A 121,896-nucleotide genomic window follows, 5' to 3' on the forward strand; every position below is an offset into this window, starting at 1 on the left:
AAAATTAAAAAAAAAAAATAAAAAACCTGCACCAACAATATTAGTATAATATTAGTAGCTATTCTTTAAGCTGAAAATGTCAAGGGGTAGCAGAATACGCCATCCCCAAATATGCCACTTTGGGGCATATTATTTTGAGCTGAAGGCAATTGAGAAGAAGCAGATACAAGAAACACTCCGTCCTTACCCTATTTGCCTAAAAGGACAGAAATTTACAAAGGAGTCCCTCCTTCCCTCTCTACTGGGAAGGACAAATGTTAATCCCTGCAAACAACTCAAACCCTTACCATGAAAAGCAAGGACTTAAAGCTGCATAACAAGCCTTACTGCTGTTTACCCCGCCTTTCCTTGTACTCTCCACCAACTACACCTTTCTTTTTTCTGACTTTAGCTAAAGACGGTATTTAGCTGCAATTCTAAGCCACCTCTGAGAGTTACTCATTCTTCCCTGGTAGCTCCCACCTATACCTGAGATACACATATCAATCAACTTCTGTTTTTCTCTTGTTAATCTGTCTTTTGAAACAGAGGTCTCAGCCAAGAACTGAGAATGGTAGAGGGGGAAATTATTTCTCTCCCCTACAGCAGTTACTGTCAAATAGGAGATATTTGCCTTTGCGTTTGTAAAAGTATCATTTCTATTTACTACTTACATAATACACAACAGCCCACAGATCCCTGGACAAGGGTGACCTTTGCACGGCTAATGTCTGAAGACTTCCCCAAAGGGAAGTCACACCCATCACCACACCTCCTGTGTCCAAATTGAGGGTAGAGGGAAAGAAAGTAACCACTTACAGAACCAAACTATCAATAAAACGTTTGGAGTCACTTGTGTCAGGGACAAAATGGAGACAGTCAACACAGGCACACGAAGGACACTTAACCTAACCTTGCAGCATGTACAGCTCTCCTCAGAGGTCGGCAGAGGACCCCAGCCAAGCCCCACACACCAAGTCCGTCCAAGCCAGCTCTGTGCGTCCTGCTGCCCTAACTCAGCTACTCTGATCCAAATGAGAAAGAAGACCACTAGGCAAGCAGGCAGCTGAAAAAAACAGAAAACTTCTGTATTTCTCCCATAAAACCCCTTAATCTGTCAGTAACTTGGAACTTAACTGCTCCCATAGTCTTGCGTTTCCAGGCTTGCAGGTCAAAATCCTTGCAATAAGTTCATCTTTTTGCTTTGTCTTATTCAGAGTGCAGATTTTGGGTTTTGCTATACTTTTTGGTTATACCCTATTAAGGTTTGGATACAAAGAAAATCAAAAGCGTAAAAACGACAAAGATTATTCCAAATCTTGTGTGGTAGCAACCTGCTGCTAGATTACATTCCCAACAACAAGAGAAGGACAACCTACAGGCCAAACCTGGCCCACACCTGCTGTAGTAAGTAAACCTGATGGGAACACGGCCATACCTGGGCCCAGTGGCTGCTCTCCCGCCACGGTGGCAGAGTCGAGTACAATGACAGAGACTGTATGGCGGCCTAGACTAAACTATTTACTGACCTTTTAATGAAACAGGCTGCCAACCTGTGGTCAAGAGAACAGTCATCGTGCCTGACTTTTAATCCTTTCCCTAAAAAGATGAGTGGCTAAAGACCACGCCTTCACTGTGCCCCGACCCCACTAACAAATGCAGGTTAGGTTTTGTTTCAAGCATTTTGTAAAATTTTCTGATCAAGGAACAAGAAAAAATGATTCTTGAAATGAAATTTGAAGATAAAGAAAATTCTGGAATTGTCTCAAGTAATTAAGAAGAAGAAGGTAACTCAAAAATCTATACATCTTGACACAGCATAAGCCCTAAGGACTTCCAACACAAGGTCAGGCAGACACCGTGAACATATTCCCAACACGAGGAGGCCCCGAGGAAGGGGCGAGTCCCCACGACGACACTGAGAGCCGTCAGTGTCAGCACCCCCAGGTGGAAAGAACGCTCGCTTCATGCCACCACCAAAGTATCCAAAGAGCTGATCAAGTTAGTCTTAGCCTGAGGAACTTCCCACGCTGGGGAATCTGCTGCTTCCTAAGGCATCCTGTTCAATTCGCAGATGTGTTAGGACGTGTTTTCCTACACCGAGGTGAAATCTGCGTAACTCTATCATCCTCACTGACCCTAACTCTTCTCTGAGGCTCCTAAAAAACAAGTTACTTTACTCCCTGTGTCACATCATACATAGCTCCTCAGATAGCCCTGAGATTACGGAGCCTCCGCTGTAACTGCGTCTCAAGACCCCTCACCACACTCCTTTCTCAAACCCCTTTCGTTTTCCTAAGTTACTTTTCCCTCGCTCCCGTTGCGTACTGTGGTTGGATCCCCCCTTTCAAGCCCTTTCAGTTAACACGACAGAGGCGTCTCAGCAGCCACACTTCATACTCTGTTTACAGATTCTCAAACATTTTTTACACATGCTTGTTACATTCTACCTCCCGACCTTAATCCTACATTTGTCCCAGACTTGTCATAATATATATTCTTAAATCCAAACCATCATTCCAGCCTGTCAAAGTCTTCGTGGATCCGGATTCTTGTCTTTCAAACTGTACTCCCCAGCTGTTACCAACTGAAAATTCCATCAGCAGAGGAGACCTGCGATATTTCTATGGGTGAGACAGGTCCAAGTTTCCGGAGGGCCAAGATTTTGTCATTCTTCTGTGGATTCCCCACAATACTTACTATTTTATATCTTATTAAAAGTAAACAACACACAGGTTTGTAGGACTGAATCAACAGTGTACGGGTTCTCAAGTGACCGTATCAACCCTGGGTGGCGCAGGTCTGAAGGGGAGGAGGGCCCTCTGAAGTGGGGTCTCAAGACACGAGCTAGCAGTCCGCTCTGCTGTCAGTAGCGCTAGTCCGAGCCTCACGATTCTGGGGCTGGTTTAGAGCGTCTCAGTTACCCAATTCTTAGAGCTAATCGTCCGACAACGGACACTTTGTTTTAGAACAATATATTTTATTTACAATAGGCTTTTCATCATAAAATTACTTTACTCAGTAAAGCTGATGTTAAGATTAATTTGCGTTCCTTAAGCAAACATTAACTGTTGATGGCAGAGGTAGAGAAATTAGAGTGGATTAAAAGTGTGTCATATAAATAAAACATGAATCAACTTGAGAACTAAAATGTTGCTGCCATATCAGCAAAGGATGTTGCAGCCATCAAGCCACCACATTACAGCCGCCTGACAGTGAGCCCTGAGGGAACTCAGGACTGAAACAAACGGGCTGCCCACGGTCAGGTTCATCTAGAGTCAGCCACTGCAGCCCCCTCCCCCAACACGGCGTACCCTGAGGGGACTCAGGATGGAAAAGCACAGGATGCTGGCCCCAGAGAGCTGAGGTACATATCAAAGGAATGATTTCAGTGAGCCCAGACTCTTGCACCTTCCCATATATAGAAAAGCACTAAATCCCTTAACGTGACATGCCTGGTTTTCTTTTATTAACAGTAATCTTTCGATGTTCCCACTACCTGGTCTTTGTTGCAAAAACTCCTATACATCCTCCCCTGCCTCTTTGGAGCCGGCCCTCAGAGCTATCTCAGATGCTGTGTCCCAGGCTCAAAGTACTAAGAAAGTCCACCAAATAACACACATCTCTCAACTTTTAGGTTGTGCTTTTTTTTCAGTTGACAAACTTGCACACAGCACTAGCTGAAGAGTTATTAACTAGTCTGATATCCCTTATTTATTAGTACAGTACTGAATTCTTTCCTGTTATTCCTGCCTGGCACTGAGTAAGCCCTCACTAAGTATTAGCTATTATTTTCCTAGCTACGTGAGCCCTAAAATACTCCTTGATGGCATACCATCCTTCACCTAACCCACTCTCTTACTCCCTGTCCTATCTTAAACCCACACTTGTACTCATTTTCCCAAGGCTTCAAAACGAATTTAATAGATCCTCTGGTTGAGAGGCTCAGTTACATTACAGCAAAGTGTGCAGGGAATTCTGCAAAAGAATCAAGCAGCTACTCGATGCATTCCCAGCGTGACAATCACCCTCTGCTCCCCACCTTCACCACCCCGCCAGGGTTCACCTGGCTTCGTTCTTCTTCAGGATCACTCCATGCCTCCGCTAAGTTTTTGTCAAATTAATTGCCAACCATCTAAAGCTTGCATCTAAAGCTTTCAATTCACCCTTCTGTCTCTGACTCCGCATTCCCCTACCTTACAGAGACAGTAGAAAAAAATGACAATGTGAAGGAAACAGACCAGTATCATTGAAAAATACTGAGGGGTCAAAAAAAGGAAAGACTTTCTGAAACTGAATCAGCTTCTAAAAGACATTTCTAAGAAAAAACATAATAGAAGGAAAAAAAAGAAGACTTGGATTCAAAAGGACAATCTTAACAGCGACTATGTAAGAAAGAAGAACATCACTCTGTGCTCCGTACTGGTCTCTGAAGACCTCCAGCTAGTTATCCACGGATGAAAGAGCACTGCAAGCCACATGTTCCCCTTTCCTCTTTAAAACCAAACCAAAACAAAATTCATTCAACAGGCCTGGGCTGGGCTGAATAAAAATAAAGATTTAATAACCATATCACTTTTGACTGTGTTTAAAAACAACTTGAGATGACCTTATAGTTCGTAACGCTGATGCCCACGTTTCCTCCTGCACATCCACAAATCTCACCTTTTTAAATGGTGAAACAGGTTGATAAGCGTTCAGCACAGACAGATTTCCCAGGGAAAGAAAAGAAAAAGTACTGGCTTTCGATGGAAATGACTTCTCAGAGGTCTGGAGCTGTGGGACAGGCAACAAAGGAGGACTCTGAATACCTGGGTGCTGATGTTAACGTCCCTGTTGGGATGACCGGCTGGCAAAGGACCGCTTTCCATTTCAAGGTGTTTGAGCTTCTCTGAGGCATCTTTTAATGCTGAAAAAAAAAGGGGGAAACAGCCGCTTAGTCTGCCAGGCTGTCACAGCCGTGTGAGGGTGAAGACTTAGGCTTTCTCCACACCCCTCAACATCAGTTACCATCAATTACAGGTAATAACCCAGATCACTATGGAACAGATATTCTTTCTATCACCAAGAAACTCTCCATTAATTTGATTAAGAGCTAACCTAAATAGGAACATCACCCTGTATCTGCTCTGCTGGATGCGGAATCCCCATGGCATGTGTGGCTAAGAAAGCTCACAGCCACGAGAGTAGAGGAAAAGGCACAGGGCACCTGTGACACGGCCTTCCTTCCCAGGCACCACCCAAGCTCCCCCTGCAAACCTCAGCACTTGGCTGTTTCCTTTCCTTGGTCCTGACTACACACAGCCTACAACTAAACGTACGTGGAGCAAACTGATGAAGGACACACATTTATTCACTCACTGACTCAACATATTACATATTGGTGACATCAGGTGTGATGAAGGACAAGCGTTTTATCTTCACTACATGCCACCAGGCTGCAAAACACACTACAGATGAAATCCTGCAACCACTGAAAGATGATACATTAAAGACAATTTAGCTTTAAATGAGTTCTATTTAAATTAACAATTGTTAGTTGTATTAATCTTATTTTGCAGGGACCAATTTGGTAGGAGTTTGAATTTTTACATTGTCCACTTGACAAAGAAGCTGTTGAGAATGCCTAATAATTTCTATATAATCAGGCAGAAGGGAGGGAAAAACTATGAAATCATTTGCTCTTGGTCAAAGGGATCTTCCAAAAGTGTCCATCAATTAATTCTATACATCTTTCCCTTGGCTACACATTACAATAAGATGTGGAATTTTTAAGAAATACTGATTCCCAGAGCTGACCCTAGAACAATGATATCAGATTTCTGAATGTAGTTTTCTGCCATTGGTAGTTTTTAAAATTCTCCAGGTGATTTTTAAAAAAATTAAATTTACTTATTTATTTATTTTTGGCTGCACTGGGTCTTCGTTTCTGCGAGCGGGGGCTGCTCTTCATTGCAGTGCGCGGGCTTCTCATTGCGGTGGCTTCTCCTGTTCCGGAGCACGGGCTCCAGGCGTGTGGGCTTCAGTAGTCGTGACGCGTGGGCTCAGTAGTGTGGCTCGCAGGCTCTAGAGCACAGGCTCAGTAGTTGTGGCACACGGGCTTAGTTGCTCCACGGCATGTGGGATCTTCCCAGAACCCGTGTCTCCTGCATTGGCAGGTGGATTCTTAACCACTGCATCACCAGGGAAGCCCCAGAACAAATTTTTAATGCCAGTTACCAGCAGTACTTCAGCATGTTCTATGAAGCAGAAGCACTGTGCAACTTTTCATTAATGTTCCTTTCTAAATTACTAAATACTATTGCTGTATTCTACACTCCTCAGAGACAACAGCATACTCACTGGCAATTTCCAATAAGTTGTTTAAAGAGAGTGTCTTAATTTTAGCAACAGAAATCAAAAGTGGCAAGAGCCACATAAACATAAGCTGCTTTTAAATGAACACACACTGAGATTCAACAGAAAGCTCCTGTTTAAAGACAGTTTATGCTTTAATATCAAATCAAACTCATAAGTATATAGAAATTTTCAATGTGTAATTTACTGTTTCCTTTTAACCTTTTAAAAAGTTAAGGAAAGCAGCATTCTTTCTGGATTATTAATTTTTGTGGGTCTGGGCAACAATAGCCCTCATTAATAACAAAATACTAGGGCTTCCCTGGTGGCGCAGTGGTTGAGAATCTGCCTGCCAATGCAGGGGACACGGGTTCGAGCCCTGGTCTGGGAAGATCCCACATGCCGCGGAGCAACTAGACCCGTGAGCCACAATTACTGATCTTGCACGTCTGGAGCCTGTGCTCCGCAACAAGAGAGGCCGTGATAGTGAAAGGCCCGCGCACCACGATGAAGAGTGGCCCCCACTTGCCGCAACTGGAGAAAGCCCTCGTACAGAAACGAAGACCCAACACAGCCATAAATAAATAAAATAAATAAATAAATAAAAATTAAAACAAAACAAAACAAAACAAAATACTCTCTGTGAACTAATGGAATGTCCAAACATTCATTCAATCCTGTGCCCTAGATCTCTAAGGAAACTTTTTACTCTTAATTTTCACTCAAGAAACAAAGTAAAAAGCAAATTTGAAAATTCAAAAATGTTTAAGAACTTATAAATGATACAAATGTTTAATGATCTCAATTATGTGATTGTAAATATTTCAATGGACCCTTAAGCCAAAAAGGCAAGAAGGCATAACTATTCTACAGTAGCATTTCAAATCCAACTACTGCATAAAATATTCTTAGAGGAACTGCCATTTCAAAGGCGGGCAGACTAGGGCGATGCCAGTGATGTTACACAGAATGTCTAGTTACGCCTCACTCACCTTCCAGCCCCTCTAATCCAGCCTGCCTGGCGGCTGTGCTCACTTCGCCTGGGGCTTGGGACATGGCCATGGTGTCAGGTGCCCCAACTACATCATCAATGGTTGTTTCCAGTAAGTCTGGACTATCTAGCAAATCAATCTTCAGAGGCAAGCTATAAAGGTAACAGAAAACTTAATTAAACCAAGAAGTTTATCCGGAAAAGAATTTAAAATACTAACAAAAATCTCCGCTGGAAAAATAATTCATTTAATAGTTTGGATCCCAAGTAGTTTATTCATCTGTCAAAACCCTCTGGGCAGATTCTCTTCCATCCAAGATGGAGTAAAAGGAACTGAATTTAGCTTCCCAACTGAAATAACCTAAGGGGAAAACAATGTACAAGACATAAGACCTCAAACAACAGAAGGCAGTGACCCTGAGCTTTGGAAAACAAATGAGGAGCCCTGTGCTTGACCTGAGGGAGTCCCCGGGCCGGGGTGCCGAGAGAGTGCAGCGCGGCAGAGCACAGAGGCCCCCTTGGCTGACAGCGCAGGGAGACCAAGGCAGCCGGAGTTCACAGCACAGGCTACCAGACAGGAGAGCAGCCCGGCAAGGAGAGAATCTGCAGGTCTGCAGAGGCCCCCCTCAAGTATGCAGGAGAGCACTGATCAGGGAATGTGTGTAAGGAAACTCCCTGAGGCTGGGAAAGAACTAGTGGCACTCACACTGGGCCACAGTGCCCCCTCCACAGACAGCATGTAAAAAAACATAATTCAAGGGCATTTAGTATTAGGAAGGTCCTGCCTCTGTAGTAGAGAGTAATTAACCCAGACTGACCATGGCAACAAACCCACTTAACGCATCATAAAAGACCTGAAAGGATCAAACTGCTTCCAAGTAACTTAACTGCATCCCAAGACAAAGCTCAAGAGGACTGAGAGGAACACAGAATGATCTGGCATACAACAAAGTAAATTTCACATGTCAGGCACCCAAAGATTATCAGGAATGCAAAAAGGCAGAAAAAGACATCTCATACTAAAGAGAATAATCAGTCAAGAGAAACTGACACAGATACCAGAATTAGCAGAGAAAGACACATAGTTATTGTAACTGTATTCCATATCCTCAAAACTTAAGCAGAAACTAGAAGATACAAAAAAGCCCCAAACCAAACTTCTAGAGATGGAAACCACAATATCTGAGATGAAAAATATACTGGATGAGATGGACAGCAGATTAGATTTTAGAAAAGATACTGAACTTAATGGCATAGCAATAGAAACTATCCAAAATAAAAGACTCAGGGAAAAAGGAATCTGCCAAATTAAAAGAATGTCAGTTATTCTTTGTGGGACAACTTCAAGCAACCTACTGTATGAATAACTGGAGTCCCACAGTGGGGGTGGGACACAACAAATATCTGAAGAAAAAAATGGCTGATGTGTTTACAAATCCGATGAAAACTATAAACCCACAGATCCAAGAATTTCAGGAAACCCTAAACACGAGAAACATGAAGAAAACTACACCAAAGCATATCATAACCACCCTGCTTAAAGCCAATGATGAAAAGAAAAACTTAAAAGCAGCCAAAACATTGTATGTTCAAAGGAGTAAGATAAGGATGACAGCAAGCCAAAGCAATCTTTTATTTTATTTTTTTATTATTAACCTATTTTATACATATTAGTGTATACATGTCAATCCCAATCTCCCAATTCATCCCACCACCACCACCACTCTCCCACCCCACTTTCCCCCCTCGGTATCCGTAAGGTCAAAGCAGTCTTGAGAAAGAAAAACGAAGCCAGAAGAATCAGGCTCCCTGACTTCAGATTATACTACGAAGCTACAGTCATCAAAACAGTATGGTACTGGCATAAAAATAGAAATATAGATCAATGGAACAGGATAGAAAGCCCAGAGATAAACCCTATGGTCAATTAATCTAAAACAAAGGGGGCAAGAGTACACAATGGTGGAAAGACAGTTTCTTCAACAAATAGTGCTGGGAAAACTGGACAGCTACATGTACAAAACTGAAATTAGATCATTCTTTAACACCATACACAAAAATAAGCTCAAAATGGATTAAAGACCTAAATGTGAGACCGGACACTATAAAACTCCTAGAGGAAAACATAGGCAGAACACTCTCTGACATAAATTGCAGCAATATCTTTTTTGATCTGTCTCCCAGAGTGATGGAAATAAAAACAAAAATAAACAAATGGGACCTAATTAAACTCAAAAGCTTTTGCACATCAAAGGAAACCATAAACAAAACGAAAAGACAACCCACAGGTTGGGAGAAAATATTTGCAAATGATGTGACCAAAAAGGGATTAATCTCCAAAATTTACAAACATCTCAAGAGGCTTAATATCATCAAAAAAAAATAACCCAATCAAAAAGTGGGCAGAAGACCTAAATAGACACTTCTCCAAAGAAGACACACAGATGGCCAAGAGGCACATGAAAAGATGTTCAACATCGCTAATTATTAGAGAAATGCAAATCAAAACTACAATGAGGTCATCTCACACCAGTCAAAACGGCCATCATCAAAAAATCCACAAACAATATAAATGCTGGAGAGGGTGTGGAGAAAAGGGAACCCTCCTACACTGCTGGTGGGAATGTAAATTGATACAGCCACTATGGAGAAAAGTAGGGAGGTTCCTTAAAAAACTAAAAATAGAACTACCATACGACCCAGCAATCCCACTCCTGGGAATATATCCAGAAAAAAACGTTGTCTGAAAGGGTACACGCACCCCAATGTTCACTGCAGCACTGTTTACAACAGCCAATACATGGAAGAAAGCTAAATATCCATCAACAGAGGAGTGGATAAAGAAGATGTACATATATACAATGGAATATTACTCAGCCATTTAAAAGAATGAAATAATGCCATTTGCAGCAACATGGATGGACCTAGAGATTGTCATACTGAGTGAAGTGAGTCAGACAGAGAAAGAGAAATATCGTATGATACCCCTTATATGCAGAATCTAAAAAGAAATGATACAAATGGACTTATTTACAAAAACAGAAAGAGACTGACAGATTTAGAGAACAAAGGGGGGTTACTAGGGGGGAAGGATAGGGGGAAGACACAGGGAGTTTGGGATTGACATGTACACACTGCTATATTTAAAATGGATAACCAACAAGGACCCACTGTATAGCACAGGGAACTCTGCTCAATGTTATGGGGTAGCCTGGATGGAAGGGGAGTTTGGGGGGAGAATGGATACATGTATATGTATGGCTGAGTTGCTTGCTGTGCACCTGAAACTATCACAGCATTGTTAATCAGCTATATTCCAATATAAAATGTTTAAAAAAAAAAAGGATGACAGCAGATTTCTTATCAGAAATAATGCAAACTAGAGGTTGGTGGAGGAGTATCTTAAAAGCGTTGAAAGAAGAAAGCGTATCAACCCAAACTTTATATCCAGCCAAAAAGCTTTCAAAAATAAAGGAAAACCTATGTATATACCAAATAAAAGTGAAAACAAACAACCACACAAAAATGTATACACAAATGTTCATGGCACCATTATTCATAATAGCCAAAAACATGGAAACAACCCAAATGCCCATCAACTGAGGAATGGATAAATAAAATGTGGTATACCCACACAGTGGCATAATAATCAGCAATAAAAGGAGTGAAGTACTGATACATGCTAGGACCCTTGAAAACATAATGCTAAGGGGAAAAAGCCAGACACAAAATACCACATATCGTATGAGTCCACCTGTATGAAATGTCCAGAACAGGCAACTCCACAGATGCAGAAAGTAGATCTGTGGTCACCAGGGGCTGGAGAAGAAAGGGGACTGACTGCTGTGGTGTAAGGTCTGAAGTTAAGCTTCAACAGCACGGGCTGCCTGGACGTCCCTGAGCCTCATGAGGCCCCAAAGGCCCAACCATGAGTTTCCCAGCTCTCACCAGATATGCCCTCCCAGTGAAGAAGGTTCCCCTCGACTATACCAGCTGCATCCCACCATGTTCCTAACCCCACAAGCTTCACTCCTCTGCCAGCCCGTGAAACTGTTCAGACGAGCCAATCACGTCCCCTCATGGGAACCAGGGTGGCTCATTCTCATGTCCCTATAAAGCCTGCCTCCCAAAGTCCATGTTTGTCCACTCTGCTCGCAAGTGCAACACGTACGAGGCCCTGCTGTTGTGGGGTTTCCTCCTCCCCTGAGCCATGAGTATGTGTCTAATAAACTGCTGTCTGTCTCACCTGTCCAGGGCTGGGCGTTGTGTGCCTGGCCATCTTGTAGTATTTAGGGTGGGGGATCCCTCCCTCGCCAAAAGTATGAATAGGTGAGGAGCAGAACAACTAATAATGGGGATGGGGTTTCTTTGGGGGAGGGGTAAAACTATTCTAAAGTAAAACTGTAATAAAGGTGGCACAATTCTATCAATGTGCTAAAAACACTGAATTGTCCACTTTGGATACGTAAATGGTATGGTATGTGAATTATATCTTAATAAAGAAAAAAAGAAAGACAAATAAAAGGAATTCATGACCAAAAGACCAGCACTAAAAAATTGCTAAAGGAAGACCTACAGGCAGAAGTAAAACAAACAACGTATTGTGGGGTATAAAACACGGATAGAAGTAAAATGCTTGACAAATGATAGTACAAAGCCTGGGAGGGGAGAAATGGAAGTACACTACTGTAAAGTTCTTATACAACACATGAAATGGTATAATATCCCGTGAAAGCAGACTGTGATAAGTGAAAGTTGTACAGGCTAAAGTAACAAATAAAGTGAAAAAAAACCCCCCAAAACCCAAAGAGTTATAGCTGAGGAGTAAGAAGAGGATATAAATGGAATTTTTTAAAAAACACCTGATTAATGAAAAAAAAAAAGAGAGGAAGATGGGAACAAGAAACATATGGGACAAACAGGAAACAAATAGCAGGATGATAGACACAATCATATCAATAATCATATTAAAAGGAAGTAGTATAAACGTACCATTTAAAAAAAAAATTCAGTCTCTGTAGAGACTGTCAAAAATTGCCAATGCTGACTGTATTTCAAGTCATCACGGCAGGGTACTGGGAAGAGTTTTCAATTAGCAATAATCACGCCTCGGATAAACCTCATTGGCTATAATACTGCCACTGTGTAAAGCTAAAACATACCAATTTTCAGATGCAGAGACTGTCAGTTAAGATTTAAAAAGCAAAACCCAATTATGTGCTGCGTACATGAAACACAATTTAAATATGAAGAAACAAATTAATTAACAAAGATTAAAAATATAAATAGAAAAAGATATACCATGCTAACACTAGTCAAAAGAAAGCTACATTGAATATACTGATATCAAAGTAGAGTTCAGAGCAAAGAATAGTACTTAAAATGAAGATGATCATTTCATAAGGATAAGGGGGTCATTTAACCAAGAGAATATAACATTCCTAAATATTTATGAACTTAATGACAGCGCTTCAAAATACATGAAGCCAAAACTGAAAGAACTGCAAAGAGTAATAGATCAATTATGGTTGGAGATTTCAATACCCTTCTTTCAATAAGTGCTAGAACAGAAAATCAGCAAGGGTACAGTAGTCTTGAACAGCACTAACCACCAACTTTACCTAATTGACATTCAGAGAATACTCCATCAAAACATCAAAACACATGTTATTCTCAAGTGCATACAGAATAATCACTCAGACAATATTCTGGGCCATAAAACAAGAGTCAATAAATTCAAAAGGACTCAAATCATACAAAGTATGTGTGTTCTTTGACCAGAACATAATTAAATTAGAAATCCAAAACAGAAAGTTCCTTGGAAAATCCCCAAATATTTGGAAACTATATAATGCACTTCTAAATAACCCATGGATCAAAAAAGATATGAGGGACTTCCCCGGTGGTGCAGTGGTTAAGAATTCACCTGCCAATGCAGGGGACACAGGTTCGATCCCTGGTGTGGGAAGATCCCACATGCCGTGGAGCAACTAAGCCCATGTGCCACAACTACTGAGCCCAAGTGCCACAACTACTGAGCCCAAGTGCCACAACTACTGAGCCCAACTGCCACAACTACTGAAGCCCATACGCCTGGAGCCCGCGCTCTGCAACAAGAGAAGCCACCACAATGAGAAGCCTGCGCACCGCAAGGAGTAGCCCCACTCGCCACAACTAGAGAAAGCCCGCGCGCAGCAACGAAGACCCAACGCAGCCCCAGAAAAATAAAAATAAATAAAATAAATTTATTAAAAAGATATGAAAAGGAAATTTAGAAAAGAATTTTGAACTATGAAAACGAAAGCACAACATATCCAAATTTGTAGGATGTCACTAAAGCAATAGTTAGAGGAATACTTATAACACTAAACATCCATATTAGGAAAGAAGAAAGTTTTCAAATCAATGACCTCAGCTTATACCTTGATAAACTAGAAAAAGAGCAAATTAAATACAAAGGAAGAGGAAGGCAGAAAATAATAAAGATAAAAGGGAAAAATGATAGAAAAAATGAATTAAACTGAGAGCTAGTTCTTTGAGAAGTTCAATATTATTAACAACTTCTAGCTAGACTGATAAAAAGAGAGAATACATATTTACAATATCAGGAGTCGGAAGAGTGACACCACTACAGATATTACAGATACTAATATGGTATAAGAGAATATTATTAACTTTATGCCAATAAATTCAATGACTTAGATGATATGCAAAAATTCCTTGAAAGACACAAACTACCAAAGCTCACTCTAGGAAAACAGAAAATCTGAATAGACATAGAAAAGTAAAGAAATTGAATCAGTAATTAAAAATCTTCTCACAAAGAGAAGCTCAGGCCCAGAGGACCTCCCTGGTAAATTCTATCAAATATTTAAAAGAAGAAAAAATTCCAATCTTCAACAAAGTATTTCACAAATAGAGGAAAGGCAACATTCTCCAACTCATTCTATGAGCCCATTATTACCCTGATACTGGAGCCATTCCAAACACGTAACAAAAAATCAAGCAAGAAATAAAAGGGACTGTCCACCATGACCAGGTGGGATTTATCATAGGAATGCAAAGTTGGATTAATGTTTCAAAATCAATTAATGTAATATTACATTTTAATAAAAGAGAACATGATCATCTCAATAGATACAGGAAAAGCATTTGACAAAATCCAACAACACTCATGGCAAAAACTCTCAACAAACTAAGAACAGATGGAACATCTTCAATCTGATAAAGGGAATCTACAAAAAAATCAACAGCGAACATCATATTTATAATGATGGATGACTGAATTCTTTCTCCTGTAAGTCAGAAACAAAACAAGGATGCCCACTCTGACCACTTCTATTCAACAATATACCAGAGGTTCTAAAAAGTGCAATAAGAAAAAAAAAGGCAATAGAAAAGTAAAGTAAATTAAGGGCCCAAATTAGAAAGGAAGAGGTTTTTATGTGCAGATGATAGAATCCTATACATAGAAAAGCCAATGGAATCCACAAAATGCTACTAGAAAGTAATAAACGAGTTCAACAAGGTTGCAGGATACAAGATCAACATGCAAAAATCAATTATATCTATACACTAGCAACAAATAACAGAAAACTGACATTAAAACAATTCCATTCACAATAGCATCAAAAAGAGTAACAACAGGGGAATTTCCTGGTGGTTCAGTGGGGTAAAGAATCCTCCTTCCAATGCAGGGGACACAGGTTCAATCCCTGGTCGGTGAACTAAGATCCCACATGCCGTGGGCAACTAAGCCCACATGCCACAACTACTGAGAGAAAACCTGTACGCCAGAACAAAGAGCCTGTGCTGCGACAAAAGATCCCATGTGCCTCAACGAAGACTTCACGTGCCGCAACTAAGACCCGATGCAGCCAAAGAAAAAAAATAAATAAACAAAATAAATATTTAAGAAAAAAGAATAACAACAGGAATAAATTTAATAAAGGATATGCAGGACTTGTACAGTTAAAACTATAATAAATAAGGAGATCTAAATAAGTGGCAAGACGTTTCATGTTCATGGACTGAACACTTAATATTGTCAAGATGACAATCCTCCACAAACTGATCTATAAATTCAATGCATTCACTATCAAAATCCCAGCAGGCTTTTTTGTAGAAATGGACAAGCCAATCCTAAAATTTATATAAAATTCAAAGGAGCTAGAATAGCCAAATGCATTCTGAAAAAGAACAAAGTTGGAGGATACATGCTACCTGATTTCAAAACTTGCTATAAAACCACAGTAATTAGGACAGTGTGGTATTGGCACAAAAATAGTTATGTAAATCAACAGAACAAAATTGAGAGTCCAGAATTCCTTACATTTATGGTTGATTTTTGCCAAAACAAACCAACGGAAAAAAGGACAGTCTTTCAACAAACGGTGGCAAGACAACTAGAAATACATGCAAAAATATGAATTTAGACACTAACCTCACACCATACATAACAGTGAAATCAAAATAAATAACAGGGACTTCCCTGGTGGTCCAGTGGTAAAGAATGTGTCTTCCAAAGCAGAGACACGGGTTCGATCCCTGGTTAGGGAACTAAGATCCCACGTGCCGCGGGGCAACTGAGCCTGCGCGCCACTACTTGAGCTCGCGTGCCTCAACTAGAGCCCGTGTGCCGCAAACTACAGAGCCCACGCACCCTGGAACCCACGCGCCACAACTAGAGAGAGAAAACCCGCATGCCACAACTAGGGGGAAGCCCACACACCACAATGAAGAGCCTGTGCACCACAACAAAAGATCCCACATGTCTCAATGAAGATCTTGCATGCCACAACTGGGACCTGATGCAGCCAAAAATAAATAATAAATAAATCTTAAAAAAAATGAATAATAGACTGAAACGTTAACAGCTGAAACTGTAAATATCTGAAGAAAACATGGGGGAAAAAATCTTTGTGATTTTGGGTTCGCAAAATGTTCTGAGATATACCAAAGGTACCATCCATAAAACAAAAAGTTGGTAAGTTGGACGACATCACAATGAAATGCTTGAGCTTCTAAAAAACACTAATATGAAAACGCAAAGAGAAGTCCCAGATTAAGAGAACATTTTCACAAATCATGTGTCTGATAAGAGACTGGTTTCCAAACTACACAAAGAACTCTCAACGTTAAAAAGACAAATAATCCACATAAAATGGGCAAAAGGTCCAAATAGACACATCTCCAGAAACGATCTATAAATAGCTGACAAGCACATGGAAAGATGCTCAATATCACTAGCCCTCAGGAAAATGCAAATCAAACCCACAATGAAATCCCATTATTCACCCTCTACAACAGCTATAATCAAAAAGGCAGAAAATAACAAGTGTTGAAGAGGGTGTGGGGACCTGGAACAATCGTTATTTCTGCTCTGGAAACCAGTCTGCCAATTTCGCGGAAAGTTAAAATGTAAGTTCACCGTGCAACCCAGCAATTTTCCCCCTAGGAGTCTATCCAAGAGAACCCGTACCTTACATCCACACTGAGACATGAACAGGAATATCCATAACATTATTCACAGCCAGAATATGGAAACACTGCAAATTCCCAAAAACTGGTGAATGGATAAACAAAATGTGCTCTATCCATAAACTGTCTTGCTATTCAGCAACTGAAAGGAGCACACTAGGATACGTGGACGAACCTCAAAAACATTCTGCTAGGTGAAAGAAGCCAGACATGAAACCTTGTATACTGTGTGACTCCATTCACATAAAATGTATAGAAAAGTCAAATTTATAAAGACTGAACTTTTGGGGATGATGAAAATGTTCTAAAACTAGATTGTGGTGGTTACTGTATGATTTTATACATTTCTAAAAATCATGGAATTACAGTAAGTGAATTTCATAATATATAAAAATACTTTAAAATATGTAAAAATAAAACATAAAGTTGCTTTAAAAAATTTTATTCAAATTTAGGATATCAAAACTAGAAAGTAACAATCTTGTTCAACAAAGTTGCAAGATACAAGATCAATATATAAGAATCAACTGTTCACCCATATCCATTCAATGAACAACAGGAAAACGAAATTAAGAAAAAAATTCCATCTAGAAACCCCATGTATTCTATTTTAACAGTTTTTTTAAGGAACAAGACTTTCAACACAATTCATCTGCTGTGGCAATGCTGAAAGGTCGTAGACACACTGAGTTAGGGAGAAGGAAAGAAAATGCCTCTGTTCCATGCTTTCCTACAGGAATGAAGGCCATATTTTAATTATATACCCTGTGTCTGGGACCCAAATAAGAAAAAAATTCTTTTGAAAACTGTTAAAAGGGATAGTAAGAACAAAAAGCAGAACTTCTTTGTTAGTCAAGAGATCTGTGTCCCATAGAGAATAGACTGGTGGTTGCCAAGGGGGAGGGGGTAGGAGAGGGTTGGACTGGGAGTTTGGGGTTGGCAGATGCAAACTACTATTACACAGAGAATAAACAACAAGGTTCTACAGTAGAGCAGTAGAGCACAGGGAACTATATTCAATATCCTATGATAAACCAAAATGGAAAAGAATATGAAAGAATGTGTGTGTGTACATACATACATATATATATATATATATATATATATATATATATATACATATATATATATATATATATATATATATATGAGTCACACTGCTGTACAGCAGAGATTAACACAACATTGTAATTCAACTATACTTCAATAAAAAATAAATTTAAAAAAAAATAAAGAGAGGGCAGACAGCAGAAGCAAGAAGAACTACAATCCTGCAGCCTGTGGAACAAAAACCACATTCACAGAAAGATAGACAAGATGAAAAGGCAGAGGGCTATGTACCAGATGAAGGAACAAGATAAAACCCCAGAAAAACAACTAAATGAAGTGGAGATAGGCAACCTTCCAGAAAAAGAATTCAGAATAATGATAGTGAAGATGATCCAGGACCTCGGAAAAAGAATGGAGGCAAAGATCGAGAAGACGCAAGAAATGTGTGACAAAGACCTAGAAGAATTAAAGAACAAACAAACAGAGATGAACAATACAAAAACTGAAATGAAAACTACATTAGAAGGAACCAATAGCAGAATAACTGAGGCAGCAGAACAGATAGGTGACCTAGAAGACAGAATGGTGGAATTCACTGCTGCGGAACAGACTAAAGGAAAAAGAATGAAAAGAAATGAAGACAGCCTAAGAGACCTCTGGGACAACATTAAACACAACAACATTCGCATCATAGGAGTCCCAGAAGGAGAAGAGAGAGAGAAAGGACCTCAGAAAATATTTGAAGAGATTACAGCCGAAAACTTCCCTAACATGGGAAAGGAAACAGCCACCCAAGTCCAGGAAGCGCAAAGAGTCCCAGGCAGGATAAACCCAAGGAGAAACACACCGAGACACATAGTAATCAAACTGACAAAAATTAAAGACAAAGAAAAATTATTGAAAGCAGCAAGGGAAAAACGACAAATAACATACAAGGGAACTCCCATAAGGCTAAAAGCTACTTCTCAGCAGAAACTCTACAAGCCAGAAGGGAGTGGCATGACATATTTAAAGTGATGAAAGGGAAGAACCTACAACCAAGATTACTCTACCCAGCAAGGATCTCATTCAGACTCGATGGAGAAATCTAAAGCTTTACAGACAAGCAAAAGCTAAGAGAATTCAGCACCACCAAACCAGCTCTACAACAAATGCTAAAGGAACTTCTCTAAGTGGGAAACACAAGAGAAGAAAAGGACCTACAAAAACAAACCCATAACAATTAAGAGAATGGTAATAGGGACATACGTATCGACAATTACCTTAAACGTGAATGGATTAAATGCCCCAACTAGAAGACACAGGCTCACTGAATGGATACAAAAACAAGACCCATATATATGCTGCCTACAAGAGACCCACTTCAGACCTAGGGACACATAAAGACTGAAAGTGAGGGGATGGAAAAAGATATTCCATGCAAATGGAAATCAAAAGAAAGCTGGAGTAGCAATACTTCTATCAGATAAAATAGATTTTAAAATAAAGAATGTTACCAGAGACAAGGAAGGACACACTACATAATGATCAAGGGATCAATCCAAGAAGAAGATATAACAATTATAAATATATATGCACCCAACATAGGAGCACCTCAATACATAAGGCAACTGCTAACAGTTATAAAAGACGAAATCAACAGTAACAGAATAATAGTGGGGGACTTTAACACCTCACTTACACCAATGGACAGATCATCCAAACAGAAAAATTAATAAGGAAACACAAGCTTTAAATGACACAATAGGGCTTCCCTGGTGGCGCAGTGGTTGAGAGTCCGCCTGCCAATGCAGGGGACACGGGTTCGAGCCCTGGTCTGGGAAGATCCCACATGCCGTGGAGCAACTGGGCCCGTGAGCCACAACTACTGAGCCTGCGCGTCTGGAGCCTGTGCTCCGCAACAAGAGAGGCCGCGATAGTGAGAGGCCCGCGCACCGCGATGAAGAGTGGCCCCCACTTGCCACAACTAGAGAAAGCCCTCACACAGAAGTGAAGACCCAACACAGTCAAAAACAAATATAAATAAATAAATTAATTAAAAAAAAAATGAAAAAAAAAAATGACACAATAGACCAGATAGATTTAATTGATATTTATAGGACATTCCATCCAAAAACAGCAGATTACACTTTCTTCTCAAGTGTGCACGGAACATTCTCCAGGATAGATCACATCTTGGGGCACAAATCAAGCCTCAGTAAATTTAAGAAAACTGAAATCATATCAAGCATCTTTTCTGACCACATTGTTATGAGATTAGAAATCAATTACAGGGAAAAAAAGTAAAAAACACAAACACATGGAGGCTGAACAATACGTTACTAAATAACCAAGAGATCACTGAAGAAATCAAAGAGGAAATCAAAAAATACCTAGAGACAAATTGCAAGGAAAACATGACAATCCAAAACGTATGGGATGCAGCAAAAGCAGTTCTAAGAGGGAAGTTGATAGCAATACAAGCCTACCGCAAGAAACAAGAAAAAGCTCAAATAAACAATCTAACCTTACATCTAAAGGAACTAGAGAAAGAAGAACAAACAAAACCCAAAGTTAGCAGAAGGAAAGAAATCATAAAGATCAGAGCAGAAATAAATGAAATAGAAACAAAGAAAACAATAGCAAAGATAGATCAATAAAACTAAAAGCCGGTTCTTTGAGAAGATAAAACAAAATTGATAAACCATTAGCCAGACTCATCAAGAAAAAGAGGGAGAGGACTCAAATCAATAAAATTAGAAATGAAAAAGGAGAAGTTACAATGGACACCACAGAAATACAAAGCATCCTAAGAGACTACTACAAGCAACTCTACGCCAATAAAATGGACAATCTGGAAGAAATGGACAAATTCTTAGAAAGGTATAAACTTCCAAGACTGAACCAGGAAGAAACAAAATATAAACAAACCAATCACAAGTAATGAAATTGAAACTGTGATTAAAAATCTTCCAACAAATAAAAGTCCAGGACCAGATGGCTTCACAGGTGACTTCTATCAAACACTTAGAGAAGAGCTAACACTCATCCTTCACAAACTCTTCCAAAAAATTTCAGAGGAAGGAACACTCCCAAACTCATTTTATGAAGCCATCATCACCCTGATCCCAAAACCAGACAAAGACACTACAAAAAAAGAAAATTACAGACCAATATCACTGACGAATATAGATGCAAAAATCCTCAACAAAATACTAGCAAACACAATCTTACAATACATTAAAAGGATCATACACCATGACCAAGTGGGGTTTATCCCAGGGACGCAAGGATTCCTCAATATACGCAAATCAATCAATGTGACACACTATATTAACAAACTGAAGAAGAAAAACCATATGATCATCTCAATAGATGCAGAAAAAGCTTCTCACAAAATTCAACACCCATTTATGATAAAAACTCTCCAGAAAGTGGGCACAGAGGGAACCTACCTCAACATAATAAAGGCCATATACAACAAACCCACAGCAAACATCATTCTCAATGGTGAAAAACTGAAAGCATTTCCTCTAAGATCAGGAACAAGAGAAGGATGTCCACTCTCACCACTATTATTTAACATAGATTTGGAAGTCCTAACCACGGCAATCAGAAGGAAAAGAAATAAAAGGAATATAAATTGGAAAAGAAGAATTAAAACTGTCACTGTTTGCAGATTACATGATACTATACATAGAGAATCCTAAAGATGCCACCAGAAAACTACTAGAGCCAATCAATGAATCTCGTAAAGTTGCAGGATACAAAATTAATGCACAGAAATCTCTTGCATTCCTATACACTAATGATGAAAAATCTGGAAGAGAAATTAAGGAAACACTCCCATTTACCATTGCAACAAAAAGAGTAAAACACCTAGAATAAACCTACCTAGGGAGACAAAAGACCTGTATGAAGAAAACTATAAGACACTGATGAAAGAAATTAAAGTTGATACCAACAGATGGAGAGATATACCATGTTCTTGGATTGGAAGAATCAACATTGTGAAAATGACTATACTACTCAAAGCAATCTACAGATTCAATGCAATCCCTATCAAATTACCAATGGCATTTTTTACAGAACTAGAACAAAAAATCTTAAAATTTGTGTGGAAACACAAAAGACCCCGAATAGCCAAAGCAGTTTTGAGGGAAAAAAACGGAGCGGGAGGAATCAGACTCCCTGACTTCAGACTATACTACAAAGTTACAGTAATCAAGACAATATGGTACTGGCACAAAAACAGAAATATAGATCAATGGAATAGGATAGAAAGCCCAGAGATAAACCCACACACATATGGTCAACTACTCTATGAGAAAGGAGGCGAGGATATACAATGGAGAAAAGACAGTCTCTTCAATAAGTGGTGCTGGAAAAACTGGGCAGCTACATGTAAAAGAATGAAATTAGAACACTCCCTAACACCATACACAAAAATAAACTCAAAATGGATTAGAGCTCTAAATGTAAGACCGGACACTATAAAACTGTTAGTGGAAAACATAGAAAGAACACTCTCTGACATAAATCACAGCAAGATCTTTTTTGATCCACCACCTAGAGTAATGGAAATAAAAACAAAAATAAACAAATGGGACCTAAGGAAACTTAAAAGCTTTTGCAAAGCAAAGGAAACTACAAACAAGATGAAAAGACAACTCTCAGAATGGGAGAAAATATTTGCAAACGAATCAATGGACAACGGATTAATCTCCAAAATATATAAACAGCTCGTGCAGCTCAATATTAAAAAAACAAACAACCCAATCCAAAAACGGGCAGAAGACCTAAATAGACATTTCTCCAAAGAAGACATACAGATGGCCATGAAGCACATGAAAAGCTGCTCAACATCACTAGTTATTAGAGAAATGCAAATCAAAACTACAATGAGGTGTCACCTCACACCAGTTAGAATGGGCATCATCAGAAAATCTACAAACAACAAATGCTGGAGAGGGTGTGGAGAAAAGGGAACCCTCTTGCACTGTTGGTGGGAATGTAAAGTGATACAGCCTCTATGGAGAACAGTATGGAGGTTCCTTAGAAAACTAAAATTAGAATTACTATATGACCCAGCAATCCCACTACTGGGCATATACCCAGAGAAAACCATAATTCAAAAAGACACATGCACCCCAATGTTCACTGCAGCACTATTTACAATAGCCAGGTCATGGAAGCAACCTAAATGTCCATGGACAGAAGAATGGATAAAGAAGATGTGGCACATATATACAATGGAATATTACTCAGACATAAAAAGGAACGAAATTGGGTCATTTGTAGAGACGTGGATGGATCTAGAGACTGTCATACAGAGTGAAGTTAAGTCAGAAAGAGAAAAACAAATATCGTATATTAACACATATATGTGGAACCTAGAGAAATGGCACAGATGAACCGGTCTGCAGGGCAGAAATAGAGACACAGATGTAGACAACAAACGTATGGACACCAAGGGGGGAAGGTGGTGGGGGAGGGGTGGTGGTGTGATGATTTGGGAGATTGGGATTGACATATATATACTAATATGTATAAAATGGTTAACTAATAAGAACCTGCTATATACAAAAATAAAATTCAAAAATTCAAAAAAAAAAGGACACAGGCAGGCCTCCTCCCCCAAGCTGTTCTCCCAGCACTTCTAATTGAGCAGTGCAACTGTTGTTTCTTCCCTTGTTCATTCTTTCTTGTCACACAGGTAGAATGGCCCCCAGTTGCCTACCCACTATGGCTCTATGTGACATCAGTTCCTGCCCCTTTTTCATTTATCCCCTATATCCATATCCATTATATAATTGCCCGTCTGTCTGTCTGTCTGTCTGTCTGTCTGTCTGTCTGTCTGTCTATCTATCTATCTATCTATCTATCTATCTATCTATCTATCTTTCAGGGGGAACAAAAGGATTGCAGCTCCAAACCTCCTATTTGAGAGTTCCTATCAGGACTGATAATATTTTTCACTTAGAAATTATGACAGCATCATGGACAAAATCAGTTTGTTTCTCTAAGCATTAAATGCTAGCTACTACTCTAAGAGTATTAACTCCGCAAAGGGCAGTTATATTTAAGATTATTTAAGAACAAAGACTTTGGCAAGCCTGCAGTGGCAGGGAGCTGTGTGCTTGTTTTGGGCATTTGCATTTTAACAGACTGAGAAATAAATCCACTTTTTAAAGGGAAAAACTATTTACCATCTGCAGTTCATTAATGTCAGGCAGGGAAAATCTGTCGTTCACACACATTTGTGATGCAGTTGGCAGATTCTCCTCTATGGAGGGTTTCATCCACAGTGACTGAGACTGAAACACCCTGCCTGGCGTGACACGTGATATGGTGAACCAACCACTCAGCTTCTACTTGGTGTAAAATGTTAGCATCTTGGGAGCAGTATCTGCTCATTTTTTTTCTTGCGACAAAAGTCAGTATCATTGACAGAAGAACTGGTATGGTTGTAGATAAAATGAAAAAAATAAAAAATAAAAATGTACCAAAAAAAAAAAAAGAGAGAGAGAGAGAGATCTATGTCCTAATCCTATCTCTATACAACTTTAAACAAGTTACTTTACCTTGGTTTTCAAAATATGTTCTACAGAGCCCAAAGGATTCCACAGACTTCTACGACTTACATAAAAAGTGGAAAAGGTGGTAGAGTTTTGGTTTCCCCATGGTAACTTTTTTTATGGGATTTTATTTGGAATTCCCAGATAAATTTAATTAGATGGGTTTCTTAGCCAAAAGTCATTTGGAAACCACTGGAGTAAAGGCACTTCAGGCACTTTTTTCATCTTTAACACTATAAAAATCTACTGATGCAAGACCATCTCATCGGCTCATTTTCAATCCTTTTTGTACTGGTCCAGTTGTCATCCTTCCTAAGTGTGAATCAGTACAACTTGTGAGAAAAAAAAGAAAAGAAAAAAAAGAAAAAAAAAAAGGGTAAGAAAAAAAAGGGTAAGAACATCAAAGAAAGAAAAAAGGATAAGAACATCAAAGAAAAAAGAAAAAGGATAAAAACATCAAAAGAAGAGATGGTGGTGGGGACGAGAAGAGATGAAACAAAAGCGGCAGAATATTGGAGCTTGTTGAAGCTGGTTGATGTGAATGCTGTGGTTCACCATATGTTGTACCTTTATATAATTCTGAAATTTTCATCAAAAATTTTAAAAAATACGGATACCAATATTTTTGGACAAAACGTGAGAACTGGTGGAAGTTCATCTCCTGCGGTTCTAATATGGACACATGACAGAAAACATTTCTTTTAAACTATACCGCATGTGTCTTAGTCCATTCAGCTTACTTTAACAGAAATACCATAGACTGGGTGGCTTATTAACAATGCAACTTTATTCCTCCCAGTTCCAGAGGCTGCCAAGTCTTGCTGGTAGTTATGGTGTCTGGCGAGGGCCTTCTTTTAAGTTCACAGACGGCTGTCTTTCTGCTGTGTCCTCACATGGCAGAAGGGATGATGGAGCTCTCTGGGGTCCCTTTTATAAGGGCACTAATCCTATTCATGAGGGCTTAATCCACCTTCATAAAATCACCTCCCAAAGGTCTCACCTCCAAACACCGTCACACTGGGGATTAGCTCTCACACGTATGAATTTTGGGGGGACACACTCAGTCCACAGCGCTCAAAAATAAGATTAAAAACTTCACGAATCAGAAATGAAATAGAAGTCCATACATAAAAGATGCTGAATTGTCTCAGAATTTCTGAAGAACAATGGTTAAAAAGTGACCAAATTCATATGCTGAAGTCCTCACGCCCCCTACCTCAGACTGGGATCTCCCTTGGAAACAGGATAGCTGCAGATGTAATCAGTTAAGTCAGAATGAGACCATACTGGAGTAGGGTAGGCACTTAATCCAATATGACTGATGTCCTTATAAAGGGGGAAATATGGACACAGATACACACCCATGAAGGCCATGGGAAGATGAAGGCAGAGACCAGGCGATGCTTCTGCAATCCAGCCTGCCAGCAAACCACCAGAAGCCAGGGGAGAGGCATGGAACAGAACCTTCTCAGAGCCCTCAGAAGGAAGCATCCTGCCTGCACCTTGATCTCTTGGACTTCTGGCCTCTAGAACCGTGAGACAAAATTTCTGTTGTCTCCCAGCTGTAACAGCAGTCCTAGGAAACTAACATATCTCACATTCTAAAGATCTGAGCAGGACTTACTAAAAAGAACCTTAGCGCACCACATTATCCAGGCCATAAAGGAAAAGACAAGACGTTCAAAGGGATGTTCTGCAAGAGTATTCAGAGGACAAGAGAGCACCGACTTTTCTCTTTCTTTCCCCAGGACAGCAGTGGAGTGCAAAATCACATCGAGTAATGGAGGCTCTCACAGAACCTGTGAAAGAGGAGGATGGCATCTTACTTTGCGGTGGGGTGGGGTGGAGATTGCTGAGCATTAGAAACTACAGGGCCCATGTCAGGTGCAGCGCTGGGAGAGCACTTAGGAAAATGTGACGCGTGAACCCTAAGTTTGGGAGTATGTGTAAACACATCTCCCGTGTAGGGAAGGACGCCTCTTGGCACGGAGAGGTCCAAACTCCACGAGCTGACTGGGGCTTGCCTTAATAACCTGGGGGCAAAGCCAGCAGATGGACAAGCTACATTTACAGTGTTTGGCAGGACCAAGAATGCATAGATTCCCAAAGGCCAAATTTGGAATAAGTCACACACCAAAATCAGTAACAGGAGTGGATGAGAATACATCTTTAAAAATCCACGAGCCTACTAGTAACAAATCATTTCCTTTAAAGGTGAGAGGGAAGAGGAAGGCTCTCTTTTACAGAAGAATGCCACCTCGTATTTGCAGACAGGGCAGAAGTGCAAAGTCACCATATTGCAAATACCAAAGTAATAATAATCGAGTCAGGTAAAAATTATCAATGGATGCTAAAACCACTAGATAAAAGATTTCAGGGAATAGGATGTCCACTCAGTCTTAAAATGACACTCCACAGATTAAAAGGGAAAAAGGTGCTTTTACAGAGAAATCTGGTGGACATCGTCTTCACCAAAGCATTAGTAAAAGTGTTTAATTTGAATCTCATCATAAGACGACAATCACACAAATCTAAGTGGAGAGGTATTCCGCAAAGAAGCCGGCATAGACTCTAAAAAATGTCAATGTCACGAAAGGCAAAAAAGGCTGGGGATGTCTTCATGAGTAAAGAAACATGAGAAACTAATTGCAATGTTGACTGGATCCTGAATCAGACAGGAAAAACAGCTATAGAGGGCACTTATTGAAACATTTGGAAAAATCTGAGTATGGACTAGAAGGTAATAGTGTTGTAACAATGTTCAAATTTCTGTGTTACAAATACATTACCTACAAGACTGTCCTTGATGTTTGGAGATACATGCAAAGAGAAGTATTAAGGGATACAGTAATATAATGTCTGCATTGTGATCCTCAATTAGTTCAGTGAAGAAAAAACTCAATGTCAGCAAATAGGCAAAATATTAACAGGCAGAGAATCTAGGGGGGAGGGCATATGGCTATTCATCCACTATACTTTCAACTTTTCTGTGGGCTTGAGGTTTTCCAAAATTAAAAGTTAGGAGAAAAGACAAAACTTATGCACTTCCTTTGAGCCAAGTTTAAGTCCAGCTTGAAGCCCATTCAATGGAACTCCACCCATGAGACAAGTGTCCGAGGGTAAGATGACTCAAGCAATAAAAGCGTATTCCTGGGCAAGAGCTGCGCCCCGAATACGGGAGAGGGAAAGAGCTGCAAAAGGTGAAATATGAAGTACATTACCTATTCTGGGGAAGTGACGGGTTTTATGAGGGCCTCTGAGAAAACATACTATGTGTAGCACAAAAGAACTGGCACTTATATTTATGCCATGACACCTAGCTGGATTACAACAGCATCATTCACATCAGACTTTGCCCCTTTCCTCTTTCTTCTTCCTCAACCCTGAAAGTAAGCACAAGGATAAGTGGGAGAAAGTGAAGGTTAAAAGAAGAAACCACCCTCACCGCATGTATGGGGGGAAGGGGAAATCTTTAAATTGGGTGTAAGATTAGAACTGGAGACTTTCTGTAACTTAAAGTACGCTTCAGTTACTAAAAATAAGATGGTCTTTATACGTACAAATGATGGGCTAGAAAGGGAGGAACTGACCTTGAATAGATGAATACAGTAATTAATATTAGAAAAATAAAGCAGAGGATTCAGCCGTTTACAAAAACAACAGTGATAAACTCCCAGTAGTGAACTGGGGCTCGAGCCAGGAGGAACTCAGGGAGCCGAGAGGGGGAACAGGCACCAGGGTCAAAGATGCACCTCCCTGGAGGAAATGAAACCTGAGACTGCTCCTGTGAGGCAGTGAACAGACTCACCCTGTGAGACCCGGGACTGTATCTTCTAGACAGGCACAGAGGTGACAAAGCTCAAGTCACTACTCCAACTTCAAATGAAAAGAAAGTGCCTGCCTGCAATGAAGGGAAGAGTTAGAAGTATCTGTGCAACAGACAATCAAAGCACCACATGCTGGTCAGTACTGGAGGCAGTTTCTCTGAAAGACCCTATTGCAAGACCTTCTTCGGAGCTGAGGATTTCAAAAAGTCAGGCTGGGGCAACTTCAGAACTGCCTTACAGGAAAGGGTGAGCGTGGGAAGAAGAAAAGAAGAAAAACCCCCTGAAAGAAAACAAGGCAAGTTGAACTCACAAACCAAAAATTACAAAGCATGTAATGAAATTTGATGCTAAGACAGACAACCAAAGGAACCCAAGAAACAGGAGCATTTACAGCTGAGGAAGTAGAAAGAATAGTACAATCTAAAAAGGAGTTTAAAGTAAGTATATTAAATGTGCTGAAAGACGTAAAGGAAGGACAGAATCAATAAAACAGGGAAGGAGCTTATGAAACTGTAACAGTAGATTCTAAGAAATGAGAAATTAAATGAGTCGTTAATTAAACATTCAGCAGAGGGGACACAGCAGACTCGACAGAGTTAAAGAATTATTGAATTAAAAGATAAAAATTAAGAAAACCACCAAGAAAGATCTAGATATAAAGACATGGCAAATATGAAAGACAGGAAATACAGAGACCAACATAGACTGAAAGCTGCAACATACATTTAATAGACACTGCAGGTGGGAAAGAGATAACGGAAGAGGGGCAGTATTAGAGGACATGTGACTAGAAATTCTCCAAAAGACATCCACGCGGGATTAAACACTGCAAACAGAACATGCAAGATTTACTCCTGCTTTCTCATAAAACCAGTCTAAAGTGACAGTGTAAGGACACAAATCACGCATAAGGAACACAAAAAGGCAAGAGAAAAATATATGAAGGTAGTGGAACAGATGTACAAGTGGTCATTGATTAGAAAGACTGCAGAAAGCTAAACCCTCTCTAGGAGGAGGAAAAGCCTAGAAAAAACCCAAGTCATGCCACAGAACTCAGGAGAAGTTGCAAATATTTTCTCCCATTCCATGGGTTGTTCTTCATTTTCTTGATGACATCCTTTGAAACATCAAGGATGTTTTAATGTTTGATGAATTTCAATGTATTTTTTTCTTTTGTCACATGTGCTTTTGATATCATATCTAAAAAAACCTCTGCTAGATCCATGGTCACAAACATTTGCTCCTATGTTTTCCTCTAAGACTTTTATAGTTCTAGCTATTAATTTTCGGTTTATGATCCATCTGGAGTTCATTGTTTATATGATGTGAGGTAGGGGTCCAATTTCATTCTTTTGTATGTGGAGATCCAGTTGTCCCAGCACCATGATAAAAATTTTTAAAAACCAGTGTTGACACAACTGGAAAGCCATCTAGAAATGAATAAAACAGATTCATTATTCACACCTTAAAATGAGGTAATTCTAAGTGGATCTGAGATTCAAATATAAGAAAAATGAAACCATACAAGCGCAACGCTAATCCTAATTCAGCAAAAATGGCTGAATTCCTCTAAAATGTGACAGTGGGAAAAACCTTCCTAACTATTAAAATCCAGAAACTATTAAAGAAAAAGATGGATAGATTCGCTTATATAAAAATTTAAAACTTACTAAAAGCAAAGTAAAAAGACAAATGACAAACTGAAAATATATTTGCAATCAATATTTTCTGAGTTACTGATATTATAGAGTTAATATCCCTAATAGACACTGAAAACCTCTTAAAAATAGAGATGAAAAAGGCCAACAGCCTTGTCTTAAAAGGTGGGGAGGGGACACTAGAGATAAGAACAGTCAGTCAATTCACAGAAAAGAATATGCAAATGACTCAAACATACAAAAGTATGCTCATAAAAAGAGAAATCTAAGCGACACCACGCTAAACATATCCATCATCAATCTTGCTTATGGTGCGGCTGTCACAGGCCTGTGTGAGCCACAACTTATCAAACACGTTAAGCAAATGTATTTTATTGTACATCAGTGTATGTCAATAAAGCTGCAAGAAAAATACACTTCATCTCCAGTGAAGGGGAGTATCGCAATACCTAGAAAAATTAAGATGTGTTTACCAAGAAGGAATGCCATAATCACAGGGAGAAAAAAGGAACTCATCCAAGTGAACTTTAAGCACTGCACTTCACCTATTTACCCTCAGCATAAGGAGGAAGAACGGAAGCAATACTGAGCATTACTTAGTAGGTTTGTTGTTGACGATGGTATGGATAGAGCAATTCTGAAACTACTGCGCATACGTTACACAAGTGGGCAGACATGGAGATGTGAATGCTGCTGGGGGTTAGGGTTCCCACCAGGAGAGAAAGGAAATGGAAATAAGGAATGGGGTTGGGGGGAAGAACCCTAGGTATTGGACTGGAATTAGAGTATCTGTATGAACTTGTGATTTAAACATAAATATCCATTTTTAAACTCTATCCACTGGATAATGACGTTTACAGCAGCAATGAACATAAGTAGTGCCCAGATCTTGGTTCCCAAATACCATTTTAGGGCTTCCCTGGTGGCGCAGTGGTTAGGAATCTGCCTGCCAATGCAGGGACACGGGTTCGAGCCCTGGTCTGGGAAGATCCCACATGCCGCAGAGCAACTAAGCCCATAAGCCACAACTACTGAGCCTGCGCGTCTGGAGCCTGTGCTCCGCAACGGGAGAGGCCACGACAGTGAGAGGCCCGCGCACCGCGATGAAGAGTGGCCCCCGCTCGCTGAAAACTGGAGAAAGCCCTCGTGCAGAAACGAAGACCCAACACGGCCAAAAATAAATTAAAAAAAAGAAAAAAAAAAAAAAAGGTAAAGAGAAGGCAAGGAACTGCTGCAGACCGAGACACTCAAGAAACAGCAAAAGGATAACGGAGAATCCTGAGTTGGACCAAAGAAGCTGCACTAAAAGACAGGATTCGGACAACCAGGAAAACTGAATGTGGACAGCATATATTTGGTAATAGTACTATATTATATCTGATTCCCTGGATGCACGTGGTTAAGTGCCTCGTACACAGTACAAGAATGTTATTGTTCTTAAAAAAAATACCTGCTGAAGAATTTGGATGTGTGGGCTCACAATCTCTGAAACTTACTCTCAGCTGGTCAGGAACAAAAGTCCACACTCGCCCTGTATCTTCCATACAACAAAGTCATCTTCGGAAACAGCGTACAGGACACGCTGCTCCCTTACTTGAGATCCACCACAGGCTCCCCAATGCACTTGGAATAAAACCCTGATCACTGCCCCTGGAACGCAAGGCCCACCTGACTGGGCCCCTGCCTAGTGCCCTCAGAACCCTTATCGGACCCACATCTTCCTTTTACTTACGCTCCATCCACATGGCTTTCTTTCTACCCTCAGAAGTCAACTCAAAGGCCCCTGTACCAGCTGTTGGTTCTCCCGACACATTCCTCCTCCTCTGTACGGCTGACCCTCATGCCACGCGGACCTCAATGGAAGCGTCTCCTCGGAGGCCCGCCTGCCCCTCACCCTGCAGTCGCTTGCACTGACACTTCCTTATTTTCTTCGCAGCATCTACTACTATGGAAACCACAGCATCTTTCCCTGTTTGTATATTTACTGTCGGTCTCCTTCACTAGAATGTAGGTGCCATGAGAGGAGGCACTTACGTCTTGGTCACCACTGTTTTCCAGAACACAGGACAGCGCCTGTATACAGCAGGTACTCAACAACTAGTCACTGAATAACGGAGCTACTTTTCTACGTACCCGCTATGGAGACTACCATTTAACAAGAGTGGAAACCCTAATGAAATCTCAAATGGTCATTCAGGAGCTAGTCGAAGCAGCACAGAACAATCCAAAACCCCCCAACTTTAAGCGGCTAAAGCTGGGGAGGAAAAAGGGCAGAAAACAGGGGGCCTGCGACCTTTTCGCTGTGTAAGCACGCCCCCGCCAGGCCAGGAGACACAGAGACCACGCATTCCACGCATGCCCTTGAGCCACAATCTGCTTCAAGCTAAATGGGGCGGGGGCAGAATGTGCAAGCAAGGGGAGGGGTATTAAAAGGACATCTGTTGTGAGTGGTGTCAGCAAGGGTTTCTCTTTCAATCACTGTCTCAAAACAAAGCCAAGAAAACAAGAGGATTCCTTTGTTTCTCATCTTCTATGAAAACCATGGTTGACACATTTGAGTCACAAAGATTCTAAGAGTGAACCATCTTTCCTCATTCACCCATCACACCCCGCCTTTTAGGACAGGCTGTGGTTTATCTCAAGGTTGCTTGTGTGCTGCTGTTACTGAAATTTTCATAGGTAAACTTCAGATAAAATACCTCTCCTGACTGACGCCTGTCTGCAAAAACCACCTGAGGATTTTTATCTCTGTATCTCCAGGTAACTCGTTACACAGTGACCGGAAGGAGACACCCGTGAGTCTGGCACCCAGCGCTCAGGAACCGCCTGAGCAGACTCACTGTACGTTATCTTGTCTTCCCGAGGGAAATTCATACATCATTCAAAGGGAACATTCTTACTGCCCTTCATCCAGAAAGATTTATTTAACTGTCCCACTGCAACTCGCAGGTAGACATGGGATTACACTCTACAAAAAAGCAATATTCAACAGACAGAATTTTAAAAAATACAATTTGATAAAATGAGTAATTCACCCCCAAGCATCCCATCTTCTGTAGATGTAAACTACAAAACTTACTTTTTACTTTTTCTCTCTAAAACAGACAAATACTAGTTGTCCTGGTACAAGAGCTGTTCACAACTTGAAGACTTGTTTAATGTAAGAGTCACGGTGCCTTACTTTCACTCCACACATTCCACCTCACAAAGACAATGCACCAGAAAATTTAAGTAAAACATTAGTTCTTTGAAAAGACTTGATAAACAGATTCGCCTCCAGAAAAGAACCCACAAACAACAGAGGAGACAGAAGACTTCCCTGGTGGTGCAGCGGTTAAGAATCCGCCTGCCAGTAGAGGGGACACAGGTTCCAGCCCTGGTCCGGGAAGATCCCACATGCCGCACAGCAACTAAGCCCGTGAGCCACAACTACTGAGCCTGCGCTCTAGAGCCTGCAAGCCACAACTACTGAGCCCACATGCCACAACTACTGAGCCCACGTGCCACAACTACTGAAGCCCGCGTGCCTAGAGCCCGTGCTCCGCAACAAGAGAAGCCACCGCAATGAGATGCCCACACACCACAACGAAGAGAAGCCCCCGCTTGCCGCAACTAGAGAAAGCCCACGTGCAGCAAGAGACCCAACGCAGCCAAAAATAATTAATTTTTTAAAAGGAGACAGAATTTCAGATGCTACAGATAAAGAAATGAGATTATTATACCCAATGTAAAAATGGGCAAGGATATGTATAGACATGTCTTCAAAGAAGATACACAAATGGCCAATATGTTTATAAAAAATCCAACATCATTAGCCTCCTGAAAATGCAAATCAAAGCCACAATGGATACACCAGCCTCACAACAACTAGGATGGCTATGATGAAAATGACAAGATACAACTGTTGGTGGACATGTAAACTGGTACAGCTGCTTCGGAAAACAATTCGGCAGTTAAACATAGTTAAACGTAGTTACCATATGACCCAGCAATTCCACTCCTATGTATATATATGCCCAAAATGAATGAACACACATGTTCATAAAAAAAGAAAAACCTGTATATGAATATTCACAGCAGCCAAAAAGCAGAAACCCAAATGTCCACCAACTGATGGACAAACAAAATGCTGTATATCATACAAGGGAATTTATTGAGCCATTAAAAGGAATCAAATACTGATACAGGCTACAACATGGACGAATCCTGAAAACACTGTGCTAAGTGAAAGAAGCCAGACACAAGAGGTCACATACTGTACAATTCTACCTACAGGAAATGTCCAGAATGAGCAAGTCCGCAGAGATACAAAGTAGATTGGTGTTTGCAGGCCTGCGGGGTGAGGAGAGTGGGCAGACTGCTAACAGCTGAGGCGTTTCCTTGGGGGATGATGAAATGTCCTGAAATTTGAAGAGTGGTGACGGCTGTAACACCTCTGTGAATATACTGAAGCCTTCAAACACACAGTTACACGTTACAGTTTCACTCTGTGGCTCCCGGCAATATCCCAGGACACATGCATTCCTCACAAATGCACAAAGGGCCGTGTAAGGACGTTATCACGTCTGTCCATCTCCTTCCTTTCCAGGGACACTTACCTGCATGAACTGAAGCCATCTGTCTTGTTCTCCACTACATTTTAGGGCATTTTAATCTGTATTTACTTATTTAAAGTAGTACACGCTAGCTAAGAAAAGCAATGTCTCCCTTATCCCCACTCTCTGAAAATTCACTGTTTATCCAGGTCCATTTTCTTTTCACCTATAAATAGATACATGGCTTGGTGGCTTTTACAAAAATAGGGACATTCCTCACACAGACACTTCACTTGAGTTTGTAACTCAACAATGTAGCACTGACAAGACTCCAATAAGCAGCTCGTGTAGATTTTCCTCATTCCTTAAAAATTACAGTATGGATGCAGCATATTTTAATTATCCCAGTCTTCCACCACCTGACATTCGTCCTTCCTTGCCGCCAGAGTCCTCCTTCGAAAGCAGTGTGGGCCTCAGCCAGCTTTTCACTGTTACGTAGTCAGCACAGCAGACGTCAGTCTGGGCTCTAGGACCAAGCTGTCTGAGTTTGAGGCCCAGCCTTACCATGTACTAGCAACGTGGCTTTGGAGAAGTTACGTACTCTTATCTTTCTTCACCGACCTAAACACCTTACAGGTTCCTATGAGGATCAGAGGACTTGCTCCAGTAAATGGTAACTGCGGCACCTCCAGAACAAGGCCAGGCACAGAAGCGCTCAACTGTCTGCTTGCCGTTATTCCTAAGCACCCTCATGAATTCTATACTCATTACTCAACCCCACTCATCGTTCCCCGACGACACCTTGCCCTCGGCTACTTTCAAGTGTTCTTCTGCTGCAGCCCTCTGGTCCACAGTGATCTAGCCACCCAGAGTTCCTGATTCTACGTGCCCCTCGAAGTCTGGTGCAAATGTCAGGACGCCTTCTCTAGCTTCCACCTCGTCTACCTTCTATGACCCTGCTTACTGCCTAACGACTTAGCCCTTGTACCCGTCATTTGTAAAACTGCCCTTCTCCACACCTGGAGCAAATTTCCCGAAGCCAGGGACAGCATTCTGACGATCTCTGTACCGTCAAGTTTGCCAAGATGAGCTCGGCATTCATTCACTCAATCCATCAACTACCGTTTATGGAGCACTGAGCCCGGGACTGCTCCGGGCAGGGCGAGGTAAATAAAGTGCTCTCCCCTGATGGAGCTGACACTCTACCGGATGATATAAAGACGACAAACAACTATGCATGTAACATGAAGTGAGGCGAGAGAAACGTGAAGCAAGGTAAGGGGGACGAGGAGACTGGGGCAGAGAGGTCAGGAAAGTGCTCTGACAGGAAGCCTGAAGGTGTCAGAATGAACCACAGGCGATCGAGGAGGACTATCCAGGCAGAGGAGAAGTGCAAAGGCCCAGACATGGAACGCGCTGGGTACGGTTGAGCGAGTCTTTGGAGGAAAGTGAGCGCAGTCAAGGAGTGGGAAAACCACGTTTCTGTCAGTGTGTAGATCTGGGGTTTGGAGTGTGCGGAGGCGGGACGTGCCTGGTCTCAGCCACCGGCGCCGCGGCTGCCGGGGCGTGCGGGGGGGACGTGAGACAGGCAGGAGGCAAGGGCGGCGGGGGGCCAGGTAGGAGCAAAGGGGAACGGGGCGGGCGCAGCAGAGACGGTGACAAGCGGCTCCGGGATGTGCTGTGAAGCCAGAACTGACAGGACGCGCTGGCTGATGAGGAGAGACACAGGGGTCAAGACAAGGACAAGGCTCTGGGACCGAGGCCAGAGGGCCTCACGCTGCCACGTGAGCAGAGCCTCCAGGAGGGCACATGAGACAGACTGCGGGGCCTCGCCGGGGCCGGCTCACCTCGGGCACAGGTGGCAGGGCCAAGTACAGATGCCCGATAGAGAGCAGTTAACCGATCATGCGGCGGGAGGGTACAGCAGATCGCTTCTCATCACTTATCTTCTCGGTGAAGCAGGAAGCCAGGTCATGACCGGAGACTGAGGAGTGAGGAGTGAGAGGTGAGGACATGGCTGGGGTTTGAAAGAGGAGAAACTACTGCCGGCAGAGTGGGAAAATCAACAGATTAAGGAAATGTGACAGGATTTCAGGCACCCCTGAAGGCCCAACTTGAGCTCAATGGCCAACATTTAAAGTAAGACCGTTTAGGGACTTCCCTGGTGGTTCAGTGGTAAAGAATCTGCCTTACAATGCAGGGCACAAGGGTTCGACCCCTGGTCAGGGAACTAAGAACCCACATGCCATGGAGCGACTAAGCCCATGCGCCACAACTACTGAGCCTACGCACGCTGGAGCCTGCGAGCCACAACTAGAGAGAGAAAACCTGCACGCCACAACTAGAGAAGAGCCCACACGCCACAACAAAAGATCCCACGTGCCGCAACTAAGACCCGACACAGCAAAAAATAAATAAAACAAATAATAAAATAAATCTTTAAAAAAAATAGACTGTTTAACGATATTGCATTTCACATTTACCATCTATATGCACAGTAGACAGAGTTGGATTTATCCAGGATTAAATCCAGAATTTAACTAGATGTGTACCACAGCAGAAGGGCCAAGAAATTTGAGGATCCATGCAAAGGAGTAATTGTAAGTGACTGTGTAAGGAAGCGAGAAAGAAGGAGGTACTATGGTAGATATTCAGCAAACAATGAGGTGGATCAAAAAAGGAGATATGGATACAAGATTCTCAAGCTCTTTCACTTAAAACCTTGCAATGACTGCCCCAGGCCTCTTCACCAAATCCAAACTCCTCAGACGGCCAGTCGATGCCTTTCCAACCTACGCGAATACTGGTCACTGCTATTCCAGCCACAGAGATAACCTGCACACCCCAAGGTACCAAATCTTCCCAGGTCTTTCTAAAGGCTTCCAAGGGTTCTGCTGGAAGAAAGAAGTTGCTCTCCAGCCAGAAAGAATTAGTACAAGTTGTTAAAAGTGGGTCTTGTCTTCAAACTCTTAGCAAGTCTGCAATTAAATAATCACTGAAGCTAGTAGCTGGGCTACAAACGTAACTTTGTTGTAAGAAACTCTTCTGTGTAATAATATATATTCTAGTGGTATTTTACATGCTGGGATGTTTCCATGGTTTCTCTGGACACCCCGCTAACTAGTTCCACAAGAAAAATCAAGCCAGCAATTCTCTTCCTAGTATCAACTCTTATCTTTCGTTCTTTTCTTTTACTCCACCCCTAGTAATTTAAAATATTTTTCATTTAATATTAACAATAATCAGTTGTGTCTGTAGACCAAACCTTTATTAAGAAATCTGCAACTTCTTACAAATCCTAACCATACCCTGGTATGTATCTCCTTTCTTTTTGCTTTATTAAAATTAGTTAAAAACAAACAAACAAGAATTCCTTTAACAACGAGAAATGAGGCCTGCAGCTGCGGAACCTGTTTTCAAGAGGAGGAGGTACAGGGTTATTACCCCACCGAGGGAGGCGCAGGCACACGCCCTGGAGAACGCTATGCTCCAGGTCAGGTATCCCTCCTCCACGCCAGCATAAACAGAATGCTGGCCAGCTGTCAGGGACAAAATGGAAAAAGTTCACTCAAGCACCTTCACCTAGAATTAAGGCCACAGCTTGTTGTCAGGAGCACAGAGGCTTAGGTAATCATCTAAAAACAAAACGTCTGTGAAAACAATTCCTTCAGGAAAAGCAGGAACACTTGTTTTTCCATTTCAGCATAAATATTAAAACGTGTCATTTAAAAAGCCACAGAAATATTCTTTCCTTTCCCAAATTTCTTTTGAAATTGTCTCTGTACTAATTCACTAATTCTCTGAGGCTAATATTATGATCTTCCCATGAATGCAAAGAGCTCAAAGCAGCTAGTAGACTACAAATTAGCAAGGGTCAAGGGGGAATTCCTTGGCGGTCCAGTGGTTAGGACTCTGCACTTTCACTGCCGAGGGAGCAAGTTCAAACCCTGGCCGGGGAACTAAGATCCTGTAAGCCGTGCGATGAGGCCCACCCCCGCCCCCGCAAAGAGAACATAAAGACTAGATGAACAAGAGAAAAGGTTAAAAAAAAAAAAAAAAAAAAAAAAAAAGAAATGAAGTTACGTAACACATCTTCCACATGCCTGTGCCCTAGTATCTTTATCACCACAGTAAATGTCAACTGAGCAAGACAAAATTCTCACAGTGATTTCATGTGACTCAAGTAAAAGGTAATTTATATGAAGACAGGAGGAGAAATTTTTATGTTCTTGAAAAGGGGGAGCTGAGGAAGAATACCATACCTAAATTCACACGGTTCATAACATCTAGAAAAGATCTGACAAGTCGCATTTTATGCATGAGACAGACACACATGGAGAGAGGGGTTTCCCCACCACAGAAGTATCTTCAAATTCTATCCCTTACGTAGAAGCATCTCACAGGCAAGCATCTGCAACAATCCTGGAAGCAAGGTATGACTGACAGTGTGGTATAATGTGTATTAAAATATAAGAGGCATGTGGGGGTAAAGAGATTAAATGTCATTAGCACAAGATGATTTTATTCTTGCAAATCATACAAGTCCTATATACCAAAGATATAAAATAAATTAACGCAATGTGATATTATTTTCAAACCCAATACTCAAAGCCTAACACACAAAAAATCATGGTGTTTCAAAGCAATTAACGATGATTTACAAGTGAAGGGTCTGCTCTGACCAAGGCAGTTACAGCATCATGGTTCAAACAATGGCTACCCCACCATCAGAGCATGCTGCATTCACGTGGGACAACCATCTTCCCACTTTGCTCAGTTCGCAGCTGTGAGTACACATGGAAGTAAACGGGGTCAAAGCTGAGGATGAGTCTTCTCGTGTCTGTAAAGCCAGTCATTCCCACAAAACCCTTCTTCATCCTGAAACCCCAAAGCACCACAGCCCCCAACTCCTCACCCCTGTCATCTATCTTCCTGTCTGGCAAGATGGAAAGATGAAACACATGACATCAGAACACATGAAAGTTATTAAGCAAGGTCACTAATCAAAATATTTTTTAGCGTATCAACCAAGTAAATATGTAAAAATCTAGTAAATAAGAGAAACTTCCATAATTAAGACTCAGCTAATTGTTTTATCCTATGAAATAAGCTGTGTCCCTGTCCTCCATTCAGGAGATACTTCAGTTTTATAACCCTGACATGTTTACATGGCACCTTTACATCCTGGACAATTTTAACAATAAAGAATGACCCAAGTGTTATAACTAATAATATTTTCTGGGTCAACACTTTAATTAAAAAGCTCCCCCCTTAAAAAATTATTTGAATTATACTATTATAATATTTGTATATTGGTTGCTTTTTAAAATATAGAGATATACATAACAGGACAAATAAAGTTTGTTTTTCTCTGTAAATTCATTTAAAAGTATATCTATGATTACCCTATCAAGATCAGAAAGGTTAGATTATACTTAGAGATAGGTAAATGCCTTGGAAGTGTTTTTACCATCAAAAGAAATAATGATCTTAACAGCACATGTAATTTTCGTGTGTGAAAGTGTGAAGGTCACTAACTTTGCTATTTCTGTAAGTTTCTCTATAAAAATGCAGTTGAAACATAACCAACTTAATTCAAGATGTTAAAATTAATTATGTTAAGTTAGCCAAAGCACTGGAGTTGTATCACATGATCCTGGCATTCTAGGCTGATGGCTCCCTCGGACCAAAAGGATAGTAAATAACCAAGTAAGGTGCTTCTGGGGTATATTAGGTCCCTAATCAAGGATGTGTGATCACTGACCCTTTAGGTAGAATAAAATGCAGAGTATAAACAGGTTGGTGATAGTTTATTTAATTTAGGTTGAGCCACCTGTAAATTCTTCATACCTCTGGAAACAACGTGTATATCCATCTTGAAAATACCAGTAGCAACAACAAGTATTCCTAATATTTGCTATGAAATCCTGAAGCATAGGAACTTGTATAAAGTAGACAAGTTTGATTCTACACCATCCAGGCTTAGCCCTTTGCTCCCCCCACCCTTTGCTGCCTTCTTGCCCCATCACCCTTCCAACCCAGTTTCTATCATCAGGAATTTACAAATAAACTATTTTATAACAAGGTTTTCAAACAAACAAAAACCGTGATGTCATTCTCCCATCACTTAAATGTAACAGTACTGATTAACTTAAATTCTAAGTATAGAAATGACCACTTTCCATGTAAACAGAAGAGCTTTACTCTGACAATCCTTCCATATTTCCCAAAGTTGAGATTCTGGTAAGACACATATGTGGCACTGTATCAGCAGTTTGACCTTCAGGCTTCAAGATTAATGTTAAAGTGAGACAAGTCAAACTTTAGCACTTTCTAAGAGACCAGAAAGCTGTGCTGTTATTATGCCTCTTTTATGGAAATAGTAAGATCTTAATCATATTCATACCCACGAAATATTTTCTTGAATGGCATAAATCGGAGTTCCTGTGCTTAAAATGTTATGGTTCAAATTCCTTTAAGAAAGAAATCACCAGCGACAACACTTGACAATTAGAATCTGAGCTATGTAAAGTCTAAAATAATTATGAGGGGTACCATTAGTGGCCATTTGTAAGCACGCTGTGATGATGGACTTGCAGAGGTAGGGAGCTGGGCTATTTAAGATGTGTATCTGCTCATATTTAGATGGATTAAAGAATACTTATGACTGTGATAAATTCAGATTGAAACCTGCCTATAAATTTCATCCTCTAAATATTACTTACTTCTGCTTACTTACGTCTTCTACTGACAAGTTGTAATGTATCTGCCACCAAGAGCCCAGTAATAAGGCCCTCTGAAACTTGACCTTTGTCTGGCAGAGATGTGTAAGACTGACCTCTGAGGTGGGCAGGATGGTAAACAGGTTACGTTGTCTATAATGAAGCTTCATTATCTTGAAGTATTATGAATTCTCAGACTATAAAACACCTTCAAAGGACTATATATATAGTTTAAAAGCCTGAAAATTATGTTAAAATTTTTCAAACTCTAAAAAGACAAAAGAAATGGTTCCCTTACATCATTTCCCATTACATCAGAAATATACTTCCTCCAGTTAATCTGCCCTATGAATTAAACCAAAGAGCTTGGACAATTACATTCTGAAGTTCATAAAGGACCAAAAATAGTAACTTATGCAAAAGGTGAGAGTGATTAAAAGTGATATGTATTACGTATTAAAAGTGATATGGTTTTGGCTTCAGAATTTTATTTTAGAGGTTGTACAAGGCCAGATTACGAGGCTGTTCGCAAACCTGGGAAATCTATCAGATGCATGAGATAAAAGAGAAAAGTGAAAAGACAAAACTAAATACATGTTCCATCTTGTACAACCATTCAGTAGCAATATAACCATTCAGCTCACCATTGGTTATTCAGTTCATCATGCAGAAGTAACCATTCATACTCCTCTCTCCACATGAGTCACATTCCTGTGATTTCTAGATCTTCTGCTATTTTAAAATACTAGTGTTTATTAAAAAGTAAGTTCTTAATTTAAAATTACATTAATTAAAATTATAGAATCTTAGGCACTTAACTGAAATTAAGGCTGAGTCACTTCAGAAATATTAAAAATAGTGTATCAGAGCAGTTTTATAAAAATATCACCACAGGCTGATGCATCAGGCCTCGACATGCTTCCTTCTGTGTGTGATTTCAGTGTCTAATTCTGCTAACCTCGATCTATTGGCACGGCATGGGGTGGGGGTGATAACGGGCAGCTTGTTTATAAACACAAACCTTCTCCTGAGACTTCTTCCGAGTGATGTGTTAACATGTTAAAATCACGAAAAACCTTTTCAAAATTATGATACACATACCCTTTGCAGCACAGAAATATTTGTCATTATCACTGATGGCATATAGCGTCTTCAGATCCTTTTCCCTTTCAGAGAAGAATTCAATTACAAACAACACTACCCAACGAGTGATTCGGTATAAAATAACTTCTCCCAAATTTGCCTAATGTGATCGATCCTCTATAAACTCTAGAAAATGTACACCATCAACTTGCACGACAGAGTCCCAAGGCCTGAGAGGCTCAACACTCATATGTCAGTCATGGCTGCAGGGCCAGGAAAATGAGCATCCTGCTGGACTCCTACATTCTTCACACTGTGCTCATGGACAAAGTCAGGGTAGTTTCTGTGTGCAGGCTGGGGTGCGGACAAGGCCCTTGCGTCCCACTGGCTTTCACCACGTTGACAGCGTCACCGGCAGCCGGGAGCCTGGATGGTTGGGTGGGAGGGAGCACAGTTAGTCAGAAGCAGGAAGAGGTGTGAGAGGTAAGAAAGGAGTAGGCTGTGTGACCAGCGTGCACTGCTGCTACAAGGACGCACCGGTGCAGTGAGACGCTCAAGAAGGACAAAGGGGAAAATCCACAAAGGCACGCGTCAACACGGAGACGCGAAGCAGCCATCAGAGTCAGTTAGGTGAGTGAAACAGAGGGACTCTCACGGAGAGCAAGACGCTCTGCATCCGTCCCTGATGTTGCTATCAAAACCAAGGGCAGAGATGCTGTCTGAGGCTCTAATGACAAGAAAAAATACTTATTATCTACTTAATTCAAGTGTTTGAAAGGACAATTCTACATTAGGACAAAGCCACATAGAGAAAATGGCAATTGTGAAAAGTTATTTCCCTGATCAACTGACTTCACAAAACTGAAATCCAGGAAACAAAATTCAGAAAGAGCATTAAAAAAAATCTCCCCTCACAGAGGCCATGTAATTTGATATCAATGTTTCCAATTAACAATGGAGAAACACTGTTCCTTCCATAAGGAATGAAATTCAACAGGTACAGTTAATGTGATGAGATTAAGCCCCTCCAGGAGAGTCTAGTGAGCATCTTAGACACCTTTTCTCACAGCTATAAACAGGCCTATTGAAGTAAGAGAGTGAAACATGCACACAAGCAGTTTCTGGTTAGAAATCATCAGAGTCCTCCAGTAGAAAGAAAACATTTGCCAAGGTTTTGTGACGTGACAAAAAGGGCAGCACATATTTAAGATAACTACAAAGGAAAAAAAATCACCCCAATTATAAAAATGTCTACGAACAGACAGTCTCTTCCACCAAAACATGAATCTTCACCTTTTTTTCCTTAAGGAAACTGGAAATAAATTAGCTTAAAGGGTTTTCAGAACAAACTTGGAAGCTTTTTTTTTTTTTTTTACAATAAAATTACCATCTTTCCTTCAACTGAAATACAAGCTATTCAGCAGATCTAACCCATAAAACTCACAACCTTCAATATAGGGTCTCTGAAAATTTAGAAAGTTAAATTAGGTTTATGCTTCCCCCTACATATGCAAGATTTTCCAAACAGTATTCAGTTTTTGTTTATAAATAGTTTATAGATTTAAAATACATTAATTCTCAAAAGATAGTTTAAATATTGGATAATTCTAGGTTACTGACATACCAATTCATTCACTGAAATAATGGTGTCATTTAGAAGATGGCAAGAAAAAGCTAAAGAACCGAACAGGGAGTAGGTTTAGACTAAACTGGTTAAAAGTTATCTGCCAGAAATAGAATTGTCCACTATTCTGCCCAACTGTCCAAACCTAGGGAGCATTTCCAAATTTTAACGTACCACTTTCTAAAGGAGGACTGTTATATATTCGTGTGAAAGTATTAATAAGAATCAAAGCATGCAGAAACAAAGACTGAAACGCAGAACACATCTTAGGTTAAGGCTGGGGAACCCGTCAGCTCCGAGACAGGCCAGCTCCGTACTCAGTCCCATGTCTGCTGCCACACACTGAGGCTCCCTGGGCCTGAGGGTCCCCATTTTGCTCCATTTCCACAAAGGAGGCCTCAGTACAATGACATAAAGAAGGACATACAGCTCCAAATTTTTCATTTTTCTTGAAATTCAATACTCTTAGATTCAGCATTCTCTCTTTTTATAGGCTGCATCAAAGGAACTGAGTAATGCCTAAACATGTACCAATTAAAACTGGAAAACTATACAGATGTAGTGTCATAATACAGATGCAAACAAACCAGACTCTCACTCCATATTAATCTAAGAGGTAAGCACGTATTAAATGAGTTCTTTTTTAGTTGAAGTCTCAGCACTATGTCTCCTTGCCAATAAGACTTGGCGGTAACATTACTGGAGCTGTGTCTTCAGTAGAAACTGAAAACACTGTCCTTAATGGCTTAAAAAAATAAAGACTAAAATGTGACATTCAGAAGCCTCACTGTTTATACTTTAAGCGTGTGCCCACATGCACACACACACACACTACCCCCAGCACACTCTCAAGGAGAAAGGGAAGAAAGAGGATAATGGAAAACCCGGGGGTGGGAGGTGGAGGGAAAAAAGAGGATAACGGAAAATGGGGGGGGGGGGCGGGGAAGAGGATAACGGAAAACCCGGGGGGGGGGTGGGAGGGGAAAAAAGCAGATAACAGAAAACTGGGGGGGGAGGGAAAAAAAGAGGATAACGGAGAACGGGGAGGAGGGAAAAAAGAGGATAATGGAAAACATGGGGGGGAGGGAAAAAAGAGGATAACGGAAAACACGGGGTGGGGGGAGGGAAAAAAGAGGATAATGGAAAACACGGTGGGGGGGAGGGAAAAAAGAGGATAACGGAGAACGGGGAGGAGGGAAAAAAGAGGATAATGGAAAACATGGGGGGGAGGGAAAAAAGAGGATAACGGAAAACACGGGGTGGGGGGAGGGAAAAAAGAGGATAATGGAAAACACGGTGGGGGGGAGGGAAAAAAGAGGATAACGGAAAACATGGTGGGGAAGGAAAAAAGAGGATAACGGAAAACACGGGGGGGGGGGGAGGGGGAATCCCCTCCATCTTAGAAACTAATCAAGTTATTTGGAACTGAGGTAAAAATATGCCCAATCATCAAAAGCAAAGCACCTTGCAGTTAGTTAAGCCAAAATAACAGTGAAAAACAATTACATAGCAAAGACTGAAAATAATCACCAACCACTGCTGACCCACCACCATGAAGGAAGAGCTGGTTGCACAGACAGCTGACCGACCCACACCTTGAGATCACCACAGAAACTCACTAGCTTTCAGGTACTACACAAACTAAGCGCAAGAGAAAAAGAAAGAAATCCTATGAATTACCAAAGTTCATTTCATAAACAGACACAAAACTTGAACAGATGATGCAACCGACATGACCATTCAATCAAATAATTCCCCAGCAGCCCCCAAGCCACATACATTCATTTGGGAAAGGATTAACCCCACTGATTCACCCCAATAAGCCACAAAGTATCCATATTTGTGCACTTACTATTAGTCTAAAAAAAGACCCTGGGAATCTAAACAAATGAAGTATCTTCTCTGTCATTAGATGATTTCTCCACCCCACCCCCCCAAATGGAGTATTTCGTGCTTTGTTTCATTGGACTATAATCACCTTTCTGTTTTGGCTTTATCTTCAGTCTTTAATGAAGAAAACACACCCGAAGCAGTAGCATCGCGTTGTGTGGAGTAACATGTAACGAATACATTATCCTTAGGGATCTGGGAAAAGGTCCTACCGACTAGCACTGAAGTCCTTTCCAACAGAGAAGCACCGCCACTCCCAGCTCATGCTAACCGGAGTCGGGGGGCTGTCTGATGTGCCTCATTTAGACGACTGTCTCCTTGCTTCATCCACAGCCTTACTTATCCCAACGTGACAGCTCAATAACGTGCTTCTTTTCAGCTTACAAATATGAATAATTTGCTTTCAATCATATTTAAAGTACTCTAAGAGTATGGCCGGGGATTCAAAACGCCCTTAGGCAAGCAGTGTTTTATTTTGGCTCAATGAGTGAACAAACCATTTCTTGTCATGCTGGTCTGCTCCGGCACTCCTTGGAAGATTCTCAACTTGCACCAGCACAGGACCAGAGGGAACGGAAGGAATCACAGGCACAGTGGATCTCACACCCCAAGCCTTTGGACACAAATTATAAAAATCATCTATTTTGCCCAGATAAAAGATCTCTTCACCACTAAACAGAACATTAAAATGGAATACTATCTACATAGTGAACAGATATAATAGTAAACAGAGCAAAAAACAAATGCTTGAATGTTATATACCATCCTCGGGATAGATAATAATCTAACTGAATATTAGTATTTTATTTATTTTACAGGATTTACATGGACAGAAAATGTTTCATTATAACATTATACCTGTTCTATTGTAACATCTTAGAGAATAAAATGACAGGTCACACGTTACTGAGCCATTTTACAGATAAGAAAACGAAAATGCACAAAACTTTCCCGAGATTATACCACTAAGAAAATTCAATTAATAATACTATTGTTTGTCATAATTAACTACAGTGTTCCAGTGCTTTAGAAGCTTAATATTGTCTTACCTGTCGGGAGCCATTACTCTGAGCTGAAACATTATTGTGAACACTGTAATGGGGAAAAAAAATAAAGAAAAAATTACCGTGGGTACCTAAAACTAAGAATGTAAGATGTCCAGAAAACATCTGCTTTTACAGGCAAATACTTGCTTTTCTGCTCATTTGCTATTTCCATATACCTACATTCTACTTGTGCTTTAGATATATACTTCATTACTAATCTTGTTTATTCATTGGACAACATCTGTCAAAGATGACAAAATAAAACCAGCAGCACAAATGATCCCTTAAATTCAAGGCATTCAGCACAAACACCCACATAACCTTACCCATCACTTCTTTTATATATTCCTACCCTCTCAAGATTTTATGGTGTCAGCAGTAGCTTAGCATTTTATAACTCAAAAGGCCTTAGTATAAACTTAAAGTTAGAAACTTCTCTGTATACCCTTCTCCTCCAAATGATTCAAAATATGTTTTTAAATTTTTAGTTTAGACTGCACTCATTCCTCTCCCACTCCCACAAAAAAGCACTTAAAAAACTCAGCATATAATGCAACAAAATAAATAGAAACAAACCTCAGAACAGCTAAATAAAAAAGAACAAATATTCAATGAAATAAGAACTCAAAGATGAGATACTAACACAACAGAATAAGGCAAATAAAAGAGTTTACTGACTTCAGACCTTCTAACATAAGCATAACTAGTATCCTGAGGTAAAAAATTCAGCTAAGGTAACTGAAAATACATTCAATGTTATAAAAAAAACTCCTTGACAGTGAGAAAATAATCTACAGATTTAGCAAGAACACTGTGTTCCAGGGAGATGAGATACAGAATTAAATACATTCAATTCCTTATTGTTATATTACTGACCTTCAACGATAAGGAAAGAATACTTCAGGTACCCTAAGGAGAGTTAAAAGCACATCACTGCCAGCATCAGGTTGGCACAGACTTCCCCATGGCAACACTCAGAGAACACTATAACCAGACAAGACGTCATTCCAGTAAAAGGAAATGGGCAAAGCTTCACAAACACAAAACAAACTGTGAATACAAGATCCAGGAGCCTTTCTTAGGGGAGTGAGAACAAAACAAAAGTATCTGATGATGAAAGACAACCAATTAAGAAAGAACTCAAGAATGAAGAGGCCTTGCTAAAAGGCTGGGTGAGAAGGAGTAACCCATTCTACACCCCATTTTTTATTAACCACATCTCTGTTACAAGTTAAGTCACCAGAATTTGCACCTCCACTGTCTGGGTTCTAATTCAAACCGCGCCACTAGCTCTGCTCTCTGAACCGCAGTTTCCTCACTCGCATGGGACTATTAGGGGATCGAATAAATGTCAGCAAAGCACAAAGAACAATGACAAATAAAACTAACCCACAACGAAATCTTTAAAAAGAACATCTTGTTTAGTGTAGATCTGTTGCCAAGGCCGGTGTAAAGAATATACCAATCCGGCACAATTTCTTTTACGAACCTTGTTGTTCTTCTCAGGATACACTGTGCTGTATTAAGTAACTCATAACCCCACATTAATGAAACCTCCTCCAACCTGCTTTGTACAGAAATTAGACTCATTATGTTATGGCCCCCGGGGTTACGCTCTGAAGCTTCTCCTTGAACTGGGAATAAGTCCAGTAGGTGATAAGTAAAAGATGAAGAATAACATGAGAAAAAAGCGCTGATGATAAGTGATGTTCACCGGATTCTAGCTCCCTGTTTTAAAACAATTTGAAACGCAGGAAGCACTATTTTCTCATAATTACACTTATTCTTTCACTTCCACTAATATGAAGGGAACAAATACTTCCCGTTACTGACCAATCCAAGCTTCCCTTTTAAAGGACTGTCTGCAATACCTGACCCATTTTGCTCTTGCCCCCTCTATGCATCATTTCCTCCACCATTTCTTTTCCTCTCTCTTCTGTCTTCAAGACTGTCCACTAAGCCTGTACAAGAAGTACTAGTAAGTGTAAAGTGAACTGTCCTTTAAAGTGTCACCTCTTCCTAAGATACTTTATGTTAGTCAAGACTCACAGGGAGTAGTTAGGAAGAAATGAAAGAGTACAAGGAAAACTAACATCAGCCAATTTAAAAACCTGTTATTCAAGTAAGCACAGTACAAAGTCAAGAAGCTTTTTAGGTCAAACAGTTGCGGTTTTTCTAACAGTACCGTTTGCCATGGTTCACTGGAGCAGAACTGTTCACGTGAACAGAACTCTGAGGGCAGGAATGAAAGGGCATTCCTGCCACTGCCAGCTCAGGTTCTCTCAAGCAATGTTAGGAGCAGGGCTCAATAACCTTCAGGAGAGTGGGTCCCCCTCTGAATTTCATTCCTAAAAATTATTCTACCTAAAAAAATAATAAAGTATCAGTGCTTAAATACTCCATTTTAGCTGTGTTTTCCAGAGCCAAAAGCATCATTCAAGAAGACACAATAAAATTTACTTATTAAAGTTAAATTAATCTCAATGCTAGGAGATTATATAGTCAGTCATACTCACTTTTTGGTCAGAAATCTGTATTTCAAAAAATTTTAAAGGAGGACAAACTTTTGCAAATAAAAGCCTGAATTTTTCAACTACGTATCATTGCTTGAATGCTTTGTTTACATTTCTGCTAACTTCATCAGGGAATCTTCTTCACTTTAAGCTCTAATACTCTGTCCCAGCCTCCTTTTCAGGAAAACAAGACATGATTCATTACACAAACAAATAAAATACTTTAAAATATACAGAACCCCTCTAACATTTCTCCACCATTCCTCTTAAAAGCACAGTTTAAAAATAACTCCAAGAAAAATTAGTGTATAGCCCAGAAAAGGCAGAAAATTTTGTTTTTTACCTAATTAAAAATTCACAGGACTTCCCTGGTGACGCAGAAGTTAAGAATCCGCCTGCCAATGCAGGGGACGTGGGTTCGAGCCCTGGTCTAGGAAGATCCCACATGCCGTGGTGCAAAGAAGCCCGTGCGCCACAACTACTGAGCCTGCGCTCTAGAGCCCGCGAGCCATGACTACTGAGCCTGCGTGTCACAACTGCTGAAGTCCGCGCGCCTAGAGCCCGTGCTCCACAACAAGAGAAGCCACCGCAGTGAGAAGCCCGTGCACCGCAATGAACAGTAGCCCCAACTCGCCGCAACTAGAGAAAGCCCATGTGCAGCAACGAAGACCCAATGCAGCCAAAAATAAATAAATAAATTAATTAATTAATTAAAAAAGAAAATAAAAAATAAAAGTTCACAATGGACAGAATCCCTCACACTTCCTCTCTCCTCTACCCACTTATTTATTTTTAACAGCTTCCTGACCACTAAAGGGACTTCAGGGGAATCCTTACTCAAAAAGCAGAGTGCTTTTGTGACTGTCACTAATCACAGCCTGGCTTTAATGGCTCTCTAAGTGGAAAAAAACCCAAAACTGAATAGGACATCTCCAGCTGAGGCTGACCCTACTCAGTACCCAAAACAAACAACTTCTCCTTTTGAAGAAGCTCTGGTTATACTGACAGATCTCCATACAGGAGTGTAGACACTGTTTTAACAAAAACTAGATTTGTGAGTATGTCCTGAATCTCACAGTTTACCAGGCATTCCAGGAGGCTTTGGTACAACAGTGGTTGAGAAGCATTACGTGTGAAACTCCACACTGTAATATACACTATTAATACTGATTCATCAGAAGGAGGACTTGGAGAACAGTGACTGCAGGACAACAGCAGACCCTCTCCCCAGCAAAACAGACACGTAGCTGCTGAAAATTATTCTTTAAAAAAATCATTAAGGGCTTCCCTGGTGGCGCAGTGGTTGAGAATCTGCCTGCCAATGCAGGGGACACGGGCTCGAGCCCTGGTCTGGGAAGATCCCACATACCGTGGAGCAACTGGGCCCGTGAGCCACAATTACTGAGCCTGCGCGTCTGAAGCCTGTTCTCCGCAACAAGAGAGGCCGTGATAGTGAGAGGCCCGCACAACGCGATGAAGAGTGGTCCCCGCTTGCCACAACTAGAGAAAGCCCTTGCACAGAAAGGAAGACCCAACACAGCAATCAATCAATAAATAAATAACGTGAATTTCTTAAAAAAAAAAAATCATTAAAAGGCATACATCAAGTGGAGAAACATTTATTTAAGAAAATCTAGTAACTTTTTTTAATCTGATCTAAAAAAAACAGAACAAAAAAGTTACTAGAGAAAGAGAGGAACATTTTTTTGTGATAAAATAAAACAATTATAAACAATCCATGCACCTAACAAAAAGCCCCAAATACATGAAGCACAAAGAATTGAAGGGAGAAACAGACAACCGAACAACAATAATTGGAGACTTCAATAGTCCACACTAAATAATGGAGAGATCTAAGCCAAGACCACTGATGAAACAGAAGTGAACAACAGTAAAAACCAAGCAGACCTAACAGACATCCATAGGACATGACACTCAACAGCAGAATAGACATTCTTCTCAATTGCACATGGAACATTTTCCAAGATGAACTACATGCTGGGACATAAAAGAGGTCTCAATAACTGTAAAGGGATCAAAGTCATGTGAAGTACATTCTCTAACCACAATGGAATAAAATTACAACAAAAGAAAAAAAGGGGAGAGGGGAAAATTTAAGCTACAAACGTCAAAATTAAGCAACACACTCCCAAGTAGCCAACGGGTCAAAGAAGAAATCACAAGAGAAATTAGAAAATAATTTGGGATGAATAAAAATGAAAATACAATATACCAAAACTTATGAAATATGATTAAAGTGGTGCTCGGAGAGAAATTAATAGCTATAAATGTTATATGAAAAAAGAATACAGATCTCATGTCCTAATAAACCGATCTTCCACCTAACAACACTAGAAAAAGAAAACTAAACCTAAAGCAAGCAGAAGGAGTGAAATAATATACCAGAGAGAAAATTAATGAAATAGAAAATAGAGGAACAGATAAAATTGATGAAACCAAAAGCTGGTTCTTTGAAAAGGCCAACAAAACTGAAAAACCTTTACCTAGACTGACCAAGTGAAAAAGAAACTCAAATTACTAAAATCAGAAATGAATGAGGGGACATCATCACAAAGCTTATAGAAATAAGGAGGAAAAGAGAATAATATGAACAACTGTATGCCACAAATTAGATAACTCAGATAAAATGGACAAACTCTGGAAAGACACAAACTCCCAAACTGACTCAAGATAAAAATTGAAATATGAATAGGTCTACAACAAGACACTGAACTGGAAATTTTAAAACTTGACACAAATCAAGTCCAGGCAAGATGGCTTTAATGGTGAATTCTACCATATACTTAAATAATTCTTTACAAAACCTTCCCCAAAAATAGAGAGAAACATTTCCCAACTCATTCTGTGAAGCCAGAATTACCCTGATACCAAAACCAGATGAAGACAGTACAAGAAAACTATAGACCAGTGTCTTTGATGAATATAGACACACAAATCCACAACAAACCTAGTGAACCAAATCCAGCAACATGCAATATAAAGAAAGACTGTACACCATGACCAAGTGGGATTTCTCCCAGGAATAAAATGAACTGCTGGTGTACAAATCAACCTTTGTTCTCTGAGCTTCCTGTGTGCAAGGGCCACAGTTTATTAGTCTTTATATCCTCAGTCACAGGCCAATAACAAACGTACAATATGTCATTCTCATTACGAACAGTATAGCCACCCAAGCCCACTCTTTTTCTTTAAGCTGCTTTATTTTTCTTTCTGTCCGTTTTACCCAGCATTATGATGTGTTTATCTGCTCCCTGCTAGATCCACCGTGCTCAGGGGCAAGTGAACACTGTGACAGACCTTCAACAGACATTGGTTCAATTAACGATGCAACTACAGAAACGCTAAAACATTCGGTTATCAATTCCTAAGTCGCAAGACATTACCCACCTGAGTTCTTCAGGTTTTCCTGTACTTGCTGACAGAAAAAAACAGAAAACACCCCATTAGATTCCTCCAACATGGTAAACTGCTTTACTATTCACAAAAGTACATCTTGACTCATTGCTTTGTAAGCTGTTTCCCAACTACAGATTTAAAAATCTTCACTTCACCGAAGTGTTCTATGGCTCATGCCATTCAAGTGAATAATGACAACGATCTCCAATTTTTAAGTAAGGCAACAAAATAAGCATACATTTTAAAAATCAGAACCATCTGCAAGCCTTCAGAGTGAGCTGACAGTGAAAAATCATCAGTGGAGTCTAAGAGGTAACTAAGGGTTTTAAACAAATTGAAATGGTTTCATTTATAGCTATATATTATTTAATTTATAGATACATCAAAAATTATAGCTTTAAAAATCAGTTTTTAAAAAAACTGATACTGCCAACATCAGGTCATGGCAGTTGTTTTTGGATAACTGGTGACGACTCTGACATTGGACATACTTAAAATTCAATCTGTATTTTAATACAAACTCAGATTTGAAACCAAACACAAGTTTTAGCTTACTGGTCAAAGTAAACCATTCTTTGTATTACATAATTAAAGTAACAAACAAGCAAGTAACATTTATGAATTTGTGAATCTCTATGTACCATGTACACTGATGATTAATATAAAAACTGTACTTAACAGAGCCTTTAATATTATTATAATACATACAAAATAAAAAATTTATTCATCATATACTAATGTTTTAAAAAATATCTGCGGGGATTTAACAGATTATTATGAATGAGATGTGGAAGTCAAAAAGGGAGGGAAAACGTTGCTCTAGAGAAGACCTAAAATAGTAAGAACGAAAACTGAACACAAACTCAGCGCAGCGTCAGAGCTGGGATGAGCATAACGTTTCGTCTCAGCAACAGTACAGGCCGTTTTTCCCCGTGTATTCTTAAACACTGATTATGCTAGAACCAGATCCAGTAAAGAAGAGCTCTTCAGTTGCCTGGAAGAGACTAAGAGGACCGAGGCAGCCTCCTGCCCAGCCCCCAGCACCAGCACAGGACGCAGTGTGAGGAAGAGGAGCCCCCTGAGGCAGGGCTGCACATCACCTTGCACTTGCAGAGCTCGTCGGGAATACCGTTTGCTGGGCCTCCTTTCAAAGGATGTTGATCTTCTTGCTTTATTGGTTTTTGTGGTCTGATATTCAGTTTTCCCACTAAAATAAATGAGGCATATTAACAGGAATAAGAGAATTTGAGGCCTACAGTAGTCAGACACACAAAAATGAGAGAAAGTCTACACTGAGGTTCTTCTCAAGAGAACCATCCTGAACTTCCTTCCTGAATGAACTACGAAAAATAGTGTTGACGTCTCTCTTTACCACACCATTCTTTCACTCTTTAGGCTTGTGTGAAAGATGCAACACCAATTATATTGTTTTTTCTTAATCATGCACATCACCTAAGAACATATTAAATAAGTTTAAAGTATCTGTCCTTTTATGGAACTCCCTTCCCTTTCCCATCCATACTCCTCAATGCAAGATGTACAATTAACTCAAGATTTTCAGTTACTTTTTCTAACTGTGATATACTTTTCAGGTCACTTTTCCAGAAATATTAAAACTATTGTCCCACTCACCTTCATTTCCATTTAAGTTCTACTAAGAAAATGCCTCCCCACTTTTAATGTAAGTAGAATAGAAGCTCTCTTGCATGAACCCCACACACAGTCAACAGGCCACATTACTGATATTATCCATTCCTTCTTTAAATTACACTGACGGATTCTCGTGACATGCCGAAAACTCACCATCAATAAGCTACTCTGAGGTAAACCAAAACATTTCTAACTTATGACCAACAAACAAGAAGTCTGTAAGAACAATGGAACGTCAGGTTTATAAGGACCAGAAATGTCATCCAGATTAATTTCCCAGTAGTGCACAATACTCTTTTTCTACATGGTATCCAGCTGTTGGATGGAGCCCCCTTAAAACTCTTGTTATGTGGATTTAAACTGGGGATTAATACATAAAGCAAACATCAATGTCCATCAACAGGTAAATGGATAAAGAAAATGTGGTATATATATACACAATGGCATATTACTCAGCCATAAAAAAGAATGAAATAATGCCATTTGCAGCAACATGCATGGACCTGGTGGGTATTATGTAAGTGAAGTAAGTCAGACAGAGAATGACAAGTACTGTATGATATCACTTACATGTGGAATCTAAACAATAAAATAAACTAGTGAATATAACAAAAAAGAAACAGAGTCACATATACAGAGAACAAAATAGTGGTTACTAGTGGGGAGGGGCACAATGCGGTAGAGGATTAAGAGGTACCAACTATTATGTATAAAATAAATAAGCTTAACCAACATTGTATATAACTATAAATGGAATATAACATTCAAAAATTATAAATCACTATGCTGTACACCTAAAACTTACATAATATTGTAAATCAACTATACCTCAATAAAAAAAAACTTTTTTAACTGGAAAAATTGTTAATTACTCCTAAAAAAAAAAAAAAAGAAGGAAGAAACAAAAACATCAGGAGGGATATGAAATCCATTACACCATTACAATATTCTCCTGTCTACTCAGGAAATTACAAACAATAACAATATGTACCGCTTTTTCTTTTATTTTGGCCAATGGAAAACACTGGCAAACCACTTCATCTCTCTGTGCCCTAGTTTCCACATCTGTAAAATGAGAAGTTGGGCTAAGTTTTCTGGCCTCTATGAAATAATGAAAGATACAGCAAGCAGCTATAAACATTCACCTGTATCTAAACCGTGACCCTAATCGAATAAATCCTGATCGGTGAGAACCCTTTTGGACAGGGCCTCGGAGGCGGAAGAAGGCGTGGTGCTCCACGGCACATTTCCACAAATGTTTGCATGCTTTGGGATGATCCAGTCTGAAGACAAACGTATGTTCCTGCTCTTTGCCCTGAAAAAGAAACGCATGTTAACAGAGGTAATTATTAGCTCAGATGGTCCTGTCCCCTTCGCATTCAGCTATGAATACAACCACAGCAAGAGCAAGAATCAAATAATAAAGCATCTAGTTTGCTCCCTGAGACTCTGACACTCTTTAGTACATAAAACGGCAGAGTTAAAATCAAGCTGTCCATTTTCTCAGCCAATATAAAATTATTCCTATTTTCTCTCTACTTACATGATCTCATTTCTCAAAGAGACGTAAAATGAGCCTTTATCTGCCATACTTCAGGATAAATGTATAATTATAATTTAAAGGTTCATGTAAGATCTGGCAACATACATAACAGCCTTAAAAATGGCCACATTCTTTATTATAGTAACCATACTCACAGGAATCTAATTACACTAGTTAACATTCATAGACACTCTTCTAAGAATTTCACATGAATTGCTTCAATGAGTAGATACTATCACTATCTCCATTTCACAGATAAGAAAACTGAGGCTCAAGAAATTAAGCCCAATGTCACAAAGCTACTAAGAGAGGAAACCAGAATTTGAACCTAACCATTCAGGCTCCAGAGCCTACCTTTGTAACCACTAAGCTATCCTGTATTTCTAAGGGAAAAGACTTTCTCAACACCAAAATTTACACCCACAGATTTTCTTCACAGTCTCATTTATAATAGTAAAAACTGGCACAAAACCCTAAATGTCCAAAACATGAGAAACGTAATAAGTAAACAATGATATTATTTACAAACTATACAGAGAGATAAATGAATAAAAGATGCATGAACTAATGCACTACTGTTTATTCATACTGCAGAATACTATATATAGGTTAAAGTGAATGAACTAGGTCTACCTGTTTAGGCAAAATAAGCAAGCTGCAAAAAAAACCCCACCCTAATATATATGTATATTATATATAATACATATGTAGATTTATAAAACATTCTACCACGTTTCATGATGTGGTTATATTTACAAAAGGTTAGAAGATATGAGAATGATACCCTGCAAGAATGAGGAAGAAAGAGACAAGCTGTGGCTCAGACCTTAGCTGTATCGAATAGAACTTCTTCAATGAGACAAACAGCACACGACCCAACAGAAAAATCAACAACAGGCTTAAACACGCACTTCACAAGAAAGACTATCCAAACATCCAATAGATATATAAATAAGTGTAAACTGAAGCAGTCATCAGAGGAATGCAAACTAAAACCACAAGATGATTCTACTACCAGAATGGGTAAAATGAGAAAGAGAACTCCAAACAGAAGCCAAAGAAGAATAAACGGCGCTCTCAGACGCTCCAGGTGGGAGTGCAGCTGCGTGTGTACACACAGGCTGGCAAACAGCGTGGCGGCCTCCACAAAAGCCAAGCACACGCACATCCCAGGGCTCAGGGCAGCACTCTTCTTACTCGCCAAAAATTAACAACTCACATGTCCATCAACAGCAGGATGGATAAATACTAGTGTATTCACAAAACTGAATACTGTATAACAGCAGGAATGCGCCAACTATAACCACCCGTTGCAGCAGGGCTGAAAGCTCACAACTACAGCCCTGAAATACAGAAGCAAGACACAAAGAGAACAGTCAGCCAGGTTTCATTTACATCAAGTCCAAAATACAAGCAAAAACTAATCTCTGGTCTTAAAGTCAGGTCAGGAGAGTGGATACCCTTGGGAAACTGTACCTGGTGGGGAGCACAAGAGAAATTTAATTCTGCTGGAATTCTGTTTCCTCATCCTGGTGCTGGTCATACAAGTATACATAAAAATCCAACATAAGCTGTACATTTATTTTTACACTTATCTGAATGGATGTTATACTTCAATGAAATTTACCAACAAAAACTACACATAGAAAAAAACATGAGAAAATAGATAAACTCAAAACAGGGAAAAGCTTTCTATGACACAAAACCCAGAAGCCATAAAAGATTAATAAATTCACCTATTTAAAATTTCTTGAAGTGCATGACAAAACCCACAATAAGCACTGCTGAAAGAAAAACAACTATTAAATAAAATATTTATAATGTCTGTGACAAAGGGCAAGACCTATAAGAAAACAGCCAATAACCCAAAAGAAAAATGGGCAAAGGAATAGACAGTTTAGAAAAAAGGAATTCAAGTAACTCAAATGTATGAAAAGATGTTCAGTATCACTCATAATAATAGAAATAAAATGTAAACCTACAATGAAATTCCATTTTTTACCTTTCAGATACAAATGTGATTAATTCCTTCTCAGGAAATAGGCCTGTACACTAAAAACTATGCAAGCTGGTAGGACCTCTCTATATCCAAGACAAATGCACATAAACCATTCAACCCCACAAATCCCCCTCTAGGAAATTATCCTACAGATACTTGCCAGTGTACAAATTAATTATAGATAGTGAATAAAAGAGTGAATGCCAATTAATTGAGAATTGATTAAATAAATCAGAGTACACCATACACTAGAATACTATGCATTTTAGTTTGCTTTTATAAGAATGAAGAACAACTTTATGTACTGACGTAGAAAACATTCCAAGTTAGAACGTAAAGTTTAAAAAGGATAAGTAGAGAACCCTGTATATAAGTATGGCAACCTCTGCATAAAAAAGAACTGAGGGGGACTTCCCTGGTGATGCAGTGGTTAAGAATCCGCCTGCCAATGCAGGGGACATGGGTTTGAGCCCTGGTCCGGGAAGATCCCACATGCTGTGGAGCAACTAAACCCGTGCGTCACAACTACTGAGCCTGCGTGCCTGGAGCCTGTGCTCTGCAACAAGAGAAGCCACCGCAACGAGAAGCCCGCGTACCGCAATGAAGAGTAGCCCCCGCTCGCCGCAACTAGAGAAAGTCCGCGTGCAGCAACAAAGACCAAATGCAGACAAAAATAAATTAATTAAATAAATTAAAAAAAAAGAATTGATATACACATTTGCTTATATGTATCTTCAAAAAGATATCTAAGAAGCTAATACTATATTAGATCAAATCTAAAATGCTATCAATTGTGAGATGCACAATTATTTTATGACCCAGTAAGAACAGGTATCTCCCATTAAATTATGACCATATTTTCTTATCACACAGAACTGTATTTTATTCTTCTTGAACGATTCCTTTAGATTTAGATACAAATATCATTTAATCGCATCTGTGCTTACATAAAAAGGAAAATATTTGTAAAATAGATTGTTTTTAGATGCGAAATCTGCCTCTTCTGAATCATTTTCAACTCATTTGTTGATAACATAATGATCATCTGTGCCATCAAGAGATTTCTTTTTAAAATGTTCTCTTATTGTCTCTGATTTTCTTCCAAGCTGTGTGATAGGGCAATCCTTTGCGTGCATCCCAGTAACATAACTTAAAACTTTCAAAAAACTTGTAACTGTTTCATCTAATTTTCAGGATCTTCTTTTTTTAGGTTCTGCTAAGTAGCACTACTCACACTTCACTGTGCAAACAAATCTTTTTAACATTTCCCCTATTTCCTTTTATTTGTATCCATCTATACGTATATTTCAAATTTATTACTTTGCATGCAGTAAAATTACTTTTTTAAAATTTACTCACAATTCCCTGGGTTTTGAAAATGCACAGAATCAGGCAAGCACCACCAACATCAGGATACAGAATAGTCCTCTCACCCCCCCGCCAAGTTCCCTGTGCTGCTCCTTTGTAGTGAAGCACCCTCACACCCCCAGTCTCAAAGGATCAGCTATTCTCTATTCCTATAGGTTTGCCTTTCCTAGATTGTCATATAAATGTAATCATACAGTCATAATCTCTTGAGTCGGGCTTCTTTTTTTTTAATAAATTTTTATAAATTTATTTATTTCATTTATTTATTTTTGGCTGCGTTGGGTCTTCGTTGCTGCGTGTGGACTTTCTCTAGTTGCAGCGAGTGGGTGCTACTCTTCCTTGTGGTGCACGGGCTTCTCATCGCGGTGGCTTCTCTTGTTGCGGAGCACTGGCTCTAGGCACGCAGGCTTCAACAGTCGTGGCACACAGGCTCAGTAGTTGTGGCTCGCAGGCTCTAGAGCGCAGGCTCAGTAGTTGTGGTGCATGGGCTTAGTTGCTCCGCAGCATGTGGGGCCTTCCCGAACCAGCGTCCCCTGCATTGGCAGGTGGATTCCTAACCACTGTGCCACCAGGGACGCCCCAGCAGGAGGATTCTTCACCACTGGGTCCCAAGGGAAGTCCTGAGTCGGGTTTCTTACACTTAGCATAATTCATCTGAGATGCATTCGTATTGTTATGAGTTTATCAATTAGAAACTAGATTTAACTGAAAAAAAGATAATCCTTAGTACAGAAGGCTTTATTAAAGAATATTATTAGGTGGATTTTTTTGATTAATCTTTTTGATCAGGGACTAAAGGAATAAAGCCATTTAAATATAAATTTTTATATATTTGAGATATAGTGTCAACCAAGGAACAAGAGAAGTCTTTTATTTAATCTTTAATCTTAAAGACAGAAAACTATAGTTTTAGGATGGTATGACACAAAGCAGGAAATTACTTAATTAAGTTATTAATTACACTAAGTTTCTGTTCTATGGCTCTATAAACAAGATGTGTTCCCCCTTTTAGAGCCTTAAGTGACCACATAACACAGTCACCGTTAAATATGTGACACAATGTAATTCCTACCTGGTCATCATCTTCTACAACCACCAAGGTTAGTTTATTCTTCTTAAAATCCAATCTGGTTATCTTGGGCCTATAACAAACAATATGAGAGTAACAGCCAGATTTCAATAAATGTTCTCTGAATTTAAAAAATTTGTTGTTACTTCAAGCATATTAATCATCTAACTTCTGAATTGAAAGCTGGATAAGAGGGTAAACATAACCTGCCCTGCCCAGCAAAAAAGTCTCCAATCTAAAAAACAGTTAAGGTAACAGAAAAAAAATTTTCAAAAGCAGTACCTTTGGCAAAATTTCTGCTGCACATATGTAAGACATTAAAAATGTTAAGGAAAAAAGAAAATGAAAGATATATCTATATATCATATATATTCATAGGCCCCTAACTAAGGTGGAAGAGATTCTCCAAGCCTAATGTCACAGTAGCAGCAGGGGAACTGGATACAGGAAACACTATAAAGCTTTTTAAAAGGCATAAAAAAAAAAATTACTGATCTTCAACTCTTATTTTCTATAGCAATTTTGATTAAAGACATCTTTAATTTAAGACATAAAAAATGTTTTAAACTACACTTTATGGCCCACTTTCCAACTCCATCTCCCACCTGTACAAAAATCCTAAGCAACCTACCAAACTTACCTCTGTACTTCTACGAACCGTGAACGTGAAAACATGACTCTCACTCTCACTAATTTTTAAATATAACTTATATAAAATAAAATTGTAAAACAGAACTTGTTTACAAGAGCTGTACTAAAACAGTAAGTAAATAAATAAGTATAATAGGAGGGGAGAATCTAGCATTTAAGTGTAGCAAATACTTACACAGCGCCTAGTAAGTGTCAGGTACTCTACTAAGTGTTTCACATGTATTAATTCAATTGATCCTTATGAGGCAGTACAAACGATGCTTTCCTTCTCTCTCCACCTGGAGCGTTCTCTGGCCATGAAGGATGCTCCACCCGCCCAGCGGGCAAGCTGGAAGGCTCAGAGAGCTCGCACTTAAGGACTAGAGAAATACATAACACAGCTTTCCCACCCAAGGGACAATTATAAAGATGTTACACTCAAGTGTCCCAGGGAATCTCTAGGAGGTACAAAAAAAAAATGAAATACTGTCTTCACCTTTTTGAGGGAAACTAATTTTCGCCCTAAAATTCCATTCTCAGCCCAGTTATCAAGAAAGCATGAGAGAAGAATAAACCATTTTAAGGCATCAAAGCATTCAAATAATTTACCTCGTACACCCTTTTCTTAGGCATTACCTGAGGATGTATCAGAAAAACAAAAGGAAAGACAAGAAAATATGGAAGACGACACAGATTCATAACTGAGAAAATGGGAAAACAAAGTCCCAAGATAAAACCTGGAGAGCAGCCTGGAAGAGTCAACAGTTCCAACTGGAAAAGAGTCAGCTCAGGCAACCCTGGAGGATTCGAAAAAACTCAAGAAGACAAAGGCAGGTCATTTAAAGAGATGTGTGGGGCGGATGGGAGCCAAGAGCTGCAGGAAAACAAAGGAAACCGTAATCCCAGTCGTGAGTTCAAGGATTTCAGGGCTGACGAAGAAAAAGACAGGAGCAGGAGACGGCAGCACTGGGCAGCGGGCTCTGCTGAGGGGTCCCTTCACGGCTGCAGACCTTCCGGAGGCGGCGGCCCAGGGCTCCCACTCGGGCGGGGGAGAGGCGAGGGGAGCTCCCAGGAGGGAGGGAGGGGCGGGCGTTCAGCGGCAGGGGGAGGTCTCTGAGCCACAGTGCTCCGAGGAGCAGGGGAGGTCTGGGGTCTCTTACAGCTACAGGGTTTGCTTGTCCACAGCTAGCAGATGTGACATGCAGTTTGCAGCGAGATATGCAAAACCAGGCGTGCTCCGAATGGCTAAAACTACACTTGCTGGGCTGTATTTAAAGCAACTGAATGTGTAAGAATTTGAGTTTGGCGCTGGCGGGCTTTGAGCTAAGGGTCCTGGCGTGCTACGAAGAAGTAAACAACTGGTATCCAAGAGCCAACTTCAGCCCATGTATATAACCCAGGGTACTACTTAGCTCCACCCCGGTTCTGACAAACACATAATAATATAAACACTATTTCCTGATTTTCAGCTTTTAGACACAGCCAGACAAAACCTGAAGAACTTAATTATGGTTATGAGATCCAAGTAATATCTACCCTTGATGTAAAAGTAACATGAAATATAAGTTAGAAGTATGGATGACAGAAGCTGGGACCCAGGAGGGTAAAAGTATTACTATCTCTTTCACACAAAAGGCGGGGGTGGGGGGGTGGGGGTGGGTAAAAGACCGTGAAACAAAGCACACTCCAAACAGCAACATAACTGCAGGATGGAGGGAGTGGCCATGTGAACACTTAATACACAAAACTAGATGCTCTTTATGTTAAGGCATGTATTTTGACATACCTTGAAACTAACGGAAAACGCAACTAGAAGACTTTTACAAATTGCCTCGGGGAAGCAAGACTACAGACGAACAGGAGGGTGACAGGAGACAGCTGCAGTTCACGCCCAAGCTTTGCCAGAACTACTTCCAAGTTCTGCTTTCTGCACTAACTTCATGTAAGTGTTTCTAGTCATTAAAAAAATGAAACAACAATAATTATCTTCGACATTAACTCTGCTTACCAAAAAAATAAGCCAATTTTGGTCTCTCCTTCAAAAACAAGGACTCCTGTTGGGGTCAGTCCCAAACTGTAGTCATTCCCGTCTCTGGCCTAATTTTAGGGGAGCAACACGTGTTAGCTTTATCTGAATAAAACAGGTTTCACATTTTCACACAACTGTTTAATTTTCTTTTCATATGGAATTACATTAATTACATACAGACTAATATTAATACGAAAGGTGTTTTCAACAATTAAAGCACCCAAAATCACATTCTCAGGAAACTTCATGCATATTAATAGACACTATAGTTTTAAGGTATGTCTTCATTGGAAATACGTAGTGACAACTGCCACGACAAAGAAAGCTTTCCAGGGTCTTCCCAAATTCTAGTCACTATTTAAATCACAGATTTTGAAAAAGACTGCCTTTCTGGGAAAATTTAGCTTCTTAAACTAAAAATAACAAATCACTACATAAGCTGTACTAGACTACAGCTTATCAAAGTCCTCTCAAGCTACAAATTTTTAACTTTACTTCTTAAATTATTTTCATTTTTACAGAGCCTACTCAGCTTACATGATAAAAGATGATATGAATATGAAGTGAAAGAATAAAAAGTGGGTTAAAAACTTTAAAAAAACCACAAAAACCCAACAGCAACAGCTTAAAACCACAGAGGTACCTTTTTGGAGATATTGGCTGTTTCTCCTCTCTCTTATAAGGAATTTCTGTGTGAGACTCCCATCATTCAGTATTTACCCTCAATCTTCACAACCACTCATCCAAAGCACCCGGTGTTAGCCCCTGCAAACTCCACATCCCCCTCACACTGAAAGAGTCCATAATCACCTTGAGTCTTGAAGGAATAACGCTTTTAAAAAGTATCACAACACAGTGCTTACCTTGACCACATGCATATCAACCCCATACATTTCTAGCCACTTGGCTTTATTCAGATAATTGGTTTCAGCTTGTGCTGGTGTCTGACCTCTGAAATTTAAAAAACAAAAAATTTTAAGATGATTACAAATACACAATGAATTCTATACCAAATAGAGAAACAGAAGAAAACAAATACGAAGTCGCTGTTGTGGTGATGTGACAGTACCTGTATTCCTTCCATTTCTCAAAAACAGCCAGCTCCATCTCTTCCGTCTGAACGGGCACAAACCTGAACTCAGACACAACATCAGGACTGTGCTCGGCAAGGTCATAGTCACCAAGTTCAGCTACAAACGTAAGTTTCACAGTTATGTTTTGTTAATAAGTTTACTTCCTGCTGAATCCTTCTTCAAGACCCATTTTATTAATAAAAACTGCTAAGAAGATTAGATTCTTTCTTAAACTACAAGGCATTCATAACACCCAGACCATTCCCAAAAATAAATCTAGCTTTGACTTAAGACTTACCTGTCTGTACGCACAAATCAAGCATTTGTGGTTGGTAGTGTATTTTCAATTAAATGTCTTTCTCTTAATTTATTCATATGTTATAATGCTTAGCTTTTGAAAACCTCTTTTAGACTTCCATAGAGAAATATCTTTTGATCGTATATTGAATAAACAAAAATATTTATTAGCAATCCTTAAAAGACAATTAGCTGGCATCTGTTAAGAAGCTAATATGCACAGAACATGACATCAAATATCACTGTAAGAAATAATCACTATCCTTCCTGGAACTTTAAATTATTAATCCCAAAGAAATAACAAAAAAAAGTTACTAAAAAATATTTTGTGAAGGCAGTAGGAAAAGAACTGGACAATGAACAGACATTTATGTACCCATCTGTGGTTATCTCTGAACTGGGTTTGGGGAAGGAGGGGAAACAATGATTCGAATATTCTATTCTTTAGAAATATTTCCTTTAAAAAAATATTTTACTCAAATTAAAATATTTCCATTTTGATAAAAAATTTGGCCGTGGAAAGAAAAAGTACATGAGAACTACTTTGATCATAAAAATGGTAATAACTTGTTGTTTACTGAGCATCTAATTTACACACTAGACATATTACAGATGTACTGTCATTTAACTTCACAACCTTGGAAAATATTCTCACTCCTACTTCATTGCTGAAGAAAATGCTCTTCTGTCTGGATCACAAGTTCTTTAAGAAGCCCCAAACCAAATCTGCTACATAATGTTGTTCAGGATATATACTAAAATGTTAAAGAAAAACTGAACTTGAGAGTGTGAGAAAAGTGATAAAGATTATTCTGATAAAATAGAAAATCATAAATGAGAAGCGAGGAGCTCACTTTATGAAGACGGGAGGAACACTCAGCTGAGTTACTCTCAAGGACCTAAACAATTAGTAGGACTTGGTAAACTATTCGACACGGGACAATGAGATGCATAAGACATAGTCTGAAGTTTGGAGGAATCATAAAAATAACGGTGCCACACCCACTCTGTGGCCACATGGTGTCAGATGGGTATGAGCAGCTCTGCTCTGAAGCCCTGGAGGCTGCCCATGTTTGTGCCAACGAGGACAAGATGAAAAGCCGGGGCAAAGATGCTGTTCACATCTGAGCGCAGCCCCACCCTTCCCACGTCATCCGCACCAACAAGATGCTGTCCTGTGCTGGAGCTGATGGGCTCCAGACAGGTATGCAAGGGGCCTCTGGAAAGCCCAGGGCACAGTGGCCAGGGTCCACACTGGCCAAGTCACAATGTCATCCGCACCAAGCTGCAGAACGAGCAGCATGTGATCGAGGCCCTCCGCAGGGCCAAGTTCAAGTTCCCTGGCCGCCAGAAGATCCTCATCTCCAAGAAGTGGGGACTGACGAAGTTTAACGCGGATGAATTTGAAAGCACAGTGGCAGAGACGCAGCTCACACCGGATGGCTGTGGGGTCAAGTACACCCCTAACCGTGGCCCCTGGACACGCAGCGGGCCCTGCACTCGTGACAGCCTTGACGCCGTCCTTCCTTACGTGTGCCCACCAATACATCCTACTTTCTTGTCAAACAAAAAAAGGTGCCATGGATGCAAGAGAAAAGTAGGAAAGATTTTATTCAGGGAAAAAATATGATAGGTAGGGTTAAGAGATAATATTACACTGCCACATGCATGAATCAGACAATGAGTATTTAGTGAGCATTACTTTGAATGAGTGTTTTGTTAAATACACAAAAATGTATAAAAATCATATTTTCAAGAAGTGTATACTTTGGCAGTCAACGAAACTTACAAAACGAGACAGAGTATATAAGAAGCAGTAAGTGGTGGAACACAGATGCTGAAAATGACAGCTTTTCTGTAGATCTGAGAGTTTCAGAATTAACAACCTCACACAGCAATTAATAAAACAAAAAATGTGCTTTCAAGAAAAGATGCATGCAATTATACAGCGTGATCATTACAGTGCTAGAGGCACAGCACTTCCAAACTAGTATGTATTTGACTTTCTAGCAGATGAGAAAACAAGTTTTAGTTTGTAGACAGACTACAATTTACACTATCGGCAAATTTTTGAGGTACAGAAATTTCCTTCAGTCACCAATCCCTCTATCGACAGAAAAATATTCTTTCTAAAATAGGAGAAGCACAAAATAAGCAAAATAATAGGTTTACCATAAAACATGAAAATTTAGTCTCATTATTATCCACACAATGGAAAATAAATACTGATCTTAGAGAGATTGGGGATAATATGGAATCACCCAAAAAAAGTATAAAATTATTAATGTCTTAATAATCATTAAATATTGCTTTTATTCTAATAAATACGGATACTCCAGTCAGAATATTTCTTTCCATTTTCTGAACAAGGACTGAAGATTATTATTTTCCCAAAACGTCAATTTTTCAGAAGAGAATACAAGTTCAACAAATATTTGATCAGTGTAACAAGGTACAAAAGGGTAAGTTTTTCATTAATCTCACTGACTGGAAAACACTTTTTAAAAAATTCTTAAAATAACCATCAGGAACTTTTAAATACATGCTAAGTATTTCTTTCATGGATTTATTTTTAAGAATAAGACTAAAGAAAGCAAACCAGGTGGTACAGCAACAATTTGCTCATATATCCCTGCATTCTTTTTAAAGGAAAAAAATTAGCTGAGGATCCAACTAAAACAGTTATTGAATTATCAAGTAGACTGCAATTTCTGTTTGAAAACACTATTAGATGGAAAGGGAGCAAGTAAAGACAAAGGGAAGAAAAAGAAGGCAATATTCTAAAAGGAGGGAAAGGCAGAGCTGGGTCCTGATATATGTTTACACAAACCGCGGTGGTTCTTTTCTCACACATCACTCTGAATCTTTTGAAATTCCTCAAATGCACACAAAGAAGAATTAATGCTTCACTCTTAACAGCCAACATAAAAAACTGCTTACCCTGCAAGTTATAAGCTGCCAACTGAACCGCTGTATCAAAGGGACACTCCAATCTGAGAGCAGAACACAAATGTGTTAAACACGCCAATGTCACAACCTTCGTTTTAGGATAAATGGAAATAAGACATACTTTGACCATTTCTTTTTCATAATTAACTAAGAACTTATTTTTCTACTACTCAAGAAAATGTGGTTTACCTTAAACTAATACTCACTTTCCACTGAGAATATCTTGTTTTAACTGAAGAACAAATAAGTACCTAAGAAAAATAAAAGGCACAAATTTAACTAAACAGAACAATCTACCATGAAAAATAATCCTGCCCTTCTAATCTGAGAAGAAACATTCTTAATTACAAAACTTTACCCACAATAAAGTCTGTAAAGGAAAAAAGAACATGAAACAAGGGGCACTCAGTGTCAGGAGGATGGGCCAGAGTACAGGGTAGCCCCTCAAAAGAAAAGGTTTAAAACAAATTACTGGGAATGAGCTCTGTGGTCTGCTTCACCTTCACTGTGACGACACAGCCACCTCATACGTAAAGCAATACGGCAATGTACGCATGGGTAACAGCTCTAATCTTATCCACTAGCAGAGTGTTCAAGAGGAATCCCTTCTAAAGGGACTCAGCAATTCAATTTTTTACTTAATAAAAATAGTATGTGTGCATGAGTCATAGATATGCAATACAGAGTCCATGAATAAATACTGAGGCAAGACAAAATAAAAATAAATGTTTGTAACTTACTTAAAGTTACTGAAAACTATTCAAGCAAAATCAGGATTCAACATTTTTCATTAATCAATGGCATTTCAATAAAGAAAGTCAGGAGCCAACTTGAAACAACTCTCAGTGGCCGAAAATAGATCATTTTGAACATCAATAGACACAATATGATAATGTATTGAAGCACATCAGTCCTATTTAAAATTCATGAGTTGATAACAATACTTAAAAACAGAACTCACTGGTTACCTTTGCACGATGCTAGAGAACCAACTGTTTTGAAAACTGGTAAATAAAGGAAAACATTCTACACTTAAAAAAATACTGCTCCAAAATGAAATTATCTTGTCTGGTATCTTGTTACCAGGGGTAAAGTATCCATTTCACTAGCTGTCTGTACACTGGAAGGAACTGTAAAGGCAACCTCCCGACATCTTTAGCCAGCCTGACCAAAACTTTATGCTTGCACACAGCTCCACACATTGGGCTTACCGGGTTCGTTCTTCACGAAGATTATTTGGTTCTGAGGAATAAAACTTAACTCGAAGATGCAGACAATAGGGTGAACCAACTGCCATTAAAAGAAAAAAAACGGAGGGTAACTTTTTCAATATAGCTCTATAAATAAGTAAGAATTTTCAGTCAGTAAATTTGTCAAAAATCTACTGAAGTGGACAGAAGGTAACAGATTATTGTGGCAATAATTCAGGTTCCACTGTGGGCTCGATGAAGCCTAACACAATCAACAGACGTTGTAAATGTACCAACCATCATGTAGCAGCGTCACATCATATCTGGCCTCCCAGGAACAGACAGCTCCAGATTAAGTCTAATAGTTCAGGGCCAAATACGCTGAACGAAAAAGTCTTGACTATGCACTATGACAGCCCTAAAAACCTGCCGAGCTCTGTTTCTCGAGAGCAAGGAGGGACGCCCGTTATTAACTGCACGTGGCAAATCAGCCCACATCCTTTCCAATCCACTTCACCAACCTCTACATTCTCAGAAGTCCCATTACTCTGTAAAAAGAGTTGAGGTGCCCTAAAAATCTCTGTTACTACAGAAAACATGATGGATTATGGATCAGACACTGGTATTTTCCCCTGACTATCGCTAGGAACAATACTAACATTCTATGTGAATGACTTATTTTCATTATTCTTAATTAAAAAAAAAAAAAGTTACAGCCTTAAATTCTCAAAATATTTTCTAGAGCAGGGCAGACACCAAACAGAAAAATTCCAATGTAAGTAATTACTAAAGAAAAGTTAGGCATCTCATGGGAACTCACATCTCATTTCCAAACTGCAAGCCTTTCTCCTGGAAACAAACTGTAAGGCACTTGAATCTCGATTACCATCAACCCTATATAATTTACAGGGTGGGTCAGTATATCGGATTGAAATTATTTTTAGAAAGTGGAGATCCTAAGAAACTCATCGGAAACATGATTTCTTATGCCCCTACTATGAGAAATCAGTTTCTAATATACAATTATATATAATTCGATTTCCAATTTTTTTCACAATTTTTTCAACACTTACTTTTTACTTGCTTTTTGATGCTTTTTGTACCATCCAACCAATGCTGAAAACAAAAACAAAAAGTTAGCTCTTAAGCGGATGAGAGAACTTAACATTTTAATTACAAAAAGTTAATTTTCATCATGCTTTTGCTGATTAACGATACGGAAATATTTCACAAGAGAAAAAGAAATGTGAGCCTGAAAATTGGAGAGCAGGGGAGTGTTAATCTAGCCAGAATCCACAGCAAGCTTATGACACATATGAACAACAACAACAAAAAACCCTAAAACCAGATATATGACTTCTTAAACCATTTCCTCTGCTCTCTTAGTAACAAGGATGATATTCTAAATTTTGCCCTCAGTTTTTCTCACTGTCCCCCAAAAGATGACTCTTTCAAAACTGATAAAATTAGAAGAAAAGTATCCTCATATTCTAGTACTTGGTTCATTCTTGTAATAAAAATGTGAGATTTATTAACAGATCATAACCACAAATTAGGTGAAATAACAATGTCACTTATGTTTTACAAAATAGGTACTACTCAGAGTAGTAGTCTCTGAAAGAGCTTACACAATAAAATTAGATCTTTCTCATAACTAAGGCCTTATCTATTAAATAAGCAGTCTTTGCTCCTTGCTCCTTTGCTTTACAAATAAAAAAAGGTAACATTGTGATTAGCAGACTTCTGGTTTCAACAGTAACAGCCTTTTCTGACTTCTGTAACCTCTTCACTCTGAAATGCCCAAAACACAAACAGACCTAAGAACCGATTCCAGAGACCCGCACGGATAAACCACTCCCAGCTCACTCCTCACTATTAATCCTTTACATCAAGTCCTAACAGGGACAGGACGCACTCATCCCACTAAGATACACATGACTGTGTTCTCTCCAGCATGCTTACAATTCCAAGCACCCTAAGCCAAAGGAGGGCTCTTGTGCTACAGCTCACAGAGCTAAGGAATCCAGTCTCAGAAACCCAGACAGGCAAAGTGTGGGTAAACAAGGCTGCATTGTTAACAGACTTGTAACCATTTGCTTTTCTTGCCAGTTATTTGCCTAGCCTCTTCTCTCCACTCTCTGCCAAGATCCAAAAGCGAAATTCACAGAACTACCAGTGTGCCAGCAAAGTACCTCTGCATGTCGACACAAGATGGTCAGTAAACATTTCCAAAGGCAATTAAATACAGTGTAGTATCTCCTCTGGATTCCAAGTGTGCAGGCTACTTAGTCAGCCATCTCTCATCTTTCAATAAATGCAGTCGGACATCCACTTTTAAGCATATTTTAATCTGGCAACTGTTCAGTTTTACACATCTTTCCATTAATACAATGCTTGGTCAGCCACTAGGCAGAACATAATTCAATCTATCAGCTGAAAAGAGTTCGACTAGGACAGTGAAAAGTTCACCCATCATGGCCAAGCCCCGGAATCTACTATACAAAAACCCCAGACTTAGTTGTGCAAAATACCTACTACAGCCTAATGCCAATCACACACCAGGTATGAGATAAATTTTGCTTATATGCCCTAGATTGTTTTCTCCCCACAACCATGGATCTGGGAGTTGCCCTATGTTCAGGCTTCATCTATTATACTGCAGTGAATTCGGAAGAGAATGCTGGTCACCCAGGCATCTCATGCAGCCACAGTTAGGGAGACTCTCATTCACCATAACGAACACAAAGGAGCACACACCTTCCGAGAGGCAATCTGACTATGCCTTCAAAATAACTATGTGCCTTTGACTCAGCAGTTCTGCATCTAGAAACCATTATGGATGATTTAACCCACAAGGAATTATATCAGAGAAAAGAAAGAAATCTGTATATCCAGCAATAGTGAACTGGTTAAAGTATTTCAACATTATAGAACTGTGCAACGATGAAAAAGAATGAAAGCAAAAGTAGTTAAGAATCTGGAAAATTATTTATAGTATACTGTTAAAATTGATTTTTGTTTTTTGGGGTTTTTCTTTCTTATTTTTAAAATTTTTTGGCTGCATTGGGTCTTTGTTGCTGCGCACAGTCTTTCTCTAGTTGCGGCGAGCGGAGGCTCCTCTTCATTGTGGTGCGTGGGCTTCTCATTGCAGTGGCTTCTCTTGTGGTGGAGCACGGGCTCTAGGTGCACAGGCTTCAGTAGTTGTGGCTCGTCGGCTTAGTTGCTCCACGGCATGTGGGATCTTCCCAGGCCAGGGCTCGAAACTGTGTCCCCTTCACTGGCAGGCGGACTCTTAACCACTGCGCCACCAGGGAAGTCCCATTAAAATTGTTAAAGGCAAATTACAACATACTGTAAATTGTTTTGTCAAAATGTACAAATTTGTACATTTTGATCCTTGAACAAGGGGCTGAACTTTGCAGGTCCACTGATATGTGGATTTTTTTTTTAATTTATTTATTTATTTTATTATTTATGGCTGTGCTGGGTCTTCGTTTCTGTGCGAGGGCTGTCTCTAGTTGCGGCGAGCGGGGGGCCACTCTTCATCGCGGTGCACGGGCCTCTCACTATCGTGGCCTCTCTTGTTGCGGAGCACAGGCTCCAGACGCGCAGGCTCAGTAATTGTGGCTCACGGGCCTAGTTGCTCCGCGGCACGTGGGATCCTCCCAGACCAGGGCTCGAACCCGTGTCCTCTGCACTGGCAGGCAGACCCTCAACCACTGCGCCACCAGGGAAGCCCCGATATGTGGATTTTTTTCACTAAAACATGCACTACAGCACCACACAATCCTCAGTTAGTTGAATTCACAGATGCAGAACCTCGGATATAGAAGGCCAACTATAGAAGTTACACGCTGATTTTTCAACTGCACCCCTAACCCCACACTGGTCATGGGTCCACTGTATATATAAACATGCCTTTTGAGCTTCCCTGGTGGCGCAGTGGTTAAGAATCTGCCTGCCAATGCAGGGAACACGGGTTCGAGCCCTGGCCCGGGAAGATCCCACATGCCACGGAGCAACTAAGCCGGTGCGCCATAACTACTGAGCCCGCGTGCTACAACTACTGAGCCCAGGCGCCTAGAGCCCGTGCTCCATAACAAGAGAAGCCATCACAATGAGAAGCCTGCGCACCGCACCAAAGAGTAGCCCCCTCTCGCCGCAACTAGAGAAAGCACAGCAATGAAGACCCAACACAGCCAAAAATTAATTAATTAATTAATTTTTAAAAATGCCTTTTCTTTCGGACTGAGGCAATCTATAACAAAGCAGTAAGAGATGGTACAGCTAGGTGGCTGAGACTGATGGTGATCATTTTTCTTTGTGTTTTCCTATATTTTCAACTTAGTCTACAACAAGCACACTCTTACTTAAAACAATAATCATGGACCCCCTTATTTTAATATTTCATATGAGTAATATATTCATGTGGCTTAATTTTTTGGTAATATTAAAAGGTATATGGTCAACAGTCCCTCCAACCCCTGCAATACCAACTTCTATCATCATATGCACCACTCCCCACCCACCAAGATATTTACTGGTTTCTGATTCCTTCCAGGGTTTCTTCAAACACAGAAAAAAGAAAAAAAAAAAATTGTGTGTGTTGGTAAAGAGTAAAGAAATTAACAATGGGCTGAAAATCAACAGGCTAAATATAAACTTTGACAGAATAAATTTAAGGGATATTGAGAAGGAAACATTAATATAAGATAGACCAATACTATTTCAAGAACAACTCAGTCTTTCTTAGACAGTTGTAACAAATTTCTTCCAGTTTAAGAACATTTAGGGCCAGTCTCATAAATGGACCTTTAATCTCTAATTTGTGCCCTAATATTCTAAGAAGCACATTAAACATACAATCATCCTGGTGAGACAAAGGATCAGAGTTTTCTTCCAAGTAGGCATTTTAGTCTCTTTTCTACCTGCATGTAATAGCTTCTACACTCTGCACTCCCTTAAGACAACCCAAAACTCGGATAAAGCATCAAACACATTTTAAAGTAAAATTTAGGAGCTGGGGGAATTCCTGGTGACGTTCTGGGAAAGGTCTGAGTTCATGTTTGCATATCCTCTAGTCTGTTTTCTTTCATCTCCTCCACATTCCAAGCCCAGGGACTGGAAAATTCAGAGCTCAGAGACAGGCACTGATAGTATTTTCCTTGAATCTTTAGGAGTTGAGTTTAAATTACAGCAGAAGATAAAAGTGAGAGCATGCAGACATAGACCCCTGGATGCACAGTGTGGAACTAATATGGCTCTCTTTCCTCATGGACATTAAAAAGGAAACAAACTCCCTTCTAATTTCCTAAAGTTTGGTTGATAAACTTAGAATTCAAAGGATATGGGAAGCTACATTTCTTTCCATCCTATTGAGCTAGGCATGAAAGAACACTTACTCGTGTGTCTTAAAATATACATAATAATCACAAACATAACAACAGGCATTACTAAACCAAACAAAGAATCACCCAGGGAGCTTCCAGAACACGAATAAATCCACACCCTTACCCAGGCCCAATAGCCAGTCTGCAAACAGCTCTTCAAATGAATGATTCCTGACTTCTAACGCCCACATGACTCCACTGCTTCTGCTCAAGGAGCAAAGAGCTTGCGGCACACAAACGTTAACCATCTTTCCAAACAACTGCCTCTGCAAAAAATATTTCTCCTGTGAGTAGTAGAGGCTCATGCTCTGCATTAAGGGATTATTTTAAAGCAAATTTTAACACTTTAAACAATTAACAAATGTTAAAAATCAATGAATGCCATGAAAACAGAAGATCAATCTAACTGAAAACACTTCAATTTACTCTGGATTCCATTATAAATTCTACTTGGGTGATTACTTTTTTGGCATTAAAAGTCTGTGTTATAAGGCATTCCAAATGAAGCCTTAGATAAGCCATTAAAACATATTTTCCACTGTATCTTTCTGTGTATTATTAGTATGCCTTCTTAGGACTCTTAAAAGTCAAATTTATAATGGAAATGTAGATGAGTTAGGTAGGTTATACATTCACTCTCTGGAAATACAGCACATAATCTATTTCGGAAATACACTTTTTTGAAAAAAAAATATATGTGCAAATATATGGGCCTGTGTGTTTGTCACAATATAGAATACATACATATGTATATTTAACATATAGGTTATTTCTATATATTTTTCACTCCCCACTACTTTATCGATCCTATTGTTTGTGTTAAGTTCTCAGTAACAATCCTATCCAAATCAGCTGCCAATAGTGATCATTTCACCTCCTCCTTTCCAACGTTTATAACTCCTATAACTGCATTTGTTGTTATTTCTGTTATGAAATTAATAGCAGTGGTAATAAGGGGCATCTCTGTCTCCTGCCTGTCTTTAGTAGGAATGCTTCTGTTTGTTTGTTTCTCTATTAATGTAAAGTTGTTTGTTGTACTTTAATCATCAAAAATCTGTACAGAAGGAGAGCAAAGCCCTTGAGCAACTACCAGGTCTGTTCTCACAGGGGCCGCCTGCTGGGCCACCTGTCTGCTGAACACCTACCATCACCCTGGAGACAGGCACAGCTTCCAAAACTAGGCTAGATCTACACAGGGAGAAGGGAGGTCAATTCCGTACAGGCCAAAGTCCGTGAGGTTTATTCAAGGGGTTCTGGGGCCAGGAAGAAGGGGCTCCAAAGGTCACCGAACCCACACGAAAGGAAGTCGAGAGCGAAGTATTACCTGCCTGACCTCAGAGGAGGCAAACACAGCTCACCACATCACGCCCGCAGTGCCAGGAACAAGACCTGCCCTTTCCCCTGGCTCAGGGATCTAGGACCCGCCACGGAGGGGCCACTGTTGTCGTCTCCAGCTGTGCACTTGCATAGTATTTCCCCAGTGTTCCACCAGACGACTAACATGTTGTCTACCTCTCAGCTTTGGATTCAACATCTCCATCTCCATCTGCACTCAGTGTTGTCTGAACTAAATGCCATAAACTTCAACTAATCAAGTTACTTCACTTACTTTCTTCTGTGGTAGAGATTTGAGTGTCAGTCTTTTCTGAATGTAGTTTCACTTACGTGTATGATGAAGCAGTTAACAGCATAAATGAAGGGTTAGGTAGCTTGCTCAGAAGTGGCACACATCACACAGACTCATATTCTACTGCCAAGAGCAAGTCACATGGTCAAAACCTAGCACCAACTGAGCAAGAAAGTATCATCCTCTTATATCAAAGGCAGGAAACAGGGGCTTCCCTGGTGGCGCAGTGGTTGAGAGTCTGCCTGCTAATGCAGGGGACACGGGTTCGAGCCCTGGTCTGGGAAGATCCCACATGCCGCGGAGCAACTGGGCCCGTGAGCCACGATTGCTGAGCCTGCGTGTCTGGAGCCTGTGCTCCACAGCAGGGGAGCCCGCGACGGTGAGAGGCCTGCACACCGCGATGAAGAGTGGCCCCCGCTTGCCGCGGCTGGAGAAAGCCCTCGCACAGAAACGGAGACCCAACACAGCCAAAAATAAATTAAAAAAAAAAAAAAAAAAAAGGCAGGAAACAATCCTATGATATACAGTACAACATCTGATGAATTATAATGAGTGATATTGAATCATCCATGCATTTCTGAGAATAAACTCCACCTGATCATATGTATTATTTATACTTTTAATAGGCTGCTGAACATAGCGTGCTGATATTTTATTTAGGATTTTTTATATAAAGAACAAGGGAAGTTTAATATATCAATATATACATACATATATATGTACATATATAACGAACCAATACAAGCTATCAAATTGATTTAAGAAAAAGGCAAAAAATAATTACTATTGTGTTCTTTTTCCTTCTTTTCCGAGTATTAGGAGAAATGCTACCTATGTTTCCCTTTTCTGAACATAAGTGTCTACAATCTAGGTGACTCATTCTTTTTTAAAAACTTGATTGGGCCAGTTAAAATTCTAAGCTCTAAATACGAAGTTTGAGAAACTTCATCAACCAGAGGTCACAAACGTATAGATAGATCAGAGGATTAAATCTTGGCCGAAACATGTTTTGTTTGGTCCATACTATATTTTTCATATTCTTTAAAAAATTTTTTATTATGAAATGTTCACAGGAAGCTGCAAGAGGTCCTATCTTCCCCCTTTGTCCCCCAGTGCTTACCTCTTACATAATTACAGTACAATCTTAAAATCAGGAGACTCACATTGGTACAATGTGCATACACAGTTCTATGTCACATTATCACACAGCTACAGTCCTGAACTGATGCCACAACCAAGATAAAGAAACATTCCACTAGCACCAAGAGCTCTCCGGTAATACTCCTCTATAGGCACACCTCTCCCACCTTCAACATCCCTAAACCTCAGCAACCGTTAGTTTGATCTCTCTCTCTCTCTCTAATTTTGTCGAGAGTGTTACATAAATGGACGTATACAGTATATGACCTTTTGAGATCGGCTGTTTTTATTCAACATAATGCCCTTGAAATCCATCCAAGTTGTGTGTGTCAACAGATTTTTGTTTTCTATTTCTGAGTAGTATTCCAAGGTATGAATGTGTCACAGTTTGTTTAATCATTAACCTACTGTAGGACACTGGTTTTTTTTCAAGTTTTTTGCTATTACTAATAAAGTTGTCACTAACAATCACGCACAGGTTTTTGTGAAGACATAAGTCTTCATTTCTCTAGGATAAACGACCATACATACAATTGCTGAGTCACATGTAAATGTAAGTTTAGTTTTTTTAAGAAGCTGCCAGACTATTTTCCATAGCGGCTGTACCGTTTTTACACTCCCAAAACCAGTGTACGAGAGATCCAGTTTCCCCACATCCTCATCAGCATTTGGAGTTGTCACGATTTTTTATTTTAGCTCTTCTCACAGGTGTATAGTGATGACAGCTCACCAAGGTCTTATTTTTCATTTCGCTGATGTCTAGTGATGTTGAACTTTTTTGTGTGTGTTTACTTGCCATCTGTATATCCTCTTTGGTGAAATGTCTCTTCAGGTCTTTGGTTCACTTTTCTAACTGGATTATTTGTTTTCTAAATGTTGAGTTTAGGAGTTCTTTATTACACTAGATATGAGTTCTTTGCCAGACATGTGGTTTGCGAATATTTTCTCCCAGTCTATAGCTTGGCTTTTCATCCTTTTAAGAGGGCCTTTCCCAGAGCAAAACGTTGTAATTTTTATAAAATTCATTTTATCGGTTTTTAAAAAATGGATCATGTTTTTGGTGTCACGTCGCATAAATCTTCTCCAATCCTAGGTCTCAAAGATTTTCTGCTATGTATTTCTAAGTTTATAGTTTTACATCTTATGTTTACACACACTACCTACTTTTGAGTTAATTTTTGTATAGGTATAAGGTCTAGGTCAGGGTTCATTTTTTCACCTGACATCCAATTGATCCAGCACCATTATTAACACTACCCTTCTTTCACTGAACTTCTCTGGCATCTTTGTCAAAAATCAGCTGGCCATAGCCATGCACAGCTTCTTCTGAGCTCCCCATTTTGTGCCACTGATCTGCGTGTCTGAGGTTCTGCCAATACCACGCGGTCCTGTTCATGGCAGTTGTAAGTCTTCAAGTTGAGCAGAGCAAGTACTCTCACTATTTTTCTTTTTCGAAATTGTTTTTTAGCTATTCTAGATCCTCTGCCTTTCCATATTAAGTTTTAAAATAATTTTGTCTATATCTACAAAGGATTTTCTGGAATTGTGATACGAACTGCATTAAACTTGCATATTAATTAGGGAAGAACAGATTACTTTGCTGAGTCTTCTAATCCATGCACACAGCATGTCTCTCCATTTATTTAGCTCTTTTTTGATTTCTTCCATCAGCCACACTATTTTTAAAAATTTAACCGCTGTTTTTAAAAAATGAAAGATTTATTCTAAAGATCTGGATTTCCAGCTTCTCTTGAAATACCTGAAGAGCCAGCAATGCTATCTGGCAACAAATGGCTAGAGCTAGGTGGTACCTGCCCCTCTGCCTCCTTTCTGTGGGGAAAAGTGATATGCTCCCTACTTCACCACAATTCCTCTACCAATCAACATGTCAGCTACAATTTATCACGGTGCTGTCTTTTTCTGTCTCTGTATCTATCAAAAATGAGAAAAGAAAACATATCAAGCATGTAGTATGATTCAAAAAAAGAGAAAAACCATACTTCTTGGAAATAAATAACACTCCCATGTCTTTAATATGCCTGCCATCTCGCTTCCCTTTTGTTCTCCTGTCTGATTCCTGTAGATTTTTGATTTTAAGACTGAATATTATTCCTTCAAAGGAAATCATACATGTTTTCTAACAAATCGTTATAGTTAATTCCAATTAACAATTTTGTAAATTCTTATTGTACTAACCTAAAACCACACAGTATCAAAAGAAGAATTCCTTCTTGCCTGGCTTAAGATATATTACTTCCACGCTGGAAAGTTCTATTGTACAAGAAAGTTACCCCAAATCATCCTTTTTTTAAAAACCATTGATGTATACAGTTCTGCTGCCATAAGGCAACTCTTTACACATCCTGTTACTTTTATGACAGAGAGTTTCCCAAAAATCCTTCATCAAGAAGGAAGGATTCATTAAATTACCATAAAGTTTTTTGCAGTCATACAATGAGATTTAATAACAAGGTTTCACCAACAGTATAAAAGATAATAAATTTTCAAAAACAGTATTATCATAAAGACTTGAAGAAAAAGCATGCAAATGAATACCATCATCTGTTTTTCCTTAAGCTACAGGTTGTTTATTTGCTAAAGAAGAGTTATTACTAAATAAGAGTCCATAGGTGGGCTTCTGGAATATTTGAATTACCTGTATATGTGCAAAGAATGTTATATGTATGTGCCTTTTTCTAGGGAAAGCATCCACAGATTTTGTCATCGTAACTCAAGGTTTAAGATCATCACTGGACTATATAAAATGATACTAAATTAAGTTTAGATTTGAAAATAGAAATGGGGCAGTGTTGTGCAGTCAACTAAAACAAGGGTAACCATATATCCTAGTATGCCAGAATAATCCTGGTTTAGGCCTACTATCCCAACCCCTCCATCCAGTAAGGCACTCTACAGTGGCCTGGTTTAAAAAGTGAAGAAACAAACAGAAAATCTGAATATAACTATAACAAGTAAAGAGATTAAGTCACTAATCAAAAAACTTCCCAGAAAAGCCCAGGCCCCAGATGGCTTCACTGGTGAATTCTACCAATTGTTGAAATAAGAATTAACACCAATCCTTCGTGAGAGCTTCCAAAAAATAGAAGAGAGAAGACTTTCCAATTCATTCTGAGGCCAGTACTGCTCTTACTGAAACCAGACAAAGATATCACAAGGGGGAAAAAACACAAAAAACTATAGACCAATATTCCTTATGAATATGGACATCAAAATCTTCAACAAAATCAAATCAAGGAACATATATAAAGGATTATACGCCATGACCAAGTGAAATTTATCCCAGAAATGCAAGGAAGGTTCAATACACGAACAAAAATGTCAACGTAATACATATTAATAGAATACAGGAAATATACCATATGATCTTCTCAACAGATGCAGAAAAAGCATTTAACAAAACCCAACACCCTTTCTTGATAAAAAACGTGCAATAAAATAGGAATAGAAGAGACCTTCTTCAAAATGATAAAGGGCACCTATAAAAATCCCACAGGTAACATCATACTTGATGGTGAAAGACTTAACGCTTTTCCCCTAAGATCAAGAAAAAGACAAGAATGTCCACCCTTACCACTTCTATTCAACATTTTGCTAAAGGTTCTAGACAGGGCACTTAGGCAAGAAAAAGAGATGAAATAAAAGGCATTCAGATTCAAAAGGAAGAAGTAAAACTATCTCTTTTTGCTGATTACACGATCTTATACATAAAACACATTAAAAACTAATAAATAAGTTCAGCAAGGTTGCAAGATACAAGATACATATGTGAAAATGAATTCTATACACTACAATCCAAATAAAATCCAAAAATGATAACAAGAAAATCACATATTACAATAGCATCAAAGGAATAAAATGCTAAGAATAAGTTTAACCAAGAAGGTAAAAGACATGTAAATTGAAACTATAAAACATTGTTTTAAGAAATATAAAGACCTAATACATGGAAAGACATTCCGTGATCACGTATAATACTTAACATTGTTAAGATGACGACGCTTCCCAAATAGATATACAGATTCAATGCAATTCTGGTCAAAACTCCAATTGCCTGATTCACAGAAAGATAGACAAGAAGAAAAGGCAGAGGGCTATGTACCAGATGAAGGAAAAGATAAAACCCAAGAAAAACAACTAAATGAAGTGGAGATAGGCAACCTTCCAGAAAAAGAATTCAGAATAATGCTAGTGAAGATGATCCAGGACCTCGGAAAAAGAATGGAGGCAAAGATGGAGAAAATGCAAGAAATATTTAACAAAGATCTAGAAGAATTAAGGAACAAACAAACAGAGATGAACAATACAATAACTGAAAAGAAAAATACACTAGTAGGAATCAATACCAGAATAACTGAGGCAAAAGAATGGATAAGTGACCTGGAAGACAGAATGGTGGAATTCACTGCTGCGGAACAGAATAAAGAATAAAGAATGAAAAGAAATGAAGACAGCCTAAGAGACCTCTGGGACAACATTAAATGCAACAACATTCGCATTATAGGGGTCCCAGAAGGGGAAGAGAGAGAGAAAGGACTCGAGAAAATATGTGAAGAGATTATAGTCAAAAACTTCCCTAACATGGGAAAGGAAACAGCCACCCAAGTCCAGGAAGCACAGAGAGTCCCATATGGGATAAACCCAAGGAGAAACACACCGAGACACATAGTAATCAAATTGGCAAAAATTAAAGACAAAGAAAAATTACTGAAAGCAGCAAAGGAAAAACAACAAATAACATACAAGGGAACTCCCATAAGGTTAACAGCTGATTTCTCAGCAGAAACGCTACAAGCCAGAAGGGAGTGGCATGATACACTTAAAAGTGATGAAAGGGAAGAACCTACAACCAAGATTACTCTACCCAGCAAGGATCTCATTCAGATTCGATGGAGAAATCAAAAGCTTTACAGATAAGCAAAAGCTAAGAGAATTCAGCACCACCAAACCAGCTCTACAACAAATGCTAAAGGAACTTCTCTAAGTGGGAAACAGAAGAGAAGAAAAGGACCTACAAAAACAAACCCAAAACAATTAAGAAAATGGTCATAGAACATACATATCGATAATTACCTTAAATGTGAATGGACTAAATGCTCCAACCAAAAGACACAGGCTTGCTGAATGGATACAAAAACAAGACCCATATAAATGCTGCCTACAAGAGACCCACTTCAGACCTAGGGACACATACAGACTGAAAGTGAGGGGATGGAAAAAGATATTCCATGCAAATGGAAATCAAAAGAAAGCTGGAGTAGCAATACTCATATCAGATAAAATAGACTTTAAAATAAAGAATGTTACAAGAGACAAGGAAGGACACTACATAATGATCAAGGGATCAATCCAAGAAGAAGATATAACAATTATAAATATATATGCACCCAACATAGGAGCACCTCAATACATAAGGCAACTGCTAACAGCTATAAAAAAGGAAATCGACAGTAACAGAATAATAGTGGGGGACTTTAACACCTCACTTACACCAATGGACAGATCATCCAAACAGAAAATTAATAAGGAACCACAAGCTATAAATGACACAACAGACCAGATAGATTTAATTGATATTTATAGGACATTCCATCCAAAAACAGCAGATTACACTTTCTTCTCAAGTGCGCACGGAACATTCTCCAGGATAGATCACATCTTGGGTCACAAATCAAGCCTCAGTAAATTTAAGAAAACTGAAATCATATCAAGCATCTTTTCTGACCACAATGCTATGAGATTAGAAATCAATTACAGGGAAAAAAAGTAAAAAACACAAATACATGGAGGCTAAACAATACGTTACTAAATAATCAAGAGATCACTGAAGAAATCAAAAAATACCTAGAAACAAATGACAATGAAAACACGATGATCCAAAACCTATGGGATGCAGCAAAAGCAGTTCTAAGAGGGAGTTTATAGCTATTACAAGCCTACCTCAATAAACGAGAAAAATCTCAAATAAACAATCTAACCTTACACCTAAAGGAACTAGAGAAAGAAGAACAAACAAAACCCAAAGTTAGCAGAAGGAAAGAAATCATAAAGATCAGAGCAGAAATAAATGAAATAGAAACAAAGAAAACAATAGCAAAGATCAATAAAACTAAAAGCTGGTTCTCTGAGAAGATAAACAAAATTGATAAACCATTAGCCAGACTCATCAAGAAAAAGAGAGGACTCAAATCAATAAAATTAGAAATGAAAAAGGAGAAGTTACAACAGACACAGCAGAAATACAAAGCATCCTAAGAGACTACTACAAGCAACTCTAGGCCAAAAAAATGGACAACCTGGAAGAAATGGACAAATTCTTAGAAAGGTATAACTTTCCGAGACTGAACCAGGAAGAAATAGAAAATATGAACAGACCAATCACAAGTAATGAAATTGAAACTGTGATTAAAAATCTTCCAACAAACAAAAGTCCAGGACCAGATGGCTTCTTCACAGGTGAATTCTATCAAACATTTAGAGAAGAGCTAACAACCATCCTTCTCAAACTCTTCCAAAAAAATTGCAGAGGAAGGAACACTCCCAAACTCATTCTATGAGGCCACCATCACCCTGATACCAAAACCAGACAAAGATACTACAAAAAAAGAAAATTATAGACCAATATCACTGATGAATATAGATGCAAAAGTCCTCAACAAAGTACTAGCAAACAGAATCCAACAACACGTTAAAAGGGTCATACACCATGATTAAGTGGGATTTATCCCAGGGATGCAAGGATTCTTCAGTATACACAAATCAATCAATGGGATACACCATATTAACAAACTGAAGAAAAAAACCACATGATCATCTCAATAGATGCAGAAAAAGCTTCTGACAAAATTCAACACCAATATATGATAAAAACTCTCCAGAAAGTGGGCATAGAGGGAACCTACGTCAACATAATAAAGGCCATATACGACAAACCCACAGCAAACATTCTCAATGGTGAAAAACTGAAAGCATTTCTTCTAAGATCAGGAACAAGCCAAGGATGTCCACTCTCACCACTATTATTCAACACAGTTTTGGAAGTCCTAGCCACAGCAATCAGAGAAGAAAAAGAAATAAAAGGAATACAAATTGGAAAAGAAGAAGTAAAACTGTCAGTGTTCGCAGATGACATGATACTATACATAGAGAATCCTAAAGATGCCAGCAGAAAACTACTAGAGCTAATCAATGAATTTGGTAAAGTTGCAGGATACAAAATTAACGCACAGAAATCTCTTGTATACACTAATGATGAACAATCTGAAAGAGAAATTAAGGAAACACTCCCATTTACCACTGCAACAAAAAGAATAAAATACCTAGGAATAAACCTACCTAGGGAGACAAAAGACCTGTATGCAGAAAACTATAAGACACTGCTGAAAGAAATTAAAGATGATACCAACAGATGGAGAGATATACCATGTTCTTGGATTGGAAGAATCAACATTGTGAAAATGACTATACTACCCAAAGCAATCTACAGATTCAATGCAATCCCTATCAAATTACCAATGGCACTTTTTACAGAACTAGAACAAAAAAAATCTTAAAATTTGTGTGGAGACACAAAAGACCCTGAATAGCCAAAGCAGTCTTGAGGGAAAAAAGTGGAGCTGGAGGAATCAGACTCCCTGACTTCAGACTATATTACAAAGCTACAGTAATCGAGACAGTATGGTACTGGCACAAAAACAGAAATATAGATCAATGGAACAAGATAGAAAGCCCAGAGATAAACCCACGCACCTATGGTCAACTAATCTATTACAAAGGAGGCAAGGATATACAATGGAGAAAAGACAGTCTCTTCAGTAAGCGGTGCTGGGAAAACTGGACAGCTACATGTAAAAGAATGAAATTAGAACACTCGCTAACACCATACACAAAAATAATCTCAAAATGGATTAGAGACCTAAATGTAAGACCGGACACTATAAAACTCTTAGAGGAAAACATAGGAAGAACACTCTTTGACATAAATCACAGCAAGATCTTTTTTGATCCACCTCCTAGAGTAATGGAAATAAAAACAAAAATAAACAAATGGGACCTAATGAAACTTCAAAGCTTTTGCACAGCAAAGGAAACCATAAACAAGACGAAAAGACAACCCTCAGAATGGGAGAAAATATTTGCAAATGAATCAACGGACAAAGGATTAATCTCCAAAATATATAAATAGCTCATGTAGCTCAATATTAAAAAAGCAAATAACCCAATCCAAAAATGGGCAGAAGACCTAAATAGACATTTCTCCAAAGAAGACATACAGATGGCCAAGAGGCACATGAAAAGCTGCTCAATATCACGAATTATTAGAGAAATGCAAAACAAAACTACAATGAGGTATCACCTCACACCAGTTAGAATGGGCATCATCAGAAAATCTACAAACAACAAATGCTGGAGAGGGTGTGGAGAAAAGGGAACCCTCTTGCACTGCTGGTGGGAATGTAAATTGATACAGCCACTATGGAGAACAGTATGGAGGTTCCTTAAAAAACTAAAAATAGAATTACCATATGATCCAGCAATCCCACTACTGGGCATGTACCCAGAGAAAACCATAATTCAAAAAGAGACGTGCACCCCAATGTTCATTGCAGCACTATTTACAATAGCCAGGTCATGGAAGCAACCTAAATGCCCATTGACAGATGAATGGATAAAGAAGATGTGGTACATATATACGATGGAATATTACTCAGCCATAAAAAGGAACGAAATTGGGTCATTTGTAGAGACGTGGATGCATCTAGAGACTGTCATACAGAGTGAAGTAAGTCAGAAAGAGAAAAACAAACATCATATATTAATGCATATATGTGGAACCTAGAAAAATGGTACAGATGAACAGGTTTGCAGGGCAGAAATTGAGACACAGATGTAGAGAATAAACGTATGGACACCAAGTGGGAAAGCAGCAGGGGGTGGGGGTGGGGTGTGATGAATTGGGAGATTGGGATTGACACATATACAGTGATGTATATAAAATTGATGACTAACTGATTCACTTTGTTATAAAGCAGAAGCTAACACACTATTGTAAGGCAATTATACTTCAATAAAGATGTTTAAAAAAAAAAAAAAAAAAAAAAAAAAAAAAAAAAAAAAAAAAAAATTGATGACTAATAAGAACCTGCTGTATAAACAAACAAACAAACAAACAACTCCAATTGCCTTCTTTGCAGAAACAGGCAAGCTGATCCTAAAATGTATATGGAAATATGAGTGACTCAGAACAGCCAAAACAATCTTAAAACAGAAGAATGCAATTGAAGGATTCACACTTTCCAATTTCAAACTTACTACAAAGTTACAGTAATCAAGACTATGTGGTGCTGGCATAAGGACCAACATATAGATGAATGGAAAAGAACAAAGAACCCAGAAGTAAACCCATGTATCTACGCTCAACTGACTTACAGTAAGTGTGCCAAGACCATTCAATGGGGAAAGAATAATCTTTTCAACAAGTGGTGCTGCTAGGACCACTGGATATCCACATGTAAAAGAATGAAGTTTGACCCCTACCTTACAGCATATACCAAAATTAACTCCAAACAGATAAAGAAGAAAACATACCTAAATCTTTGTGACTATGGAATAGGCAATAATTTAACTCTTACAACTCAACAATAAAAAGGAAATAACCCAATTTTAAAGTGGGTAAAGAATCTGAATACATTTCTCCAAAGAAGATATACAAATGGTCAATATACACATGAAAAGATGTTCACATCTTTTCCATTAGGGAAGTGCAAATCAATACCGCAATGAGACCACTTCATACCAACTAGTTAGAATCAAAAAGAAGGGGAAATGTTGTGTTAGTGAGGATATGCAGAAATTGGAACCCTTACACACTGCAGATAGGAATGCGGAATGGTGCAGTCACTATGGAAAACAGTTTGGCAGTTCCTCAAAAAGTTATACAAGAAAGTTACCCTATGACCCAGTAATTCCCCTCCTAGATACATACCTGGAAGAATTATGTTCAATGCAAAAACTTGTACACAAATGTTCACAGCAGCATTATTCATAATAGCCAAAAATGAATAAACCTAAATGTCTATCAGTGAATGAATAAAAATGTGGTATATCCCTACCGCGGAATATTACTCACCTATAAGGATCAAGCACTGACACGTACTACAACATGGAAGAACCTTGAAAACATTATGCCAAGTGCATTTCCAGACTCAAAGGCCACATATTACATGACTCCATTTGTATGAAATTCTCAAAACAGGCAAATCCATACAAACAAAAGATTAGCCTTTGCCAGGGGCTGTGGGGAGGAGGAATGGGGAGTGACTGGTAAATAGGGAGCCTCTGGCTACAAATGACACTCTGGGGACAAGTGGCACAACTTGAGTGGGGTCTGAGGATTAGATGGTGGCAATGTCACAATGATAACTTCCTGGTTCTGATGCCTGTATTGAGTTATGTGGGAGAACACGCTTGTTTGTAGGAAATTCAGGGGTAATGGGACAGCCTACCTGCAACTGTATCTCAAATGGTTCCAGAAAAAGAGCTATGGAAACCACTGGGTTAACTTAGTTTACATAGATGATCCTGGCCAAAAATCCACATGATCTATCACGTTCATTATCTTCACCAACAAACTGAACTGTCGTAAAGCATCAATTTTGTTTAATTCTGGGGTTAAATCTGGCCATGCTCTGAACAACTGACCCTCATCTCTATGTTCACTTATGTCACAAGACTGTTACGGAAGCAAGTGAGTCAGCACTTTAAGAATACCTAAAGTGCTATCTAGAGTTCATCTTCCATAGCTTTCATCCACCAATTATTGTTCTTCCAGCTCAATTCACAAAGAGTATTTTAGTGACAGCACAAGTAGAAACTGAAAAAAACTTAAGACTATATAAATTTAATCTTACTGCCTAGATTTCTGAGCATTGAGAGAGAGAAACTAAAACTAAAAAAAGTAGGGATCACAAATTCTAATGCTGGCTTTACCAGACACTTGTTATGACCAGAAGAAGAGCACTATATGTGTATCAAATGAGAGGAAAAAATATGGGATCTAGTAATTCAGTAATTGCTGATATTAGCAAAGAATAAATAATGCAACTTAGGAACGGCTGCATGTCTGTTTCTTTCCACAATTACTTAAATACTTTAAGAAATGGAAAGAAAGTACCTGAAACATAACATTGGCACACTTCTACCTCTTTTCCCTCACAACCCCTCAAAAAAACAGGAGCCTGTGTGATTTCCCCCAAAATCATTTATTCTTTTCATCTGGTTGTAAGACTTTAACTCCATTATTCTAGAGATGAGAGTTTAATGATATTCAACTCACCAGTTAACCAAGCCTTTATCAAACTAAGTAGCAGAGAATTCAATTCAGTAAATGGTCTTGTGGGCTGTTACCACATGCTGGGTAACAGAGGTAACTAAGACTCACTCCCTGCCCTTAGGGGGTTTCCTCTAATAGAAAAGAAATAAGGTTCAAAAGAAGAATGAAAGAAATGCCTCCTAGACTAAATCTATCCAGCGATCAGAACTCTGAAACTATGGAAAACAGCTTTTCAAATTTTTTCATGTTTATGTGTGCACACATATCCAGATTTTTTAAAAACAGAAGAATTCAATTACACTGTTTTGTAACCCTTTTTATTTTTACATCATTCGTGTCAATTAGTATACTTAAAAATCACCGTTTTTAATGGGCTGCAGGTATTCCACTGTAAGGATGTATCAAAATTTACCTCACCAATACCCTGCAGCTAAATGCTCACGCTTATTTTTTTAAATTAGGGATCAGGGGAAATCAAGAAAACAGCTGCAGCTAACATTATTAACAGCTGTACATTTAGCTAAGATGCTCTATAAAACCATCCTAGGAGTTCATCTCCAAGACATGTGGGTTTATAAAGTATCTTACAGAGGTATTCCAGTTAATTTATCAATCACACCAAACGCCCCCCCCCCCCACAAAAAAAACCCACTCCAAAAGGAACTTGAGAATTCTTATTACGTAATAATATATTTGTCCCTATGGGTCGGGTCCTAAACACTGCAATTACTGTCAGTAAACACACACACACACACACACACACACACACACACACACACACACACACACACACACACACACACACACCCATCACAAACTTCCAGAAAACAAGCCTTAAGGTCTTGATATCCTTCTCCCTGCTCCCTCACTCTCCTGGCTACTGTGAATGCCCTACTCTAGGCCCTAATATTACTTTTATCCCCGAAGTGTTTGCACTGACTCTCTGACTTCGTTCTCTGCCCACTCCAAACAATCCTACACAATATTCCTATATAAAACTTCCTAAAGAAAAATGTAACCTCCCTGCCTGAAAAATTCCTAATCCCAATTATTAGAGAATAGTGCCAATTTATTATTAACACTTTTGCTATTCAGTTTGGCCACTAATCCACCTTCCAATCTTAACTACAACTCTCTTGCAAATACCCTCCAGTCAAATCCTACTAAAGTACTCAATTCTCTGAGAAGCCTCCAACTTCCTACCCTATTACATATGCCGTTCTCTCATCTGAAATGCACACGTCAAAGAACATCTATTTACAGATAATCACAGATCTGGAAGGGATCTTAGGGATATCCTAGTCCTCTCACCTTAATTTGCAAACTAGGAACTTCTGTCACTCATTTACCCAAGAGCCGAGAAACCTCCCATCCCAGCATCCTCAAGACACAGTGGTAACTCTAGTATGCCCGAGACCAATCCACCGGTTGAGATTTCCAAGTCTCATCTGCAAAGATCATGCTCTAGCAATTTGGCTTAGGGCCAGAACTCTTTTTTTTTTTAAACAGGCACTTCAGGTTATTCTTAAGCAAGGTGTCAAAGCTTCAGACCATAATAAGAAAAGCACAGGAAAAAAGAAGACATTGAGTATATGTATATAGCCTTGTAGCACTTAGCACATCATCTGACAATTTTCATTTCTGTCCCCATTTTAGAGCCTCCAAAAAACAGATACTCACTGCTACTTGTGCCGAATCCATAAATCTCAGTCCAAAATAGTCGCTTTCAATAAGGTCCAAGTGGTACATAATCTGATCAAACAGCTCTTGTCCTTTGGCTTTTTTCTGAAATGGCAAGAAAATAAATCAGTAAGTGACTTATAAGATCAACAAGTCTGAACTGAAGATGGTTTTAATTACACAAGATCTCTTAAAAAAAAAAAAATAGTTGCAACACCAAGTATTACCATGTAGCTGGTAATGGGGAAGATACCATGGTTTTCCAATAAACCATTTAAGGCCAAAAGAGAATTTGTGATCTATTATGTGCTTTCCTGGATAGTGTTACTTCCTATCAACCAACAAATATTACCGTGTACCTAACACTACGTGTAAGAAGAAACTCTTGTCTTGTCAATTTTTAGGGTCCCTACTTTAAAGGAGCTTTATAATAACTGGAAAGAGAAAACAAGAAATCTTAGAACACTTAAGCACAAACCATGTGGAACCAACTATATTTGCCAGAGAAGAGAAGAGAGAGTCACTGAGACTAGAATCATCAGTGAAGACTTGAAGATCGGTCTTAAACTGGAAAGAATGTAGGGTAGGAAATAGCAAAAGCAGAAATGGAAGGTGGGAGGGAAAATGGACAGCGAGAAAACTACTGATAAACTCAGAAGACACCAAACTGGAGGGAGTCAGGGCGGTAACAAAGAAGCTTGCGCAGAAAAAGCAGGTGGCAGAGTGTGCTCTCAGGACCCCTGAGGGATCCTAAGAAGAAAGATCCACATGGCCCCAGGATTCTCCCCACGTGCCCTCAATCAAAACAACATACCGCAACAGAGTGAATACAGGAGATAAGAGAATCTAAGTACTGGGCTATTAAATCAAGCATTAAAGAGACTGGTAAAAGTGCATGAAATAATGCTACTCTTCTCACTAAATTCTTTTGTTGTTTAGTAAGATAGTTATTTTTCATAAAAATGTTACTTTTGTTAACCTATAAGGGGTATATTATTGCTATTTTTAAATTAACCAGTAAAGTTTTTCTTTAATTTTTCAGGTTTTTTTTTTTTTTTTTTGGGCCATACCACGTGGCATGTGGGATCTTAGTTCCCTGACCAGGGATCAAACCTGCGCCCCCTGCAATGGAAGCGCGAAGTCTTAACCACTGGACCACCAGGGAAGTCCCTAATTTTTCGGTTTTAATTTCTAATATGGTAACTATCCATAAATACAACCTTTTAAGTAAAAGCACTGTTGAGGTCCTCAATTTTCATATATGTTGTATCCATGCCCCTCCCCCTAGTTTTAAATTATTTAGAATATTTCCCATTAAAAAAAAATGTAGATTTTTTCATTGAATCATCAATTTCTGCCTTTTAACTGAAAACTTGATTATTTCAACTTGTCCACTGCTTTTTCTGCACTTTCTACATCCTTTCTATTTGATAAACTGTCATCCTTTTATCAAGACAGAACTTTACCAGGGCCTCATGCCCCCAATCACCCCTCCACCCAATCCTCATCAGGTTTTATGGATATTCTTCCTCTTTCTTTTCTTTTCTTTGGTCATGGTTAATCTTTTTTAAGACAACAACTTTACTTTGGTATTCAATCATTCTTTACCTGTCTTACACGTGTGCATTACACATACCTAGCAGCATCTGCGAGATTTCTCTACTCATTTGAGTTTTTCCTCAAGAAATGTTTCCCGTGTGGGACTTTATATGTAATCTTCTATGTTTGAGAATATTTTAATCATGCTCTTATACTTGAATGACAGTTGGCTGGATATAAAATTCAAGGTTCAAAGTTACTTTCTGTCAATACTCTATTACTCAAAATACATTACTCTATCACTCAAAATATATTACTCTATCGTCTTCCTACAGTCTATGTTGCCACTGAAAAGTGTGATGTCAATTTCAGCTTCTTCTTTTTTTTTGCCACACTGTGCAGCATGTGTGAGATCTTAGGGATCAAACCTGTGCCCCCTGCAGTGGAAGCTCAGAGTCTCAACCACTGGACCTCCAGGGAAGTCCCTCATTCCTTTTTAAAGCTGAATAATATTCCACGGTATGTATACAGTCGGCCCTCCATACGGCAGGTTCCGTATCCTTGGATTCTGGTATCTGCAGCAGGTCCTGGAACCAATCCCCCACAGACACCGAGGGATGACTGCAGGCCATTTTGTTTACTGACTCATCTGTGGATGAGCACTGGGTTGTTTCCACCTTCTGGCTACTGTGAATAACACTGCTGTGAACAGTGGTATACAAGTAACTGAGTCCCTGCTCTCCATTCTTTTGGGTACATACTTAGGTGTAGAATACTGTAATTCCACGTTTAACTTTTTGAGAAACCGCCGAACAGTTTTCCGTAGTACCTGCACCATTTTACATTCCTACCCGCAATGCACAGGGTTCCACTTTTTCCACATCCTCACCAACACTTGTTATTTTCTGGATTTTCTTTTTTTGTGTTGGTAACAGCCAACCTAATGGGTGTAAAAGGGTATCTCATGTGGTTCTGATTTGCATTTCCCTAATGCCTAGTGATGTTAAGCATACTTTCATGTACTTACTGGCCATTTGCATATCTTCTTTGGAGAAATATTTATTCAAGTCCTTTTCCTATTTTTGATTTGACTTGCTTTTTTGTTGTTGAGTTGTAGGAGTTCTTTACATATTCTCTATATTAATCCATTATCAGATACACAATTTGCAAATATTTTCTCCCATTCTGTGGGTTATCTTTTTACTCTCTTGATAGTGAGTATCCTTTAATGCACGAAAGTTTTTAATTTTGATGAAGTCCAACTTATTTTTTTTTTCTTGTGCTGCCTACATTTTATTGTCATATCCAAAAAAACACTGCCAGATCTAATGTCATGAAGATTTTCCCCTATGTTTTCTTCTAAGAGTTTCATAGTTTTAGCTCTCACACTTAAAATTTTGTCATTCTGATTCTACACCCACTCGGATGTGTCCGTGTCTTGTCTTCCTCACAACCAAGCAATTAACTCAGTTCTCCAAGGAGACTGACTGTGTGTCAGACAAACTCAATTCTCACCCTGTCTCCCTGGAGAGAGCATCAGACTCCACCGGTTACAAGCTCAGTCCCACAAGACTGCTCCCACTTCCGATGCCAATCGCAGGTCCAGGTTGCTATGGGTGTGTCTGACCAACTGGCTATTAAACGGCTTCTCATGACCCCCTCCTTGGCTTCAATGAACTTGCTACAACAGTTCACAGAACTCAGGAAATCAGTTTACTCACTAGATTAACAGTTTATTACAAAGGATATCAGCAGATACAAATTAACAGCCAGATGAGGAGATACACAGGGCGAGGTCCCAAACACAAGAACTTCTGTCCCAGTGGAGTTTGGGACCCAGCACGTGGAAGCGTTCTGGTTCACCAACCCAGAAGCTCTCCAAACCTGTCCTTCAGGGTCTTTATGGAAGCCTCATTAAATAGGCATGACCGATTAAATCACTGGCCACTGGGGACTGAACTCAATCTCTGGCCCCTCCTCCCTCCCAGCTGGGGTGGGGGCGGGGGTACCAGCTTCCAACCTCCTAATCACATGGTGAGTCCCCCAGTCAACCAGTCCCTATCAGTGGGCTACCTAGGGGCTTTGTTAACATAACAAAAACACTTTCAGGGCTCTCCTGACTTAGGAAATTCCAAGGGCTTTTGGAGCTCTGTGCCAGAAACACGACAAGGATCAAATATATATTTATTATAAATCACAATACCACAGTCGTCTTTGATCCATTTTGAGTTAATGTTTGTATATGGTGTAACATAACAATCCAACTTCATTCTTTTGCATGTGGATATTCAATTTTCCCAGCACCAATTGTTGAAAAGACTCTTCCCTCATTGAATGGCGTTAGCACCTCTGCAGAAGATCATTTGACCATGTATTCGAAGGTTTATTTCTAGACTCGCCATTCTGTTCCATTGGTCTGCATGTCTGTCTGTATGCTAGAACCACACTGTTTTCATTACTATAGCTTGGTAATAAGTTTTCAAATCAGGACATGCAAGCTCAACCTTTTCCTTCTTTTTCAAGACTGTTCTGGCTATTTGGAGTCCCATGAGATTCCATATGAATTTTAGGATGGTCTCTCCTATGTGTGCAAAAAATGTTCTTAGAATTTTGATATGGAGTGCACTGAATCTACAGATCACTTTGGGTAGTACTGTCCTCTTAACAATATTAATCTTTCAATCCATGAACATGGGTTATCTTTTCTTTAGATATTCTTTCATTTCAGTAACGTTTTGTAGTTTTCAGTGTACCCGTTTTTTGCCTCCTTGGTTAAACTTATTCCTAAGTATTTTATTCTCCTTGATGCTATAGTAAAGGAATTATTGTCTTAATTTCATTTTTGGATTGCTCACTACTAGTGTATAGACGTGCACTTGATTCTTGTTGGCTGATCTTGTATCCTGCAACGTTTCTGAATTCTTTTATTAGCTCTAATAGTTTTACTGTGGAATCTTTAGGGTTTCCTACTTATAAGATCAAGTCATCTTGAACAGAAATAATTTTACTTTTTCCCTTAGAATTTGGATGCCTATCATTTCTTTTTTCTGCCTAACTGCTCTGGCTAGAACTTCCAATACTATGTTGAATAATAGTGCTGAAAGCAGGCATCCTTGTCTTGTTCCTAATCTTAGGGGAATAGAGACTTATCTTCCATTTCTTAACTTTTCTCTTATGCTTCCTATTTTGTAATTTCTTTCCTCCTATGAGAAGAGTTCCTAAATATGATTTTCCCACTCACTGATTTGTCCTTTATTTTAAATTTGTCTCCTTATTTTGCTATATTCATTAGGATGAATAAGCTTCTCTGGATTATGTGTAACAACAGAAAGAGCTCAACCCTAGTCTGTATCAGCTCCATTTGGCTCTGAGAAATTAGTGGGGGTGTAGGTGAGTCCTAGAGGAGAGGCCCAAGAATCAGAAAACCATAGTCAATCACTTCCCATTCAACAAACAACTTTTCAGGTCTGTGATTCACTCCCATTCCAAAGGGAAGGGGAAAGGAACACTAGATACATTCCTTTCATTATAATGTATCACTCCGTGAAAGTTTGATGGAAGAGGGGTAGGGAATTCAGGTAAAGAAATTTTAAGGGACTTCCCTGGCGTTCCAGTGGATAAGACTTTGCCTTCCAATGCAGCGGGTGCGAGTTTGATCCCTGGTCAGGGAGCTAAGATCCTACATGCCTCAGGGCCGAAAAACCAAAACATAAAACAGAAGCAATATTGTAATAAATTCAATAAAGACTTTAAAAAAAAAAAAGGTTCACATCAAAAAAAAAGCACGTCCCTGGTGGTGCAGTGGTTGAGAATCTGCCCACCAATGCAGGGGACATGGGTTTGATCCCTGGCTGAGGAGCAACTAAGCCCGTGTGCCACAACTACTGAGCCTGCGCTCTAGAGCCCATGAGCCACAACTACTGAGCCCGCATGCCACAACTACTGAAGCCCACGCGCCTAGAGCCCGTGCTCCACAACAAGAGAAGCCACCACAATGAGAAGCCTGTGCATCGCAACGAAGAGTAGCCCCCGCTCACCGCAACCAAAGAAAAGCCCGTGCACAGAAACGAAGACCCAATGCAGCCAAAAATAAAAAAAATAAAATTAAAAAACGAAATGTTAGGAGTGAGGATTTCTAGAGGTAGAGAACTTTGGAGAGTGCTGTCATGATTTATTCTTGAGGACACAGTCAGGGGGCAGATACCAAATATCAAGACAACAATGGAGGTAAAGATTAAGACCTGAATTCAAACATTTGAACATATTTTTTCCACTAACATGATGGAAAAGAGAAATATGGACAAAGGAAGGGAAGAGACAGTTGTTACTGGAAATGACAAAGAAAGCTTTTAATTTTAAATCATACTTACAATAACTAAGCCCCAGAGCAGTGCTAACAAACTTAAATAGAAAATAGCAATTACGCAAAAAATTTGCAAATGGCAATGATCCTAAAAGGAACACAAAATATTTCTAAGTTATAGCAGGAAGTCACAGAAATATTTACTTATCTGGTACTAAAGTTACATGCTTCCATTACCTTCATTCTAAGGTGCATTTCTAGAACCAATTTCAGATTCCATCAACATTCTGTATTTGCTTCAAAGACCAAAGGGAAGCCTGGCTCCCTTATTCGGCTCTCATCCTCATCTTTATTCTGCCAAAGCATCATCTGCCAGCTTCTTGAAACATGGGAGTTGTGTTTTGAGAAAAGAGAGAATGGGCTTCTGCCAGCTGGGTAGCTGCCTCCTCAGAATAAAAATCTTTTCAAGGGTATGTATTGACTCCTTAATAGAGACTAATTATAGGCCAACCAATAGTGAACACAAGGTATTTGCAGGTTCCTGATGTTAATAATGCTCAAACTAACAGAAATCTGACATCTCAAAATGAGAATCTCCCAAAACATCTTAATTTGAAATTCAGGGATAGCAAGAATATTTTAAAAACTTTCATCTGGAGTCCAGTCAGCATGAAAAAGAAATATACTGTTTTCATGAAAATAAGTCTCAGACAATAAGTAAATACTTTTTTCTTGTTTTTAATATTGTCTCTATGGACATCCCTGGTGGTGCAGTGGTTAAGAATCCGCCTGCCAATGCAGGGGACACGGGTTCAAGCCCTGATCCTGGAAGATCCCACATGCCGTGGAGCAACTAAGCCCGTGCGCCACAACTACTGAGCCTGCACTCTAGAGCCTGTGAGCCACAACTACCGAGCCCACACGCCACAACTACTGAAGCCCACGTGCCTAGAACCCGTGCTCCACTACAAGAGAAGCCACTGCAATGAGAAGCCTGCACGCAGCAACGAAGACCCAATGCAGCCAAAAATAAATAAATTTAAAAAAATTGTCTCTAAAAAATTTTTTTATTGAAGTATAGTTGATGTACAATATTATATATTACAGGTGTACAATATAGTGATTCACAATTTTTAAAGGTTATACTCTATACTTACTATAAAATATTGGCTGTATTCCCTGTGCTGTACAATATATCCTTGTAGCTTATTCATTTTATACAGTCACTTGTACCTCTTAATCCCCTCCCCCTAACTTGCCCCTCTCTTTTTCCCTCTCCCCACTGGTAACCACTAGTTTGTTCTTTATATCTGTGAGTCTGCTTCTTTTTTGTTGTATTCAGTAGTTCGTTTTATTTTTTAGATTCCACATATAAGTGATTATCATACAGTATTTGTCTGTCTCTGACTTATTTCACTTAGCATAACACCCTTCAAGTCCATCTGTGTTGTTGCAAAAGGCAAAATTTCATCCTCTTTAGGGCTGAGTGGTATTCCACTGTATATATGTACCACATCTTCTTTACCTATTCATCTGTTGATGGACACTTGGGTTGCTTCCATGTCTTGGCTATTGTAAATTGTGCTGCTATGAACACCGGGGTGCACGTGTCTTTTTGAATTAGTGTTTTTGTTTCTTTCCCATTCCATACTCTCTTAAGGGTTTTTCATTTCATTACGCACTTAAAAATTCACAGGAAATAACATTTTTGACATAATGTATCATTCAATTCTATTCAACAATTACTGGATGACACCTATTATGCATTAGCTGCTAGAGGTATATAGATGAATATGTGTTTACTTCTTGTCCTCAAGCAATCACAAGGTCCTTACTAAGAATAAAATCATACACAACTAGTTTAAACACAATCAATATGAGTGTTATCCTTGCAGTATCGACAAAATGCTAAGGAAATGAGGGTGAGTTAAGTCTGCTTAAAACTAGTAAAGCCTTCAGAGGAATTTATATCTGAAATTGGGCCTGGAAGGGTTGATACAACTCTGCCACTTTAGGTAAAAACAAAATGAAGGAAGATATGAAGTCTTGACAGTCTATGGTGGGGTTGAGGACAGAGACAGACTCGAGGCAGGCAAGAGTTAGAAGACAAAGTGGCAGAAGCTGCCAATGTGATTCTTCCTAAAACTGCAAAACAGAATGTCACTCTCATCCTTAAAAAATTATTCCTCTTCCTCTACAGATTAAAGTGCGAATTCCAGCGCATGAACAGTCTTTCCTACTGTTCCTTGCTCACTCTTACAGCCTCATCTCCTGTCACTCCAGCATTTTCACCTGCTTACAATTTCCCTAGTAAGTCATACCTCTGAGCCTTAGCAAAACGCAGTTCTTTCTGCTCAGAACGTCCTTTAGGTCTCCAATGAACTCTGACTTCAAGAATGAGTACATCTATGTTACCTTCCAAAAAAGCCAGACCCTGAACCCTCCTTCCTGTGCTACTCTGTACCTATAATTCCAGTTAGTATAAACCCTATGCAAAGGCACAGAGTTGTAAAATAGTCTACCATGTCTGGGCAAAGAGTAAGATGGTCCAGTGTGGCCACAGTGTGTAGAATAGGGATGTGAAATCCCTGATCCCAGGGTCGACCTCCTACTCATTTTCATACACCCTCTCATCTTGCAGCTACTGAATACGAACCAAGCAGAAAACAAGAAGTGAAACAAAGATCCACACAGCTCTGGCAAACTACAGTTTCTTGTTTCAGTTAAATCTAGACTAGTGCTTGCTATTTATATTCTTTTCTTTCCTAACAAATTCCTCTAGGTCACCACCTCATTCAGACACAGTCCTCACTTCATAACCTCTTTTGTGGAAGATTAAGACCATCAAGAGAGCATCTTCCCATCAGTCTTCTATCTTTCTCAGCATAAGATGGTATTCCTCCTAGAACGTTCCTATCATTTCTACCTGTGTATGTAAAACCATTTCGACAAACTCAGATCTCCCCTATCCAGCCATGCTCTAGCTGCTGTGCTATTTTCTTTCTTCCTTGCCAATTCTCGCGTGTCAATCCCCCGTTTTCCCTTCATGCACTCCCTCAGACAACTAAACAATATTTATTAAGCACCCACTGGGTACAAGGGACTATAAGAGACCCCAAAAATATAAGATTGTCCCTAATAATTCCTTTAAACCTTCTGAAATATGGCTTCCAAACACATCCCACTGAAGCTCTTTTTCCCACTTCATCCCTTTACCCCTTCTCTGCATGACAGCCGACTACCCTCTCCTGATCTTCCACACAATCAACATTACCCTCTACACCAGAGTGAGAATTATATTTTACTCATTTCTAATCTACATTCTCCACCTCCATATCCATGTACAAAGCATTTCTTCCACTGCAAACTTACAGCCACAGTTATTCTGCAGCCCCATCATCTTGTGCCTTTATTACTGTAGTCTCTTACTTTTTTTCCCTGTAATGAATCAAGCATATCACCTTTAAATCAAAGCTGTATGTCACTTTTATCATGTTTCTTAACGACTAAAAAAAACTTTAAGTGGAATAAAACACAAGTATACAAAAATCCATGCATTCTTAAACAGCTCTGAGATATAAATCACACACCACACCACTCACCCATTAAAAGTATATAATTCAAAGGTGTATTCACAGATATATACAACCATCCCCACAACTACTTTTTGAAAATCTTCATCGCCTCAAAAAGAAATCTCATATCCTTTAGCTACTGGCCCCAACCACCCTTCACACCATCCTCTCTGTCCCCACCCATCTGTCCTAAGCAACCTCTAATGTGCTTTTTTTTTCCCCTTTGGATTTCTCTATTCTGGACTTTCATGTGAACGGAATCACATAATATATGGTCTTTTGTGACTGGTTTCTTTCACCTAGTATAATGTTTTCAAAGTTCATCCATGTAGCATGTATCAGTACCATTTCCTTTACGGTCAAGTACTGATAGTATTCCACTATACAGATATAACACATTTTATTTACCTATTCATCTGCTGACACTTACCTGTCTGGGCTGCTCCCACCTTCTGGCTATTCAGAATGATGCTGCTATGGACACCTGTGTACAAGTTTTTGTGTAAACGTGTTTCCAATTCTCTTGGGCATATACCTAGAAGTGGAACTGCCAGATGACATGGTAACTATGTTTAATCATTTGAGGAACTGCCAGACTGTTTTCCAGAGCAGCAGCTGGACCACCTTAACATTCCTGCTAAAACATGTAAGAGGGTTCAGATTTCTCCACATCCTCACCAACACTTGATATTACCTGGCATTTTTTTTTAGCCTTCCTAGTTGGTGTGAAGTAGTATCTCATGTTTTTTATTTGCTTTTCTCTGACAACTAATGATGTCAAGCATTTCATGTGCTTGTTGGTCATTTGCATATCCTATTTGGAGGAATGTCTATTCAGATCCTTTGCCCATTTTTAAATTGGGTTATTTGTCTTTTTACTATTGGGTTCTAACAATTTTTCACATGTTCTAGTTACTTATCAGATATATAATTTTCAAATACTTCCTCTCATTCTGTGAGAGTCTTTTCACTCTCTTGATGGTGTCCTCTGAGGCACAAAGGTTATAATTTTGATTAAGTTCAATTTATTTATTCTTTTGTTGTTCATGTTTTTGGTGTCATATCCAAGAAACTGGTATCAAATCCAAGGTCATGAAGTTTATCCCTGAATTTTCTTCTAAGAGTATTATAGTCTTATGTTCAGGACTTTGATCCATTTTGAGTTAATTTTTGTGTATGTAGGAGTTAAGGGTCCAACTTCATTCTTTTGCATGTGGCTACTCAGTTCTAGCACCACTTGTTGAAAAGACCATTCTTTCCCTCATCGAATGGCTCTGGCACCCTGTCAAAAATCAACTGACCATAGATGTGTGGGTTTATTTCTGGGTTCTCTATTCTGTTCCATTGGTCCTTGCGCCAGCAAAGCACACCATCTAGATTACTATTGCTTTACAGTTAAGTCTTAAAACTGGGAAATGTGAGTCCTACGACTTTGTTCTTTTTCAAATATTGTTTTGGCTATTCTGGGTCCTTTGCAATTCCATATGAATTTGAAAATCAGCTTGTCAATTTCCACAAATAAATCAGCTGATATTCTGGTGGGGATTATGCTGAATCTGTAAATCAGTTTTGGGTATATTGCCATCTCAACAATGTTAAGTCTTACAATTCGTGAACACAGGATGTTTTTTCAGTTATTTTAAGATACAATGGTCTATATAATTTAAAGATTTCAGCATCTGTATCAGCAAAGAGGATATATAAAAATTATTATCTAATGGTTAATCAAATATTTCCCATTAATTGAAAACTTAGGAGACGCAGAGTTTTACAAGACAGGCTATTTACTAAACAATACTAAGCTCATAAATCAAAGGAGTTACTATGGCATTCCCAAAGAGAAAGTTTAAAAACCAGATAATCAGAAATTTCTATCTGATGCCTTGCCTTTATCATTTACTGAAAGGCACTCTCACTACGTTAATTCCTTAAAAAAAAGGAAGTAGAAGGTATTTAAATTCCTCCCCCAATCTTGAGAGGAAAGGAGAACCGAAGAAAGAACATGACTATTACTACTAAGTATACATTACTTTGAAGTATATAGATCTAGATTTCTCTGCAGATAATCCTTTGCATATTGCCTGGACAATCATCTGAGTTCCATGCTGCTTGCTATGATCAATACTGACGCGAAACCCAATGGGAAATAAGTATGTGCTTCATTCAATTTCTAAGGTCAACTCTAAATCTTCTTTCAGAGTCATACTAGACTGGCTGAGAAGCTAAATCAAAAAAAGGGAAAACCTGGACATCCCTGGTGGCGCAGTGGTTAAGAATCTGCCTGCCAATGCAGGGGACACGGGTTCGAGCCCTGGTCCGGGAAGATCCCACATGCCCCGGAGCAACTAAGGCCGTGCGCCACAACTACTGAGCCTGCGCTCTAGAGCCCGTGAGCCACAACTACTGAGCCCATGTGCCTAGAGCCTGTGCTCCGCAACAAGAGAAGCCACCACAATGAGAAGCCCGTGCACCGCAACAAAGAGTAGCCCTCGCTTGCTGCAACTAGAGAAAGCCCATGTGCAGCAACAAAGACCCAACGCAGCCAAAAATAAATAAATAAGTTTGTATTAAAAAATTAAAGAAAGAGAGAAAATCTTTTCTTCCCAGAAATTACTATTCTTCTGGCCATTTTCTTTAGTAAGGCAGTTTAGCTGGGAGGGCAATGCCCATTTTATATCCACGTAAGCATCCAGAGTTAGCTTATTAGCTCGAGGATTTCCCCTGCAGAGCTGAAAAGGCGACCGCTCTGGCTGCACAGAGACAGACGTAAAACTCCTGGCTTTTTCGCTGCAGCTGTGTGCGCGCAAGGCGGGCTAACATTTCTGGCCTGATGGAGTATCACACACGCCCTCACTGAGCGCACCAAGCAAGGGAAAGCATTCTAAACCAGTCACTAGCCATTTATTCTACCTTCCTGGTGTCAGCTTCTCCATCAACACCCTCGAGACTTCATACTTCCAACATTAGGTAATGAGAAACTTCCTTTCACTCTCCTACACAGCAATCTCAACATTTTCACCACATACCTAAGCATATTTCAGTGGACTAGTACACAGAACTCTTGAGATACTTATCAAATAAATATGAAAACTACCCTCACAAAGGAGCACATGTTGGAACATCAGACAAACCCTCAAGAAGCCCTTACAGGAAGAAAATTTAAATGCATTAAAGTCTTTCAGAATCAAAAACCCTGAAAATGCCCAGTCTAATGTACAAATATAATAAATACTCAAAAACATGACTTCAAAACACTTCAAGATATCCTGTCTTAATTTTATCATATTCCATTATTTTGAAAACGTAAAATGTACATACCTAGTAGTACATTCTAAATTACTCAGTTAATCAGAATATTCGTTTAAACAAACTACCCAGTCCCTTCATCTCTCACTCTGCGAGTCTAAGGCCGTCCACGGCTCGTCCGACCAAGCACCACTGCAGCACCCAGGCTACCGCTTCGCACTAAGTGTTCTTTAATTGCATTTTGCGTGAATGAATGTGCACTAAAGGAGTCTGTAGGGCGGGAAGACACTGTGGAACATTCAGTGACACCTCAAATTGCACATTTTACAGCTTAGTCACGTAAACCTTTTAATACAGGGCAAAGACATGAGAAAGAGATTTGGTATTAGCAAACAGCTCAGAAAGAAGCTCCACACCCCCCATAGAGCTACCTCCCCTCCCCCTCAAAAAAAGAGACCTGCAAGGAATAAGTTAACTCCTTTCAGATATACTGGATTGTTTCACACTGTGAGTTATGATTATTCATAACTGCAAAAGAAATCTCCCCAAAATGTGAATATAATTACAACATCCAACCTTGAAATAAAGATCACAGTGTATGGAAAACCTACCCTGCAAACTACTTTGGGAACAGAGAGATGGGCAGCCAGAGCTGAGGGGTACGAACGAAGTCCTTTTCCTCACTTCGTTCCATTAAAACGTCTACAAGCACACCGAAGTGGGCAGGAAGTATTTGTTTTGAGGAAAGTGAGGAGTGTTTTGAAAACTACAAAAAATACGGAGAATTAAACGTCTTACGGTATCCATGTAAGTGTCGTCATCGTCCCCAGAGATTCTCACCGCTTTAATAACTGCGCAACAAGGACTGGGAGCAAGGCCCGGGAAGCACGGGGCGTGCTGCCACCGTGGAGAACACACAAACACGCACGCAGAAGACTCACACCAGCAACCGCCCTAACAGCCGAAGTTCCAGTGAAGTGCCACTAACTCCAGAGAAGTCCCAGCGCTCCCGCTATCGAAGGCCACCTGATCCACGCACCCGTGCGGCGGGCGCGGGTCCCGTCTGCCCACGTGACCTGATCCTCCGCCCCTCCCCGCAGCTCCAGAGAAGCACGTGACCTCAGCACGAACGTGCAAGTCAGCAAACCGTACCGGCAAGTCCACGCTGACATCGGTCCCGTCCAGGAGGGACACTCGGCAGGTGATGACGGCCCTCGCGTCCCCGGCCGCAGGGATGTGCGTGGCTGCACGCTGGGCCTCGCGGAGCCGGTCCCTCTCGGCCTGTCTGCGCATCGACCGGCGGCCGAGCGTTCTGCGGAAGAAGCTCAGCATTTTGTCACTGCGAAAGACAGGAAAAGCTGTCAGAGGTCTCCCGCAATTGGCTGTCAGACAAATGGTGTAATTTAGTAAAGTTCTGTGGGCACTAGGAGATACGTTATTAAAAGAGCATCTGGCCAAGTAAATTTGAAAAAAGTATTATTAATACTGGCTACTTCAGTTGAGTTTTTAAAGACCTTAACCTAAAATATGGCTACAGCTCACAGCACTTCTAAACTTTCTGGACTTTTTTGTAAGGAGCTATCTGGTAAGAGAAGGGCAAACATTTATGAAGTTCAACAGGTCTTTTGGGCCAGTAATTTATATGTACAACAGCCAAATACCCCTACAAACATTAGGAGACGATGCCATACACTAAGGTGCCCCTTGATAATAACAACCATCCTAAGAAGTTCCATTTCTTCTCTGGCCAGATTAGCTACTATTAAGTAGCAATTTAAAATCTGTAACAGAATATTTGATAAAAACTTACATTTGAATTACATTCGAAAGAGATGATTATTTTTGTATTTTTACTATGAAATTTCTATGAATTTAATAGTAATTTATAAATTACTATGAAATTTCAGATAGCTTTTCAGTTTACAAACCCTCATATGTAACGTGTGGCCCCAGTCTCCTTCTCCCCAGGGTTCTTTTCGGGCATTGCTCCCTTTGCACCTTGCTGGCCAGTCTCATTTCAGCGGCCTGTCAAAGGTCGCACTTGTCACCGCAGACTTCTAACGCCCTATGTCAGAGAACCCCTCCTAACCCCTGTTAACTTAACTCCCCCTAACCCTCCCCTGAGGAAATTCTGACATCTAAAGAGTCAGTCACTCCCATCATCACACTTTCACTGAACCTTGAAAATGTTTTTCTGCCTCACTAATCAGATTTTAATTATTCATTTACATGTCCATCTCCTTTATTGTAAGCTCCTTTTTGAAAACTTTTTAAAAATTTACTTACTTATTCATTTATTTATTTTTATTATTTATTTATTTACTTAGCTGTGCCGGGTCTTAGTTGCAGCATGCACGCGGGGATCCAGTTCCCCCACCAGGGATCAGACCCAAGCCCACTGCGTTGGGAGCGTGGAGCCTTATCCACCGGACCACCAGGGAGGTCCCTACTGTAAGCTCCTTGAGGACACAATTCCTACTTTGAACAGGTAGCCACCCAGCACATTTCATCATCAGGTACAACAAACGTTCAGTAAATAATCTTACTGAGTACTCAGAAAAACTCCCCAAATAATATTGTCTTATTTTGATAAGCAAACTAAGGGTCACAGAAATTAAACCACTGACCAAGTCCATTATTTAGTAAATACTGAAGACAGGGGCTCAAACTCTGATTTTCTGACTCCAAACCTTGGTCTTTCTACTACATCATAGGACTATTCATGCAAAACTCACATTATACAGATAAGAAATTATCAAAGACCACAGCTAAAAAGATGCTGAATGAAGATACAAACATAAAACACACATGATGAATCTGTTTCTTAAAACTTAATTCAGCATATTCAAGAAATAAATTGCAAAGGGGTAAAAAAAAAAAAGTTGCAAAGGAAATTGCCGATTCAAAGAGACTTAAAACACATATCAAAAAATCACCATGTGTGGGCCTACTTTTAGATCCTAATTCAACTAAAAATTCTTTTAGGTTGTCAGATGTTATCATTGAGGGAAGCTAGGTGAAAAGTATATGGGAACTCTGTACTACTGTAACTTCAGCATAAGTCTAAAATTATTTCAAACTAAAATATTTTCTCAAGTCACGCATTTGTTATTATACATGTAATTTATAAGAAGTCTAGCATAACCAGCTGATGCTGTAAACTAGATAGATGCATTTATAAACATGATAAAAATAAAAGCTGAAGTGTTAAAATAAATGACATATTTTTTAAAAATTCAGTAGCTATCAATTGAGAATTACAGCCTCATTTTACAAGTACGCATACTCCTATGTAATCAGATAAACTGGCAAAACCATGACAGCTGTCACTGGAACTTCCTAAGGACACAACTATACACACAAACATCTGAACACTAAGTGGATTGTTTATGATAATCAAGGAAGTACTGCCAACTTTCTTTTGGATAAAACAGTGGTTTTAAAGATACGTTTTAAAAAGAAAGTCTTTATCTTTTAAAAGTACATACTGAAAAATTTATAGAAGAATGATGTGATGTCTAGTATTCGCCTCAAAATAATACCAGGAAGGCAGTTAAGCGGGAAGAGAGAGGACACAAATTGGCCAGATAACTGGCCAACAACTGTTGAGGCTGACGGGTGCATGGAGGCTAATTATATTCTCCTGACTACTTCTGTATACGTTGAATTTTTCCATAATAAAAAAGTTTTTTCTAAGGGAAAAAAAGTTTTTTCTAAGGGAAAAAAAGTTCAAAGTGAAATACAACTTTATGGTTCCTAGGAAGTACATGAATTATAAAACAAGTTTTCTTTCACCTCACCCTACACCTTAAAAACAGACTCACTGGACTTCCCTGGTGGCGCAGTGGTTAAGAATCCGCCTGTCAACGCAAGGGACACGGGTTCGAGCCCTGGTTCAGAAAGATCCCACATGCCGCAGAGCAACTAAGCCCGTGCGCCACAACTACTGAGCCTGCGCTCTAGAGCCCACAAGCCACAACTACTGAAGCCCGTGAGCCTAGAGTCCGTGCTCCGCAACAAGAGAAGCCACCGCAATGAGAAGCCCGCGCACCGCAAGGAGTAGCCCCGCTCGCCACAACTAGAGAAAGCCCGCGCGCAGCAACAAAAACCCAACGCAGCCAAAAATTAATTAATTAATTTAAAAAAAATAGACTCACCATACAAGCAGAGTTAACCTGCTAAGGAAAAACACAACTTCTTTCTTATTTATAATTTAAATAACTATGTACTTTGAACTATGAAACTCCATGCCACAAATAACAGGTTCTTTTATTTTATTTTTTTAAAGGGAACGCTATTTATTTATTTATTTATTTATGGCTGTGTTGGGTCTTCGTTTCTGTGCGAGGGCTTTCTCTAGTTGCGGCAAGCGGGGGCCACTCTTCATTGCGGTGCGTGGGCCTCTCACTATCGCGGCCTCTCCCGTTGCGGAGCACGAGCTCCAGATGCGCAGGCTCAGTAGTTGTGGCTCACGGGCCTAATTGCTCCGCGGCATGTGGGATCTTCCCAGGCCAGGGCTCGAACCCGTGTCCCTTGCATTGGCAGGCGGATACTTAACCACTGTGCCACCAGGGAAGCCCAACAGGTTCTTTTATAAAAGAATATGAAAGCACTTACATGAAAACAAATTTCAGATGGACTAAAGAAGTAAAAGAAATGAGTACTAGAAAAAACCAAATAATATATTAGGGTGAAATTCCACAAAAAATTTCTTGAAGGATTAATAGGCAGTTTAATAAAGAACTATCACAAATTGTTAAGATAAACAACCCAGAAGAGAAAGAACAGACAAGATATGAAGAAACAAGGTCTCAAAGTTGACATGCAATAAAAATATTCATTACAAAGATGTTCATTCAACCTCACCAGTAACCAAGCAAATCCAAATTAAAAAAATAAGATACTGTCTGTCATTTAAATGACCCTAGATACCCAGTGCTGAAGAGGGTATGTGAAAAACAATCACTCTCACACCATGTTCCCCTGCAGGAAGAAGTCAGCACACTATGAGAAATGTTAATGTGCACACCCTTTCACCCAGCAGTCCTACGTCTAGTAGGACAGCCTAAAGAAATGTCCCGTATGTGCTCCAAGTTACGGAAACAAGAATTTTCAGGGCATGATTAAGACAGTTTTAAATACCTCTATCAACATGCAAGTAGTTAAATGATGGTTCATACAATGGCACACGACACAGTTGTTTTTAAAGTACAGTTGACAGAGACACTGACAAAATCTACAAGTGAAAAATGAAATCAGAAAAAGGAGCATAGTTCACTCCACACTGGGGTGGGGCGCACCCATATACATATTCTTACACCTTGTACACACACAAAAGCACGAGAAGGACATGCACACTTAAGCAAGGTTATCTCTGCAGAGGGTCCTGTGGAGGTTCTCAGTTCTTGCCTAATACCAACATACGAACACGTCCGAAGTTTAATAAATGTACTGCCGACCCGTTCTCCCGCGTCCACCCTCCCCAGCCCCCTCCTTCGAGCCGCGGCAGCGGATTCTGAGCGGCCACCCCGCCGACCCCTGTGAAGGACCCAGCGTTACCGGCCTCGCTCCCCGCCGCCGGGACCCTCGGGCGCCCACCCCCGCGCTCGCCCCGCTCGGGTCAGGCTTCCACTCAGCCCGAGAGCCCGCGGTGCCGCCTTTCCGCCAGCTGTGCCGGCTTTCTGGGTGCCCTCTCCACGCCAGCTCCCCGACCCTCTCCTACTTCGCACGGCCACCTTCAGACGGCTGCTTGGAAACGCCTCTTCCTCAGAAAAGCATCCCGTGCCGCCTGAGTTGGGTCTCCTTGCAGCAGCCCTAGACCGCTCTTTGTAACACTCGAGGGACTGCAATTAAATGCCACGCCGTCTGTCCATTTTACTGGGTGTTTCCCCCACTAAGCCACACACAAGGACAGGGACCCAGTCCGACTCGCTCCCCACGGCGGCCCAGCCAGCACGGCAGTACGCGCATCAGGCGCTGCGTGAACAGCTTGTCCGAAAGAATACAACGGGAGTTCGGGGTGGTAGGGTTTTGCCTATTTCTTACACAGGAGTTTTGAATCTACCACGTCTAACTTCTCAGCTGTGAACTAAGGCGGGCTTCCCCTACAACCGGAAACATGCAAACTCAAGTCGTCCTTTTACCACCTAAGTTCACTGAAGTTTTGGTTTTTTTAAATACACACCTAAATCTCAAGTCTGCCGTGATTCGTGCACACTCTGCTACGTGAGCGGTGGCCACAGTCCTCCGTAGGCAACCGCACCCCCCAAGGAAAGACCGCCCGCTGGCAGCCGGCGAGGAGCGCTCCCGGGACGCCTCCCTACGCGCCGGCTCCCGCACGGCTTTCCGGCTCAGCACAAACCCCAGTCGACCAGGGTCAGGCTTACTCACCACCACCAGGGGACTGACACCCTCCCGCCCAGTGATCCCAGCACGGAGAGCGTCTGCAAGGGAGGCCTTTAGCAGACGGGGCAAACAGGTCGTTTTCTAAAGAACGAGGAGAAAACCCTGCCAACCAGCGCCTGTGAAACCATCCACTGTGTCAGTAGGACAGCAACGGAGCGACGGGAAGCCTTCCCCCAATTCTGGAAAAAACACGTAATATCCACTTAAAACGCTGCCAAACGGTCTAAAAGACTCGGGTGTGGTTGCTCTGACGGCAGAACCGTAAGGGCAGGTACCACCGAAGCCGACCCCCCCGGAGCCCGGCGTCCGGCCCGGCCGCGGTGTGGGGGGGGGGTCCCCGGAGCCCCCCTTCCCCACCCCCACCCCGGGACACCTGCCGGTCCGCCCCCGGAGCGCCTCAGCCCAGCGCGCTCGCGACCGGCCCGCGGTGCGTCCCCGAGCGGCCACGTCCGCCCGCAGGTGGACACACGGCCCGGCCCGGCCCGGCCCGGCCCGGCCCGGCCTCCCTCCGTCCGCGCCCGGCCCCTCGGCCGCCGCCCGCCCACCCCTCGCGCCGGGCGGCCCGAGGGTCCCGGGCGAGGCCGCAGCCCCGGCGCCGGCGAGGAGGGCGTGAGGAGCCGGGCGGGCGGCGCGCTTACCTGGCGGCGACCACCCGCGGCCACGAGAGGGGAGAGACCCACGCGAGGCGCCAGGGGGCGGCTCAGGGGAGACGCCGAGAAATGGCGGCCAGAGGCGCGCCCACCACACTAATCCCCGCGGACCCCGGCCGCCAGCCCGCCCCTTAAAGCCCCTAAGCTCCGCCCCGGGGGCGGGGAACGCCGCTCTTAAATGGGCAACGACACCGCCCCGGAAGTTGCGGGGCGGGGAGATGCTCGGGTTAAAGCGGCTATGCAGACCTGGCCGGAGCTCTGGCGGCTGGTTTAAAGCGGCTCTGCAGCAGCCCGGTCCCCGGGGGGTGCGCGCCCGCCGCTTAACCTGCGGACGGAAGTGACGCTAGGTCATGCTGTCAGTCCTTCAACAAGTTAATTCACGCGGCAAATATTTACTGCCCGGCTGTATTCTAGTGGGGACAGAGACGGTGAACAGATGCATGAAGAACGGTAAGGCAGCGGACGGGAAATAGGAGATTTCTATTTAACGGAGAACGTTGCATCCTTTCTCCGTACAGAGAATTCAGGTCAGTGCCCGTGATGGGCCAGGGTGTGTTCTGGGCAGCGGAGATACGACGGATAAACAGGACACACGAAGAGACCTCATGCGCCTTCCGAGCTGGCAGGAGAGACAGAAAGTAAGTGACATCAGTTAGTAAGATTCAGCACCGACTATCAGTATTCGTGGTTAGAGTTGGGCACTAGGGTTAGGCCCTGCTAAATGACAAAGAGAAAGCTAGAAGGGGGACAGGGACAGAGTGAGGACTGGTGGTCTTACACAGACCCGTAGGGAAGGAGGAAGGTCTCCTTGGAGTGAAGGCCTGAAGGAGGTGAAGGCGCGCCCCTGCTCGGCCCGGCCTGCTCAGGAGAGTGAGGTGCCCGGGGGCGGGGGCAGAGGGAAGGGCCGTGGGGGACCGAGACGACAAGTCAGAGAGGACAGGGCCGAGCTGAAGGGGCTCCGGGGCCCTGGGCAAAGCTCCGAGGGGTTCAGTGGAGGACCTGCTGGCTGAAAGCATAAGGGCCCTTCCTAGGGTTTGGCGCTGCCCCTTTGAACCCGCACCACCCCAAGCCCTATCCGTCGTCTGGGGAGACACAGCTAGGGGCTGCGGTGTCACAGGAGCTGGGGTTGCCCAAAGGTCTTCACTCGTCCGTGTGGCATCTCAGCTGGGGTGGCTCTTAGGAGCAGCTGAGTTCTCTTGGGCGTCTGCAGCAGGGTGGTTGAAGTGGCTGGAGCCCCTCAAAGAGTGAGGACTGAAGCTCCAAGGCCTATAAGGGCAACGCCCAGAAGTCACACGCTGTCATTTATGTTGCGGGTTACTGATTAAAGCGAGTCAGAAGGCCAGACCCGTTTCAAAAGGGACGGAAACAAGATTCCACCTCTATTTTTTTTTTCTTTTAATAGTATTAAAGTAGAGAAGTTTTCTTTCTCTACTTTTTAAAAATAGCTTTATTGAGATGTGATTCCCCCATTTAAAGTGTACACTTCAACGATTTTTGTGTATTTACCAAGTTGTGCAGCCGTCACTACAATCTCATTACAGACATTTTCATCACTTCTTCATGGGAGGAGCAGCACGGAGGTACAGGGGTGAGAGGAAATGCTGGTGGTCATCTTTGAACTTTAGCTCAATAAAAAAGCAATGACACAGCCATAAAAAAGAATGAAATAATGCCACTTGCAGCAACAGGGATGCCACTAGAGATTATCATACTAAGTGAAGTAAGTCAGAAAGAGACAAATACCATATGATATCACTTATATGTGGAATCTAAAATATGACACAAACGAACTTATCTACGAAGCAGAAACAGACTCACAGACTTGTGGTTGCCTAGGGGGAGGGGGGGTCAGGGAGGGAAGGGCTGGGACTTTGGGATTAGTAGAGGCAAACTGTTATATACAGCATGGATAAACAACAAGGTCCTACTGTATAGCACAGGGAACTATGCTCAACATCCTGTGATAAACCATGATGGAAAAGAATATGAAAAAGAACATATATATGTATAACTGAGTCACTTTGCTGTACAGCAGAAATTAACACAACATTGTAAATCAACTAGACTTCAGTTAAAAAAAAGCAGTGATTACAATGATGCTGACACGGGGGTGGGAAGTGTGGCTCAGGTATAGATGGAACTAGAAAGGGCCACAGGGTGACGCTGGGTGATGAGTACATTAAACTATTCTGTCCATTGTATGTACAGGTTTGAATTTTTTCCATAGTAAAGAGTTAAAAAAAAAAAACAAAAAAAAAACCAACTCTCTGGGCCATGTACCCCGTGGAAACCCTTCATGTCTCCCCGGGGTTAGGTTGCCCTGTTTGAGAACTGTCTGGTCTTGAGTGCCACCCGCCCAGTCTATCAGGGCTGAGAGCTGTATTGTACTTTTCCTGTCTACTGACCAGCAATGGAAGCACTTTCTCTCAATGCTTATAAACCAGCTTCATTGTCCTAAATTGTTGCCTAGCACACCAGTTTAGAGGAACGGTCCTCTGCTCCATCCTTTTTTCTACCTCGGTCAAGGGTAGGGTGGGGTGAGAGAAATAGGTTGAGAAATATGGTTATAGGCTGAAGGAAATTTGAAGTCTTGGAGGATGCAAGCTAAGGGCCTCAGCCATAGGAGGTTGTTTGTGCTCTAATCATGAAAGATTATTCCTCCTAACAATTCATCCTCTCCCCCAGGCATAGACACCCTCTGCAACATTCTTGTTTTGTGGTGAATTAGCCCTCTAACTGCCATCCACCAGAGACAGAAGGCTCTCTCCTTGGACACAGCTGAATTAAGTTATAATGCACTTGGCTGCAAGTAATAGAGAATACAATTAACTGTAGCTTAAAAAAATAAGTAGACTATTTTTCTTATATAAGTAATCTAGAGATTGGTTCAACTCAACAGTCCAATGGGATCCTAAACTGTTACTCTTTCTGTTCTGTCATCCTCAGTATGTTGACTCTGGTTTTTATGCTTCTAGCCTACTGGCCACAAGAGGGCTGCAGTATCATCAGCTCCCCTATCTGAGTTTCAGAAATGAAAGAGAAAGGGGAAAAGATCTTCTCTTCCCGAAGCTTTTTTTTTTTTTTTGGCTGTGCTGCGAGGCTTGCAGGATCTTAGTTCCCTGACCAGGGATCAAACCCAGGCCACGGCAGTGAAAGCACCGAGTCGTAACCACTGGACCCCCAGGGAATCCCCAGCGAAGCCTTGTCTTTAATTCAGGGAAGGAAGTCCCACCACACCCTGTCTCATTGGTGAGAATGGGATTACCTGCCCACACTGGCCATAGGGAAAGAGAATACCATAACTGGTTTAGACCAATTATAATTCACACTTGGGGTTTGGGGAAGGGCCTGCTCCCTCTGAGATTAAGGGCTCACCATTAACTTCTTGAGCAAATCCAAGTTCTATTAGCAGGAAGGAGGGGGTGTTGTTAGGAAGAATGGCTGTGGGTAAGGTATCGAAAGTGCCTACTAGAATAACCCACTTTTGGTGGAACAGTCCTGGCCATGGAAAGATTTTCCTCTATTGTCCTCACCCTAGATTTCCACTCCTATTTTAGGTCCTGGTTTGCTCTCTCTGGAGTCACAGAAAGGGGTAGATCCAGGTTTTGTTAGTTCTGAAAATCATATAATACAATTGGTGGGGGGAGGGGAGGCTTAAGTGAAATAAGACAAATTTAAAGATTGAAAGTGAGTGAGATACAGGGTCTTGGAAGGGGCCCATACAAGTCAGGAGCCCTAAAGCTTAAACCTGATTATCTTCACGGTAAATCCACCTTTGCCCACAAGAAAAAACATGGCCCCTCTTTCACACCACAGCCCTTTATTTTTTTTAAATTAATTAATTAATTAATTAAAAGATTTTTTTTGGTCTTGGTTGCTGTGCGTGGGCTTTCTCTAGTTGTGGCAGGCGGGGGCTACTCTCCGTTGCGGAGCATGGGCTCTGGGTGCGCGGGCTCAGTAGTTGTGGCTCACAGGCTCTAGAGCACAGGCTCAGTAGTTGTCGTGTGTGGGCTCTAGAGCACAGGCTCAGTAGTTATGGCGCATGGGCTTAGTTGCTCCGCGGCACGTGGGATCTTCCCTGACCAGGTCTCAAACCCGTGTCCCCTACACTGGCAGGCGGAATCTTAACCACTGCGCCACCGGGGAAGTCCCCACACCACAGCCCTTTAAATAATTGAGGACATTGGTCCCAAGTCTGCAAAACCCTCTCCCCTTGATATCCAAGCTCCTTACTTTCTCAGTCAGCTTGTCTGAACTGGTCCACACGGGTGGGGCCATTCATGCTGAGGCATTCTGAGCTGAGTGAAGCAGAGAGAATTCCAGTATGAGAGTCAGTCCTCCTGGAGGCTGAAGGGGCCCTGCCTTCCACAAGCCTCCACTGAGAAGACCCTTGGTGATTAGTAGAACATTGCAGAAGTGATGGTGTGTGACTTCCATCATAAGTGACAGTGCCGCTTCTGCCTTGCCCTCTTAGATTGCTCACTCTGGGGGACAGCAGCCACCGTGTCACGAAGACACTCGAGGAGCCCTGTGTAGCCAGCTGGATGGAGAGGACCCGAGGCCTCCCACCAACAGCCAGCACCCACTTGCCAGTTGTGTAGGTGAGTCATGTTGCACCGGATCCTCCAAGCCCTTTAATCCTTCATATGACAAAGTCCCCACCAATGTGCAACTGTGGCTGAGTCAGAACCACCTATCTCCTGTCCCACAGAAGCTGTGAGCAATAATAAATATTTGTTGTTATTTTAAGCCACACACACAAAAAGAAAAAAGAAAAAAATTTAAAAAAAAAAAAGAAAAGACCCTTGAGAGAGCGGGAATCAGGAATAGCTTGTTTTCCAGACACTGGATCAGGAGAGCACTGACTAGTCAAAAATGCACACAATTAAAAAAAAAAAAAATCAGGAAGCACCACTAAGACAGAGTTTGATTAGCATACTGCAGAGTCTAGACTTCAGTTCAGAAGCTGAAAGATCCAAAATAACTTTAAGTCTGTAAAATGAGGATGATACCACCTTCCTAAGAGGGTAGTTAGGAAACTTACATAAAATAAGTTAACTGAAAATGTTTTCGGAAGCACACAACACTACATATAATGTAAAAGTTATAGACCAAGGAACAAAGATACCCGCGCTGCCAGTGGGCGATGGGGTCTCCTGGAACAGGGCGGTGGCCTGGGCCCGGTTGCACGTGCTCGGGTGGCTCCCTTTACCCAGCTACATCTTTCCTGAGCCAGAATCTCATGTCTGAAAGTTCACCCTTTCTCTCCTTGCAAGTATTCCTGGCATGTGTAAGAGCTTAAACTAATTCACACTGAAGTATTAACCACTAGACTAATTGAAGGACACCTTAAAAGAATGGGGGAGGGCTGGGGTAGAGGTGTGCAGAGAAGGGAGATGCAAGATAAACTGGAGAAACTGGAGACAAGTCACTCCCTTCTCCAGAGCACAAAGTCAGGCTTTTCCCTACTTCTGGAGATTCAGGACAATAGACCTAAGCATTCATGTTCCATGAATCCATATTTCATGTATCATTTTGTTCGGAATTATCTGGAACAGAGCCCTGCTGATCTGGTGGCAGACATGCGTTCTTTATTCTGCCAGGGAAAAAAGAATTTCAGGAAACCCTGGATGGCTCCAGGCAAGTTCCTGCCATTGAGTAACAGAGAGGCGGAAGTGAAAACATTCTCCCATCTGGTTTGCCCAACAGTGAAACCACGAGGGACTGAGAGACTTAAGGGAAAAAGAGGGGAGGAGCCACGGCTCGGCGCCCAGACGTTAAGTGCGCACGTGAGTCACCTGGGGATCTTGTTGCAAGGTTAAGTCTGGGGTGGGGCCTGAGAGTCGTTCGTGGCCCTTACATGACTGCCCCACACCTGTGACTGTTGTGTGATTCCAGGACCCACCAAGCTATCAGGAGACCACACAGTAGAAAGACCAGTGGTGACTACCTGCCATGAATTCACTTGACAAGCATCCATCTTTCCTGGCATTAGTTTTCTCGTCTATAAAATGAGGTAATTTGGGACTTGCCTGGTGGTCCAGTGGTAAAGAATCCACCTTCCAATGCAGGGGACGTGGGCTTGATTCCCTGGTCAGGGAACTAGGATCCCACACGCCACGGGGCAACTAAGCCTGTGCGCCACAACTACTGAGCTCGTGCGCCTCAACTAGAGAGCCTGCGTGCCACAACTAGAGAGAGAAAAACTGCCACACCACAACTAGAGAGAAGCCTGTGCCGCAACGAAAGTCCCGCGTGCCTTAACAAAGATCCCTCGTGCTGCAACTAAGACCCAACGCGGCCAAAAATAAATAATAAATAAACCTTAAAAAAATTAAAATCAAATGGGGTAATTAGAACAGATGCTTCCTGAGATCTCTTCCAGATCTTAAAACCTGTGATTCTACACCTATTTCAATACATAAGAGGATTTCATTTAATTTTACATAAACCAAATACACAAAAAAATTTGAATTCAGTTTTGTTAAAAATAAACCAAACCTCAAATTTCCTTTAAAGAGAGAATCATCACATTTTAAATGCCTATTTTCCAAAAATTGATTTAGAAATATGAGGTCAAAGTTATGGCAATGATTTTTCAAACATATAAACTGGTACTGTTCTTTTAAAAATAATTTCTCTCAAAGAATATTAACTTTGGCTGTAGAGTCAGACACCTCCTAGACACACTAGCTACTTAACTTCCAAAGAATAAACTGAGTTTTAACTCCTCATCTGTAAAATGGAGACACAGTTGTGAGGGTCAAACGCAGTGGTGGGCAATTGCAGTTCAGGGGCTTTGTACCTCATTCCTGGTGCCGATAATGCCTGAGAAAGCAGTGGGAGGTGAAGCTGTGAGTTTAGGTGGAAACTACTTCACAGGCTTCTGGATCTTCGCAGTGGTAGCAAATCTTTGTCCTCAGAGGGTGGATCTGGTTCCTAGCAACAGCCAGAAGTCAATCAGAACACAGTCGGGTGAATGTGTTGGAAGACCAGGAGTCTGAAGGCAAGGGGTTAAGTGCAGTCCATGAAAAACGGCAGAGTAGGGACCTTGGAAAATCCAGAAAAGCAACCAAAAAACCTGGTCAGAATTAACTTTTTTTCAAACTCTGGATAGCAAGCAAAGGCTTGCAACAATCCAGAGGTGTTTATTCAAGGAAAATAGCTAAATGCTGGTAAGAGCAATGAGTTTTGCGGCATTTTAATGGGCCTGGGTCTCAGCTCGCTCTCCCCAGTTCCTCTGCAGCCTTGAAAACAGCAGCCAAAGGGCCACCTGAGGGAGCAGAACAGCCAGAACTTCAAAGCCCATCCCAGAGAACTGTTACTTTCTTTGACCTAACTCAGAGCTCAAAATGAAAAGCTGGGGAGTCAGATGTGCAGAAGGGCTCTGGAAAGCTCTGACACATTTCTGGGACTCTCGAAGGCCACTCGTGTGCACGGGGCTATGTGCGTGCCCGGCTCTAAGAATACGTTTGTTTGAGCTCAATTATAATCCCTTAGTCTGTTGCAAAAAACAGACCCCAAGTATATCGATTTTTTTCTGTTAAGTCTCTCATAATTGTCTTGTTCATACCAATTTTCAAACTTCGAGAAAGTATTAATGACACCCGTATAAAGCTTTTGGAAAAACGCTACCCTTTTTCTTTTCACATGCACATTTCATTGGCTTATGTAACATATAATTAATTAAATGATATAATGAAGATAAGTAAATTTGCATATGTAGGTTAGCAAATAAACACAGCTGGTTTTAGGAAGCTTACAAGGTACTTGGTGGAACTAGCAGAACCCTGGCATAATTAAGAGCGGTCAGTGGTGGCAAGCGGGGGGGCAAGGGCAGAAAGCAGAGTGCCAGTATACTGAGTATGTTATTTGGATGGTGGTTAAGAAAGCTTCAGTCACAGATAGAATGTTAATAGGAATTAGAGTAAAGCTTTTGCAAGTATGCTCCAAATTCAGAAGTCTTAAAGGTGCAGATTGATACATTTGTTTTATAAAAGTATTAAAAATATCATCATACCCCCCAGTCCCAAATAAGAATAGTCAAAAGACAAAGAACACCATATGAAACAGGTTTTGCAACACGTTTGACTGTCAAATGACTAATTTCCAACATCTCATATAAATAAAACATTAAACAACCTGATGTAAAAGTGAGCAAAGGATATCGATATGGAATTTAGAGAACAAGAAATATAAGAGATCAATAAAGATATGAAAATCTATCCAACCTCTTTATAAATACAATGTATGTCAAAACATTTCTTTCATGAGATGAGCAAATAAATGAAGTTTGATATCAGTCCTAATCAGAATGTGGGGAAACAGACATTCTTATATGTTTGGTGGAAGCATAAAGTGATATAATCTTCTCTGAGAGCAACTATTCACATTTAAAAATGCAGGTGCCCAATGCTTAGCAATCCTCCTGCTAGAAACTGACCCTGTGTGTAGACTTGCAGTGATTAGTGAAAATATTTGCACGAGGGTGCTCACTGCAGCGTCGTTTCTAGAGTATCAACTGGAAACAAATGTCCATCAAGAAATTACATTACGGCATATCCACCCGTAGGATGGAGGTCAGCGCTGTGAGTCAAAAGAATGAGGTAGATCTGAATGTGTTGGTATGCATATACTTCCAAGATGAAAAAGCAAGCTGCAGAGTATATTGTACAATCCCTTTGGCCTTAACAAAACGTGCATGTACACGCAAATGCTTGTGCAATATTTTCCCCTAGAAGACATGAAATTTAAGGTTGCCATTGGTTTGAGGGGTACTATTCTTAGGGGCGGGGCATGGGACAGAGGCTTTCACAACTCCTCCTGAGTCTTCCTTATACTGTTCGTAGTATCACGTACATAAGAAAAGAGGCATGGCATTTACTTTTGCCTTCTTATTTCTAGATACAAAATTAAATATTATTTTCTCCAAGAAATTTTCTTACAGATGACAAATGGCGTACCTAACTGCTCTTGGGGAAGGTATAAGGCAAGTGGGCTTCAGACACATGAAGAGAGGTCCTTTACTTTGACTGACAAGGTCTCAGGGTAGGAATACCGGAGTAGAGAGGCTGGGGCTGGGAGAAGAGGAATCCAGCGGAGGCCACAGTGAAGGAGGAGCTTCTCATCAGACATTCTTTAATCTTCTAAATCCCTTTTAGTTCCTGACTGACCCACCCACCCCCAAACACAGCCACTGTGTGAGTAATTCTAGAAATAAATTTTGCATTTAGCATTCTCCTAGTCTCTTATAATCACCCACTGATGAAGAAAACTAACCATTGTTTGAAAAGCCCAACAACAAAAACTCCCATAAAATAATCTTCAAAACTCCTATACTTAAATTACTAAAGCACATCTTTATTTTGCAGTTGAACAATTTAAAGTCACAGCTAGAGTTTTTTCACGTTTGAACCTGAACAACTAGTTCTCAATCAAAATGAATTATGGCCAACAAAATATGTATAATAATAGCATTTCACATAACATAAACTGCTCTTAGGGTTAAAACAGTTTTAATGCAAATCAACATTTTTATCCTGTTTGCTGTTAGTATTCATAGTTTTTTTTACATGAAACTCATTGCAGGAATTCTAATTTTTCACTGAAATTAAGACAAATCCACAAAGCCTTTCAAGCACACAGGAAGCTGCAGTGACAAATGCACAGTGATGATTTCAAATTATCCAGTGTTGACCAAATTCAAGCTTAAACATTTTAAGTGAACCCTAAGCTTCTCTGTCTCCTAACTATGGGAAACCATATGGAAAGAGATATTTTTGTGAAACAGGGAAAGAGAATTTAAAAAATTAAGGGGCTAATTCCATTTAGTTCAGTACAATCAAACGTGAAACGGCAGCAAATATGTAAAATCATAATTTAATTAGGAAATAAACTAGACTTTTAACTAAATGACTTTTTGCCCTTCATATTTACATATAGCACCTGTTACAAGAAAAAAAAATTCCCAAATTAAAACAGCCTCTACATAGAAATATTTTTAAAACTACTACTTAAAAATATCCTTGATGAGTGTATAGTAAACTATCTGTCCTAAAATCGAGCCTACACTGTAGAAAATAAAGACTAGCATTTCTTATTTGAAAAGGTTACCGTATGGATTGTAACTGCAGCTCCCTGGTGCTGCAGGAACACCGGCTGGACAGCTTTTATTTGCCTAAAAGCAGAAATATTCTAATGACAGAAAACGAAAACAGCTTCATGTAAACTTTTAGTCTCTTAAATCCTGCCCCTCAACATGTATACGAAGTGTCAGGACTTTGCCCCCTTCAAGTTACTGGTGGTGAAGCACTGACTTAACGCCTAATACAACTCAAAACCAAACAGATGGGTTTCCAGGTGTTCAAGTAATGTACAGAAACGCAAAGCAGAATGATTATAGTGAACCCAACTTGGCTGAAGCTAGCAGAATGATTATAGTGAACCCAACTTGGCTGAAGCTAGCTGAGAGGACTCAGAGTCCAGCAAGAGCCTTTATTGTGCTAAATAAACTACAAAAAAAGTGGCAAAGCTAAAATCACACAAGTTACCTTTTAAATATCAAATGATCAAGAGATCATGGTAAAGCATTTAAACTTGGGTCCAATCCAATGAGTTCTACATGTTAATCCATTGTATTTTTCCATATTTACAAAACTCCTGGGATAAATTTTACCTTTAAATGTATAAATTAAGTCAGTAGTAAGCATGAAATAAAGTGCTGTTTGAAATTCAAGAAATCAATTTCAGCATTGAAATCTGACCTACTCTACAGAACACAAGAAAGCATGAATAATCTTGTCAACTAACTGAAGGGTGGGAAAAGATGAGTGCCAGAGACTCCCAGAATTGGGTTGAAATTTTCCTGCTCAGGAAGGCAAAAAAAAAAAAAAATGGAACACTACAATTCAGGAGTAGAAACGAAAAAGCTTCTTTCAATAAAAGGTAAAACGGGTTCAAGTGTCACTACAGTGAAACCACAAATCAGCACCTCTTTCAGTCTAAGATTGTAAGTAGGGCTGAGTCTCCTTGATGGCTTCATGGTGGTAACTTCATGTAGCAATGTGACATTTTAGTTAAGATTATCAGAAGTAGTATTTGCTAAATTTTGGAAACTCTCAGGGTTGAGGGGGCCTGATATTAATCCTTCAACAACTGTAACAAAAGTCAATGAAGGAAAAAGATTACCTTATTCACAAAGACTCTACCGTAAAGGGAGATTAATAATTATTTTTTTTAAGTTGGAGGGATGGAAGTAGGAGTCAACATAACAAAGGCCCCACTGAGCCAAGCTTAGTGAGTGATGAATAATAAATACTACCTTTCGGGGCTTCCCTGGTGGCGCAGTGGTTGAGAATCTGCCTGCCAATGCAGGGGACACGGGTTCGAGCCCTGGTCTGGGAAGATCCCACATGCCGCGGAGCAACTGGGCCCGTGTGCCATAACTACTGAGCCTGCGCGTCTGGAGCCTGTGCTCCGCAACAAGAGAGGCCGCGATAGTGAGAGGCCCGCGCACCGTGATGAAGAGTGGCCCCCGCTTGCCGCAACTGGAGAGGGCCCTCGCACAGAAACGAGGACCCAACACAAACAAAAATAAATAAATAAACAAATGTGGGGTTTAAAAAAAAAATAAAGTAAAATAAAATAAATACTACCTTTCAAAGAAATTGTTGAACAAATTATGCCTGTTGGTTTAAAATGTAGGGCTTTTTCCGTCTTCTGTCAGCTAAATTAATAAACCCTTAACCATATAAGACACCACTGCTACACGTCAGAGTTGGGCTCAGTGGTCTTACCTGTCCAAGATACTGAGAACAGAAAGCAAACTATTTACTTGTCAGGGCCTCTGCACATATTTACTGTGGTGACACTTAGGCACGGTTTTCTGGCTTCACCGAAGTCACACGCTCAGACTGCTGTCCTCATTTGTGGCTGGCACAGTGACAAAGCCTGAGAACTTTCCTTCACGGTAAACGCATGGAGCTGAACGCTTACCCTCAAACACATGTACCCCTACACACTCCAGAAGTCTAAAATTCAATTATTTTACACTTAAAAACAGTATGCACACATTTTTTTGAAAATTTCTCTTCTAAAGTTAACACAAAGCAAAGTGAAAAAGAAGGTATTTGAAATATTGAAATATACTTCAATAATGATTGCTCTTATTTATAAAGAAAATTACATTTTTCTTCTAAAATTGCATTTTGTATAATGAAGTGGAAAACACTCTTCCTTTCCTTTTCAATCCCTTGCTAACTTTTTTTTTAAACAAAGAGTATCCTTAGAATCAAGTCTTAATTCTAATAACATTTGAAAGATACATTCATTTCTTTACAGCATGAAAGACATACAAATATCATTTTTTCCTTTTTAAACAATGAAGCAAAAGAAGTTAACATTTTCAGTCTTTTGTCCATAGAAAAATATTTTCTATATCATTTATACAACAATAGGTAGGAAAATTCTACAGTGTTTAACTGAAAC

General features: G+C 40.2%; 1 protein-coding gene, 2 long non-coding RNA genes and 1 pseudogene across 4 annotated transcripts; 3 read left to right on the plus strand and 1 right to left on the minus strand.

Annotated features, from left to right (window-relative positions):
• Positions 1-38,913: 38,913 nt before the first annotated feature.
• On the minus strand, positions 38,914-109,931 carry EPB41L5 (erythrocyte membrane protein band 4.1 like 5). The gene is given in 18 exon segments (XM_082395878.1): positions 38,914-42,625; positions 42,628-42,644; positions 46,230-46,345; positions 46,782-46,824; positions 52,700-52,727; positions 53,809-53,915; positions 55,504-55,673; positions 60,341-60,410; positions 62,976-63,064; positions 63,860-63,947; positions 64,066-64,186; positions 67,307-67,359; positions 67,522-67,566; positions 68,527-68,605; positions 69,579-69,621; positions 89,693-89,797; positions 103,508-103,694; positions 109,399-109,931. Coding segments are annotated over 17 exon segments (1,515 nt in total). The 5' UTR covers positions 103,688-103,694; positions 109,399-109,931; the 3' UTR covers positions 38,914-42,464.
• LOC309630568 (large ribosomal subunit protein uL16 pseudogene) lies at positions 64,197-66,087 on the plus strand (annotated as a pseudogene). Its single transcript has one exon. The product of its transcript is annotated as a large ribosomal subunit protein uL16 pseudogene (transcript).
• On the plus strand, positions 73,369-80,324 carry LOC309630576. The gene is made up of 2 exons (XR_014245764.1): positions 73,369-75,718; positions 76,024-80,324. It is a non-coding gene; the product is annotated as an uncharacterized lncRNA (long non-coding RNA).
• Positions 109,088-115,750, plus strand: LOC309630571. The gene is made up of 5 exons (XR_014245757.1): positions 109,088-109,187; positions 109,929-110,048; positions 113,885-114,011; positions 115,120-115,199; positions 115,309-115,750. It is a non-coding gene; the product is annotated as an uncharacterized lncRNA (long non-coding RNA).
• The last annotated feature ends 6,146 nt before the right edge of the window (positions 115,751-121,896 follow it).

The sequence above is a fragment of the Balaenoptera borealis genome, assembly GCF_965194805.1.
Source record: "Balaenoptera borealis genome assembly, chromosome: 6".
Classification (NCBI taxonomy): domain Eukaryota; kingdom Metazoa; phylum Chordata; class Mammalia; order Artiodactyla; family Balaenopteridae; genus Balaenoptera; species Balaenoptera borealis.